Source organism: Onychostruthus taczanowskii, unplaced genomic scaffold (assembly GCF_017590055.1).
Source record: "Onychostruthus taczanowskii isolate IOZ18803 unplaced genomic scaffold, ASM1759005v1 scaffold12, whole genome shotgun sequence".
NCBI lineage: Eukaryota > Metazoa > Chordata > Aves > Passeriformes > Passeridae > Onychostruthus > Onychostruthus taczanowskii.
The window spans coordinates 14,033,119-14,177,297 of record NW_024498351.1 but is presented as its reverse complement, the minus strand read 5'-3'; positions in this window follow the sequence as shown (position 1 = coordinate 14,177,297).

Sequence of the window (144,179 nt, the reverse complement as noted above, 5' to 3'; positions counted from 1 at the left end):
GAGTTATACAATGAGCAGCACTGTATAGTGCACACGGGTATGAAAACATTTACTTGTTGTGTGAAACACTATGCAAAGAAAATGAAAACTCTAAATGCTGACTTGCTAACCACAACAAACTGGTATAGAATCACTCTCTGGACTGAAAAAGAAGCCTAGAATTAAACTGAGTAGTCAAAGAAATTTCTATAGGAACTTCTCTAGAAAAGAGCATCCCTACACTTTTGGAGAAACTTAATTAAAATGAGCAAAGATAACAAATTTTGTCTATTTACAGTTGTCTATAGTAGTCTACAGAATCTCCTCTAAGAAGGCAGACTCTAATATGTGTCATGTCTCAGAAAGCAATTTCTCATTTAATTTTCTATCTTTTGCTTTTATTTCAGTACTTGATGCATAAAAGTAGAGAAATTGGCCAGCACCCTTCTAAGGGAGAAGTGTTTCCTGGTGATCTCTAATTCTCACAAGGAGCACACAGTGTTCACTGCTCCTTACAGTCTCTTACTGTGGGGAATTATCTAGCTCCACAAGCATTCTTGTCACCAAACTTAAAAAAGCTGGCTGCCTCAACCTCACTTCCCAAGTCATCTCCCCATAGCTCCTCACCTGCTTATGGAATGCATGAAACCTCTGCGACCAACTTTTTCACTTCTTTTGAGATAAATGTGATGCCCTGAGCCTAAAGGTGACAACACTGATATTTTAAAATTTTACATGAAATGCAGAATTAAGATGTGGATGGGATTTCTAGGAAACCCTACTTTAAAACTGTCCCCTTGGAGATCCTTGCAAGAAGCAAAAATAAGTGCAAATCGGAGGCAAAATCAGCATCTTCCTGTGTCATCACTTTCTCTATGTGGAATATTTCCATAGCCTTTCCTTTTCCTTTGTTCTGAAAAAGAGCAGCCCAGGAAGAACAGCTGCGATTTCTTTATGTTACTGCTCACTCAGAATATTAAAGTCAGACATATTTCATCACTTCATAAATTGTCAATGACTTAGCTTTTCCTCTTGACCTTCTAATTCCCTTTATGCTGTCTTGTATCATCTCCTTCTCTCTCATCACACCAGATTTGACAAAGTTCTCTCCTTCTCAATTCAGTAATAGTTCCTCCACTTAAAATGAATGAATAGCTAAAAACCCACAAAAACAGGAAGCAAAAATTATGAACCAAGAGACTCCTTTCTCACTAATCGTTAGTTAAAATTTCAGAACAAAGGCATCTTGTACAAAAATGTAATTAATGCTTCTGGTTTGAGGTGGTTGCAAGCCTTACTAGGACCACCAGATTTTCTGGTGGTTTGTTTTTTTTTAAGAGCACAGATTTTTTTTCTAACACTTCTTCTCTCCCAAATACTCAAGCTAAAGTAAGAATGCTTGTGGAGATGTGTATCAAAAAAGAAACACATTTGTTTCATTTTAGGTAATCTCATGCTAAATTATTCAGTCTGCATTTCATTGCTGTTCTGATATTAATATTTTGAAAGTTAAATAAATCTGATACACAAAACCAACATACGCAGGTTACATATCTACCAATTTTCACATCTTTTGGCATGTGAAGTTCTATTTTAGAATAAATTATTGTGAAGGGTTGTATACAATTTCATTGCTTTTGCATTCTACTTTTAATATCATTTACTGTAAACAACCAAAACATAAAGAAACCATATTTAATAGTGTTAACCTTAGGATCATGACAACCTTGGTTATGATGAGATTGTAGGTATTACTTTTCAAAAAAGAAAAAAAAGGGATTTTTTTTTAATTGAAGTGACAGGAAAAAAAATCAATTTTTATCTAGCATTACAAACTACAGAAAAATGGAAAACACTAAAGCTATGCATAATTGTATTACACTTATTCTTAAGTTTCAATTTGAGAAAAAAATTATTCTTTTACTGCTTATTTTTATCAGGAATACTGGTTTCAGGAAAACTGTTTTCAAGCAAGAATATAAAAAAGGGCAGGCTTCTCAGACCCAGTAACAGTTCTGTGGTTCTGTTGTGTTTATTAGAAATTGTGTGTTTGGGATAGGTTTGTTAATGATTACACTCATACTTTTTCCATTCAAGCACACCTCATCTTTAATTATCTCCTAGGGGTAATTTCAAACCTCACCCAAGAGATATTTATGTTTTGTATTTCATGTGCTCTTATGTGTGCTAAGCGTGCTGAATCTAAGGTAGATGAAAAAGGCAGATGACAGTTTTTAAAATATTTAAATGATCTCTGTTTTGCAAAAGAAGATCAACAGAAACAGACAATATTTGTTATGCTTGTCTTTTTTCTTTAATCACTTCACATGTAATCAGACATTCTAGAAATATTAATGTAATGGGTAATGATCATGGGTACATTTAGAGGTGGTGCTTAAGGATATGGTTTAGAGGTGTATTTGCTGGGTTGATGGTTGGACTCAATGATCATTAACTACTTTTCCAATCTAAAAATTCCCTGATTCTATAATTCTATTGGAGCTCTTATCTTAACAGCAGGTTTTCATTTTGTTAGGGAATACATACAACTTTTAATTAATTTCAGAATTTGAACATACATGTTCTAGACTGTCTCTTCTTACCTCAAAAAGAAAAAAAACTAAACAGATTGATTCTACACATTCAAATTAACATTTACAGTCATTATTTTCAGTATTAAAATATACAATATCTTTTTGGGTTTTGTTAAAGAATTTTAACTTAAGTTTCTACACTTGTTATACTAAATTCAAATATATTGAGTAATATGCAGCAAGTGATTCTCTTCCTTGGGGAAAAATTTTACAAATTAATTTGTTGAAATACTTTCAATTCCAAAATTTGTAGGATAATTACAAATTTTTCCTTCAACCCTGCCCTGTGTTATTTCATTTTTATCTGCATAGTGTCAAAATGTAACTGTTTATTTTTTTTAATCTACAAAATCTTTGTTTTTGAAAGTAAAAACTAAATTCCTCTAAGTTCCACTACTTCCAGGATCTTTGGCCAAAATCTCTGCCCATCCTACCAAATGTAACAAGAATAATCGTCATTATGCTGTGTATGAATACATTGTTCTAAGGCTTTTGGAAACACCACTTCACTTAATCAGTATGTCAAATTATTGCGTCCTTTTTAAAGGACTTTATTTCTTTCACTAAAATATTTTATGCTAGGACTACAGATTCTAAAATCTGTTGAAAGTTATGCTTGTAATGAAGACTAGATAGAAAGTAGCTGTGCAATTTAAAACTACTTTTTTCTTAAGATTAACAAACATCCCTTAAGGGAAAAAAAAGTAGAAAAAATACAGGATCATTCAAAGATCTGGTAGGTTTGAAAACTTACCAGAAATTCATGGAAAAAAGCCTTCAAAATACAACCTTCAGCTTGGGAAATCCCTGAGCTGTGGACTGCCACATGCCAGAAAGTTTCATTTTATGCTTGATCTGTTCTTATTTTTCCTAGGCATTTTTGACTGGCCACTATTAGAGACAGTGTATCAGACTAGGAGGTGCTTTGATCAAACTAAAAACAACCATTCTTTTCTCTTGTGTAAAATAACATTTTGAGAAGATACAGATTAAAAAAAAATCTTAATTTTGCATATATTTTAAACCCCATCAATTTACATTAAAAATTACTCGGACAAAACTATATACCCTCATTTTCTACTAACTGTTGCTTCAGTACACAGCAGCATTTAACTGTGAGGCTTACTGTTCCATTTCCTGTGTTGGCAACAGAAACCTCATCTATTACCAGGGGTCAGGAATAGGGAGCACCAGTGAAATCATAATAAGAGGCTACTGGTATTTTACCACTAGGAGTAAATCCAAAAGCAAACAGTATTGCCTTACTATAACTGATCATAAATTGCACTTCAAAAATCAGCTAGGCAAACAAACCTTTTCAAGACTTAATATCAGAATTAATATCATTAATGCCTTAAAGTTTAACTTTTTCTTCCTGATACATATTTAGCCCTTTGGTTTGTCAAGTATTAGATGGATGGAAGTGTACTTTAGGAAGGTGTCACTTCACTGCTAACTCCCCTAATCCCCTTCTCCCTCTCTCCTGACAGATACATTTGTAAGGACAGTATTAATTCCTAACAAATTTTCTAGCATTTAATGTGCAGTTTCAAGCTGTGAAATGGTTCACTTGGAAAAGAAATTTAATATGTGCATATTCTAAAATCTATACTGACTGATAATAATCAAATGCAGTTGTTGTCTCTCAATTGGAAAATAACATTCACTGTATTACAGTTTTATTAATTTGGTACTTTTCAACTCCTACTCTCAATTTTTAAAGCACTTTCTCAAATGTAATGACACACCACAGTGAAAAAACACAGGATATCTAGACTGACTTTCAGACCAGTTTGCTGTTTTCAAATCTGTTACTAGCATATCTGATGTGTTAATGGATGGGAAGAAGAGACAAAAAGACAATTTTGTCCTTGCCATTTTTAAGTGACTTTAAAAACCTGAGTATAAGCTAGCTTAGCTGCCAGGGAAAGCATCAATATCTCTCTTTTGAAACATCTACTGACTAATTTTCCAGTCAGGAAGTATTTCACAAATAAACCAATGACCTCTTTTCAGTTTAGCTGTAAATGTTAGCAACAGCTGAGAAAGAGGATTTTTTTCTTCTTCATAGTTGCTTATAAAGCATATAAATAGTTAATAATTTTGGTTTTAGGAAGGGGGCACATAGAAGGCTGGAAGCTCTGAGAACAGACTGAAAAACAAAGCAGCCTTTAAAACGCCCCACGTGTTCTCCTGTAATTAGCAATTTTCTCAGACTGGCCACTTTCACATCACTTTAAGAACTCTGTGCAGTTGTCCTACTTAATCCTACTGATTTAGCATTGTCAAATATGGGAAAACAATAGACTGCATTCACAAATGACACATTTCAGGCATGACCCATCTATGGAGTTCTTCCTTGCTCCCACTGGCACAAGCGGTTCAGAATAGTCCATTCTCTCCCCGTCTGAGAAGAAAAGTTGGCATGCGTCACCCACCGCTCATGATTCCTTACCAAATATAGTCAGGGCAGAAGAATTTCCTGATATTATTTCAGCAATATTGGCTATATAGCTTGCTATGTGAGAACTGTTTTTATGAAACTATTTCAAATACCTGTTTTGTAAGTTTGTTGCACTACCACCAGTAGTGCAGCTGCATTTAATGAACAAGAAACCCAAACTGAAGCAGTTAACATCCTAAGAAATTACGTAAATCCTTCTTCAAAAATCAGCAATGAAGTTTTCATTAGGTCACCTACCAAGGGTAATACCTGAATTCTGAATATCCACACAAGAAATTAGGACAAAAGAGTCCTCCAATAGTAACAAAGAATCCTTTTATTAAACTTTAAGATGGGACTGCAATGCAATGTCTACTTTCTTAAAAAGTTAACAGAGGGTTAATAAAATCATGCCATCAATCATTAAAACTGCAAAACAATCCTAGCTTGTTGCTTCAATTTTTAAAATTTCAGTCCTCTCATGCCCATACCTTTATTTGGAAATCTAATTCATCTTATGTTTTGGAACCTTTGCTAACACAAATCTTCCGCTGAAGTAAAATACAGCTGTAAATTTATTCTGAGCAAGAGGATCTTCAGCTTGCTTTTTGGCAGCAAAATAAAAAACAACAAAGGAGAAAGACCCAGGATTTCAAGCTGTTAAAAATATTTTAAGTACTGTCTTTGCCTTTAAACAAAGATGCCCAACTCTTAAAGTCATACCTGTACAGCATTTTCTACACATTGTTTTGCAATATTAAAGCTATTATAATATAAAGGCTTAAAGAACTACTGCTGATCATGTGGCATGACAGAAATTTAAAAAAAAAAGCCTCTAAAAATCTATCTAGTATTACTATAAAGAAAAGCAAGTGTTGACATATGCAGAGACTAAGAGTTACTCCATAGAAAGATAAGGTAGATACAAATATATATCAAGTGTTTGGAATTGTAACATTTGAAAAAGACAAAATAAAAACCTTTAAATAATGATAAAATAAAGGTAGGTGAGAATAGCATTATTGGAATCAAGATGGCAATAATATTTAACAATGAAAGTTCAGAGGTACCAGGTAATGTGAAAAAAACTCACAAGAACTCTATGTTTAATAATACTAATGTAAAACAGAATTGGTTTGCTCATTTTTATAATGCCTAATACTACCTGAGTACAATGACAGTCATTATGTGTAAGAAATACTGTGCTACTAAAATATGATTACATAATTATAAAGAAAAGGATGTTGTAAAATAAGTGTTTTTGTATCATTAGGTACGACAAGGTGCAGACAACCCTGTAATTTTCATTTGTATCAATATTATAATACTTGAAAAATAAATTTGGCAGCATACTGGGACGTGCTGGTATCTCCCAGCACAGTATGTGCCAGGCTTGCACACATGCTGCAGTGGTGGTGAATACTGACATTCTAAGCACAATGTGCTTTGCATGTGTAAAACTCCCAGCAAACACACAGAGGAGCAGCACAGTGAACGTGCAGAGATCTGCCATGCTGACAAGAGCTTAAGACCCCTGTGCTACCAGCCAGGGCTGGCTGACAAGAAGTGTATATATGCAAACGTTTTGAAATATGCATAATTTAGATGTGCAACTTCTTTTAACCACTTGCAAATATTCAGCACACTAAGCATTTTATACATGCAATATTGTTAGTGACTTGTGTCTGCTATACAGCCGCACACTGCGGCATGCTTGAATTTTTATATGTGAGGAGTCCTGCTAAGTTGCACTGAGTTACTTACAGGAATTGTGTTTAAAAAATTAAAAATAGAACACATATACTTGTGATTTGTTGAATCAATCATGATGCTTAAAGGCAAACTTTATCCTGTGTTATGGACTCATCACTTCTACAGTTAACATATCTATGTATCTGTTGCTTCAAATTCATGTTCTTAAAATTCTGGTTTCTACAGGAACTTACTTACATTGTACCAATAAAAAGTATTCTCTCTAAAATTCAGTCTAGAAATACGTGAATGCTATAAAAGTCTTTCTCAGAAAGACTCAGGTATCAGTTTAAGGAATTGACTGCCTCTTTTAACTTAGGAAAAGATGAACAATTGATTTCTTAATGGGCTCTGATGGGAAAAGATTTGAATCAATTCTTGTATTCCACAGAAAGACTGGTTAAAAAAAGGAGTAAAAAGAAAAAAGAAATCAAATAAATCTACCCTATAAGAAAAAAAAAAGTACAAAGGAAATATAAAAATATTTAAGAAATTGTAAATCATTAAAAAACATTAAGACTTGGCTTACTTAGTGCATATTTTGACATTGTTTGCTTTTGTAAATCAGCCTTCAGCTATGCTGATCTGAGATATTTCAGAGGGTGAGAAAACTGTTCAATTCAAAATTCATTGCTTTTCCAGTTTTCTTAAAATTCAGGTTTTGATGACTACTGGCTAACAAACATCACTGCAGTCAGAGGAATTTAAATATCTCAAAAACTGAACTCTTGAGGTGGTTTTTCTCTACTGTTTCTTTTAGAAGTTATAATTTCTAAAAATTAAAACGTCTATTTTTATGATAGTCTGCTTTGCATTAGGTAGCATACTGTCAATAGATTTATCTGCTTTAAAATGAAAGAAATATCTTAAGGCTCACAACCCTGCAAACTTTGCATTAGGTAGCATACTGTCAATAGATTTATCTGCTTTAAAATGAAAGATCTTAAGGCTCACAACCCTGCAAAACCTTAAATAAACATTCAACATATACTCAAGGCATATTTGGAATGCATAAGACTGCTCATATCCAAACATTTTGCATGCACTTAAGTATTTCCTAGAAGAGTGGTTTGCACTCTCAAATATTTAATTTCTTCAATGTAAATTCCAATTTAGAGAGAAGTGTTTGTGAATTGAACTGCTTTTGCATTCTTCTTAGGAACCCCAAACCCTAAACACTATAATAAGTAAAAGACAACCCTTAGATAGGAACTCTAGAAAAACAAAACAAAATTAAAAGATCACTAATTAGCCTTAAGATAGAATCAAAGTAAATAAATGAAGCACTGTCTTAATCAGATTGGCAGCTGAAAAAAAGCCCAAAAACCTCAAGAACACCATGAACCTAGCAACGAAATCCTGCTCACTTAAAATTTCTAGCAATATGTGCTAAAGCAGTACAGTGATAAAACTGAAAGTAACCATACAAAATAGGTTCTTGCTTGTAAAAAAGTAAAAAAGCTTCAGAGATGTTATTTTGCAAATGGTATCTAATTAGACACACCATCTCAGTAGTACCAATGAATTTTCTTTTTCCCAAGTATCTCTCTCAAATTTTACCAAGTAATTACAATCTTTCAAAGAAAGATTAATTCAAAAAAATCTAGAAGCCTGGAAGTCTTTACCCTGGCTCTTGGATGATTTTGCCAATAAACAGTGGCTCTAAGATTTACAAGCAAGATAGGTATTACATGTATTGCACACCTTTACATCTTGCAAATTTTATTATTTTTGGGAAATTAAATATCTTTTCAAAGTGAATGCTATCTGGATATATCCAAAAAGTGAATAGAGTCTGAAGGTGTCAATGAACACTCTTGACTTCTCATATAAAGGAATGGTTTGTGGATTGATGCTACAGAGAGGAGAACATGAATTTAATACCATCAAGTCATTAGTGACTCTGATAGTTTTCATTTTAAGTACTGAAAATCTGATTTTCATTGGACTGGAAGAGTATACATTCTTTCTAGAAATCTTCATCTTATGTGAAATACAGAGTAACAGTTCATGCACAAGGCCAATGTGACTCTATAGGGCATTTGGTGGCAAGCATCAAAGAAAGTAGCATATCACTGTGGTTGTTTCAACTTGATCTCTACCTAGTTCTTAAGTTTATTAAAAAAATTGCCTCGAGTAATTCTTTCTGACATCTGCAGACACTTTCAATCTTTAATCAAATCTCTTTCCAACTGATAAAATTCATATATCAATCACTCAGCCATGTTATCCAGAAATGTACACTTGTACAAGGCAAATCATTCTAGATGGTACATAATCTAGCTTTGAAAGAGTGTATAAATTCTAACAGTCCAAACAAGCATGTCATATCAGGGGAAAACTCAATAAGCTTCATGCTATACCCAGGCCTTTGAATATATTCTACTGTGCTAATTTTAACCCCAGCAAGGAAACTGAACAACAAATAAGCAATCCCCTTCCTTCATCCCTTTGGCTAAGGAATGGACAATAAATGAGGGGTTGTGAACTGAAATAACAATTTAGTAGAAGCACAATAACAACATCAGTGCTAACAGCAAAAGTACCCAAAAGAGGGTTTTTATCACTGCCTGGCATTTCCTGCTGAAACCATGCCCTCTGTGATGATGTGAGTACGGCAGAATAAACACAGGAGCCACACCCACACCATGCTAAAAACTTCCAGCCCCTGTCTCTGGATCCAGATCATCCAGAATAATTCCACTTCTGAGACTTTTCCGATAGACAGAGTAACCTATGAGGCACTTACAGAACCTTAGTAATGTAGGACTTACATACATTTTAGCATTAGCAAAATGGGATAAAATTCATCTTTTGCTCATACTGTGTTATAAACTGATCCCATATGTTAAAAAACCCAACACCAAAATAAGAAGTTAGAAAAGGAAAATAATGGAAAGAAATATTAATTTATCCTAAAGAGAAACTATTAATATACAAGAGGACTGAACTCACTTTTTCACACAACATGCACATTCAGTGAAATAAATGTAACATCTCCAAACCTATTCCACCTAGATATTAGATCATCCTATTTAAACATTTTATACAATTATTTTCTCTCACAAAAGAGCAGAATCCCCCCCGAAATGTGCAGATTCTATCAACAGTGTACCTTACAATGGCAAATTCAGACCACATCAACAGCTCTGATGTGCTGACAATTACTTTCAGTCAGTTTATTTCCTAATCAGTCCATTACAGAACTACTTACAAACTCATTCATGTGTAAAAGAGAAAAAAAATCTGTGTTCTGGTTGGAAGTCTGAAAGTTTAACATTGCTAATTTTATTAGATTTCATTGACACAGCTAATCTAGATTTTTTTTCTATCAAGAAAAACATAACAGGCCAGGTATCACTAAAAATACAACTCCTAATAAAAAATCCTGTTTAGCAATGCACATACAGAGATAATGACTTCTCTGAAAATGTGACTTTCAATTTCACTTCTAAAGCATAAAAAACTAAAAAATCGTAATGTGGAATATTTATGGAACATTTAATGGTAGGGAAGTCCATGATGAAAAATACTGACACAGATGAAACCACCAGTGTTTCGTGAACATTATTAGTTTACTGTGGATGCTTGTCACAGTTATGTTGATAGGAGTGTTTCATGAGGCAAAAAGATAACTTATTCTTCCAACATTCTACTAATTAAGAATGAAAGTATAGACTTAGTAATTTCTATTAAAGATAAATAATATTTAATTTATTTAATGAAATATTTGATTATTTGATTTGATTTAATGGAATATTTGATTTTATTTAATTTTAATAATATTTAATAAACTAATTTAATTATTTAAATAAATAAATAACATTTATTTTTTTAATTTCTATTAAAGATAAATTATATCTATTAAAAATAAAAAATGGGTAAAATTTTAAAGCTCTTAAAAGAAGAAATTACTGTGTACAGGACAGGCCTAAGAAGGTAGGCAGAAATAAACAGCATAGTTTTTGCAAACAGAATACGATGGATTATACTTCATGTCTTCTCAGTTCTGACATACTTCTATTATTTATAGCATAGCTGAAAAAAAATATTTGCAGTAATATTCAATGTGATTTGAATTTTGAGACCTTACAGCAAGACACTTAGTAAGGATTCACCTCACAAAAATGAATAACATGACTCTGTTCTTGACTAACACTATACTAACTTTGGATTAGTTCTGTTAGCTACCTGAGGGAATGTTTGAGAGGTAAGAGCCAAATGCATCACAATCAAAGGAGAGAATATGCAAGAAATTTCTGCTGCTGTTTCATTTTGGTGTGAGATGTAGAATATTCTCTTCTATTCCTTTTTTTCCCTCTGGTGAAATGAAGATAAGAGTCTACATATTTAGCCATACAGAAGAAATTGCAAAATTAAAAATTTGTTATCGCTGTATTTAAAGAAGACTACTCCTCTGCTGTTATATGTAAACTTAAAATTTCATACCCCAGGCCAAACAGCCCAAGTCGATGTTTGTAAGCACTCAGTACATGTTCTCCATGAAATTTCTTGGCCCTGATCAACTTCTGTAACTCCACACATGAAGAGAGACCTCTGTAGCATCAACTCTACTTCCAGGTGCAAAACGGGATTAAAGTATCCCTGGGAGATCTATGCACCCTTTTAGAAAAGTGAAAACTGATTAAGGCAAGCAATTAGCAGACGCACTTGTAAGCTCCATTAGCAATATCTTTCACTGTTATTTAGCCAGCAAATCTTCCAACTCTAATTCTCAGGACAGCTTTAGGGTAGGAAAGTTTCTGACTGCATTGTTACATTTGAACTGTGCTATTAAGGACCTGTCAAAAGGACACAAAAGAAGGATGCCTTGTGTAAACAACTGTAAGGCTTTGGGTAACTATATATTACAACTTTCAGGTTCCTCCATTTTTTAGAATACATTGTCTTAATAAAATATTTACAGAACACAAGTATTTAAAAAATGAGAAAATTCTTCACTATATAACTGTCCTTTTTAGAAAGTGAGTGAAACATATAAGTTTATAATACAAAATTGTTCAAAGATCTGGAATAAATTAATATGTTTGGCACATATCCTGAAGACATCTTGACCTCCTCACTGATTCAAGTAAGCAATGTCTTATATTCAGTGACACTAAGCATTCTCAAAAGGTACATACATATTCATCTAGGTTGTGGATTTTCACAATGATAGAAATAAACTGTTTCAAATGAGCAATAGTTTGTGTAATATAAATATTTGTCAATTCAGGTTCTGGAATTATGGCTACAGAAATATTTAATCCTTTCCATTTTTTGTGCTATATGGCAGTGGGGACCAATTGAAGTGCCTCTTGCTAAACCTGAGTGCTGTAAAAAGTATCCCTGTGCATCAATAAGATAATCTCTCAATATAGCTAACTGGAGCTGCAGAGAAAAATCTCTAACTTCAGCTTCCCCGCTTTTACAATCAAACTTCTGTCGCCCCATTTAATGCTTCTGCAAAACTCACATCTATGGAGACATACAGCCTCACTGCCTTCCTCAGCCCAGTGTCAATGCAAGCTGTCAATAAAAGATAGGTTTGCCAGCTGTAAAATACACTAAAAGAGCTTCTCATCTAGCTCTCTCAACAGACCAAAATCCTCTCCTGGGGAACTCATAAAATCTTGTGGAAAGTTACAAAACTCTTAATATACCACAGGGAAAAATCTCCTACAGTCAGAAGGATTGGCAAAATGACCTTAGAAGTTTTTACAATCTGTAAATCCTATGACACTTTTTTTGAAGTCAAATGTAAGCTGCTACTTCATTTTCGGCTGTTGTTTTGGAGTTCACTTACTTGAAGTAAACAGAGGAATGAAGTAATAGCCAAAACCCCTGTTCCAGTTCTACAATAAATATATTTTTTTCTAGGTTATGTGAATTACAGTGTATTGTCTATATTTCACAATCACACAAACACATGTGCACACAGACACCCACAATACAAAATTTATCTGTAACTTATAACAGAAAAGGATGAGCAAGTTGTTAGGATACAGGAATTATGTTATTTTGCATCTTCAAGACAGTTTTAATTTTGTTGAGTTGAAGAAGCTCTGCACTTACTCAGCTCTCTTCTTCTGCTAGTAATGCAGAATACCTATTCCACTAAGAATAATAAAGATGAAATATTATACCTGTACTTTGCAAATAAACAAGGAAAAAGGCAAGTTAAAGCAACAGCTTTCAAAAGGTTTTCTGAAGGAAGAAAGATTATCAAGAAGGTTATTATGCACACTAATAGGTAAGTTTCTTCCATATGCACAAGAAAACTAATTCTAAAATTAAGCCTGAATATTAACAGGAATTACTGAATTTCATTTTCATTGATAAGTGCTTTGGTACTGTGTATATAAACAAATAAATACTAAAACATAATTTCTCAAACAAATGTTTTCATAAACAGGTAATATAGCGTGTTTGTTCCAGACTTTTGGGGCAAAAAATTCTAGGAAAAAGGCTCACAAGATCTAATTGTTCAAAAAGGATGAAAAAAAGCTAAAGCCACCATCTCTATTTAATACACAAAAAAGTACTGTAAGGAAAGAGTGTATAAACACCGAACATAAAGAAAATAATTATAGACATCATAAATGTATACAAGTATCTGAAGGGAAGGAGTCAACAGGATGGACCAGGCTCTGTTCGGTGGTGCTGGACAATAGAACATGAGGCAATGGGCAGAAACTGATGTACAGGAAGTTCCACCTGAACAGGAGGAAGAACAGCTTCACAGTGCAGGTGATCAAGCACTGGAACAGACTGCCCAGAGAGGCTGGGGAGTCACCATCACCGCAGATTTTCAAGACCTGCCCGGACACAATCCTGTGCCGCGTGCTCTGGTATGACCCTGCTTGAGCAGGGGGATTGGATCAGATGACTCCCTGTGGCCCCTTCCAGTCTGCCCCATTCTGTGACTATAAACAGGCCAATAATATGCTGATGCAAGAAATAAGAAAACTTTTTTTTTTTTTGAACAGCTAACTTATTCTTGTCGCAACCTTCTAGTCATAGTCAGTGTTGTTTTAGTCTAATTCACCCCAAGGGATGTATTAATGAGAAGCTCAGCTATCCCATCTCTTTGATTGGTTGTACCAATGACAAAAATCCAAAAGATAAAAAAGAGAAATTCTCACATGGTGCCAGGGTAGAAAATAAGCATTTGAAAATCATTTGCTGAAAAATATTTTGTACTTTCTGTATTTTTCTTAATCCATAATTATTCTTTAATGCACATGTGTGTTGCTCTGTTCTTCTAAGCCTTCTGATGATTACATTCTTGTAACAAACTTTCTCACACATTTTATGTAAATAATTATTGTTTTCACATTCTTCTCTGGAGAAGAAATTTGATGGACTGTTGGTTTGTCCAGTGTCATTGGAGAGGTGGCCCTGTCATCCTCCAATACACTGTCACTTTTGAAAACCCTTAAATGTTGGAGTCAGAAAATAAACTTCCTTTCTTTTTACCTTGGAGGTTCCAGTGTGCATGTCATTTTATTTTGCATCCTAAAGTGACATTCTGTAACCATAGAATATTGCCAATGAAAGATGCACATGTATAAAAAGAAATCATTAATTTCTATAAAACTTTTTTCTTATTGTGACTTCAAAAAATTCCAATACAATATGCTTTATACTATAACTTCAGAACTATATTTGAATGCCAGGTTAAATTTAGGTAATACAGCATCCAGTAACTATCACATGGTATGGAATAGCGCTATGTAAATAGGATGTATTTTATGCAAAGACCTAAGTCAAAATATAGCCATATGCAAAAAAAAAGGCGTATGCTCTGTGGACATATGAAAGAGAGCCTGGTCATTCAAAGAGCCATTTAGAGAGCTCTGACATGTGGAATCAATAGGATCTGTGACAAATAAAGGGAAACACTTCTCTAAGTATGTATGGTAGTAAAAAAAGCCATGTAATCAGTTAGGCATTTATCAGCCAGCAGTGTTAACTCCTTAACAATACCTTTTGTGAAAAGAACATGCCAATTCCACCAAGTACTTTGGAAAGCTGAATTGCAAAGCAATACCTAGAATGAAAGAGTTCCCAACAAGATCGTTTCATTTTAAACACCAAGACATAGTATGTAAAAGTGAACATTGAATGGTATTCCACGGTACAGAGAAACCCAAAGAACAAGTTTCACTGTGTTGTCATCTTATTTGCAAAAGTTCAATTGTTGTCTCCTTACTGCAAGTTCTACACCTTCTGAGTTATTTCTCATGGGCAGCTCCTCGCAGTACTGACTCCTTCCTCACAGCACAGCAAACAAACTCTAACTTCCCTCTCAGCCCCCTAACTCACTCTCTTATAGCACTCTTCTTCTCATTGGTTACAGCTGTGGGCTGTTAAGGGCAGGCCTGTTCCTAATCTTTGGTAATTAGTGCAGCTGCAACACCTCAGGGGTGAGATTACCTTCTGCACTATCTTTACTTTCTTACATTCTATTCCCCCACATCTAAGGAGCTGTCCAAATTATTTAGATCTGAAATCTGTCAATAAACTGAATTTAAATTTCAAAATGCTATGAAATATAAAGGTGGATTCATATTTCATAAAGGTTTATATATTCACCATGTTGCCTCCGGCAGTGGCCAGTGATGTGCCTGGAGTAAAGTAGCATAAAAACACAACACAAAGAGCAAACCTTCACAGTCCTCCATGGGAAATGGCAACCTACATATGAAGAATTTCCTCTGAGCCAGACAAAATATCTTTAGATTTAATACTCAGAGAAGTAGTCTACTATTCTTAATTGTATTTTGCAGCATTAAAAACACCACAAAAAGACAGCAGAGTTTGCATTCTGTTGATGAGCTGCCTGCATTTGTTGCACATTGCTCTTGGTAATTCTTTGCTTGCCTTCGATGAGCATTTGTCAAACACCAGGTTTCCTTTAAAAATGTTTACATATAATTCATACCAATCTTTCAAAACTGGTATAAAATCAAAAAAATATTTGACACAGACACTAAAAGTTGCCCCAAAAAATAGAATTTAAAATACACTTAATGTTATTAAAAGGCAAGCAGAACTAACCAGAATCAACACTGTAAGAACCATGCTATGAGCATTTTCTGTGCATTCACATAGGGGAAAAAAAAATAAAAGAATATGCCCAGCCATGAAGGTGAACAAAACTATCCTGCTATTCTTAATTGCTACTTCATCTTACCACTCTTCAGCAAGGTAGAAGGTATTTTTCCAGTAGCAGCATGTGGTTCTATGACAGACTCCACAGGCAGTTATGCTGTGAGTTTTGGAGACTCCTTTATATTGGGATGGTGCTCAAACAGCATTTTATTCTCCTTTCAGACACTGAATTCTCAGGATCTTCCCTTTTTTATATAGATACTTATATGTACACACACATATAAGGAAAAATAAAGAGCTGTATATTGCTCATGCACTGACAAATTTACTTGTTATTTTGTTAAATAACAACTACTATATCAGGATATGAAATTATGTTTTCATACAATAAAAAAAATGAAGCTAATTCATTCTTTTGATGCACTTCAGGTTTTGCTTTTTTTCTTTCCATTTCTTGTAATCTTATCTAAATTTTAATTTCAAAATCAAACAATGAATTGGTAAACACAGACATATGTGTCTTTTTAAGATGAGACACAGAACAAATTGAAAGCACAAAAGATCAGCAGCCACTTCTCATATCTAATTTAAATTAGAAATAAAAACATAGGTCATTTGCCTGAATATGGAATCAGAGGGTCAGCATAAATATTGGGATAGCTATCTGCTGTACAGATATAGCTCTCAAATGACTGTGGTGCAAAAAAAATTGCATTTTACAAATCACAACTCTACATTTTTCAATGAAACAAAGAAATCAAATGGTAAAGATATGAAAACAGAATTATCCCAATTTTCTTTAGTAATACATATGTAAGCCAGATCATTTACAGAAAAGAGTAAAAACCAGTCCTTCATTTCAGTGGTGAACCAGGGAAACACCTTAACCCAAGAACTTTATATCTAAAAATTTCTTTACAGCTTAAAAATACGAGCAATATTTTTCCTCTCTTGAAAATATATAAAGACAAAATAAGATTATATGAACCAATAAACCTCAAGAAAATAAACATAAAAACATCCCACCCTTCTGGGTCAAACTGAGACCTCCCCAAAGATAATGATTTTTAATGGAAATGCCAACACTGTATGTTGTACTGCAAGCAGATACTGTTTTAATAGAATTTATCATCTCTGCTGCTCTTTTCCATTTCCAAATTGAGCCCAAGAGGCCCAAGATCAGTCTGTTAATCAAGTTTCTTGTCAACTAGTATTTTCAGCTTGGTGTAGATTTTCTGACTGACAATATAATTTTGTGGCTCCTGTGTTTTCCTACTTCTGTTTTAATTTATCACTTGAAGTAAGTGCACTTGGTGGATACTTATCAAGTCTCTACTTCCCTGGAGGGCTACAAAATACAATTTCCATGTTTGCTGTTGATGGCCTAAATACAGCACACGTGAAAAAGCAAGAATGGTCTTCTTAAGCTAGTGGGTAAGCTGTCCATAAAACAGTGCCTCTAGGGGCGGGATTAGAAGAATAAACAAAATAGATTTTACCTCTGTGGATTTAGATTTCTAAAAGATTTAGTGGAAGAAACCTGGGGAGTCTAATGATATAACTTGAAGAACTATTCAGTGTCTAAATGTCTGAAAAATATTTTGCTATATGCTATACCTACTTGACAAAATTTCAGTTTATTAATTTTTAAGTTATGCTCTTTAAAAAAAAAAAATCCTTACAACCGCTTAAAATAAAAAAGTTAAGTCAAATAGAAAAAAATGTTGTTTCTGTAAGGATTTGCTATGAAACTTATAACTACTAAAAATGTGAAACAGCACATTCCTGTGTTTCCACAAATATATGACAGAATGTACTTTTCAACCTAAATTTAGAATAAGCTTCTGTCTTTTGCTGAAGACATTAATTCACTTATTTTGATGTTTCAATTTGGGTTAATTAAAAAATATAGAAAGAAATTTAAGCTTGAATAATTGACTTACAGCTAAATTCTTTATTTCTTGAAATTGATATTATCAATGGCAAAATGTAACTGTTTCTGTTTAATTCTTGAAGTAATGTTTCTGTTTCATCTTTATTTTTCAGTAATACAAAATTTCTGGGAAATGTGGCCAGACATCAGACGACTGTAGACAGCACAGGAACAGTGAAATTTTCTGTAAAGATTAGATTGGTTCCCTACATGCCTTTACCTCAAGGTTGAAAATCAAATAATCAATATAAAGTCTTCAACTTTTTATCTTATCTCAGATCTATCTTCAACAACTCTGTGACCCAAAGTCATGGGAATAGAACTAGTTTAATATTGACCCAGATGGAACAATGACATTTGCTGAATTGTGAAGATTAATTTTTGTACCAGCTAATTTTTTGGGAAACTCCTTTTAGACATATCCTGTTAGATACTACAGGTGTAAACAACCATCATAAGACATCACCAGTATCATAAGCTGATTTAAAAATAAAAAAGTTTTGCCCTTCAGGATTTTTTATATTCTGTTCTGCACTGCCTTTGGCATAGAGGCATCAGTGAGTACACAGCAACACCTTTGTCTGCATACAAATAAAGAAACAAAGACTTCAGAAGTGCTGGGACTCAAATATCTTCCAAAGGGTAGAAAAATAACCTGAACCTTCCGCACTGACAGCAGCATTGCTACGTGTAAGAAGCTACTATCTCCAATAGTTAGTAGAAATCTCATATTTTCTATACATAATTATGACAACAGTGAGGGGCACTGCCAGTGGCCATTCTATAATAATTTTTCTTAGTTTCCCTCAGAGTTCGCACTCATTACTTTTCAGCACATTTGAGTAATTTAATTTTCATATTGCTATAGTCATTGAACATAATTTTCAACCACACAAATAATGAAACTACCACACAAGGTGCACCAGCCAGGGCAATCAACAGTGACTATGCAAAGACTTTAATTTTCGGTTATCTGTTTTGACTTGAGAATTACACACCTATTCTGGATACATAATAATTCAATCACTCTGCTGAAACCCTGCTAATGCTGAGGATTTTAAGTGTTTCATTGTCTTATGAAGGCTACAAAAGCAATGCCCATTTTATTTCAGAAATCTGATTTGCTGAATCTGCGAGGTAACAGACTCTGAGGCTCTCGTATGACACAATCATTTATATCTCATTAAGCTTTTCTTACCATTTTTCACTTTCTTTTGTATTTACTTGGGATCATTAACATAAGTAGTATCTCTGTTTATTTAATATGTAATTCTACGTAAGTAAAGAACTCTCTATTCTCTGATTTGAGATGTGGTGGCAGATAAAATCTGCTTATAACTGCCAAACAGAAAATGAAGCCTAGTACACTCAAAACTTCAGAACTCAAACCAAAATAACTGATTGTTCTCTGAGCTTTCTTTCGAGAAAATTTGTGTGATCATTTTGACAACTTGGAGATTTCTATTACACTTTCAAATTTCATTTTGATTGTTTAGAAAAATCTTTTTACATTTGTGGACAAACTGTGCTCTACCTGTTCCTAACTCTGATTTTCTGTTTCTGATTATACATTGCCTCTTAAGCTGCTTGAGATGGAAAGCACTCCTTGTAAATTTTCATTTACTTCTCATGATGGCATTTTAGCATAGGTCCGTAAAAACTATTGCTATATCTGTTATCTTAAATATAATTAATAAAAAACAACTGCTTAATGACATTATGTCATTAAAATGAAATTACTAGAAAAATAAAAATGCTAGTCTTTTTGTCAACTTTTTCTCTGGGATTTTTTCATATGCTTTATTTACATTTACGTGTAGTTTTTTGGGGAATTTTTGGTTTTGTAGTATCAGGATTTGATACACGAACTAGAAACACATGTAAAAAAAGTTTACTGTGCATATCAGTAATTTAAATCAGAAGGTAAATTATTTGGTATTCCTTTAACTATATTAAATAAGGATATTTTACCAACCTTCATCCAGTCATAGTAATTTCCTGTGCAATTTTTAATAAAAAATATAGATTTCTTTTCACAATTTTAGAAAGACAATGTTTTCTGAAATTATCATTACAGCTGTGGAGTAACAGCAAGACATCCTAAAAAACCCCCAATAAATCTAATTAAAATACCCCATAATGTAGAATAACATAACTTGCATGGTACATCAATTTGAAAGCATACAATGAAAGAAATGCCCTGCAAAGACTTTGAAGTCTATCCAGAACTTTTTTTTTTTTACTAGCAGATTCTGTACAGAAATTAAGATATGTCCTTTCCCCTCCTTTCTTCCTTCTTTCACTCTATGACAAAATGTTCTGTATCCTCTGATTAGAAAAAAGCTGTGATACCTCTGCAGGTTCCCTACAGCACAGTTCTACCAAAGCCCATAACTGATCCAACAGCATTTGTCATCTCTGCAGTATACTTGCTGTAATTCTCCTTCTCTGTATTTTCTTTCAAACTAGATCACACAAAGAGTCTTTGAACAAAATAAGGAAAACAAACTGTTTTAACTGAGATAAAATGACACATAGATATTAAAAGCTCTATATAATTAAATGCTTTCCTCAGGTCATGTAAAATACTATTTGTTCTGCATAAACAGCCTTTGTTTTGTTTTTCTTTTTGTTACAAGACTACATTTCATCTGATCTTTCAACAATCAGTTTTTGCCTCTTAAAACCATCAAAAATAACTTTTCTACCAAGTATTTTCAAGATGGTTTTATTAGATTTGTAGAAGAATTTTTCTTTGAATGATTTATTGATTCTATACAATTAAACTGGAGGAAAATGTTACTCTGACATTGAATTCTTTATTCACAGATCTATCTTTTATGATAACTCCCAACAGCAATTTTACCACTAGCACAGAATCTAACATATAATTTATTCCTTATTTTGGAAAGTTATAGAAATAAGAAGATTTGATTCAGGCTCAAATAAGCCAACCAAATCAATCCTGAATTCTGAGATTTTAAAGAGATCAATTTTACATCTGCATCATAAATCTTCCCAATCCCATTTCTAACTCAAACACTACTTTGTGACTGTTTGCTCATTTTAAAATTTAAAATATTTTATAGAGCTCCTTCTCTAATACATAATACCAGTGAATTATTTGGGACACCAGCACAACATATTTAAGTAGCCATCCTTCATGGCAAGAGGAGAAAATTGAAGAAATGGAAGACATAATTACCATGGTTTATCGAATAATAAATTCCAGTTCTAACAAATAGTGGGGAAACACTGAAAATAATTTTATGAGTTTTCTAGGGACTTTTATATGACTTATTTCATGTTTTCTTTGCTTTACAATGCTGTTGTATTGCTTTGTACAATCTTTTTTATAGCACAGCCTGGGTGTGTATGTGTGTGTTTGTACACGAATGGTGTAAAAAGAGCGCAAAAACAAGCATGTTCTAACCATCTGCTTCTTGCCACAAAAACAGTCTAAATCCAGAAAAAACTGAAAAATACTCCTTCTACCATAACTGGAAAGATGATATACTTTGTTTTTTTCTTTTGCATTACCAATGCTCTTGTAAAATTAGGTGAAAGAAAACTGAAGAAATTAATACAAGAGAGAAAATTTGACTTGATTCAGCTTATTTTTCTCCATTATAAACATTTTGGCTTTCTAGTTACTAATTTCCTGTCTCTCTAAGTTCAGGTCTCACTAGATATTTTACTGTTTCAGAGAAAAAAAAATAGAACCCAGGTGAACACTGTTTTGTGTTCTTTTGTGTGCAGTCTGTGGTTTATTGAGGAAGACAATTATTTGTATTCTGTAGCAATGAGGGTTATACCAGAGGACAGGACACGGGTAATGTAATACTGGTAGTAGTCATGCAAAATATCAAGAGGGATATAACAGTTCTGATTAAGATCCAGGTTCAAAACTTTCAGAAATGCAGGATCCATCAGTTTTCTGATATCACTTATATTTAAACTGCTTATTTACCTGTCTTAAAAGAAATTACATAATTTTGGAAGATGAAAAGTTAAATATTTCAATACAAATAGGATAATGATTGCTGGAAATTGCAGTTAGATTAATATGTCTATGTTGTACGAGATCATAACCCACAAATTACTTTGGGTATGTTTTGCAGAACTAGCCATGAGACTTCTCACAGGTACTAGGGCAAAAAAGATGAATGCAGAGAAGATTTTTTTCTTGAAAGATATATTACTTTAAAAAGACACTTTACATATACAGGAAAAAACAATAAGACATTAATGTAACTACCAAAAAAAAATTTAATTTCAATTTTATGTTACTAATACAATTATCACACATTTAACACAGTTATTTTCAAGGGAGAAAGTTAAATTAATAACTTTAATCAAGATATCTATAATTTTAAATATATAACACTTCATTTATACTCAAGGATTTTAAAGTAATAAGTCAATCCATCAAGCCCATCTCAATGTGTAATTAAAGCACTCTTCCAATTAATTTCTGATAAAATATAATTCTTTCCTTATGAAGGGTCATAAGTATATTTTGCATCACATTTTTGCATCCCTGTTACAGGTCTAGCTGTGTGGGAAATTAGCAGTTTTTTATCCATGAATTGCCTCTTAAGATAATTATTCAATATATACCTAATATAGTTCATACAATTAAAAGAGGACCTGGAAATAGCAGCTACTGCTTAATTGTGACAAGCACAGCCAAGCATATGCCAGAAATTGAAAAGAAACACTGTTTTGTTGCTGAGCTCCCTTCCAAATGGCAATTTGGAATATAATAATATTATTTAACTTCAACAAAGTTATTTTACTTCAATTTCAACATCACTTCAGCTGGGGAAAAAAAAAACAATGAAGGAAAAGCAACCACAAAATATATCTAATTACTGCAATGACTGAAAATTTTCCTCCATTAGACCTACTACATTTATTTCACCTCATAAAACACAACTTTAGTGACTATTTATTTATAACATCAATAAAATGGGGGCTGAAATGATTTGTATATGTAATTCTGGTTTAGAATGACATATTCTATTTTTGAACCTATTGTGAAATCATGATAGGTGGTCAGACACATTTGTAACATACTTTAAAGAGGAATTTATTTTAGTCTAAAAATAAGGAAAATAATATATACTGATGTAATCTATATATTTATTAGAGTCATTTCACCTAGTGTTCCCACAGTACAAGAATAAATGATCCCCAGTGCAATTGTGGAAAAGAATTCTAGGCTTACCTCACAGACAAGTAACAGTAACTAAACTAACCAGAAAAAGCACTAACTTTTTTTCAAAGTCTTAAAATATTTTTCAGCTTTAAAAGAGCCCCCAAATGTTTAAAAGAAAAGAAACTTAAAACACTGAATTAGAATTTATGAAGGAGAAATAGGAACAGGAATGCTTCTGCCTGAGGTGCAAAGACCACATCAGATGCAAAGGACTAAGAAAGAAAACTGCTGGGTTTTGGATTCCTCTAAAGAGAGAATTCTAACAAAGCAGAGGCTTTGCTCTGTTTCCCATAGGTTGTAGGTTTAGAAAAAAGTGGCAAAAGAGGGAAGAATCACTATTCCTTATGGCAGGCAACAAGGACTGAATATGGCTTCTCATTATTCCATATGCCGGTATGATATCTAAATTTCTTCTCTCCAACTATAAGAGCAAATCAAATTGAGGAGTTTATGGCCACTCCAATTCTATTCACTCAAAATATTTTATTTAATCCAAGTTTCAACCTCTGTACATTTCAACAGACGCTGCTATATCCTATCCTGATGTAGTCTTTAGACTGAAGTAAATATTTCTGAACTGACAGTTTAATTTTAATTTGCAGCTCCTTACTTCAAAAAAATACTACATGGTAAGACTGTATTAAGATGTATTAAGCTATATATGAACTACTTGTACACATGAACTACATATGAAGCTATATATGAACTACATGAACTACTATATGTAAAGAGAGATTGTATGCACACCTGTGTTTCTGAACAGGGTTTAATAGTGCTTAATTAGTTTAGAAAACAGCTTATACAAAAACAGTTATATCAACAGCACCTATCTCACTGGTGGATTAAAAAACATAATGAATACAATGTTTTTAGAAGACAAAAGAACTTCATATGGGTCACTCATTTTGCAATAAAATTTCAACTCCATTCCTTACATTTGGACTTCTGCCTTATGACATAAGGAATACAGCAATGATATTTTGCTTACACCTGTTATTATTATGGTTCAACTACTTCTGGTTTAGTTGTAAAACCAGCTGGGAAGGAATAAGCAAAGACCTGAGATTTGAGAGGGATCATTTGATGGGAAAATGATATGAATTTTAAGGAAAAGCACACAAAATTCCAGTTAAGAAAAAACCCACAGCCAGACAATACATTAACAGAACTGAGTTAAAGCCCTCTCCAAGATCCAATTCTTCTCATTCTTCTCATTTTTTTTTTTTTTTGTTGAGGGAAAGCAACATATTTCTGGCTGTCAGCTCTGAAGAAAAGGGATGGAAGGTGCACATACAAAAAAGGACAGTGGAGCCCATGTGAGTATTCCATCCTCCTGCCATCCACTATCTTCGCTACTAGGTAAGGTAGCAATTGAATACAATTGAAATTGTATTCAATTTCAACACTTGATATGTGCACTCCTGCAAGCCTTCCCTAACAGTCAAAGAAACTTTGGAAGAAATGAAACAGTGACAGATACCTGTAAAACTGACAAATTCCAGGCATTTCTCAGAAGGGGATGCACAGTGTCCATATATAAGAAGGGAAGAAAGGACAACCCTGGGAACTACCAGCATGTCAACCCCTACTCCAGAAAATGTTCTTTATTTCTTCTCTATGAAAAAAACTTTTATGTGAGGGTGGTGAGGCACTGGAATAGGTTTCCCAGGGAGGTTGTGGATATACCATCCCTGGAGGTGTTCAAGGCTAGTTTGGAGGGGGCTCTGAGCAACCTGTTTAGTTGAAGGCATCCCTGCCCTCAGCAGGGAGGTTGGAATTAGATGATCCTCAAAGTCCCCTTCCAACATTTCTATGATTCTATGTCCTGACTCACACTTCTAGTAGGGTCTTAGAAGTTTTTTTCATCATCTGTGCAACTTGGTTCATGTTCCTTCCTGGTCATAAAAGGATATGGGTCAAACAGAGAATACCTTTCTCTGTCATCTCATTCAAGAATCAAATGCACATGCACATGATCTGCAGATCAGGTCATCTCCAGGAGGCAGCATCATGGTATATAAGACAGAGGAAAAGACATTTAGCTTGACATTGAAATTCTCATTCCCTGTACACATCATGAATGGTTGATGAAACAGTACCTTGGAGCACAGGCCCAGATAATGAATGCTATTGTATAATAGCATTTATAATTATATAACAGAATAATAAATGTTTTTGTATGATGAAGAACAGAAGAGGCATAACTACTGGTAAAGAATACTGTCAAATCAGTCTTTGCATGAAAATCCAGCGCCAGTGGAGAGCAGGATGATGCAATTTTGCATCTCATTATATTCAGCTTAGATGAAATTTTATCAAGAGATAGATAGAAAGCTCCATTCTTATAGCAAGATGTAGAGAAGGGGAAAAGAAAGCAGGTATCTACTCAGAACTGATCCTTTCCCACAGTTCTCACAGCCCTTTGAGGCATCAAGGCCTGAGAGATCAATGCAATTTGGCTGCACTAGAGCAACTGTCAGGTCTGATGTCAGATGAGACCTCTGAGGTTGCTAAACAAATTAGCTGATCCACTTGCCCAAGGCTTGAACAGCAGGCAGGATTTTGACCATGAGTTGCTGAGGCAGCACAAACACCCACAAAATAGGTTGAAGCAGGATGATTTGTCCCAGAGAGCACAAGGTCCAAAAGGCCTTTTTGAGAAGTCACCAAATATTATGGAGGAAGAAAAGGTAGTGACAAAAGTAGAAGGATTCTGTCTCAGCAGGGTAGGCAAACTGAGATAGGAGCTGTAGTGGTGGCGATGTTCCATTTTGGATGCCAAACCCTTGGAAAACAGAGGAGAGTTTAGAGAGGATCCCCTTGGATACTGAAATAGAAGTCGTCCTTCTTTGAAATTGTGAGGCATAAACATATGCCTCTGTAGGAATGTACACACGACTTCCTGAAAGAATATGCAGTATATATCTGTACATCTGTATTCACACAAACATACACATATGAGATCCAAAATAGATCTTGTTCTGTTAAATTTCTAGAAATATTAAGAAATAAGACCCAAGCAAGTCAAGAGACTACCACAAACTTCACAACATATTTTAAAAAAAATTATTAATCTCTAACTATAAAGAGAAAGAAATAAGATTATTCTATGAAGTGCATTCTATTAGCATTACAAGAGAATGGTAGCTCATCAACACATTAGCTGAGAGTAAATGTTCATTTTCCTTGTCTTGAAAGTGCCTATAAATCATGACAGAACATTTCACTACTAAATTATAGGTACCTTAGAAGTAAAAAAAACCCCTCACAATCAATTTACACTTAAATATCTATTTATTCATAATTCCTACACGATCAAGCTTTTTAACATATATAGTAGCACCTGTGCCTTCTTGTCAACATTAACTAAGCAGTCCTTTCTCTTTCAATTTTTAAAGAACACACATCTGTGCAGACTCACGAAAACTGACTGTACAGGACAGAAGAGGAATTGCCACACAAAGGATGACACAACAAGGCTTCTATAATATATTTGATTTTCAGAAATAAATCTAGTCAATTTCAGACTAAGCCCTAATCCTTCACCTTTTAGGAATTTGATGAAATCTATGCTAAAAATCACTCCTAAAGTTGTTTATTTGCTACTATAATCTTTATCAAGACTGACAGACTAGCAAAATAGCTGATGAAACACAATATGCAGAAAGAACTTCAGGTACCTGAATCACCATGCCATAAAATAGAAATTGATGTAAGTAAGAATTAAGGTTTAATTACCTAATTACTTTAATTCTTTCAAAAAATGTATAATGTTAAACCTGATTATTTAGTTCTCAGCGGAAAAGAATGAAATTTGTGAGCCATAGTGGGGATATTACTAGAGCACAAGGCTTATGAAGAGCAGCTGAGGGAGCTGAGGCTGTTCAGCCTGGAGAAAAGGAGGCTGAGAGGAAATCTTGCTGCTCTCTACTACTACCTGAAACAAAATTGTAGCAACCTGGGGGTCAGTGTCTTCTCCCAGGTAACAAACAACAGAATACGAGGAAATGGCTTCAGGTTGCACCAGGGGAGGTTTAGATTGGCTATTAGGAAAAGTTTGTTCACTAAAAGGGTGGTCAAGCATTGGAACAGGATGCCCAGGATGAGTCACAGTCCCTGGAAGTGTTCAGAAAGCATTGAGATGTGGTGCTTAGAAAGATGATTTAGTGATGAAGATGGCAGGGTTAACGATTGGGCCTGATGATCTTAGAGGTTTTTTTCCAACCCTGATAATTCTATGATTTTATGATTAATTCCTAATGTTTTGGCCACTGGAAGGAAGTGCAGAGTTTATACTGTGCATACAGTAAGTCTTGAAACGCAAAGATAAGCCAATCTGTATGAACAGTTAGAGGATTGTGTACAGGACAGAAGAGGTGGTAGGCTGGCACAGGGTTGAGACTCCATACTAACATTTTTGTCCCATTACGACCCTGCTATCACTCACCTGCAAGTGGCTGCCACCGTGGCCAGGGCACAGAGAACTTTCCAGAAGGGCAGGCAGAGAGGCCAGAGCAGGTGCCTGCAGCCAGGAGAGGTTCAGTGAGGCAGGCCCCGGTATGGACTCCCGGGCTGGTAACCTGGAGGGCTCCAGAGGCCACCGAGTGCTGAGGGTGTCGGCCAAGGCCTCAGAGCTGACATCTCAAATCTGCAGCGTACCTAACAGCCTTGCACTGACTCCAGCCTTGAAGAGTTTTATCTGGAGGTTTAGTGGACCACAAGTCAATTGTTTAACTTAAAAAAGCAGGAGAAAGGCACAGGCCTTAGACTACGGGGCAGTCCCTGTCAGGACGCTGCGAGCAGTCAGGTGGCTGGGCCCTCTGGCTGGCCAGGGAGCACTGCTGTGTAAGCTGCCAGCAGAGGAGACAGGTTGCCACTTGAAGCTTCCTACCTTTCAGCAGAAATGCATAGGAACTGACATGCCTCCTCCAAGTGCTTCATTTCTGATGAACGAGCATACCAAAGGGTGACACTTCACTGAAAGCTGACTTCCTTAAAGTGTAAAATGTCATATGGAAACAGAGATGCATCTGCTGGGCAGCAATACGCATATGAAGCACATAAAAAAAAGTTAGAACTAATTTCAAACTTTTTTTTTTTTAAATAGAAAAAGAATGAGCTCAGAAACTCAGGAGACAATCTACTTTCTGACTATTACTTTTCCATTAGAAAATATAATTCTGTTATTACCCTCCCCTAACTCTTGTTTTGTATCACAGAAACACTGAGGAGCTATTCCTAGCAAGTCTAGTCTGTGTCCTGGTTTTTTTTTTTTTTGTGAAGGACAGGAAGAGAAGAATGTAAGAGCAAAGGATGATTGACATTTAAACTGTATTTGCTACAGTGCATGCCAAGAAATGGAGAAGGAAAAAGTGAGCAAAAGTCAGAAATGAGAATTTTTAAAAGAAGTTCAGAAAATATAGTAGTACATATGTTCTAATTTCTATTACATTGTTCAAATTAAGAGTAAATGACATGAAGTAGGGCAAGTCAAGAAAAACATAACAGTGAATGAAAAATGCAATGATCATTCAGTTAAGGGTAATAAATTGCATCTCTGAAAACTTGTTTCTCTATATTATTCCAAACATGAGATAATACAAGAAATTTTACACTATAGATTTATCTTCTATACTCCTTTGCCCTTCTTTATTTCAGAATACCATATTTTTGGAAGGCTTACATTTTGGTTTAAGTTGGTTGCACTAGATATGCACATGACTATTAGAAACAGAAACAAAGGTTTATTTATAGTAATTTAATTGTCATGCATTTAATTTTAAATATGAATATTTATTAAAATACCTAAACTTGAAACACCTAAGCTGAAGCCAATCTTCTAAAGCAGGGAAAACAGAGAATATGCATAATGAGTGAGATCAGTGAGATCTTTCTGGAGAGCACCTGTGTTGCATCTATAGTGATATGATTGTTCTACTTCCAAATATTTTTATAGTAATAGGTGAATTTAAAACCCTGTTTATTTATCCAGGTCACTGTGTTTGTGTTCATTTTACCAATAATTAAACAAGTTTTAAAATAGAATCAATATCTCTTTTCACTTTAGTTCTAGTATGACAAAATGACAATAGCAGAATTTACATTAATACATTTGGAATCAAACAAAGCCTGTTTCATGATTTCTGCACAGAGTTACTTAATGTGAAATAAATTCATTTACATATTAACAAATACATAACACTGACTGCAGAACTATTATGACTATACATGTTGAGTATTACACTGCCACAATCATCAGATCATTAACTCATTGAAAATGGAGTATTTTCAAATATTGTTGCAGTTGGATATTCTATATGATGTCTATTTATAATTTATTTCTTCTGATATATGGCTCTAATATATATTTGACACAACAGATTTCTACACAGCCTATTTTTTTCTAGAATTTACTCCTTTTTTAATATAAAATGAGCAAAGACAAATTTTAAATCTTAGAAATTTTAAATAAAATATCTTTATGATATTTGCCAAAAACACCATAGGATGCAAAAGTGAAAAAAAAAATAAAAAGGTGGGATTTTTTCTCTGCCACAAAGCTTTCCATTTCAGTTTCCTAATTTTTTTCTAGACTCTAGTTTTTATATATTAAACATGCAATACATTAGATTTGATTTAATTAGTTAGAAATATCTTAGTTTTATTAATCTCTTAGTTTAATTAATCTCTTAATTTAATTAGACATTTCTTTTTGTATATGTTGGGGTTTTTTATTTCTAAATCATTATGATTGCACACCTATATATATAGACTATTTCTCTCCTTATTTTTTTTCTCATTAAAGTTTAGCTGACATGCAAATTCAACCCATATTGCATAAAACCAAATTCTTTATCAAAGAGAACTAAAAAATATATAAATCTATTCAGAATTGAGAAACCTCATCAATAATTTCTTCTTGAGATTGGACAAGAAACATCTCATAATTAGTTGTAAACCAAACTGAAAACAAATTCTATTAACATTATTTTCCTGTATTTTGGAAAAGGACATTTTGGCATTCCTCTGACCAATCATATATTCTTGCTAACAAGGACAGTACAGCCTTAATGATCTGAAACTCGTTTTTCTGGGAGACATAAGATTCAGTCACACAAATGAATTGTTGATAAACTAGGGTCATTGAGCAAAAGATCCTGCAGAGTCTGTAAGCTCCACAGGATGGAAACTCTCTCCTGCAGAGTCTTTCTTCTGAGAAACAAGTAAACTCTGCAGGCTCAGACATTTCTGTACACAATATTTTAAACACAATAAAACAGATGTATTGAAGCTGTCCCAACAGACACACCAGAGTCTGAGATAACTATGTTTTGGTTACCACAGTTATAGTTAGATGTGTCTTGTGTTTGATTTGTTGACTGTTTTTTTAAATTAGTGCTGCTAGTTCATTTTTAGATTTTGTTTTACATTTCTTTAAGGATTCCTCCTGTTTTGTTCCTATTGTCACTTATACTACACTAAAAGGCAAAAGTCTAAAATAAACTTTATTATGCAATGCTTTACTCCAAGAGGTAAAAAGAGACAAGGATTGGTTACCAAATCAGAATTTGTTTGTGTTCCCTACTGACTTGTCTGTATGTTCATCGTTTTTATACAAGGGCAGCAAAAAACCAGACCACTTATGATAACAACCAAAACCAGCAGTGTCTGCAAATGACTGAAAATTCTCTAGCAACATAAACCATATATTACATTAGGGTACAATAAAAAAAGTTCTATCTTAATATGAATTATTTTCCTGTAATTTCAAAGTATTTAGTTTTTAGAGGAAATAGAAGAATTTTCCTGCAGGGGAGGTCTCAAAGGAGAGCCATCTACTATTCTAAAACCCTATAATAACCAAGGTAAGTGAGATTTAACAACTCTGCAGGACTTAAGTTTATATCCTGCTTGGAAATTATAAAGTAGAGGTGCAGACAGCCCTCTCTTTTTCCTGCAGCTCCTGTGAAAGAGTTGTGATTTTTATTACATACTGAGTCTTTTTACCACAACACAATGCATTTCTGATATTCTGTTGATCATGCATTTTAAGAATTTAAGTGTACCAAAAACATGAAGGACATATTTTGATAAATTTAAACCAGAAGCTACACACTGAGAAGCAGGAAGAAATAATTAAGGATGTTTTGCACATGCAGTTTAATTAAAAGTGGCTTTAGATAGCAAATATTTCAATTAACTTAGAAACTGGAAATTTTTGAGCATTTCCTGGCAAAATCTCTGCTCTTCACAGCTGACCTATTAATTCACAACAGTAGAAAAAAAATCTTCCATGAAGACACCCTAATTTTTTCAAAAACAAATTACAATATTTTAGTGCGTCAGAAAGGAGGCTAAAGTAATCTAATGTATTTTAGACCTGCCAGAGAATAAGTTTTTTGTCCAGCTATTCAGCTGCCATCTTAGCCAGTGCAGAAAGCAGGTGTGGCTTTGTCTTTGGTCAGACTTCTCGTATTCCATTTTACAGCTGTGAAATCTGTTAGTTTAGTGTAGGCCATTCTCTTAATCTTTTTTACTGGACCAGTATCTCATTTTGCACATGAAGAGACAACAAATGGAAAAGGAAGAGTGACAACTCAGCTGACAGGCTGATGCAGCACTCTGGCCACAAAAAAAAGCTGGCAGTGACAGAAGGGAGGGGGAATTTAGACATGCTGAAGGCAGACATGAAGACTGATGGTAGGCTGAGTAGCTGAGCTGGGTAAGGGCAGAAGTCATGGGGAGGTGAAGCAGACTAGGCTGATTTGGAATTTGGGGATAGGAATAAATAACTAAGCAGATAACTCTGCTAGGCAAAGCACAGGAGGCTAAAGAGAAAAGCTTTTGTAACAAAGCAAAATTGACAGTTCTAAATGCATTTAGATGAGTCAGCAGCACTGATTGTCACACATGCACACATACACACACAGACAGATGCATCTATACTGCAATGACATTTTTTTTTAAAGACAGAAATGTTTTAGTCGATCTCCCGTTGGATTATGGAACATTGCAGCTGACATTACAATTGCTCCTCTATTAAGGAAGAGTTCTATCTGGAGCATTTTATCTGAAAATCCATAATTGTGTATAGTGTGTACTAGGACAAAAGTGGCCCTAGTTTTAAAACACTTCTTAACACTGATAAAGGTAAATATTGGGAGAAATTTTTTACAAATCTGTTGTGTTATAGTTTTTTAGGTTTTTTTTTTTTTTTTTTTTTTTAAGGTAATAAAAACAATATCCTGAGACTCCATTAATTCCAACTGAATTCTTAAAGAATAAGTGAACTGAATGTAATTGTTGTGGTAATACTTTTCCTTCAGATTATTTGCAAATATCTGAAAATGAAGAAAACAAACTACTTACTATTGAGTGTATTTAAGCAAAAGTACAGAAAAGCTTCACCTCTTCTAATAAAGGCAGCAACACAAGGAGCTATAATGAAACTGTATTCTGAGACAGTATAAACCAGTGCTGTTCAGAAGCAGCTGAGTCTTTGAGATAAAATTAGTGGGAGTTACAGTGTTTACTTTAATATAGCTATGATTTTACTCCTTTTTCATAGTAGTTGTTTTCTAAATTGCTACTTGTATTCACTTATCAATTTTCTTTAAGTAGCACAGTGCTTACAACAGCAGCATGTAGTAGCATGAATTGGGTTAACTACACTCTTGTGCTCTGGACTGCAGTTGCAGTTAACACACCAGTGCCACATAATCATATGGTGGTGGAGTAGAGACAACAATTTTTTAACATAGTTTCCCTCTAATCCCCTCTAGAGGAAAAGGCCTCTAATGTCCTATAGACATCTGGCTCTTCTACGGGGCCAGAATCACTGGTGGAAGAAAATGATGAATTTCTGCCTCAGCTGCATCCAAATCTAGTGAGAAGCAAGAGCAAGAAGCAAGAATGACAGGAAGTCAGTAAAGAGTGACCTAGAAATACACACTATTAGCAGGAACTTGACTCATAGGTTTGGTTTTAAGTAGAAGGGAATATAAGCACTAAGCCTTAAGAGTTCTAACCCCTAACTACAATGTATGTTATTGCTATTTATAACAATTGTTTACTTGAAGCCTGAGCATTTTGTCCTGAAGCAACTGAGTATATTTTAAATATCTCCCTTTTCCATCAGACCTGTTAATTACATTTCCAGTTTATGTCTTACATTTTACTGAAAATGTCTCTGTATAGCTGTTTTCCACTGTGTCTAAAAAAAAAAAAAAAAGTGTGCACTATGATAATACATAGGATGAGGAATTGATAGAATCATTTAGGTTGGAAAAAGACCTCTAAAATCTAAATCTGAACATCTAAAACCAAATCTAAACACTGACCCACTGTCAAGCTCATAACTAAACTATATCCCTAAGAAGCCCATCTACACATCTTTTACATACCTCTAGGGATGGAGACTCTGCCACTTCGCTGGGCAGCCTGTTCCAATGGCTGAAAACAGTTTTGGTGAGAAAGCTTTTCCTAGTACCAATCTAAACTTTTCATGTGACAACTTGATGCCATTTCTTGTCCAATCCCTTGTTACTTGGGGGAAGAGACCAACTCCAATCTCACTATGACCTTTTTTCAGGTAGTTGTAGATAGTGATAAGGTCCCCACTGAGCTAAACAATCCCAGCTCCCTCAGCCACTCCTCCTTACACTTGTGCTTTACGCTCTTCACAAATTTTGCTGCTGTTCTTTGGGTATGCTCTAACACATTTGAATCAGGAGCTGATAGTGATCAACTTACAAGCATCTAGATTTATGCAGATTACTAAGATTTGCTTTGGAGTGTACATTAATTGATCAAAACTAAAAAAATTGTAATGTTGACATATTAGGCAAAAGAGTGAAGCATGAAGAAAAATGTAAACCAGGGAATGTATTTTGTAGAAATCTGGATGTTATCTAGATCAGAAATGATGAACTGCTAGCATCTCTACAAAGTTTGGCAGTGGCAGAGATTTGCACTGGTGCTGACAATGCTTTACAAAATTAATTTGCTACTGCTCTCAGGAATGATTTGTTGCAAATGACCTTTACTGCTGAAGATTAAGACAAAGAAAGGACATGAGATAAAAATGTGGGAATCAAAACCAAGGTCAAATAAAACCTGCTGAGCATCACACTTTCAAGTCACTGATAGGCAGCGATAGGCTTTGTAGAGATCACTCTATAACCACATGAATCTCTAGGATTAGATGGGACTAGTAATTGTTCTAGCATTTAGCCTGCAAATTTCTTAAAGCAGATGCCCAAGTAGATTTACATGCAATTAAAGTTTTAAGCAAAAAATTTATCATCTCCCTACAGTCTTTCTACTGAAACTTAAATATATATTTGAGGTGATAAGAGGTATTGGTATTTTCCCTTTTGCCTACATGGTTTGTGCATGTAAATTGTAAACAAATGTAATAACACTGGCATTCATTCCTAAACAATCCATTGTAGTAAAAGCAACATAATATAGATTAAGTGCTTATTTCCCCAGATTATACCTAATAACCTACAACGTCATTTTCAGTCACAGTTCACTAGAGTTAATTTTAAAGCATAATATTAAAGTCAAGGTGTCTTCACAATTAACTAGGCATTAAATAAAAATGTGGTCTGATATATATTGAGTTAAATATATGCAAGTAAACTCTTGCAGGCAAATGAGAACAGGCTTAATAAAAATTAAAAATGAATTCTCTGTGTAGGTGTGCGCTCAGTGATGTGCATTATTACATCTCAGTTACTATAGCACAGCAGGAACATTTGAACCAAGTTTACGTCACTGTGAAGAATATTCAATTTGAAGTTATTTTTTGGAACTGGCAACATTTAAGGAATTTTTACCAATTAGTTATCTCTGAGCATAGTTTACAGCAATTTGTGTTATAGTGATTTATCTTTAGAAAGATGCAGGAAAAAATTTCAGACAATAGTTTGATATTTTCTGTAAAAAAAGAACACTGGATAGGAAGTCATCCTTTGAGCTCTTTTTTTTTTCTTTCATATCCTTTCATCACTAGCAGTTTTACTCATCAAGAATAAGATGAAGCAGGTTAATTGCTCCCTGAGGCTAAAGTAACTTAAACCTAAAGTCCACTATATACGTATTCAACTTTGTAAGAAATAAGTTTCCCATTGCATTTATATTTTCTATTACCATTACTAAGCAGAAGTGTGAACAGAATCTAGAATCATTAAAAAAGGGGAGAAGCATGCAGAGAACAGTTCTTTCTCCATCAGACTTATTATCTACATATTTTGGATATGTTTTAATCTAACTGTATTATAAAAGAAATTACACTCAATTTGTCAAATTTTAGAAAGCAGGGAATTTTACTTTGATTATGTGGTCAGTTATTGCTTTACTACTCTCCCATTTTAATGAGTCAATAGAATAATACTAATAACATATAACAGAAACTCCCTCATCTGTTAATCCTAGTTGTTTACTATCGGCCTAAGAAAAGGAAGTATTTCAGTGATGACCATGAAATTTCATCCATTTCCTTTTTATCTTCTTATAGCTGGCTTAGAGGGCAATACAGGAAATGAAAGAAATTATTTCAATTTTTTAACTGCATAAATATGTACATGTTTCTTAAGAAATGCTCATTTTGTCCTCAGCATATATGTTTCAGTAAAAAAACCTATTTGAACCACTGTAAATATAAAGCTAACAGGAAAGAGGTTTGTGGGTTTTTGTCTCTAGAAAAAATTGTTATAAAGCTAGTAATCTTTCTTTGCAATATTTTATTTTTCCTTTGATAGTTCTGAAAACAGACCCAGCTTGGCTAGTGAAGTCCTGGGTCTAATTTAATTATGTTGTGAATTGGTGTGAAAGTTTGCTAGGATATAAATGAAACTGTTGTTTAAAGCAGTCTCAACAAGGGAAGCATGAAAGGATGACGTCCATCAGAAATGAGTTTTCTGAGAGGTTTGCAAAGCTGACTGCAACAGGGTTTTTCGATGCTATTCTCTTTCTGCTGCAAAAATGTCATACATACCTCTACTTAACATATGAAAGAAGAAAAAAATGTGAACTAAAGCTGGAGGATTCAAATCAAAACAATACTGTACTGCCAGCAACTTGTTTTGTACCCTAGTCTGAGGCAGAGGCTGCTTTGAAGACTGATAACTGCTGCAAGCTTGAAACCTCTGGGTAGTTTTACATTTTCAAGTGTTTCCACAGGGTAGGCTCCACTCCACAGTACTTCTGAATGAGGGCTATGCTTGAACACACAACTATGCATTAAGCAAGGAGTGGTAGAGTAACACCTCATGCATTTGACACCTCTGAAGTATCTGTTTTAACTGAATCCTAATAGTTTCAGATACAGATGCATCACTTGAAAAAAAAAACAGTAAGCAAGTATGAATACGCTAACCTGAGGAAGCATGTAGTATTTTCTCGGTTATATATGTAGTCACTGAATTTGTTTCATAGGTTAAAAATCCTGGTAGATCTTTTAATTTCCAAATCACAATACTACATATGCAAAACATAAGTGTAAAAAAAAAAAAAAAAGTGCCTTTTAGATAATGGCAGCAAGGTGTAATAGAATTTTTCTGTATCCATAGCTCAGGATACATTATCTCATCAAGGTAAAAGTAACAGTTTCATAATGACCTGGATCTTGAATTAGTAGTCTTGTAATAACTTCATAATGGGCGAATTTGGTGAGTACTGTTCTAAGAGTTTATTAATGGGAGAATTTGACACCAAATTAAATTTTTTTTCTCACACTCTCTCCTGGTGAGAAACATAACTGAAAAAAAACAGGAAAGAAACGTAGCCATTCCCAGACCTATGGATAACTTCCACCATCATCTATGAAAAATGTTTAGCTCAATGAACAATGAATTCTTAAAACTCTAAACCAGAAAATCAGGAGAGTTGCTAAACACAGGAAACGTGGTGGCTTTGATTCACAATTATCACAGATAAGAGTACTTTATCTCGCATTTCAAGATAACTGACTACAGACATAGCACTGAGGAATTAAAACATATAATATTGAAGATATGGGTGAAAATAGCAGGAATAATCTGTCTACTCTGACTCAAATAGTAAACCAGAAAACTATTATACAGTTTCTGAAAAATGTAACACTGCAAAATTATAAAAGAGTAATAAAGAAAACACAGCATAACTAAAAAGTCATTTTAAGATGAAATCAAACAGGACTTCTAAATATCAGTTTTGATTCAAATGGAAAATTTAATCTGCATCTCTTATAGGAGCAAGAACTTTGGAAATATAAATAGAGTCTAATTAATAATAATAATAAATTTCTCTACCTGTAAATATCTAGGGATATTTAACTATAGTGCTCCATATAGTTCTGTGGCCCTTTAAATGACTAAATATGAGAATGAACTGATCACTTTTAATAGAAAAACATATTAATGTTTGGTGGATGTACAATAAAAGTGGTTCAGACATTCACTTTACTCAATTAAGACATTTAAAGGCTATTGTGGAAAATAGAAAACATTTTAGAATTTTGCCCCCAAACCCCAGAAATTGCTGCTAGTAAATTCTGCTTTGACCCAAATACAATACCTTTGGAACACACAAACCAAGAAGCAAAGCTACATTTCTTGCTCAAAAAAAGTCAGGAATATAGTTGTAATATATTTCTTCTTTTTCCACTTTCTTCCACTCAGATTCTACATCAAGATTCCCTTTAATACAATTATTGCCACGTGAAACTACTACAACATAGGTTAAAGAAATGGCAAATGAATAAAAGAAGAGCAATTATGCATTTCAAAAATACAAAACTGAAAATCTCTATTAGGATGAACTGCATAAAAAGTAGATGTTTGGTGTGAAAGACAACAATCTCTGTCTGACCACAGGTATGGTTAAACAATATAGTTTATATGTATATGATATGTATAGATACAGAAATAGACCTTACTAGGAAAAAAAAAAAGCAAAGAACAACCTAACGCACTTCCTCCAGTTGTTGAAATACAACAGAGCTACTTTATCAGCACTTCTAACATTGTTATTGAGATTAAAATATTGTATTTTCACTTATTTTTTTTCTCCCACAAAGTATCTACTGCCAATTGTGAATGTATTTTGTAAGAAATATAATTTGATTTGCTAGAATACAAGCTCATCCTAAATTGACGTCTTGCATTATATGTCTGGCAGCTTTTTGGGGGAACATTACATAGACATTTATTAACAACAACAAAGTCTGTTTTATTTCTTTAAAAAAGTATGACTATTTTAAAAAATGTCAAAAAGGATGATAAACATTTCTGTAAAAGATAGACATGTGCTATCCTGTGAAAGATAATCTGGGTAGTCAGCAAATCCCTACTGGCACAAATGTGAGGAGGCACTGGCCAGAAAAATCTGTCTGGTTTTCAGAATGTGTAACACTTCTCTTAGAGAAATAAAAGGGTCTTTCACTAAAATCTTAGCTGTCACATTAACATTAAATCAGTGCCTGCCAGAAAACATGGTAAAAGGGTGCTAAAAGTTCTCATTGTAAATACTATTTTTCTGAGAGCTTAAACAATACTACAGAAAAGGGCTCTGGGCTGAAGTGTGGAATATTGCATATCTCTTAGAATGTGTGTCTTTAGGCACTTATTTTTTAATTCCTTTACTCAGATAGGTCCTAATCTTGAAAAGCAAAGCTTAAGTGAAAGCAATAGGACACAGTCCCTAAGAATGCTCAAGGACTGGGCACACAACATGCAACTTGCAATGTGATCCTCCTTGCTGGGATCCCAGTCAGAACCTGACTCCTTAGAATTCCTTTAAATTAAATTGATTCAAGACTACCACTGTTTTAAGATATTTTATTTGGATTAAGAGCTGAATTCACATATTTCCATGAGAAAACTTCTCACGAGCATTCATGCATAGGCATTTCTCCATCTTTCTATCCTAAAAGAAGAACCAGATGTACTACTGAGAGACCTATCTGCACTGAATTAATCCCATTTCCCCCAAGGACAGCTCCAGAACAGCCACCATGAAGGTACTTAGGGAAATGCCAGTATCGGTCATGAAAAGAAAAACTGTGAATATGAACAAAGACCTTAAGAGGTCGCAAAAGTTGAATAATGCACCATTGAACAAATGCTAGAGTGACATCAAATCTGCATCTGTACAGAAACAAGATGAGCAAATACCATGTATCTCTTAAAAAAAAGAAAAAAGAAAGCATTATTGCCTGAAGAAATACAAATTAACACATCAGATAAAAGAAAAGCCTTCTCCTTATGTATCTCAGCTAGTACATACCAGAAACGAAGGAGTGAGCCTAGATTGCACTTCTATTTGTGTCGCCAAATAAGCATAGTACAAACCACATAGAGAACGCCCCCAAAGTATGTGTGAAATACAAAACATTAAATTGTTCCTAAAGATTGGCATTTTTTCAACAAAAAAAATTAAAATGCTGTTAATTTTGTCATTGAAACTTAAATTTTTTGGCCACTTATCAAGATAGTCAGAAACAGAATTCATCCCTACAAGAAAAGACAAAATAGTGTTTTAAATAGCATACCATCTATTTAGCAAAACCAGAATGAAAGGTTTAAACATTTTAGAAAACATTGACCGGCTTTATGTGCTAGCAATGGTGTATCTACAGCAATTTTGAGTCAATACCTCCCTTTCATTTCAACCACTGGAGTTTCAGAGTGTCTGAAAACAGGGTCATAAGCTACTAATAGTAACTGGAGTTAAATACTTTGTATCATTAATTAATGAAAAAAAATTCTAATGGCATGTTATGGAATAATAATAAGGTAGACATGACTACTATTAACTAAGTATTATTAGCCTGTAAGAAAGAATTAGTAGACTTCCATAGAGGAGGTCTAAGGTCATATCTGAAGAGAAACGGGCTTGATGACACTGAAACCTGGAAGGTATACAACAATAGCAAAAGCAGTACTGAGAACAGGCCTATCTGGTTTCCTTGAGTAAACAAAGCCCTAAACATGTTAACTTAAACATTATGTGTCTGAGCATAACTAGACCTGATTTGAACTACTTAGAGTTTAATGCTGCAGTCTCCTTTATACAGAAGCAGGAAGCTAGCAACTGGGTGATTGGATTTTGCCTGAGAAGGGGAGAATAATACTTCAACACTGGAAAGACAGAAAAGATTGCCATGCAAAAAGAAGACAAAAATTTCATTAACACTTCAGAAGAGACAACTGCTGAGTTCAACAAGAGGCAGTGCTTGCAGTGACTGTGCTGATCTACTTTAACTAAAGAGATTTAATTCCTTATTAATGCATCAATTGAAAAAAGGTAATTTACAAAACCATTTATTTTAATATTTTTATTATGCTGAAGAAATAAAAGAACTTTTTTTAAAGATCTAGGGCGGTTCCAAATAGTTTCTAATTCTCTCTCTCATAGGGGCATCTATTTCGTAACTATTAACTTGTGTTTTATTAGTGCACTACTTTATTGCAAAATTTATTTCCTTTCAGCGTGAAATAATAAATAATGATGCCCAGCCTATGTGTGATCTGTAAAATTCAACAGAAAGGAGAACAATAAAGACATGCATAGGCCAAACATATCAGCAGAAACAAAGTCAAAAGTTCATAGATAAGCTGAATTCTTATTAATTAGCATGACATTGACGTACTTTGTAAAACTACAGGTAAAGATTGCCTGCTGTGTAATAATGTATCCTAATAACTCTCAGTGGGAACATCAGCTTGGAGAAAGGAAGTGATGAGAAAGTGAATAGTAACAAATTATTAGAAAGATAGTATTCACTAAACAGTTACAAGAAATTCATAAATTATATATCTTATTGACTAGTGAGGATGCATCTGTCTCTCACATCCATTGCAATGATATAATTGAAAAGGTACTGAGAGCTGTAAGATGTAACTGCAGTGAAAAAAAAAATAATGTAAAATTTAAAAAGCAGATATAAAGAAAAGTGTCTTTTGTCAGACCTAAATATACTGAAGTCCATATTGGTCAAGTCAGTATAAACTATAATACAAGCGTGAAGTTGGACTTTGATAAATTTGCTATATTTTGGACAAGTGAAAGTGGCTTTTGTAAAGGAAATTATTCCTTTGTTGACCTACTGAAGCACTTTTTCTCATTCAACAGACACATGAATGTGGTTTCGTTGCCTGGAGTTGCTCAGTAGGAGTCTACCTTGGATTTGCAGAAGGTTTTTGTTAGAGTTTCTCAACAAAGGCTATTATAAAAAGTAAGAAGGTAAGAAGGCAGGCATGTATAACTGAGACTTTAAAAGCAAAGTAGTAGAGAGGAAAGATCCAGTTCCTGAAATTGCGAGACATTGCTGCTGGACTTTTTCAAAGAGTTTTTGTAGGGTCTGTGCTGTTCAACATTCATAAACAATTTGGCAAGAGGGATGAAGGCTGTTGAAAAATGTTCCTGATTGGAATTATTTGGGTTAGCCAGGACAAGGACAGACAGCCTAGAATTCCAGAAATCCTGTATTCACAAGCCTGAGTGACAAGGCAAAACAATAGCAGAATAAATGCCCTGCAAATAAATGTAAAGTGATACACAAGAGAGAGTAAGGGAAGGTGGGAAATTTAACATAGTGGGCCTGGAGTTGACAGTCACCATGGAGAAATGACCCTATAGCTGCATAACCATTCAATATTGGTATTCAGTAAGAAACTAAGAAGGAAAAGTTGAAGGAATGATTTTGAAATAGCATAAACCTGAGAACTTCTCACACTTTGAAAGTGATGAGTAGCATGAAAAACCCAAAACAGAGCAAGAAAGATGAACAGCTTCTATATAGAGTAGGATACTTCTCTTGAAAAGACCATCTCCACAGAAGGATATAGATGAGGCTCACAAATTACTGGTGCCATAAAGAGAATGGATTGTCTGCAGCTCAATCAAATCCCATGCAATGTAGATTCAAATTAAGATAGAAGAAATCACATTCAAAACAACAACAACAACAAAAAGTTCATTATGTACTAAAAAAATGAACAGGGTAGTAAACCCATGCAACTAATACTTGTTCTAAGACTTAAATAGGTTTGTGGGAATATATTCTGGAACCAAAATATGAGAAAATTTTTATCTTTAGAAACCACATACATCCAATGAAATTTCATCAGCTAAAACTGCTGGAGGCTGGAGAATCTACTTCTAGTTCTTACCCTTCCCTGGGCATATATTTATAATGACTGCCCAGAGACAGGATGCTGTCCAGACAATTCTTACCCTAAACCAATATGGGAATTCTTCTTTTGCTATGTTTCCCCCAGTCATTACTTTAAGGCAGCTGCCTGAAGTGGGCATGGATGCCTTTGAGACACCTAATCCTGTTGATGTGTGATACATTTAAAATACTTTCTTCTCAGTTTTGGATTACTCTTGGAGGACAGAAGGGAAGAAGAATCATAAAATGTAAGTGCTACAGGACTTATAAACTCTGGCATCTTTTATTGGATGCTGTCTGAAATGTCAGAAATCTTTCATGGTTTTAGAATAATTCAATGAGTTTTTTGCATTATCATGTCCATTAAGTATCTTGCTTCAAATGCCAGTATCTTGTAAGTGAATCAGGAGACAAGTGCAAACATGGAGTCTCACTGAAAAGTTAACTAGTCTCCCAAGGAGAATTGCCCTTTGCCATTGAAAAATATCTCCTGGCAACAATTGGAATACCAATGAGATTGAACGTAACTTCCTCTAAAGCTTTTCAAATGAAACAACATGGCTTTATCATAGCATTAAGTAGTAACACTTCATTTAATATGTACATTAATTATTGCTGAATTATAATGGATTGTCTAAAAAGTTGTATAATATTCACATTAATACTAAATGAATTCATTATGATAAGTGTAATTACAATGAATACTAACTAAATTAATGGCAGCTAGACATGCTAGAAAAAGTGTTACCCATTTACTTGACATGTTCCAAATGGAATATATTTTGTTAATGTATTTAGAAGAGCAGTGTGAATAGTTTGAATAGTGGTGTGAAGCACAGTGCTTAGCAGAGATTTTTTAAATTATCATTGCAGAAATTATTTTACTGTATATATATATATATATATGCTTCTATGCACATATATATAAAATGCAATCTGAATGCATTACCTGAATCAAATAAAAGTAGTAAATCATCAAATTAGTCTTAGGCTTCTGATTGTATTTAGATTCACTTCTACACATACATGAATAAAATCTTAGATGCATGGTCAGAAAAACAGGAAGTCAGGAAACAGATATGCTGCTGTGCCCCAGTTTTGCACTCCAGTATTCATTCTGGTCTGCACTTTACAGATCAACCATGTTCCAGGAAAAGCCTGATGTCAGGTGGTATGTTTAGCATGCTTCTGCATTTATATTTCTTGACCTGTTGGCCTAAGCCTTACATAAACTATTCTTGCCGATGGCAAAAGAAATCTGTCTTGGGAATTGTATCTGTAGCCACATGCCAGATGTCTCACAGGCTCTCACAGAGTATTAATTGTTCACCAGTTTTCAAGGAAGAAGTCAGTTTTATCCATAAGATAAAATTTTATTATATTTAGAAAAATAAAATGTGATGCCTAATTCAACAGGAAAAACAAAATAGGGTTACTTACAATGCTCTTTTCAATCAATGGAATGCAGTTTTGCTGCCATCTGTGAAAGCAAACAAAGCAAAAAAATATTTCACATAGGTAACAGAATTACAAAAAATTTAAGTACAAGTAAAGAGAGTATAATTAGATGTTGTAGTACTAACTGGCAACTAAAATATTATCATACTTATTCTTCCTTTACTTTGATTCAAAGGCAACATCATCGACTGGATTCATTCTTTAGCACTAACATATCCAATACAGCATAAACTGTAAAAAACATTCATTGCTTTGTCCAAAGAAAAGAAAAATCAGTGGATTAGTAGGGCAAACAAAGACTGAAAATGCTGCCAAACACTTGACAAAACATCAAAACACAGCTTGATTCTTTGTTCACACAACAGAAGATAAAAAGAAAAAAATATCATCCTTTAACTTTTCTTGTATTGTATTTCAGAGGAAGATGAACTGTAGCCTTCCGGCAATTGCTAATGCAGTGTTTGTCTTCTGTGTTGAGATTATCCACTTGGGTGATGCACTGGATCTCTCTGGGCTATTTTGACACTGCATCCAGATGCTCCAATTTTGCTTCAGTGACTCAAGAGCAGAGCCAATATGCCTTAAAGCAATGTTCAAAGGGTTAGGTCTTGATGAACAATTAAAGCACTCAGAAGTGTTTCTGAACATCTCTGACTGGTGCTGAAGTGACTTAGGTGGCCCTTGTGTGACATCCAGGCAGGGAGTATGTAATAGAAAGATTCAGTTCTACACTCAAGGTGAATGTGGATTCTGCCCCACTTTTATAGGAAAAAGAAAAAAGTGCAAGTACAAAAGAAAAATATTCATGATTGTAACAGCAGTACATCAGTTCTAGAAAGGGTGAATATTTGTCTGACTTATATACACCATTTTAAATGCATAGTTGGAAATATTTCATTAAAGTTGCATTTGTCATATAGCCCAACTTTCTTGTTTGAGACTGAAATAATTTACCATTTGAGCAAGACTTTAAGTGAATGTGAACTTCTGTTGAATCTAAACGTAATTTCACAAAAAATAAAGATCTATGTACTTCAACATACTTCAGTAGTCCATAAATGAAAAGCTAACTCAAGCACTGAGTGTTATTATTCCAACTGTTTCATATTTATGGGATTGGAAACTCATTTTGAAAAATATCATTCATTTAATTGGAGAATAACTTCATCTATTAAATGCCATGAAACCAGAGAAATACATAAGGCTCCATGACATCCAAAACAGGGGCCCTAAAGCAAAAAAGTAAAGGCACCTGATCAACTAATGCTAAGACAAGTAATACATTTTTTAAAATTTCTTACTTATGAAGAACAAATAATTATAATTTTCTATGTGCTTCACATATATTTTGTGAAAGGCATAATTTAGCTCCTTTATTTATTATTTAATATTTTTATTTTTCATTCTTGAGATTTTTCCCTGGTTTTGAGAAAAATAAGACAGAGAACATTCTCATGTTTTCAAGAGTTTCAATTTGGAGTTTGTTTAAGGTTTTATGTTGGGTTTGTTTTATTTTTGTTGCTTGTTTTTTGCTTTTTTTAAAGTTCCTGAGTATAAATTCTAGTCTTCTGATACAAGATGAAAAAAACAATTTCAGCTGGCAATTGTCATTGAGTAAAGTTTTACCTGAACAATGCCAGTGCATGACATAGGTTGGAAGAAACAGATTTGATACAGAATACAACTGTGTACCAGGTGGGAGTTAACTACAGGAAATCTTGAGAGACACAGGAGACATCTCTTTTAAGGCTGAGGGATGCCTTAAAAGAAATTTTGTGGGGGTGAAAAAAAACCTAAAAAAACCCACTGTAAAAATTGACTTTATGCTTCCTCCAGCACCATATCCTCCTTAGTTTCTGTTAACTTTGCATCTGGTTGCTGCTGCCAGTTAGCTCGCCTACTGTGCTGACTGGGCAGGACAGAAGAAACACACCCAGTTTTGCCTGCCATGCTGATCTCACAGTCAGGTTACAGGTTTCATCAAAGCCGGCATGCAGTGCAGAGGTTGTTCATGTGCTAAAGCTTCATACTTGCATCTGCTCTATATGAATGGAGAACCACTTAAAGGACTTGTATCTTGGATGCTTGTTTTGAACACTGCTAAATTAATTTTTCCTTATTTTGTGAAATCCATAAAGTAAGAGAAGATTCTTAGATACAAAACAGAACACACATAAGAATTATCAAAATTCTTCTTATAATTTTTAACACAGTTTAAATCTAAGAATGTGCCAGTCAGAGGAAAGAAATACTGATTATTTATATTTTATGATTGTTTCTACTTCTGTAGTTCAGAAATAATTTTCAGTCTTAAAAATAAAACATTGGCTGAAAGATCCCAACTTCTCCATAACGGAAACTAGTTTTAGTTTTATGGACTAAGAAGATCCAGCATTATCAAGAAAGACAGATGATTAATTTAAAACAGAATTCAGGATGTTCTATTAGCAATAGCTTTTGCTTGAACAATGCACTATACATTTTTGCGAAAAGATCAACAAGCAACAAATTAAGAGTTAGCAAATACACCTGATCTTCTGGAAAGAATGTTGCTATCTTTGGTGTTCTGGTTAGAAGTCTTCCAGAAAAATGCATTATTTTGGGAGAAATGACACATATGAACAACTCTGAGTTCAAGTACATTTCCTATCAGCATTTAATAAAAAAGCACAAGCAACACAAATCTATCACAAATTTCAAAAGTGTCTCCTGATTTAAAGTGAGGGCATCAGGGCTGCCTAAACACCTACTATGGTATAATCCTTTTTGATGCATAGAGAATATTCCCTTGTCCCATGAAATCCATGGTGGATCTCTGTGAATACGTGTAATAAAAAAAGGAATGGATTTCTTTGTTTTCCTGGGTAAACTTCTGAAAGGAAGAGCAGAAGAAAACTAGGCACAAAGGTTTAGGGAACTAGATTTGGTTATTCGACTTGTGTCTTGATCATTCTAGTGTATATCTCTTGGAGAAGGAAGGACGCTGTGTTCTTGACCATTACTCCACTGAAGTAAAGTAAAAGCTTGGGAAATCAAGACTGGGAAATCAAGATTAACACCAAATGTTCTTTCTAGGTAAAGAAATGCATGTTAACATTCTTCTCCTTTATTACAGTTCTAAAGGAAAGGAAAACATTCACTAAACTAGGACTTGGGAACTCTAGATTTCACAACTGGTGCCAACAAACCTTCTGTGTGACTCTCTAAATATTTGCTATATTTGACAACCTATTCTGTATCTGTACACCACTACTGAGACATTTTCCTGCAAGAGATCAACAGCTGACCTTTGCAGGTAAGTTTCTTCTTGCTTGATTTTTAACCATTAAAAAAAAAAAATTACCTATACTTTGTTCTGGCTTTTCCTTACATCCATTGGCACTGTAAAAGGTAGATGGCCAGTGTTTCTTTTGTATTGATCTTTGTGTCTGAATTGAAATAAGAGCTTGTGGCCAGCAAGTTCTACTTCTTAATAGAGGCATGCTAGTTCAGCTCAGTACAAGTTCTTAAACTGGGAAGCGTTAGGACACATGGAAGTATATGAGAGAGGGCTTTAAGTATTATGTAAATAGTTCTCAGGCGTTTTTACCAAAAAAAAGGGTATGGAAAAAAACCCAGTCATCTTCCCCCACCTCTACAATGCCCCTACGCTTCAACTAAAATTATGTATTCAGGGACATTGAAAACCATATTTTGATTTGATTTGGAACTGACTGAAATAGTCAGAAAATATTTAGAAACAAAAAATGTGGGGAAGAATTATTCTTCTATGTTCCCAAAAGTAGCATTTTTCTGCAGTCATTAATTTGTATACTTGCCAGAGACATAGGCAACTCTGCAGAAGCTATTGAAACAGTAAACTAAAGAACTGGAAATGAAAGATTAGGCTTACACGCTCTTTGTAAATCATTCATGGAAGTAAAGAGAATCCCCCCTCTCTTCACTTATTCAATAGCTCTGTGGTTAGGGCCTCATCTGATATACAATGTGGGACAATCAGGTTCAAGACCTTGTCTGCACATTCTTGAACCCACATTTTCAGTTTCCCAAAAGAGTTCTTAAACCAGTGAGAAATCTATAATTGGCTTCTCTCGATCCCCATGGAAAAAGCTGTTCTGCATGGATTATTTAAATACTGAGTCAAAGAGAGAGAATGACTCTTTGGTCTGGTGGTTAAAGAATTCACTTGGGAGGCACACAGCTCGGTCAAAGTAGTAGTTCATATAGTTCAGGTGAGAGCATACCCCTGCAGAAATCCAGTGGTTTGGTGATTCCCCTGGAAGGTAGAAAATAAAGGTTTAAATCTCAGTCAGGGGGAAGGGGTTGAAACCTAGTCTCCTACATAGAAGAGTTATTGCATTAAAAAACATATGGTGAGATCTTCAGCTTTGTGGGGGTAGAGGTGAGTGGGTGGAGATGGGAAGATGAAGAAGAGAAACAGTTGTTATCTCTTCACTACTAGTTTTGTGAATCTATTCCTGTTCCAAACCCAAAAAATAAAGCCATTGCAAATTCATTTTGAATTTTGACAGCTTTTTAAATTGCTAGCAATCAATTTATTCATGAGAGTTATATTCCAATAGTTAATGCAAAACAACATTGTCTTCCTTGCAGGCTCAGATTAGACTCCGAATTAAAGACTGCATTAAATTTTTTTGCATGTATGAAGCTGCTTTGTACACACAGTGTACATACACAGAGTAATCCTTGTGGAGTTAGGATTAACTGCCATTTAAGAACTAGTCTATGAATTACACTCCAAAATTCTGTGGGATGAGACAGAAATATTATAGTAGGAACTCAACATTTCAAATTGTTCAGAGTATATTCATCATACTTTTTATAAGAAAGGAATGATCATGCTTTTTTCTTTTTTTTTTTTTTGGAGAACATATCTTGACACAAAGGAATTCAGTATCGTTTATCTAGAACTAGTATTTTCCTATTTTTTATATTGTTGTCAGCCTCCTATTTAAATGCGGTATTTCATATTTCATTTATTATATAGGGTCTCCAAACACACATTTTAGTCTATTTCATGAGAAACTTAATAATTTTATTGAATAACAGCAAATTAAACCTGAATTCCTAAGTACTTGCCATCAACACTGATCTAAGGAGTCATTTGCTTACCTGAAAATTAGACAAAGTCTTTGTGGTTGTTTATACTTGAACAAAGCAAAATTCACTTATAGTATTTAAATTTTATTTTTCTTTCATTGTCAATATGTCTCTACTAAAGCCTTCATGTTTTTCTCACAGCATTCAGAAGCTTCAGGGATATTAACGACAAGTTAACTGGATGTAAATCTTTTAAACACAATGTAGGTTTCAACAGGAAAAGGATGGTTAAGTTCAGAAGTTAAACTAGAAATAGTTTAATAAAATTACTCCAATATTTTAATTTGCCTAATAAATAAATGTTACATATTCAGAAACAGTCATTCTTAGGCCGCTTCTACACAGTATTATTGCCTGCTGGCCTCTAAAAGCACACACAGTCAATATTTAATTCTTAAACAGAGTGCAAGAATATGCTGTTGCTTTCACACAGCACTTTTTTTTCACAATATGAGTGCAGGCAAAAATAATAAAATATTTTCAAATTTGCCAGTTAACAACAAGAGTAAATTCTATATACTTTTTTAGTCTAGCTTTTTGCAATGAACATGTTCATTTGCATAAATTTTGTTTCTTGTGGGAAGTCTAACTTTTTATGATTCCATGTTAGATTCTCCCCTCAGCACTTCCAAAAAAGTGAAACATCTTTCCCAGTTAACAAGTTCATAAATTTTTTAATTAAATGTCTTGGGGGAGAGGGAATTAAGTTTAGCTTTGGAAATTCCTAATTTTCAACTGACTCAAAAAAAAATTATTTTAATATAAATCTGCTTTATGAGAGTATTTTAGATGAGTAATGTAAAATGAAGAATTACTGAAAAGTGTTGTGTGCTATATAACATTAATGTTGGTTTTAGCTCAGATATGTCAACAGGAGGTATTATGGGGAAGGTCATCCCCTTATGACTGACAGTTGGAGCAGGTGTCAATGCTGGCAATGGTGGGAATTATTATTTGGATTTTATTGGTATTGTATCAGGCTTCTTTTAAATATACAGTGATCTAAAGGTACTTTCACATAAAGGATAACCTGACACACTTGTAGAATTTTGTTTCAACTACATAACAAGTATTTTACATAAGAAAAATTTTGCAAAGTGGGCTTCAAATATTTTTAATATGTTATGGATCGAAGTGCAGCAAAAACACTAAACAAATCATAACAAAAAGTGTTTATCATCATGTTATTCAGAAATACTTATAAAGTAAAAATATCTTAAAGCATTCAATATGCAAGCAAACTGGAAAAGATTCAGGTTTTGCTAATTACTTAGAGTTCACAACTGTATTAGCTAAATTCACAGTTGTAATTTTCCAAAAGCAATGCATGATTTTTCTACCTGCTCATTATTGAATGATAATTCACCTAAACCTGCTTCAACTACAGTATCATTGAGAAAAAAAAAAAAAAAAAGAAGAAAGTTTATGGCTGAACCCTCCATGATCATGATAGGGCACAAGATTTTATCTGAAATAAAAACCCCATACATATACATCAACAAAGATCACACCAACAACACTTAGGCAGATCATTTTTAGCATCGTATTGCTTTTGTTTTTTTTTTAAACTCTAAAATGGAGAAGGATAAAGTAAAAATATACTGCTATATACAGCAAAATATATATAAAATATGGAGACATTTTTGGTGAGAAATTACCTTAAAAACCATACAGTGATCCTTTGTTACTAAAAAAATAATTAAAGAAACCTAATTAAGAAGTGAAAGCTAATATAATATGACACTTTGGTGGTATGTTGCACCATATTCTTATCCATAATTTTTCACTAATTTATAAGTGTGAAAAAAAGAAAATCAATTATTCCTGGGTTCTTGGTCTCAATCTTGCATAATGATTTGGGCAGTGTACCAGTACAACTAACTTCAATTCCATTCTTCTTAATATAATATTAAACTTAAATTTTGTTACTTTTGTTGCTGAGAATAAAGAGGAAGAAGCCACTGTATTTGCATTGTCATATCATTTCCCATCCTCCTAAGGCTCTTTTTTCTTACCAAAGTGAGAACCTTTCACAAGCTGAAATATCAGTTTTTATTTCTTTAATTGGGTGTTTCTATCAGGACCTTTTCAGTGAACTCTTCACATTTTAATATACTTCTGCTTCACTACTCTGGCTGATTGTTTCAGAGGTTGTGCAGAACACATTCCTGATCTTCACGAAAGCTGCTTTCAAGGTCTTTCATATTCTGCCATAATCCCCCAGTAATTACAAAGGCTCTCTTTGCAACAATAAGCAAGTCTGAGAGGAGTTCTATAACCCTACATCACACACTAAATTGTACTTGGACATTTCAGTTAAATGTGCTTCCCTTGAGCCCCCAACTTGCATACGAAATCTGCGAGATGCCAAAACACAAGAACTGAAAGGTTATGATGATGGTAACTGTCTCTATACAAAACATTGATTAAATGAAATACAAAACACAGCTTGGATAAAAGCTTTAGTTGGGGAGCAGTTAAGTCCTCATTAGAAAAGCAAAGTTGACAGAGCTTAAAAACACTTATCTTATGCCTGATAATCATTAATCATCTTTACAGATATTTTTCTCCCCTAAGACTTTAAGTGTTTTTGAATGTTCCTCTGTAAGTACTCATAGTTTCACTTTTGTTTTATTTCAGTTTTTAGGGAAAAATGTATCTTCCTGTCAAAGGAAAGACCTTGCCAGATTTTTGACTTAGTTGCAAGGACTGCTTTCAGGTATACAAGCCGTGAGCTATCAGAAGTCACCTTTCCAATTGTTGTACATGTGTAAAGGAAAAATGTACAATACATATCTTAAAAAATACAAAATCCTCTTTGCTCAGTTGTCTTTTAATTTTCCTATCTATTGCTTGTTGATCAAGAACATAATCATGTGGATTTTTCTCTCTCTTTGAAGGGCTAAAACCAAGTTCCATCTATAACTCAACCTAAAAATTGTAAGCATCCAGAATAAACCACTACCATACACCTGATCTTACCTTGGTCTAAAAAGCTATAGAAAAAAAAGAAATTGCTTTATGCAGTTTTCTGCCAGTCCAACTGGTCTAAACTATGTTAAATAACATGGGATAAGAATACTGTAGCATACAAATGATCTGACAATAGTCTCTACTTTTGAAAGGCCATATATAATGTGGAGATCAATGTTGTTTAGAAGATTGTGACACTAATTTCAGATGCTGTAGCAGTATTAAAGATGCCTTCTGTTACCTGATGCCTTAAATCTTCCAATTTAATATATGTTGTGTTTTTCACTTGGTAGAGGAATATTCCCTACAAAGGACTGGGGAAGCCAATATCTATTAGAAAAATGAGACTAGGGAACTGTGCAAATGATTTTCCAAATTCTGTGAGTGACATCTCAAAGAAAACAAAATCAACTCTTTTTTTTTTTTTTTTTTTTTTTTTTTTTTTGTTGTTGTTGAAGTTTACATGGTAAACTTTAACACTGATACCAAACACAGAAAACAAGGAGAAAAAAAGATTCCAGTAAAAATGTTCCTCCTTTGTTGCACAATAACAGTGTTTTTTCAAAAATCAACAATTATATGGAAATCTTACCTTTGCATTTCAGCTCTACTTGATGGCTATTTAACCCCTATTTTCAAGGAAATCTTTTATCTTTATAACTATAGGCAGTTTGTTGATAAGTATTTTTCTGTCTCTCCTGATGAAACTTCTTATTACTTTCAATAAATATTCATACACTCAAGGAGACAGAGACAGTAAAAATTATTCTATTCCCTCTTTGTTGAACCAATTTACATGGAAAACACAAGTTCTAATTACTATGCTAATGAATATTTATACATTGCACAGAAAGTGGAAATACACCAACAAAGGCAATGTCTGAAGGTGTTACAATTAAGGTATTTGCAGGAAAGTAAAGAAAAGGCAGTTTCAAATGAGATTTGCCTTCCCCTTCCACATGTGAACTGATTATTTTTTATAAAGCTTTTTCCTTGAATGAAATGGGCCCAATTAGATTCTTTAATTCAGTTCATAAGTTAATTCTGGATTTACCCATTTTGTTACTTTCATCTAACTTTGCTGCTTTTAAATTAACTATAGTCATATACTTATGGTTAATGTATTCAAGTAGACACACTGCTGAAGGTGCAAAAAATACAGTTTGGAAGAATTTCACTGTGTTTCTGAAAACTATTGGAGGTAAAAGCTATTATGGAACATCCACATTTTAATTTGATAATTGTATACTAGCATGTGCAAACTTCGAGTTCTGCCTCCACTCATAGTTACTTTGCATTCATTTTAAATTAAGAAATATTTGCTACCATGAGCAACATCGTACTCCCTAAAAGCCCAGAAACCAGTGCTAACATGCAATGGTAGAAGGCACTTAGTAAAGTGTTACTTAATAAATAAAACAAAGGCAACATGGGAATAGATGGCTGTTTCACTACAGGAACATCTCCAGAATGCATTATACTCTAGTAAATGTAGGACATGATCAATCAGGGATGACAATAATTAGGCTCGTATCAGAAAAAGGCAACTTCCTCATAAAGCATGAATAGTAAACAATAAGAGTCAGGAAGTACTCCAAATGTATAGAAACAAGGAATGAATATGACCTTCATAAGAATAATTAAATGAGTGCCCATGGTCTGTATACATCTCATAGTGAAGGTTCATGCCTTTGCTTCCTTCTGTAAAGCAAGCATTAGGGTCTGGAACATAAGGAATGGTAGTTATTTAGCCTGGAGAAAAGGCCGCTCAGGGGAGATCTTATTGGTCTCTACCAATTCCTGAAAGAAGATTATAGTGAGTTGGGGATCAGCCTCTTCTAGTGGCAACCAGTGACAGGACAAGGGGAAATGGCCTCTAGTGGTACCAGGCAAGGTTCAGGTTGGATCTAAGAATCAAACTCTACACTGAAAGAGTGTTCAACTATTGGAATGTACTCCCCAGGCAAGTGATAAAGTCAACATGCCTGGAAGTGATCGAAAAAACTGGATGTGGTACTTTGTGATATGGTTTGGTTGGCACGATGATCTTGGAGGTCATGTTCAACCTTAATGATTCTGTTCCATGATTCTATGTGTACTGGATTCGTGCAGTTAAATTTTGTTAGTAGAGGTTAGTTAGTTAGTATTTCCTATTATGATGATTGCAATTTTTAGGTTCAAGAGCATGATAATTAGGCAGTTTTATGAACCATGGCATTCAAAGGGAGAAGAAATAAAGGAGAAACCAAAGAGGAGACCCCCTGTACAAACTACCCTTTTTAGCAATGTGACCCAATACGAAGCCCTTTCTTACATTTCAATTGCATGGAAATCATACCATTAGGATGGAGAAAGTATCAAATATTTTCCCTAAATGGCTCTTTTTGTGTACTACACTGGAACACAATGCATACTGACTAAAATAAATTGCATGAAGGAATTACTGCAGGAACACTGTCAATATTTAAAAAGCTTATTCAGTTTCAAATTGTATGCCTATTCATCATAATTAAATACAGCAGCTAACATTTTTGGCCCAAGACTTATTTACAACTAAAATACTGGCATAATACCCTGGAATGGTATTTTGTACATATACTTTAAATTTTCCTCGGATTTAAACAGATATAACTTTCAAACACTGTGTTAGCTAAAGAAAAAAAACCCGCAATTATGGGACAAAAAGGTAAGACAAAATAGTGTGTATAGCATTGTAGTGACCCTTCACCTGCACCATGCATACAAAATTCTTCCCCACAGACATCCACAGATTTCAGACTGGATATGAAACTAGATATAATCATTAGAAAATCCTCAGACTCCCATGTTTGATTTCACGTAAGTAAATCCTCCACCCATTAAAAATAAATTGAAGCCTTCAGTAACTCAAATTTTATCAGGATTTCAGACATAACCTATCAGTTAGAACAAAAATCAATCATTGTATTTTAAAGACTTAAGTAAAGAATTACATGCTTTTCTACAGTGCATATAATCAGCTTTGTATCTCTGTGAAATGTCAGGAAAAGTAGGTGATGGAACATGGGAACCTTACACATGGTTCCTCTAGCTTAATTTGTACTGATACTAGAATATGGTCTGTTCTTCTAAACTGATAAAGCAGTTTCATGGTCCCGACATCTGTGGTTTGTTTTTTTGTGTGTGGCTTTTTTTTGTTTTTTTTTTTTTTTAAATTCACATATCCCAGAAAACTATTAACTGTCTGCCACAGGGAAAAGGTAAAATCAATTACAACCTGGCCATTTTTACTCATTATTGTCCTATTAAAATTCAGAAACTTATCTTTCACAAAATGATTAATGAATTTTAGTCTTCAAACTCAAACACTTAAAATAGGAACTCTCCTCACCCCACCCCAAACCAGCTTCCTAAAATTTAAAGATATTAATTTCAGCTTCATCTACTGTACTAAGTAGTGTCTCTTGTGGTCTAGTTATTGGTAAGAAAGAAAAAGGTAAGGTTCTTACAATTTAAACAGTAATGTATAAAATGAAATAACTGTGTTTACACCCACAACGGATAAACAAAATCCCTAGTGAAGTTATGTTTACATTATACCTAAACACAGAAACTCCTGCATTTTTTGGTAAAGAACTGTCTGGAAGAGTTTACAAATTGCTATTTTATTTATACCTATCACAGTGTTGGTGATGTTATTTCTAATTTTCTTTGCTCCTGTGAAGCAGCATACTGAACTCTTAAGGGAACAGAAAACATACAAATGCTATTACTGTACACATTTCTAAGCAGCAGGAAGTCTGTAGTAAGTGTCAGAGATTGATATCGATTTTATTGCACATATAAACAGCCACTACCAGTTGTTCTGTGCCAAAGGGTCATGGTATGCATCATCCATGCTCTATGTTTAATCACCTCAGCTTTTCAGAAAGGTAACAGCAAGCTTAAATTACTGACAACAAACTGAAATCAATGAAATCTTTTTGATACGTGTTAATTTCCAGGATAAAAACTTAAATCATGCTTATTTTTACTGGAATTAAAAAGTGAACTAAATATATGAAAACATATTTGAACAGTGAAAACTATGTTTAGTTTTCACAAATGTTTACAGATAGGTACGAGTGCAACCCTAACTAGATTATACAGGAAATGCATGTATGCCACAGATTTCAGACATGCACTATGGAGTTAAGGGCATGTTTTAACCATTAAAATGTATAAGCAGTTTGCTATCAAGCACTCTATAAAAGTATTTAATTCATAGAGTGTGAAAATTGCATGAAAACTAGAAAATTTCAGAATTTACACTGCTGTGATTCTATATATTTTGATTTTTATTTTTTTTTATTCAGGACAGATACGACTTTATTAACAAAAAACTTTAGCACGAAAGCGCTGAATTCATACAAATGAGGTACACTTCTAAGTTATTATAATAAATTTCTTACTCTGGAGTATCACCATTTGTGCGATCAGCTAGGATTCTTGAACTTAAAAAAAGACCACTGCATGGTGCCAGGCTTTTATGAAGTAATTTCTTTGTACAAAAGAGCTTTACTGCAGAAAATAAGGAATTTAGAGTAATTACAGAATCCTATTAAGACACGGTGAATTGAAAGTATGTGGATATTGCAATTCTATTACATTTTCAACAAAATAAGGTCCTTAGAGTCATAGTTTTCTTATCCCTCAACTCATCTAAACATCTGAGTGTATTTGAAAGCAGTATCACACATGCATTGGCTGTTACAAACACCTATTTCTGAGACTGTCTCACAAATCATGTGAGAATTTGTCTTTCTGATAGAGTGGCTGTCAGTGACAATTACCTTGATTCCTAGCAAATACTCAGAGTACCACTAAAAAAATGCTTTAATTATGAAAATGCTACATAGTTATCTTTTCTCAAACATTCTCAAGGCTCTAAAGTATTTCTCAAAATATTCACAAATGAACTCAAAGATAAGGACTTTTAGAAGAGTTAAACTCGAAACATTACCGTCCAAAAAATAATTTTCTCCCCTGTAGTAAAAAGACAACATAAATTTATCTAAACCAAATATTCAATAGACGGGTTTTAAAAATTACAGTCTTCTCTGCTTGAAGCATGTTCCTAACCCCATTAATATGAATGAAAGTCAACCATGCACAGGAGAAAAAGAACACATTTACTGTATGTATACTTGCTCTTTGGAATCTTTGAATATTTCATTTTAATAAATATATTTTAGAAAGATGTCTGGTTTATCAGAACAAAGGCTTTGGTTTCTGTTTTAAAATTACTGAGGCGCAAGATAAGACCAGAAAAGTTCACCCGGCCATGTATATTTTACTGCAAACATGTCATTTTAGACATCTTTCAAAGATGTATCTGGATCTGAAAAGCAATCCTATCGAGGCATTTTTTTGCCAGTGCTCATTGACATATTCATGTAATGTAAAATCAATCACAGGCAAAAAGCCCTTAAATAAAAACCCAAAACTGAAGTAAAAAGAACCCCCAAAACCTACCTACTTGATATGGAAATATAAGGTTGCTTTATTTTCTTTTCCTGTATCTTCTCTGTTAAGAAAGTTCATCAAATTTGTTATATTTGTGAAAAAAAAAAAATTACTTCTACAGTATAAATGTATAGATTTAACTCATTCATTTGGGGACTCCTCTATGTGGATAGAGGAGCAAGCGAAGCCATTAATAACAAGTAGCTGTTGGTAAGAGCAAGGATGTAGTGCCAACTTGGGGATTCCAGCTCAGATCCTGAGGTGTGACATGGAAGAGATTTACTCTTTCACAAAAGAGGTGACTTTCAAGTCTCTAAATATCTTTCAAAACCTAAGGATTACAGAGGCCTCCAAGTATTTTCAAAATTATACTCTCACTTCATACCTTTAGAAGTCATATAAATTACATCAAAAACTGTTTTATCAAAATGGAAATGGGAGACTGATGAAATACTGGAGGTTGTAAAGAAGCAGCAAAGTCTGGAAGCCATCAGGCTGAACCTACAGAGAGCAGAGACAGCTTAGGTCTGGTATGCTTAATACATTTTGTGAACAAACAGGGTTCTGAGCATCTACAGAGATAAAAATTAATAGCGCCTCTGAACAGCCTACTGCAGTTTTCAACCACCCTCACTGTGCAACTGTTTTCTCCTAATTTTTAGTAGAAATATGCCCTCTCGAAATCTTCAGTCATTGCCTCTCATCCTTTTATGAATCAGAAGATACTGGGTCCATCCAGTCTATATGCATTTATTAGATGGAGCCAGCAGTATGAACCTCCATGTATCATGATCATGCTATGTAAATGAAAAACTGAGTCAAGACAAATCCACCATTACATATGTGACAATTTGTTGTCTAAAATAAGCACTCAGAATTTTTTACATCCAAATTTTCACTCTAATTGTGATGTATTTTGAACACAAAGTCTCCCACATCAGCATTTAAAATTGCATGCAGAATTTGTAAAATATATATCAGTTGTAATTTTTATGTTAGACAAGGATGATGATATTTAAAGAAAATGTTACAATTAGGAAAAATGCACACAAAGGTGCCTATCAAAGCAGTAAATAACAGAGAACATTTGCAGTGGGGGCACACCTGAAACTTTGCAGCTATCTTATCAAAGTTGTACATAAATTTTTATGTTGTTACTTTCTTTTTAAGCATTGCTAGCTGATCAAATTCAACAATATTTTGGCAGCCTAAAATTACTCTTCTGACCTTGACATTAGTATTCAACAGCACTGATGAAAGAATGACAGCTTCTCCATCCTACTGGGTGATCTTGCAAGCTTTTACCTTCATGACTATGGAGTTTCTGTCAAATATGCTTACAGCTGAATGATCACATACTCTTGAATTATGAAGTGGCTGAAAACTGTGCTAATTGGGTCCATATTGATGTCACTCAAAAATTAAGTAGGCCTAATACTTTTTGAAGTTAGATAAATACTTGTAATTTTACTGCACATTAGCTGCAACATATATTTGCCTTGAATGAATCATTTACAATACCTACAGAACACACATATAGTATTACTGGAAAATGTTGGAAGTTTTAATGCATTAATGCATTAAATGCATTTAATTAGAAGAATAATGTTTCTAAAAGTAAGGAATAAACCCCAATTAAACACAATTTTAAAAAATTGCAGTGACAAGTAAAAACATCTGTAAGATCTTGTGTGTAGTGCTACGGAATTTAGCTGAATTAGAAATCAGAAAGAAAAAATAAAGTGCAAAGCAATGTTTCCTTATATGGAATCTGGGTTCTGGAAAAGAATTACACTGTTCTTGAGTACACTGAAAAATTATCTGATGATAATCTCATTTAGGCCATCTCTCCTACCTTTAGTGAGTCCCATCCCAAGCTTTTAGAATAATGTTCAATAGAAGAGCACTGAGTTGTGCCATGGATATCTTCAGTCCTTCAAGGCTCAGCCATCTGCTTCAACTACTCAGAACCTGAATTACAAGCACTGCCAAATCCATAGGAACACTTATATAATCAATTTTTCTGTTACATCCCTGGATGACATATTCTTAGATAATAAAATAAAATTTCAAAAGTACAAAGATGAGCAAATGCATTTCTTAGCTGTAAGAAGTAGCAGCTCAGCCATTCTCTAGCTTACCCCTGTAATTTACCCAACTTTTGACATAACCTGAAGATTTTTTAAAGACTTTGTTTGATTAAGTGATGTTAGCCAATTGAGACTAAATATTTTCAACATCTTTTTCCTTTTATACCTTAAATGGATTTCCCTATTTTCCCTTCCCCTTCTTTTCTGTACAGTCCTGGGCTAGAAACTGGCATTTCTCATGGTATAAATGACATCCGTGTCATTTCCTTCTCCTGTTACCTTTAAAGCTACATACGAATTCTATTGCTTATCTTAGCTCTGATTACAGATGTCTGCATTTTTTTTATTTAATGACATGATACACATATCCTGGGACATAAAGAAATATGACACATACATGATTTATTTTTCCATACTGTATCTGAAACCAATTTAATTTCTGCTATTGATAGAGACTGAAAGACCTACCATGCTCATTAAAGTGCATGAATTTGTAGAGTGAATATAAAAATTTAGTCAATTCTGCTGTCAAACCAACAAATCTTGCTCTAAAACAGTCAAGTTAAAACTGTCTGTATGTTGTACTTTTGTATTTTTATGTTCCCCTATGACTTTTGCTATATACAATGCAAGAATTCCTTGGTTTTGGACCAATTTGATTTTCACATAGAGAGTTATTTGGACCCACGCTAGTCCTATACACACTTTAGAGCAGTGGGAAAATATTCAAAAATTAATTTCAAGCATCTGATGTTTCTTCATATCTCTCACATTGTGCAAAGAATAGGTTAGCTTTTTACTTTTTTCCCCGATTTTTTGCAAAACTTATTAAACCATTTTGCATGCCTTTGCAGTTTATACCCTAGAAGTTGAAGAAAAAGTGCATTTTCCTTTAAAAAGATAGGCAGCCTGTTTCAGTCTGGATCAAAACAGTGGTGCTTTCTCTATTCATTTATTAGTAGCAAAAACAGTCTGCTGGCCAAAGAAAATAGGACTTGACAAATTTCTGAAAAAATGAGCAAACTAGTTATAAAAATCAAATATCAAAATTTCCTGTTTCTTGCAGAGAGAATCTCCTGCATCTAAATAGTTATCAGCATCACAACACCATCTCATGTGTAAAACGAGACCGAAAGTTTTATTGGTGGCCTTTTAAAAAATCTGAGAAAAATGAGGGAGAGAGGTCAAAAACTAATGAAATAAAGTCAGCTTGGCTCTTCTAGGTTATTTCTAGCACAGTAAATACAATAGTGATTACATTTCTTCACTCTCCTTAAAGAACTTACCACCATTTAATAGCTACATTGGGAAACAGATCCAACAGTAAAATTAGGGGTGTAATCCAAAATTTAGAAATGTTTTTCTGTTCACTTGCAAGCAGGAAAGATGAACACTTTTGGACAGAGTACAAGAGAACAGCACGCACAGTAAAGAAGGGAAAAACTACTTGATGGGCCGTCGAGGGCAGCCCAGAGGATGGTTTTAGGGACAGAGACCATCTGGGACTCCTTAAACTTAACAGCATTATTCAGGATTTTAAGGAGACATATTTAAGCACTTGGGAGCTAATCTCTCCAGTGTTAGCATACCTGTACTCTCCTCTTTTATAGAGCTGAACAGGCCTTATTTTCCTAATTTACAATGTGGGTACTTTCAGTTGAGGCATTGACCTTTAGAAGAGCAGCTGGAACATTACTCAAAGAGGAAAACGTTGCTATACCTCAAAGACTTAAATCCAGATTCTATCTCCTTGGAGAGCACCCAATCCAGGTTTTCAGACGGTTAGGGACTGATTTATGGATAATTGAGAAACAAGATAAAAATACCTACTGAAATCTCAGTCAAAATGAGCCATTGGGTGACACTCCTGCCTCAAGACAACCAGCCTTCAAGAGCCATAATACCAGCATAAATGAAAACCCCCAAGACATGTCACAATCCACTGGCCATGCAAAATCCCAGCATGGAGTCTGAACACTCTCTATTTTAAGACAAATAACCAGCCCACAGCTCAGAATCTCCAACTCCACAGAAGGAACTTGATTGTAAAATATATCAGAATCATGGAATGTGTAAGGCTGGAATGGACCACAGTGAGTCAGCTGGTCCAACCTTCCTGCTCAGGTAGGGTCATGAACATGGCATAGGATTGTGTCCAGACAGTTCTTGAATGTCTCCAGTGAGGGAAACTTCACAACCCCTCTGGACAATCAAGGAAATTCTTCCACATGATTAGATGGAACTTCCTGTGTATCAGTTCCTATAAGAGCAATAATCAGTTCCTAAAAGAGCAAATTGTCAGGCAATAGCAATCCAGGGGTTTACAATATATTCATGCTAGATTTGGATTCCTGTAGTCTACTTAAACTCTAGTTTAGGTAATAAAATAGGATCTTTTCCCCTCGCTTTTAAAATTTATTATCAAATTAAGTATTTGACTCCCAGCACTACTAAAGCTCTAAAGGTTAAGTCTGTACAGCTCACTTTAATTAATAACATGTTCTTCCTATCATAGACACATCTCGTTTTCTGTACAATCAGCAGCTTTCAGCTTTTTTTCTGTATTATCTCTATAAGACAGCTTGATAACTTGATAATTTGTTAATGACATAATTGCTTCTTATAAAATCTATCAAGTCTAGTAACCACTAATTGTTGCTCTCTGCAGCTGATTTTTGAAATTGAACTCAAGAGATAATATTGATTATTGGAAAAGAGCCAGATGTTCCCATTGAAGCTCAAGGTAGAAAAATTCACTGATGAAAACCTAACTTGTCTAAAAAAATATTGATTATTTCATTTTTTTTTTTTTAAACAGGAAGCCTAAAACCTAATTTCCACCAAAATTTAAAAAGCTAAACGTTCTGAAATAATAGCAGATGTGTCAGAGACCTGAAGTTTAGTTTTATGGCTTTATTGTGTTTTTAATTTTTTTTGAGCTAAACACACAAGAAAAAAAAAGTAGAAATACCCACTAAGATTTTACAAACCTTTTGAAACCGGCTTGACATGTCAAAATAAATTCAGTGTAAAGTTGCCTTTGCTAATGTTTGTATTTCTCATTTTGCTAATAGGCTATAGTGTATCTGTGTGCCCTACTCCAGTAATGAAACATACACTACTGTGCTGCATTGAGGGCAAGTCCAGACACAGTAGGACTTGATATTATGGACCATAGCTAAGGATGAGCTTTAAAAAACCCCCAAAAAACCCCCCAAAAGCCAATCAATCAAAAAACCACACAAGAAATAACAAAACCCAAAAAACCAAAAAAACAAAAACAAAAAAAACCCCAAAACAATACCCAAAAACCCAAAAAAAAAACCCCAAAAAAACCAACCAGAAAACCAAAACAAATTCCCCCCCCCAAACAAAAAACCAACAGAGATTAAAAAAACACCACAGTGGCAGGCATTTACAAGTAGCAGCAACTTCAGTTTAAGGTAAAATAACAAATACTGACAAAGTTTCATAGTACAAAGCTGAGTGATTATACACCTGCAATAATTTTGTAGCAAGAGCCTGCTAGAGCAGGTCCACCAGAATCCGTGCAACCAGAAAGAAATGCGATGTTTCACTTTAAAACATTTGAACTCAAATTGCAGCAGTTCAAACCAGCTGTATTGCTAAAATAAAGGGAGACTATAAATCTTGCTTCACAATGTAGTTTTGTCTCCATATAAGTAATCTAAACCCTTGTTTGCAAATATTTAAAGGAGTTTGATTCTGAACAGTATCTTGGCAAAGAAAATAAAAGGTTTTAAGTGCTTTCAGGTGCACTGACCTATGTTTTTCAGACAAAGATAAGTCTGCTATTCACATCAAATTACTTTAAAAGCACCATTGTGGAACAAAACCTAATATGATCCAGAAAGAACTTAACACAACATAATTCTCATTAATGTACCTTGTTAGGGAGAAATTTTAATTGAAAATATTTTTGTCACTTATTGGAATGTATAGTTACAAGGCTGTGTTAGCTGTTGATTAGGAACACTATCTGGAAAATTAAAAAGTGGCAAATGGAAGGAGAGGAACATGAACCTAGGATGCATTAATATCAAAAGTAACTTTGAACCTGTGATACAGTCTCCAAGTCAAAGCATTTCTCACTCACTAGCCCTTAAAGGCTCTTTACTTAACCTGCAGAAGTTTTCATACTCTTACCTTCTAATTCTCTACAGAAAGAATCTGGATTCTTAATCCTGCCCTTGGACAGTACAAAGTGTATAATCTCAGCTATTGCAGGACCTACTTAAACATTTATTGGATGTGTCCTCCAGTGCTTTAAAAAACTCCAATATTATTTATGCCTGCATATTGCAAAGCTTTTCGAAAAGTTTAAGCTACAAAATCATCCAAAATTTGAAACTGATTATATTTATCAAAAGGTTAAAAAAAATCTCTAATGTTAAATTAGGAATCTAAAAAGTGTTAACTATTTCACTGGACCTCAAGAAGAAAGTATGGAATTTACTCTGAGCTTCCTGCCCTTAATACCATGCCTTCTAGGAAAATCAAAATGAGGGTATTGTTGCCAGGACTCGATGTTGGTTTTACCATATTTCTTGATCTGATAGAGTAGATCTATCTTTAAAACAAGATTACATTTCTCAACATGACTGGTTAAATTAATATATTTTGCCCATTCAGCCAAATATTCTATTACCCCCTGAACCAAAAGCATTACATCAAAAATTGATCTTCAGACCATTAGTTCTTGCTGACACTGGGGTTTTCCTATGCAATGACTTCAACATATTGTCCTTCTATCCTCAGTGTAACTTTTTACCTCAGTAATACCTCCTTCTTAATAACAACCACCTTTTTCTGAAATTTAAATAAAGACAATGATACAGTGAAATTTTGCTGCTCTAATGAGCTCTGAACTGTGACTTAGGCTTGTCAAGCAACAGCTGCTGCTGTCCTTAATATATCAGCATTTGACATCTCCTCAAAAATTTTTTACTGTTACAATGAATATGAGCCAAATACTTCTAGCACGAAATTTCCTACAGCTCAATGGCATTTGGAGTTGGTTCCACTGGGTTTTATAAACCTGCAATAAAAAAAATCACCCATTTACACTCAAAGATTAACAGAATAAACTGAATTTTATATCTACATGAAAGACAGAATGGCATTTCTGGATGGGTTGAACTACAACAAAAATTATAAACATTAGTCTTTATTTCAATCAAGTAAATAAATATATAACTCACAAATCCTGTGCTGTCATCTCCTTGACTCCTACTGTAGCAATCTTGAGCATTTATTTGTGCTCTCATAACAATATATCTTGAGCATTAACTTAAATAAGTGGTTTTATCTCTTAGCAGATTATGAGAATCCCCGGGGGGAAAAAAGGTAAAAATAAACTAAGCTTGGGAGGGGTTGTTTTTGTTGGTTTGTTTGAATTCTTTTTTTGTTTGTTGGTTTGGGTTTTTGCTGCTCATAAAAACAGAAAGAAATATGTTTAATTTGCACTACAGAAAAACTTTTGAATTAAACTGAAGACTTCCTAAGCAAAATGTCTAAATCACAGAATAACAATAAAAATTAATGTTTTAGAATCCTTCATTGGGACCTTCAGACCTTGGTGTTCCAATAGGTCTGTGAACAATAGAAAGAACAGGGGGTTCCCTGCAGGAACACAAAGAAACTAGGTTTGTGTTTCACCTGCACTCTAGGTGTTCTTCATATCAGTCATTGCTTTGTAACTCCAGCTACCTCCAGAGTCTGCTAGATTCTTCTTAGGCTAATGAGCATTATAAGTTCAGCTGTTCTTTGCAAAGCACTTACTTTTTCACTTCATCCTTGCAAAAGGGCTAGAAAAATCAACCATGCTTTTCCCCAGCTATTAGTTTGCTTTCTGGTTTTGTTTAAATGCTTGCAATTTCTTGGTTCCACTCCAATTTAATTAGTGGCCCAATGTTTTCATAAGCAAAAGTTGTCATTGATATAAAATGAGGTGAGTAGTGATCTGTTAATTCAGTAACACTTCAAAATGACTGAACATGAATGAAAAGGTAAATTGCAATTACATTCCTAAGAGAGTACATATGAAATCCATATTAATACCACATTAGTTCATTATGACTAACATTATTATAGCTAACACTAAATGATAAAATAATGACTACCTACTTATAGAATTAGCATTTCTAATCTTCCTCCTAAAAGGAATATAATTATGCTTCTCTAGAAAGAATGCAAAGATTTGCCTTCTTAAGTGATTACTTAGGTACAAAATATGGGTTTCAGCTGACTCGGCATGCATAGCCTCATGTAGTGTTTCCTGAGGTAAACAGCACAGTTAAATGTGCAGGAGTTAACTTGCTGAAATTTTGACTGAAAATTTGTTGTTTATATTTTTAATTTAGAAAGAGGTATTTGCATTCCATTCTAACATTTAGTAAACAAAACTGAAGATAAGAAAAATAGCTGCACAGATATGCTTTATCTTTTAAGTAAACTAGATTTAGCATTTTTCATGGTCTTCATTTCTCCCATGTTCAATAGGCTGTAGGACAATAACTTTGTCCTATTTGTCTAAAAATCCCAAAGAAAGTGAAAAAGAGTTAAGACAGAAATTAAACAAACACATGAACAACAGAGAGTAAAAGACACATCTGGGGACACCGGTTTCCACATATTAAAAGTTTTAGTTTGGTTTCAAAATTACTTTTTGCAAAAGGATGAAAGTGAATGCAGAATTTTTTGAGTCCTAAGGCTAGTGCTTCATAATTAGATTTGCTTTCTATAATGTTTATGTTTTACACCCCAGAAATGAATCTTATGTGAGTGATTGCTTTAGCAAAGAAATTTTGTAGTAATAACCCATGACTAAAATCAAACTGTGTAAAAGAGAAGGGGGAACATAAAAAAGCTATATGATTGCTTTAAGTGGGATGCTGCTGTAAAGCTCTGAGCACATTTAAAAAGGCCAACTCAGAGAAGGCTTTCATAGAAGCTCCTGTGAGTCTATAATTTTGTGTCATTTATGAGGGACTTAACAGAGGGACTAAGAAGAGAGAAAACATGAAAGTAAAAGGTAAATTTAAAGGCACAACTTTTGTCTGAGAAAATTGTTAATCTACAAATTAAAAATGACAAAGGTGTAACGACCCATCCATCAATATGACAACCAGCAGTTTTAGGTTGTTTCTTTTCCATACTAAAGTAGGGATGTCTTTAAACTGCTAAAAGGAAAAATCATTTAAGCCTCACACGCCAGTTAATGATTGTGATTTTCTATGTCTTTTTTATGATATATTTGTTATCATGACATATTTGGGTCAGAAATGTTGAGGAACACAGGCTGCTGTTTGGTAAACAATTTAAACTAATGCAGTCTTTAAAGTTCTGCAGGGTTTACAGTATTTGAGAGAGCAATTAACAGCATGTTAAACCATTCTCAAACAATCATGCCCTTTCAAGTCGACTGTCAATGTACAAGCAGGTTATGTATGGATCTCCTGTGAGCAGCCTCTATGGCTCCTTCTGTGCAGTGACAGGAACAAAGCTGGGGGTGGCATGTGAATTTGGCACTCTGCATCAGAAGTCAAGGAAGCTTCAGGCTGCCAAGACTAGAGCCTTGTGTTTCTTACAAGGCCCTCACACTTGAATAACAGAACTATTTATTTATTTTGAACACGGTTAAACAAGGGAGTGTTAAAAGCTTTCTACTAAACCTGCTGGGAAAAGCCCTACTGTTCAAGACAGAAATGCAACTAATTGCATTTAAATTAACATAGATTTTATACATATTTATACATTTATCTTAAGATGAATTTTGAAATATGATAGGATATGGTACTTAGTCAAAGCTAGTTCCTGTTGAAACAGTACAGGAAATCAACTGAATACTAAAACACATAAGGAATTCTTTTAATAGTTTTCTATTTCTTGCAAAAATGTAATACAGCAGAAAAAAGCTGGACTAACAATGAGAGGACATTTATTTTTGCACAAAGAGATGCTCTCAAGGTAATGTCTAATTTATAGCTCTTGACACATTTTCACTCTTGTGAATAGTGACAGTCTCACTTGGAGAAAACAGAAGAATTTTTTCCTCAGGTTGCCTTGACTCTGCTAGTGTACTTAAATCACGGTCTAGATGAAGTGCTTCAGCAAGTTCTTTTGCAGTGCATAAACAATAACAACTGCTGTCAAGAATTCCAGCAGATATACCAGGAGCAGGAAAGAACCTTCTCACCTATATAAGCACAAAAAATTCACATTCACTCGTTAGCTAGAAGCTGCCAACAGAAAGGTTTGCTCTTGCTTCCTCCACAAGAGTTAGTACCAGCTCACTAGGAGGCGAGGACCTTACCCTTGCAAGGGTAACCCAGTCCTCTGCCACACTGCCAGACTTCTGCTGGGGACTCAGACCCCTGTGTCAGCCTCACTGAAGCCTGATGAGTTAACCTGGGGTGTATTCTGCCTTGCAGAGCTGTTGTTTTAATACTACTGATTTTATCCAGGCTTTTCTGAGAAAATCAAATGGCCCTGAGAACTGTTGTGCTCTTAGATCAGAGAGAGGCACAGCATGTACTTGATAGTGAATCTCTGCTACGTTAACAATTTTATTAGTACTTTCACATTATTTTAATAAGTGTAAAACTCCAAGACCTAAATAAGGTAATCAAAGAGACTGCAATGTTTAATTACTTGAAATACAGGTGCTAAAATTATTTTAGAAAATAAAAGGATAGACCCCAATCTTTATATTGATAATTTTTCTATTTCATCTGCTTTCATGATTAAGCACTTGTGAATCAAAAAGAATTGCAGACCACAGTGTAAAATATAGAAAGTTTTTCCACTCTTTCCTTTGGCTATTTTCTTCCATCTTAAGAACAATTTAATAATCCTTTAACCTTTTTTTCACCTGCAACTAAGCCACAAGTTTTGCTGATTCTGTGTAGGCTGCTCACTAAATGTGAAAGTTAAATGCTCAGTCAGAACTATTGCCTTTGTACCACAGATATCTGAGATTTTAGAATAAGGGTCTCAAGTTCTTGCTGGGTTGTGCTCAAAGCCTTTGCACACATACAGCCTTTGTGAGTCCAGTTGCTAAGTAAACTTTGCATACACTTCAACTAGGCGTGATAGTAAAGGCAGATGCCCAAAAGAACTGGAAAAGGGATGAAAGAAAGTACAAATACACAAAGCTAAAATGGTCAAAAGCAAATGGGAAGTCAGTTTATGCAGAGCACTGGATAATAAATGAAAGAAACCAATTTTTGAGCTCTTAAAATGTTGAAAGGAACCTGTAATGAAGCTATTTAACTGTACCAGTGGGAAAACTGTAATTCTACCTTTGTACAGTACTGTGGAATTAGAAGACAGAATAAGCAGTCCTAAAAAGACAAATTCTGATGAAATTAATTTACTCACACACAGTCCATATTGCTGTCTCATCCACAAAAGTGCACAAGTACAGATTCATTAAGGATTAGCAAAAATAGTTGCGCATTATAAAAAAAAAAAATGAAAGACCCTCTAATGTACATTCATGATAATCTAAGTACGTATATAAAACCTTTCCCTCCCTCTACCAAGACAAAAAGGATTACAGAGCCTCAGAATAACAAACATTAGCCAGACGGTCTAATAGGACTCCTAACAAGAAAGGGAAAGTGATAGGTATTTTCAAATGCCATGGAAAAACCAGGTAGCATTATACATGCAATGTACACCATGGATTACAATAATATTACAGTATAATGTATTCTCCATTCCACATATTTATTGATGGGTAGATAAACATTTAACCAATTCTGTTTGTCAGTTACTCAGTGCAATAATATTGAAAATAAAGAAAGCAAAATAAATGAGTATTTCAGTTTAGTTAACAGCAGAAGGGATTTTTCCATGCAAAACAAAGTACTTATGAAATGTACCTGTGCAAAGATCCAGTGAATATAGAGAAAATTTGGTATTGAAGGTAAAAAAACTGGATATGGGATGCAGCTATTTATGCCAATGAAACTGTTCCAACTGTAGACAGAAATCTAGCAAATAATGCTATTCTTTCTAATTGGCTGAACCAAATATCTATAAAATGGACCATCACTGAACTTGGACTCAGATCCTCAAACATATGTGTGTAGGAGTTGGGTGACTAAATACCTTTCAGGAGCAGGGAGCCTCCATGTGCAATATCTAAATAAAAGTAGAAGAAGGGTAAGGTTGATTTGTTTTTCACGGATCTGTCATCACTTTACTCCCAACCGTCTGCATAACGAGTATATGAGACTTCCTTATTCACAGACCCTTCAAGCTTATTCAAATGGGATGATTACTGCTCTATCAGCTGTCAGAAAGTAAAATATCTAGGAGAGACCTGTTTGCTCTTTAAAGATAGTTTTCCATCTAGAAGTATGTAGAAATTGTGTTTTGCATCCATGAGATTAGAAGCAATGAACAGAGAAAGCCTACTGCATTTTAAATGCATTACTGCTGTTGCTAGCTGGCCAAGAGCAATGTCTGCAGTGGAAATAAGGCCACTTGTGTTTTTGGTATATTTTGTGTTGATTATTCAAGTTTAAATAAAGGAAAAGGCACAACATAAAATAAAACTTAAAAAACCCAAACAAACCAAAAAAATCCCACAAAACACAAAAAAACCCACCAAGCAACAAAACAGCTAAAGAAAGAAACAGCAGTGGAAGGAAGAAAAAACTTTCACTGCAAATTCACTTCTTGCCATTTTGATGGTTAGGAAGAAAACAACCACAACAACAAAGCTTGCAGTGTTAATTATTGACTCTTCTTCAGAGGTAGACACAGTGAACTTTAAATTATAAATGGTCTGTACAATTTGAAGGAGGCAATGAATAAGGGGTTTGCAGAGGATGTTAGAAAAAAAGGTGCAGCACTTTGGCAAGCAAAACAGCTAAGGATGCTCTATTTGATCAAAGTGAGAAAACCACTTATGCCAAACTGTCTGCTTTGTTTATAGTCATTGCCATTCTCTCACATCATCTGCCTTCCTGCATTATCATACTGTCTACATTTTTTATTTACTGTTGAATGATCAGTGAATCAGCATCCAGTGTATTTTTCTATGACAGATTTATATAAATCTACTGAATTCACTAACATTTTGCTTAGGGCAACTACTGTAATATCTTTATGAAGACTAGTTCCTTTACTCATAACCAGAAGTGGACAGCATATAAAGAATAACCATGAGATATGAAAAGGATTATGAGAATTCCATGTCAAAATGAACACAATCCCCTGGTATTATGCTGTAAAAAAATAATGGTATTTCTGTGGGCAAGGAGAAATAACTTTTCCACCACATAATAAATTCATTAGCCTTCCTGACCTCATCATTCCCACCTTAAGTTAGATGTAGCATCAAAGAGAAGAACATCTGTTTGACAGCTACATTTTCAAATTCAGCTTGTTACTGGTCATACTTATTACATTATCAGTTTAAAATTTATTGCTTGAGCACCACCTCGTGGAAATTGTCAGAATTGCAAACTTTTTCTCAAATTTACCCATATGCATATATGTATGACCAAAAAGGGCAACAGTGATATGTAAGCAGATGCAAAATTCTTTTGTTAATTTCAAATAACATTGGTATAGTCAATATGAATGTCAATATCTATAGACAGCACTGTTCCTCTGAATCTGTTTTGAAACACAATTATATAATTTAAGTAATTTCATGAGGAATTTTGTTCTCTAAAGGATCATGTTACTTACTCATTTTTCCAGATAATAATAATTACTATAGCCGAATAGGTTTTGCTGATTTATTTGATGTTGCCATATTGATTGCATATGTCAATATGCCTTATAATTTTTTGTTACAGATAAAAGTCAGTCTTCTCTAGTTATTTTGACAATAACCCCTGAACATTTAAAATAAGGACACCTCACAAATTATAACATATTTCAGATGTTTTTTCAGCTTTTATTTATTCTTTTTACCAATCTTTAAATATATTTGGAACTCAAACAATCCAGAATTTATAACTGGAATAACTGGGTCACCCATTCATATCATACTAAGACAAATGAACATCTGAGATAAAGCACTTTTTAAAGCTCTGGATAAACCAAAATGGAGACAAAAATAAAACACTTGCAAGAAGAGTACTATAGTCATTTAGAGTGTGATCTCTTTCAGTATTTTTTTAAAAAACAAAGAAAAAAATTCTGATTTGAATCAACATTAAAAAAAAATATTTGAAGAAAGCAAATTTCAAACAAAGAATTAAGAGAAAGAGACCCACACCTTATTTGACTGAATTTCAATCCAGCCCTATGTTTTTCTTACAAGCTAGTCAGCAGTCATACATTTTTCAGGAAATCCCCGAAACTATTTTCTGACTAAAGAACAAAGGTAGCTGATAAATTTTTTGGTCAGACTTTTGCATTTACTTTCAAGCACTTTATATCATCTAAACCCAAAAGATTACTTCAGTCAGTCCTTCCAAAGGGACTGGTACTAGGCAGCACAAACAGCTGAACATTTGGAAGGGTTTTTTTGGTCACAGACCTTAAGACAGCTTTTGCTATATACCTATACTCATTTTGTCTAGGACAGAGTAACATTCCTTCACTGCAGCTGGCACAGAGCTGTGCTTTGGATTTGTGCTGGAAACACATTTGTGTTGATGACACAAAGATGTTGTTTTTATTGCTGCTGAGCAGCACTCGCACAGAGCCAAGGCCTTTCCTGCCTCACACTCCACTCTACCAGTGGGGGAGCTGGGAGGAGAAACAGCCAGGAGAGCTGATTCCACTGACCAAAGGAAATTATATTCCTTTCCATTCTGTATGGTATCATGCTCAGCATACAAATCTGGAGGGAAGGTTAGTGGGGTAGAATGAGTCCCCACTGGTGAACAGGGACTGCTTGGCATCGATCAGTTGGCAGTGACCGACAGGTTTTGTCTACATCACTTGTTTTCTTGGGGTTTATTTTACTCTTCTCCCCTGCCCCCCCCGCCCCCCCCCCCCCCCCTTTTAAATTATTTTTACTGTTATTTCTTTATAATTAATTTAATTAATGGGGTTTTTTTTAATCTCAGCCCATGGGTTTTATCACTTTTACCCTTCTAATTCTCTTCCACCCAAATGGGCAGGGAGTGAGTGAGCAGCTGTGGGGGAGTTGGTGTCCTGCTGACATTAAACCACAACAGTATTTCTAGCATGCTGACTGCATGTGCAATTAAGTAACCACTAAAATAATATGCACGTTAAATATGGAATATATATTTCTCAAGAACATGCACAGAGAGTAACATGTTTGCAATGTAACAGATATTCTTTGCTAGCTGACAATATTGAACTCTTACATATCAGTTCAGTTAGGTCTACAGCAAAACCACCTTGTTTTGTTCCCAGATATACTACTGAAAATGCACGTGAAATACAAGCCTTTCTATCAATACAAATCAATATAAATATCAAGCATTTAGTACAAATCCATTAAACTTTCCCATCTAATTAAATTAAACAGTTGTATACTAGCCCATCAAAATAATCTTTAAATGGTTATATTACCTTCCACAAAAGAAAATAAACATGAGAAGTAGCCCTACTAAATATTCAAGACAGATAACCAAATAGACAATACCACAATTGGTAGGTTTTGTAACTTCTGCTGCCTGTTTTACCACCATATTCTAGATGCCTTTCCATGAAAAATATATTTAGGGTTCCAACAACCCTCAGTTCCCTCATCTTTACTAACAATAATCCCAATCCCCTGAAAACAACTAAATACCAAATATACAAAAACTGTGGAAAAAACGACTTAAAAACTCTTTGATATCACAGGTCCTGTCAATACAGATGCAATTGTTTAATATTTCCCTCAAATAAGTGTTTAATTCTCCATAGCTAATACGTCTCCTACCAATATTCCAACACTAATTGTATCAGTATATTAAAAGTAGTGGAAATATACAGCAATGCACATCAGCAGCTTAAAATTCTCCATTTTTAAATATGCATTTACTCTGTAAAATCAATACTGTCATTGTTTAGATTTAGGAGTCAAGTGCCCATGAAAAGTTGTACAGGTAACTGCTTTATTACCAGGTTCATATTTAAAAATATCCACAAAAATGTCTGTTAAAAGCAATAGGTTACGATGCGCTCCAAATATAAAAATCCCAAATATCCTGCCTTGTTTACATGTGTGCATCTTTCTGCGTCTGATGGCAAAAAAGGCAAAGTCATCAGTGAACTACTTTGGAACCAATTTATAAAAGAAGGAATCAACAGGACAGATAAATATAATTTCACAGCACTGTTAATGAAGTCTTTACTCAAGGAAAGATGGCAACACTGTTACTGGCTTCACAGCTATTCCACTCACTGATCAAAGTTGCATGTCAGGGAAATTCTAACCACCAGATCAAGGATTCATTAATAGAAGCTTTTGAATAAAGCACTTTTAAAAATCTTCCAATTTCCAAAAAATGTAGTTATAGGCAATAAACAATACACTGGCACTCTTAAATTAGTTCTGTGAGCAACAGCTTAAGTGCAAAGTCATGATAATGTAGTTTGCATTTTAGGTTTATGCTACCTAATTTTCAAGGCTTTATTCCATGTGGATGGATTATATCTTCTGTAAAACATTTCCTTAAGCCATTTAGGCTTTAAAACAAATCAAGTCGTAAAACTGCTGGTCAGCAAGTTCCTTTCTAAGCTAGTTTCAAATACTTTTAAAGCATAAACTGTGCTTGGGGAAATGAGGAAAAACTACTAGAAACTGGTTTGCCTGTGTCCCCAACTACAGCGTGTTGTCATATATTAAAATTCTTCCAATTTAGCTTCTTTCTCAACAAAGGCCAAAATTACTGACTCGCCTTACAGGTTAGGCAGTACCCATTAAAGAGTACCAGAGGAAGTGCAAAGTGACCTAGAAACACTGATACCAGTGACCTTTCTTGAACATGTAGTGAATGGATTTTTGCTTTTGTTCTGAAAGGACAAACACACTTACAGTCACTTTCAGCAGATTTTCAGTTCTTCTGGCCGAGTGGACATGCCTTTTGATTCCATGCTGCACCTAGTGTGAGCAGATTGCCCCTGCATGATAACAGGTAGGCTCAGAGTCACATTAAGGATTTTGAGATTTGATTTCATAGCTTTTTCCTGAACTAGCACAGATGGTGTCTGCCTTTTGATCCACCTGCAAATGGCCATTTGAGTTGAGTATTCAAAGCTGGCTTCATGCGACACCTGTCATACCACTTCCTTTGATAACACTGGCTAGGGAAATTGTTTCTGATCAACCTAGCTGCTCTATGACTTTACAGGTCATGTTTGCTCTGGACAAGGCTATACTAGAATTTTGTGAACTTTTGAAGCACAGTTGCCAGTTCATATTCAAGTCTTATTTATATTTTAAGGATGAGAGAAAAGGATGTTTTTCAGGTCTTGTCACTTGCAATAAGAAATGTAGAAATCTGTTCTTGCATGCAGGAGCACACTGCACTCCAGCTACATTATTGCTACAAACTGCATAAGCATCACACAACAACAATAAAAAAAAATTACCATCACCATCTAATAAACATCCTCCAGTGTTGCAATAAACTTGCTATGCACTGCATCTATCAGATCATACACGCTGTTCTAAGTATAGATAATTAATTACCACAATTTTAAAGTGTTTCCTTTTATAGTTTTTTCTCTATGAGAGAATAAAAACTTTTCTAGATTAGTATAGTATTTTCTAGATTAATATATTAAATATATATTACTTTTCTAGATTAGTATAAATTATTCCCTTGTGATGAGGTATGGTCAGCTATAAATAATAAAATCAAGGGCTAACATATTTTCCATTTTACTCTTCTTCTTCACTTTACATACAGATTTGGAGGCATGTCCCTAAGCAAGTACCCATTCTGAGTGTCTACCTAACTGCAGCAATCTTTAATTCTGCTTCTGTAACAAATACTTGAAACTGAACAATGCTTATCATTATTAAAGACAATCTTTACACATGAAGTAAGGAGTGGTTATAGCTGACATAGCAGTGGCTCCTGATGGATTAAACAATCATAAAACATTCTGTCATCCATAAGGTTTTGAATTCATCAAGACTGAAAAATGTGGATCCAGATCACTGCTACAGAGATGATTAGCAAGTCTGTAATTAAGTGCAGCTTCTCTTGGTAACTTAAAATTACTCAGTGCTAAAAGGGCATGTAAATTATATTATTTCTAATCAAATAGTATTGGGATTGCATAAGAAAGTTATGAAGTCCTAATATTAAGTCACCTATTTGACTTTTAAAGGTTGTGTTTTCCAGTTTTCCGAGCAATTAATTCACTCAAACAGCTAGGTAGAGTAAGACCATATTAGTTTTAGGTCTTCAAACCTTAGCTGAGAAAATCATGTGGCACCAGTGTAAAAAGAAATTTACAAAATCCAAACATAAATAAAAATAAAATAAATAAAAAAGGAGGCTGTTAATTCTTTCAATGCTTGATGAACTAAGGAAAAAAAAAAAGAAAAAGGAATTTTGGTTGCATTACAGTTTCAATATATTATTCTCTTTAAATTTTCAATTTCAAATCAAACAGGTACAAAAATGCCTTTACATGCTTACTGTTGCAGACATTTTAATAGGCTTGTTCCCTTTCTTTTTTTACTTGGTCCAATACAAATTTTCCCAAAGTAACGATTAGATGTGTATTCCCATCGTGCTACAAAATCATTTAGCTCACTGTGTTAGACATTAAGGAAGTTTTATTGCTATAATGTCTTCATGCAGCTCATATCCTCCTGCTCACATTTGAATGAGCTTGCAAGTTTAACCATTTGGGAATGCCACTCCAAGTAAATTATGTTAGTAAAGACAATCTTAGACCTTCTTCAGTCTTTGATTACCTATGTATTTGAGAAAGAGCCTCGTATTCTAATCTTCTACAAAAGGAAGGGGAAAGACTGGTTACACACATTTGTGTCCAATTCCCCCGTCTTCACACTGTTTAGGACTGTCTGACTAGACTTTGCTGGCATACAGGATCCTCATCTTGATGCTTGCAAATTGTTAAATGGAAGTATGTTCTTTCCAATCTCCATGCCATGTATAACAGAAATTCTTCGCTAGATGTAGGAAAGAAAGTACATTATTCTCACCAGTCTTATGGTCAGAAAACAGGTCTTTAAAGTTGTGATGTAGAAATATTATGTGCCATTTTGACAAGGCTAATAAAGGTCAAGAGGACAAAGTCAGAAGAAGTCAACCATACTTGTAGTGACACTATTTTATACTTTTCTTTCCTTAGCATAATATATGAACTATTCTGCAATTTACAAAAGAAACACCATGTCTTAGGATCTCCCTTACACATTTCGCTTTCCTTAGGGTTATGAAGCCTTTTTCTGCACAAGTACTAATACAGTAAGCTGAAACTTTAGATGATGCCATTTCAGTACAGCTGCTATCCATTCTAAACTTTGTGGAATCATTTTATTATAAATAAGCACATTCCAGCTGCAAATGCTTTATGATTTATCAAAAATTATATTGATCTGATATAAACTGACATTTTCCTAGTCTACCGAGTGCCCTAATGTCAGGATTTAGACAGATAAGCAAAAAAGACTAGTAGTAGGTTCTACAGTGCAGTGTTCTACATTTCATTGTATAAGACTTCATGTATTTTGCAATGTTACAATGCTAATAAGAAATTTAAGCACTTGGACAACACTGAGATGAACAAAATTTCTTCCCAGAATAGCTAAAAAGAAATAAAAAAGCCAGGTTACGAGTACTAATGTGAACCAAAATCAGTTTTCATTGTGTGTGCAAACAATTTGTATTCATAGGGATCTTTTCAAAATCAACCACAGATTTAAAGAAGAGATACTGTTTCCAGTCAATTAATTACCAGAGTTAAATTAAACTGTCCCAATGTCAGCATCAGAATGAACTCCATGTACATTCGCAATATGGTGCTGGAGGTAAACTGAACAGCGTCACGTATTCTATAAAATTAAGTACCTGAGTTTTGTTAATGAGATACATATATATATACCCCACCAAGCAGCAACTTTACAATTAAAATTCAGTCCTTCCTATTAAAATGAACAAAAAAAAAAAAGTGTTGCCTTTTCAAGATGAGATAAACCATCTCAATAAGAATAATAATTGAATTTCATTATTCTTGACTAGAAGCTACCTACATTTGAAGTTTGCAACTGCCAGGCACTTCTGCTGGAGGTATACACACTCCATATAATGGAAAAATATGTGAAGTATTTAGATGCAATACAATGAATAAAGGGACAAAATACAATTCCTAGAGCGTTTTTCAAGAGTGCTCCATCTATACATTAGAAATTAATTAGTAGTGTACCAGCAAATAGTGCTTATGTGTATGTATATATTCCATATTTATTGTAGTAATATTGCGTACCACCAAGGGAAATTACACAGTGCTGAACACCTGTTTTGCATAGGGAGCCACTAAGATCAGCATTTATAGGTCTCAAGTTTCTTCTCAGGAAGAAAAAGTACCTGGAGACAATACCTTGACCCCTTATAATAAACTTCATGTAAAAGGACTCATTTAAATGTTTTTAGCAGATTCACAGAAGCTCCTTGGAAGAAGCTACACCCATAAAAGTAAGCAAAAGAAGAGGACCTTCTGAATCTTACTGGTACTCATGTTTATTGACCATCAGTAAGTACAGGTTGGGAGGGAACCTTAGGGAAGGGTGTGGGGTTTTCTTTTTAAACTCACCTTTATCCCTTTGTGAAAAAGTCTTCTGAAAGAGAGGCTTAGCAAAGCCTTAATGCTGGACAAAATTAACTTATTTTCACTTACTAGGAAAAATTAGTGTAAGACAAGTATTTTTCCTGGTAAAATCATCTTTTTTTCCTTAATTCTACTTTTGTTTTTCAGAAATGTTGGCAGAGAAGATTAGAATAATTTTAAATATGATAATTTAAAACCTGTGTCCACATCATTGCCATGTCTAGGCTAACAGAGTATAATAAAACTGGAATATCTAAAAACTAAAATGGTATCAGAATAATAATAGATAATGACCAATGATCATTTACTACAGCAGCTTAATTTTAATTACATTTTAATAAAAAATATTTGGAGGATTTTTATTTATTTTCAATACAATTGCAAAAGAAGTATAGCTTTGAGAAAAATTCAGATGTGAAATAGAAAAATTGCAAATTCCTTTCACACAAATAAATCAAAGATAGTTCATAACAAGCTAAAGGCCATCTATCCCCTTTCTTGGTTATAATACATATCTAATTACTTATAAAGCATCCAAAAGCACACATTTTCCCTCTCTCCACAGTTGTTCTACTCCTAGCTAGACAGTGGGTTTTATCAGAAATCAGCCTATCAAGCAATCAAAAGGCACATGTTGAATTGATTCTCTATAACATAATAACGGGTAAAATTTTCCTTGTCTAGCCATTCAGACAAACTATGTTCCTTTGCCAAGTACTGAAGTTAACAGTTCAGGAAAACACATTTTGCCTTTTGCCTTTAAATTAGCAGAGGTTGTGGGGTGGTGTTGCTTTGGGTTTTTTGCTGGTTTGTAAAATTGCAAAAAAGAACTATATTGCTTTCTGCAAGATGTCCAAGTGCACATATTGCAGTAGATCTTGCAATGTTACTTGTCCTCTTAAATAAATACTTATATATAGTCTAAGTTTTATTTCTTATATAGATTTAGAAGCTTCAGTGTTGCCAGAAATTAATCAACTGATAAATCATGTGTGTGTACATTGTCAGTAGATTGTTAGTTCTTTCACTGTGCACATTACAAAAAGAGTAAGAAACCCCTTCCAACATATGGATGCTTTCCAGGAGCATGGGCCAAGCACAAAGTGATGTGTTAAGATAAAGAGCATTCCAACAAAGCCGAAATCAGCCCAGCACCCACCACCTACCCTGGTCATGTCAATTGCCATTGCAAATACAGCTTTGCCCTCAGCTCCTATGTTGATTAAAAATGGTAGTGACAGCATAATTTATTAAAACCATGGTACATTTGTTGCTTCATATTGTAATCCTCAATTACACAAAACCCATTAGAAAGAAAGGCACGCTTCTAGACTGACAATCAAACCAAATATCCATGTCAGAATATCATGCAGGAAATGTCCATAGGTTAGTATCATTCTGCCTCTGGTAGACAACCAAATCTGAAATTCATGGGGAAAACAAAATCATCCTGCCCCATTTCAAAGCTGCTGCATGATGGTCTTTCAAAAAATGCGATAATATTTTAAAATTATTGAGCTAATTAATATGAACCTAGGGTGCTTTTTTTTTGTAACAATGATGTAGAAATCTGACTAAAGATTTTTTTATAATTTTAAATAGAGATACTCACTCATGACTCTTTTTGCAGTTCTTACAGTATATTCAAGATAATAATAAGACAACACAACTAATTGTTATGTTACCAAAATATGATGTCAGAGAAGACTTAAGGGAAGGATGAGAAGAGGTGATACAGACTGCCTAGCACAATGGAAACTAAAGACATAAAAAAGGGGGAATACAAATACAGTTGCTTTCATTTGTAACAGATAAAGACTTAGAAAAATATCCACAGTATCTTGCTAACATATTATTTTTCTTTGCAGTATTGCCCTCTCTTAAGGCATCAATGTCAAAATTACAAAATAATTTTGAAGCTTGATTAAACTATTATTCTATCCTTTTGTATAATAATAGATAATGACCAATGATCTTTTACTACATTATATTTTGTAAATATAATAAAGGGCGACAGAAGTAGAAGGACTCACAGTATTATCCAACAGGTTAAAGATAAAACCAAATCTTTGATATATTTCCAAATATCACCTATAATAGATATTTGGAAAGATATCTTGTATATATTGTAGACCTATAATTTACAAACTGTTAAGTCAAACTAATTGTTCCTAAAAACTGCTTGATCAGTAGCAATATGCAACCAATTTATAAAATAATGACCAAGACTGTACAGGAATCTGAAGCATTTACATAAAACTTAAGGCAACAGCAATACTATATTTTAATTTAGGAAAACGTGTTACGATGAAAACAGAGAACACTGATGTGGTCTCATTACCTCAGTGTGCTTGTGCACCTGAGACAAAAATAAGTATTTCCATCAACTATCACAAAACTTTAATCTCTGAAAAAGTAGGCTTGTATTAATGTCCTCTTTCCCTAACACTTTAGATAACAAGGAGTCCCTAATTTTTGATATTTCCCGAACATGGTATGCTTTGAATTTGAATTCTGTTTGGTTTTAGTTGTTTTTTTTTTTTTTTTATTTGTTTGTTTGAACTGTAACACACAGCCAAAAGCCAACACACACCCATCCCTCTGCTGTCTAAGCCAGAAAGATGTGTCTGTTTAGTTTCTTGGTAGAAGCAGCCCATAACTGCGTGTTCTAAGTGAGAGGGATCTCTGTAGGAACAGCAGCTGAGGTTGAGGCAGTTTCTCAACAGTGGTAATGCCTCCTACATATTGAAACAGCAATACCAAATATTAATCACTGTTAACATATAAGGTAGCAGGCTCATAATTTTCCCAGCAATACCCCATGCTGTTAGCAGGTGCTTATCCTGCTGAGAAGAGGTTAAGTGGATACTGCTGATTCACTGAGGCAGGTGGATTGCTACCTCTGTGGCATGAAAGGGAGAAGGAGTGGCTCCCTAGGGAAAGACAGGATTTTAAGATTAGAACAACCATTCCTACCAGAGACGTGCAGGTACAGCCTGGCCCGGGGAAAGTCTTCAGATGCATTTTGTTGATAATCTGTTAATAATGACTAATCTCCAGGAAGAAAATTTACACTGCAAGTTCTGTTCATTTTGCTTTTAAGTCTGTTCACATAGTCTATTAGGTGATAATAGCATATGGAAACATAAATACATCTCATTAAAAACAATTGAAAAAATACATGTAAAGGATGCAAAATTGACATCTAGACCTTTCTGTTTCACAGTTCACTATATTTTCAGCTGTTATGTGCTTGAAAAATAACTAGAACCATGAATGCTATGACGGACAAAATTAAAGTATTCAAGCTCTAACGATGTGTTATGGCATGGATAAGCATAGATGGACAGGTGAAAACAGAAATCAAGGACAATGCCTCAATCTACATCTCTATTGAGACTGAGCAGGTATGACTCCAGGTAGGTAGGCATGAAATGCAGCCTCTTTCTAGTCAGCTTCATAGCAAAGATTGAAAAAAAAGCAGCAGCACAGGATACAGCATACTGTCCTGGTGGGGATGCTCAATATTGAAAAGCCGATGGAGCTTGTGCTGTATCCTGTGTTGCAGGCATTAACTACCACAAGGACAGCTTGGTTCTGCCAACTCATGCTGTAACAGCCCAGAACATGCACACAGAGAAATGTTTGGTGGGAAACCTATCGGAAAAAGTGTGAGAGAACAAGTAAGCAGCAAGTCTCATAACACCCACTACAACTCTGACAAAACAAATATAATACATGCATCATGCTTCAACTCTTGTAAACATATCTTTGGCATGCTTAAATGTCACATGAACTATGCAAAAATGAATATCCCCTTCTTAAAATGGTTATGGTTACAGAGAGCAATGCTCCCAATTAAACTATTATAACCATTACATTTATATATTGCTGTTGATTCAGAAAGACCAGTGTACACTTCAGGAAAAGACAACCAGATTATGAATGAGCAACCTCAAAAGGTCAAGAGATCACATGCTTTATAAAATATGCTTACATTAAGCGATCACTTGTTCTACATTTAATTATTTTAGTGGTATAGCCACAATTTGTAGGCAAAGACTGGAAAACTAATTGTGAGAGAGTTATTTTTTATTATGATTTCAGCCATCATCTCTGCTAACTTTCTTTTAAATTTTGCATAGGTGCTACTTGTTTTCTTAGGTTTTTTTTTTTGTTGCTGTTGTTATTCACCTGTTTTCCATAAACAGTATACAAGAAAGCACTGTACCCAGTGCTCAATAGCTGCTGGCCTTGAACAGCTTATTTACCTAACTGTGTATCCCTTGTGGATTTTCTGTAATAATTTACAGAGCTAATTTAAATACCTGAAAGGATGAATGAAATACAATTTGAGGCACATTTATTCAGCTTACTTTAAAAACTTCTAATAAATTCTCTCAATACGTAATTTTATCTTCAGCGTCTTGATTTGAATTAAATATCATTGAACAAGGTGTTCATACTGAATACAAACTATAATTAGAAGAACAGTAACCTTTTGTGTGGTAAGGGGTTCATTTCCTTTTCTTTTGAAGCTTTATTTCTTACCTTCATCTTCAAATCTGTCCTAAGTGTGAGAATTAAGCTTTATCAGTCTCAGCTATACAGAGGCTGGAATTATTACATCTCCCCTTGAAACACTAAATGTACCCTCCCACTAATGCGCCACCAATCAGCAGCACAAAGGTGTCTAATTCACGACAAGCAGTGAAATACACACAGATGCTATGATGGACCTATGATGGGACCTGGGTTTTCACAGCCATGCTGGATGCACTCCAGCAGTTATGTTCACCGGGTGTTTATGTAACACCCGACCGAGGTCCCTTCTCAGCCACACCCCTGCCACTCGCGGTTTCCTTATGGGCACGACCCCAGATTCCCACAGCAGAGCCTCAGATGCCCAGATCCTTAAAACAATTTCATCTTGGTGCACTAAATAACAAAATGCCAGCTCAAGCTGGTGCCTCTGAGATGGAGCCCCGAACAAAGGAACCTCTGGTGTTTATACCTGCTGGCACCACAGGTGACCGGGCCCTTTTTGTGCATGGGGTCAGCAGTTCACATGCCCGGACTCTCCCCTCCTGGGCTGAACCCGCAGCTCACACTGCAGCTGCACCCCGAGCTGCCTGCACCAAAGCATTCCGCAGCAGTCACCAAGACAGGGGCATTTTTCAGAGCCCGCACACAACAAAACTTGCCTAGCAAGCCTCTGAAGATAGAAGTGGCAGGTCTTGTGTACCAGGCTGGTGGTATTAGAATACTAACACCACCTAAAAACAGAGATCCTGTGCTGAATCGCAAAGAAACTTAATGTAAAAGTTTCAACCAAATTGAGAATGGGAATGTGTACTCTATCACACAGGTAGCCCCAGTAAGTAGATTTTATGTTTTGGTTTTTTTTTTTCTTGGTGTTGATAAAGATTAACAGCAAAACCAAAAACTATGCAAAACTCAGTACAAGCCTGGATTACATCCCAAGTGAGTATCTGCCATTGGGTTGTTGAGAAGTTACCAGAGGTGCCATGCTTAGCACTCTCCCTCTTTCATGCATTTGCAAGGACTCTGCAAAGCACAAGATTTTTTCCCTTATTTCTTTCTTTAGTGGGAATGAGAGGAGAGAAGCGTATTTCAAATCCAAGAAATATTCCCTGCTCAAGTCTGTCTCAGGAACAGTGCAAAATTGTATGTTCTTTGTACAAAAGTCTGTAAGCTCACTGAAAGCAAGCAGTGTTGTTCTGAACAACTGTGTCAGGAAAGAAGACTAAAATAAAAGAGTATTAACAAATTATTGTAATTATAACTTTTGTTATAATCCTTCTGGTTAATCCTCTTATTTACCAGGTTGGAATAAACTTCTATCTGTAACTTCTTTTATGATGAATCAGACGCATTAGGAAGGATAATCATATGAATAATATAGTAATTACATTTTCTTTCTATACCTACAAATATCAATTCACAGAATTACAGCAATAGCTCTATGACCTTTTTTGTCAGAGGAATACTGTTATATTGTGTTGATGCCATAATGTTCTGCATTCATTTTTCCTGCCTACGTCCAACTGTACAAATTTCACCTTTACAGAGACACAGTTTCCTCATAAAGCAAATGAATTAGAAACTTTTAATCTGTTGAAGGAATGAGAAATTATTCCTATAATTTCCTATCAGTGGTCTGTATAATTATGTCCTTCAGGTGAAAATTATTAATGAAAAATAATCTTTTAAAAATTATCCTGATTCCTCCTTTGTATTTGACAACTGACCGTTTTTCACTTACTCTTTTCTTCACCATGAGCCCTGCACGTTTTAAACACTGTAATAGGGATATACTATGGAAAAATATCCAGCATGATTACTCAGAAGTAAGTCATAGGAACAGAAGCTGCAACATGCTGTTTTAAATTAACACACTATGCTCATAAGGTCAAAAGAATTATAAACTTTAAGCTGTGACTTTGCAACCTTACCAACAGTGAAATTTTTCCCAAAGCAGAGCTCCATGGAGGACACTACTGGGAATGAAAATAAAATGTTCAGTGTTCTTAAAACATCTGCTACCCTTTGAATAAGACTAAGCAAAGGCCCAGAATCAGGCACTAGAGTTCACAAACACTCATTTACTTCAGCTATTTCCCACTAATAACTAAGCTTGAAAATGAGTCAAACAGAAATGGAAAGCTGAACAATTAAGATTCTCCACATAAGCCCATCTCTATCATTTTATTAAAGGCAACTGGGAAAACCCATACTGAATAACTAATTCAAAATTATATTTGTAGAAAACAAATTAATGTAATAATTTTCTTTCTGAAATTAATTTAAATCTCTGTGGATGTTCCTGCAAATTTACTCTTTACTATGCATACAAAAAGTTATGAAAAGCCTTACTATGCTACTTTAGGCACAGATTCATTGCCTTATTGTTGACTGTAATGGCTATTCCCATCCAGCAGGCTTGCTTTAAAGCAAATACGTTTTTGCTCCTATGTTTATATCAGAAATTCTGGATATTGCTCAGCTGTCTCACTAGACTATAAAATGAGATAATTTCTAAGCCTCATTAACGAGGATGAGTAAATCATATATTAAGTTCCAGTTTTTCTGTCTTTTACAATCTTATTTCAATTTCCCCCAACCACATGGCTGGCTCCTTTTTTTACTTTATTCTGTGTTTTTCAGGAATAATATTTTTCAACTATTTCCAAGATGCAAAATAAGATATATCAGTTTTAGTAATAAATAAATCAAGCTGGGAAACACATTATCTAAATCACAACAGATTCCATAGAATAAGTATTGAAACAAAAAGTAGTCTCTGGCTCAGCCCTATGTTTATTTCTGCTATACCTGAAGGCACTGATCAGGATGCTGTTTTCTGCTTATGAATATTTTCTTGCTACCAATAGGGTTTTAGTTGGTTTATTTATTTATTTATTTTAAACCTAACTTCTGATTTAGCATTTGTTGGCATATGAATACTCTACATACTTGCAGGCAAGGAGTTATGTTTTTCCTGAATTTCCTATTGAAAGGTCTCTGTATTACTATGTAAATTGAATCAAAAGAACTTAAACCTTCTTCCATCAGGAAAAACATATATTTACTAAGTCCTTTGTAGATAATGGAATTTACTTGCTTTATGCAATTCTACCTCTGAAGTAAAATACAGAACTTTGAAAGAATTTTCTTAGCAGACCCAAGCAGGAGAGGAAATGCTTTTTCTCTAGTCGCTGTGAGTTCAGCATGGCTGATTAAAATGGAACCTGAGAGAAATGTGAGTAGGTTTAGATTAGATATCAAGAATAAATTCTTTATTATGAGGGTGATGAGGCACTGAAACAGGTTGTCCAGGGAAGTTGTGGATGCCCCATTGTGGAAGTGTCCAAGGTCAAGTTGGAAGGGGCTTTGAGCAACCTGGTCAAGTGGAAAGTTTCCCAGTCTGTGGCAAAGGTAACATCACTTCAAACACAAATGATTCTATCATTCTACTATGCAAAATCAAGAATCATAATGAAGCAAGAGACCAAAGTTACGAAAAAAAAAAAATTCATTACTGTGCTAGTTCTGGCTAGGGTAGAGTGGCTGGTATGGGGGTGTGTGGCTGGCCTCATAGTGGCTGGTATGGGGTATGTTTTGGGTTTGTGCTGAACACAGAGTTGATGACAAAGACATGTTTTTGTTATTGCCGAGCAGGGCTTCCACAGAGCCAGGGCTTTTTTGTACTGCCATGCTGGTGAGAAGACTGGGGGTGCATGGAAGTTTGGGAGGTGACACAGCTGGGACAAGTGATCCCAGCTGACCAAAGGGACATTCCAGACCATGTGACATCCTGCTCAGTATATATAAGTTGGAGGGACATATGGAGTGACAGCATTTGTCTTCCCACGCAAATGCTGTGTGTGATGGAGACCTGCTCTCCTGGGGATGGCTGAACACCTGCCTGCCCTTGGGAAGCAGTGAATTCATTCCTTGTTTTGCTTTGCTTGTGTGTGTGGCTTTTGCTTTCCCTATTAAACTGCCTTTACCTCAACCAATGGCTTCTCTGGCTTTTGCACTTTCAAATTCTTTCCCTGATCCTGTTGGTAGGGGAGTGAGAGGCTGCATGGGGCTTGGCTGCTGACTGGGGTGAAACAATGACAATTACCTGCCAACATTCAGATTTACATCACTAAATACTATGTATTTGTGTAAACACAAGTATTCATGAATTTCTCTTGAATTATGAGGTAGTGTACTATGACCATCTGAAGAAAAACATGCATCTTTCTTGGCCAGATTGGGGGCTGATCCCAATTATTGAAAAATAACTTTCCAGACCATTAATATTTTAAAATTAGCACAACATGCTTATGTACTATTTCATATAAAACTACTAGTGTGGATGATAGGTGATGATTATTTTATAATCAAATTGGATCTTTTAAACATATGACTTTTAAAAAGGGTTCTAAATCTAAACTACTGTCTGAAATTAAAGGCTCAGTTTTAATAGTCAAATGCAGCTGGGAAAAAACCCCTGTTTATATGATTAATATGAATACTTACAATTCTGCTAGGATTGCAGTTAATATAAAATAAGTTTCAAGTCAGCTTAAAGGTGATCAAGTCAGATTCTTTTGTTAATATTAACAGTAGCTGTTTTTTAAATTATTCAAACCAAGCCTACATGCTGGTCTTCATTCAGATAGAAAGATTGATAATATAAAAATAGAAGGCTCAAATAAGAAATAATAACCCTTTGAAGGTGGAGAGCAGTCTCTTTGAGGTGTGTGAGACTTACGTCAATTTGTAAGCATTAGAATGTTGATAAAGGTGAAAATCAATAAAAATACCTACACCGTCCCCTCTATTCATTAGATTCCTGTGGGTATTTAAGAAAAAATAATATTTCTGATAGCAATCACTTTCTAAGTTACTGCTAAATATGAACTACACCAGCTTGCAATGCTGCTTTCAGCTATTATGTGTTTGATTACATTGGATAAAAAGAGAATCATAATGAACCATATCAATTTTTACTTTCAATAAACTGATCACATTATGCCATTTTATTAGGCAACAATCCAGGAATCTAACCCATCCCCTTTTCCCCTCCCCATTCTTTGGTTCAATAAATTGAATAATTTTGAATAAAATATGTTGAGCGTTCATGGATACACCCATTACTACAAGTGAAAAGAATACAGAGAAAATAATTAGAGGAAAAGAATTAAAAGACAAAAGTAGCGAATATACAAAAGTACTTTAATAAAAACTTGCTAGCACGCATTTTCTCAATGGATTGATTTAGACTTAAGTAGAACTAAGACTGCAGATAGGAACTTCTTGCTGACTCATGACTTGCAAAAGCACTGCATTTGATATATGCCATGTATTTTTGGGTTCAAAAGGTTAAGAACCATCATTATTAATAACCACAAGTTATTTCTCCTTATATCTCCTCTATGTGAAGTTAACACTGTTTGCACTTTTCTTGCTGTACTCACTGTATGTTCCTTTCACTGCTACATCTCTCAGAGAGACTGAAATGAAGTGGAAAATAGAGAATGATATTGTCCTTTTACCCATGAGGAAGACAAAGTGCTTTGCATCATGTAGAATGGAATTTAGTTAAATAGTTTATTCCAATCTGAAATTTCAAAAAAATATTAATTCTACATAAAAATTGCTAAAATTGTTAGAATGATTAAAACATGAGATTTACTCAGATTTGACTGAGATTTTACTGAGACACTCATCATTTGCATGTATCTAAATTTCTGAGATTTTAATAGAAAACATATTCAGGCATTCAACTGGTATTTCTATTCACTCCAATGTACAATGGTAAATTCTTATTTTGTTACCTAAAGAAAGATTTTCTATTTTTCTGCTTTCTACTGGGAGTTTTGCTTTCCTTCTGTAAGACCAGCTGTGAACCACAAGGACGATTATGTGGCTGGAGCCCAGTGTACAAAGAGAGGCTGACAGAACTGGGTTTGTTTTGCCTTAGGGAAGCAATGATAAGGGGGAATCTTATTTGGTCTTGAACTACCCAACAGGACAATATAAAAAAAAGACAAAATGCACAGTGAAGTGCGCTGTGGAAAGGGCACAGAGGCCTCAGGTAGAGAATTTATTTCTTTTTCCCCCCAGGGTACAGCTATGTTACTCATTTTAAGACGATATTGACTACCATGCAGTATTTAGTATCTGTAAGGATACACTTCTAATTTCTTAGCAGGACTAAGAGACCTCAAACATGCAATGTGTGTGTAGTGCCCTCCCTTTATATGCAGTTTCTCAGTGTAAGGTCAACCCCTAAGGAGACAACTCTAGTTGGTAGGAACAGGGGAAAATATACCTTATTTACCTTTTTTTCCTGCTCACACCAGGAAAGAAAAGAATTTGATGCCCTGCTCTGAAATTCAAAAGGCTTCAATATGGCTCTCCAAGCAAGCTTTATACAATTAAGTTGTATGCATAAGCTGAATTTTTGGACATGAAAATTCACAGTGAGGTCAAAAGAACTCTAAATAGCAAATCAATACCCTGCCTGCACAGCTGGATATCACATCTCCTTCTTTTTATATTCTTTACCAGCTCCAATACCCAAGAAATTTAAGTTTAATGACAATGCCATAGCAGAAAACAAAAGCAGCTATGTGACATAAAAAACCAAAAAAAACAAAAAAACCTCCTTGTGATATCTGTCCCAGTAAAAACAGGTTCTCTCATGACACAGATTTACTGCTACCTTTCACAGACTTCAACATTTAGTAGGGAAAGAAATCATTAAGTAGGTTTCAGGGTTTCATTGATAAAGGAACTATAAGCAAACTAAACCTTTGCTATTTTGCCATTATAACAAAAGTAGTAGACATTGGAAATTATTAGAAATGAAAGTAAGCCTATCTATTATCTTGATAAAATCTTTCAGTAAGAGTACAATGTTCTTCATGTTAGACTTGAAACTACATCTATTAATTTTCACAGAATGTTTTTCATTCAAATCATAGTTTTCATAACAGCAGGACAGAATTAATTTAGCTAAAATGCAACAATATGCTCAGAATAATTTATCACAGGAAAAATGGTATTTTTCTCAATATTATGTTGTGCATGACAAATTTCTCAGGCCTGACGCTCTCGAAAGAGTTGTCCTTCTTATGCATTATATATTAAGAGTACAAAAATCATATTTTTAACCTTTGAGAATTTGACACTCCAAAAATATTTTCTTGCCTTTCAGTGCACCTCAAAGGGAAAGAGAGACAGTCCGATAATTCATTGAAATTTGTGATCCAGCAGAACACAGGTTCAGTTTGTATGAAAGCTCATTTTCCATATTTGCATCACAGTTTTACAACAGTTTCCTAGATACCTGAAACCCTCTTCCATGAACAGCAAACTCTGTTACCTCTGTGAGCAGATCAAGCTACCTGAATGCGTGCTTAATATTGTTTATTAGGCTTCCATACAGCAAACTTCCTCATTTCACACAAACACCCCTGGTATACCTATTACCAGCAGCCTAAATAGCTCACAAAGGCTTGGTAAATTTTTAATTAAGGTAACGGAACATACCTACAATAGCAGCTCATTCAGGCATTTCAGAATTCTGCTCTTAAGCCGTTTGATTTGTACAACCCGGGCATGTTTAGCCCAGCCTACCGTAAGGATTTACAGAGCACAGTTGCCCGTCTCAAACAGGCTGTGCTAAGGCTACACAAAGTCTTGGCCATGAGATAAGCACAGAAGGGAGAGACAGGATGGCACTGACTCCAGGCCTGCCAGAGGTGAGAGCTGGCTGCCACCATGGACGAGCACTGAAGTGCCCCCCACCCGAAATATGACCTGAAACTTGGACTGAAAGTTAAGCCACTGCAGTGGGAACTTGAGATAAGATAAAGGTGGCTCTCTTGTTCAGGTGTTATCGCAGACCTGGGAGGAGGTTAACAAAGCGGGGGGGAAGAAGACTGCATCACTGATAACGGACACAAAGAACATAGAATTTATGGGCCACAAGGGAAGCCTGGTCAGCAACTGTGCCAATACTGCTCCAAGTACAAAGTGTCTTGAAATACAGGAATCTAAGTGTATAATGAATAGTGCCTATTGTCAGGATCACACACCATCTACAACCAGAAAGAATATCCTGATGAGAAATTGTTGTTTTCTGATTCTAGACCCCTGTGTGTATTGTAAACAAGGTCCACTCCTCCTCTCAAAAAAAGCAGTGCTACTTTTTAAGCAATACAAATTAGATATATGACACTCACAAGGCATATGACTGGTGTTGGTTAAGAGCAGCAAATATATTGACAGATTACACAGACTTCAAGACATGTGTTTTTTAAACAATTCAGCAGGCAGTCAAAAGTGTTTTCTTCTTTAAGTGAAAATGGAGCAATAACAGAGGAATAAGTTAAAGCACTTACAAAGGTGAGTTGATTTAAAATTATATATAAAATTTAAATTAAAAATATATGTGTAATATTATAACTCATGTATTTAGAAATATTTTAATTTGAACTGCTTGTAGGATGGAATTCCACAATATCACAGGACATTAAGGAGTGTCTGACATTTTGCTCACAGATTAAGTCATAGCCTTTCAATTTGAAAAGCCAACGCTGAAAAATTCTCATCAATTTTTGTTGACTAATGACACAAAGTTAGCAACAAAGGAATATTTTCCATGATTGAAATTTTTCATATTTTTTATTGAATTTTTACATATTTTAAAAATGTTGGGAAAACACTTATTACTACATTAAAATGTGTCCTAAATATTTTATTCCACGTGAGAATGAGATAATTGGTTTCTGGTTCTCCACCTCTGGAAGAGAAAATTATCACTAAAAAAATGTTTTAACTCTTTCAAGGGGAATTGGAAACAATTAAAAAAAGGTCTGAGAATTCTTTGTATAAAACTTTGGAAGCAAAAAGGGGAAGAAATTGGTAAAGAAAATATTGATTACTAAGGATAAGAGCCTACAGCTTACACTGTTGCTAGGTTCACTGTCCTTTTAGAAACAGCTGATGGAACTTCAGTTTTGGAGTCAGAAGTGCAAATCATCAAACAGCTGATGAAAGTAGGCACAAAGTTCCACCAGCTCACGTTATGCTAGAGATATTCAACCATAACTGGACAAATGAATTTCAAATAAAATAGATCTGTAAAACAAGCCCATATCTGCTCTGTTAAATCCCTGAAAATAAACTCCAAGCATAGTGGAAGTGCATTTCATCCACAAGGGAGAGCTTGAACACTTTTTGTGTGAGGAAGGTTCAAAAGGTTATTTAGTGGAATCCCGGGCCTCTGGTGTTTGGAACAGACAATCAAAAATCTAATATTTCCTTCTTACTCTCAGCAGCTGAACCTCTTTGTGAAGAAGTCTGAAACCTAGCATGGGGAAATGAAACATCGGTGCTCATCTAGATTTCTTTTTAATGTTTCCCAGACAAGTGAGAAGAGTGAGACAGAAGCCAAAAGGTGCTGCATGCCCACCATGACATTATGCAAATTTAAGAGCAAGTAATTGCCTTTTCTTTTTTTTTTTATATGGTTTACAGTTTATGACACTTATATCGTCGTCCGGATTAGAGTCTACAAGAATATATATATATACACACACATATCAATCTATATATATGTATAGATATATCTCAAGCAAGAATTTCAGTATTTAAAAGGCATGGCATTGAAAAAAATCATAAAAGCTAAGCTGAAAGATGCAATAAAATTAGCAAAAGTATGTGCTGAATGAGATAAATGAATAATTTTCTCAACTAAAAATCAATACTATGCAATGCATGACTTTCTTGGTCTAATAAAAAACCAACACTTTATGAAAAAAGTCTGATGAAATACTTGGTGAAATGGAAAAGTAATAAAATTTTCTAGTATGTCTTCTGGTTTGTTTTTTCCCTTGAATTTAGTGATGTTTGACCCTTCTTTCCACAGAGTAAACTTTACAGAGAAAACTCTACACTGCAATAACAGCCAGCGAACCTAATTACAGCACAGGTGGAAGGTGAAGGGAAGTCACAATTTTATTAACTATAGCTAGATTTAATTTTATAACAGGAAAGAAAAATTAACTTTCCTTTCTTGTGAGCTACCTGAGAATACTGGAATATATTCATTCATTCAAATATGTCTTTATAGGGTTTTGCTTGTATTACAAATGTCATCACTGTATGACAGAACTATACACAAACAGAAAACTGGAACACAAGAGATTATAAAAAGTTAATCTGGTAACCTACATCCCTTCTAAGAGCAGATACTATCTAACTAGAAGGCAGGTACTATCTAACCTTTCTGAAAAGACCTTCCTTCCCAAACAGCTTTGCACTTACCTTACCTTGGTTTTATCTAAACTACCATCTCCTGGCTTGCTTATAGGAACCCCATCTGAGACAGTGTCAGCTGCTTTAATAAAGTTAATATATGTGAAATCCACCACCATGTTTGAATCTAGAAAACCCATTATTCTCTAAAAAATTCAGCCTCATATGGCTTGGTCTGAATTATTCTTGGTAAAGCTGTCAGCTGTTATTCATTTCTCTGTAAAAATGTTCAACAGTTGAGGGTTTGTTCCCAATTATTTACTTCATTAAAACTGACTGATGTGTAATTGCAATTTTTCACTTTTAAAACCTTGAATTCTGTTATTTTCAAAAATACCATCCATCTTTTCTAATTTACAGACAACTAACATTTCCCTCACATATATTACTTTTTCATTTAAAAGAGGCTTCTTTCCACACAAGACCATTTTTCATCTCATCTCTTTATCATGAATTTTGGAAGAAAAAAATTGGCTTAGTAAGAATAAATCATTTGAGGGTTCTTTGGGTCTTTTACGTTGTTTGGGAAGTAGAGTAAAAATCCATTATTTGCACAGCTTGAGTCATAAATCTTTGTATTATTTATATACGTGTGTATACAAAATGCATCAAAAATATTGCTATGACTTATAATACAGACTGAGAAAGAATCATAATTGGTGGCATTTTTCTCAGAAAAGTGTCAGAATTTGTAACTTCCTTTCAGACAATCTCTCTAAAAGGGTTTTTAAAATAATAGCAGCAGTGCAGAGGGATGATGCAGCTGTTACGGACCTGATTTCAAAAGTGTTAAACATGCGTAGAATCATAAGAATTAGATAGATAAAAAGTCCACAGAAGCTTTAGATTACAAAGCCATCTTAAAAACAAAAACAAACAAACAAACAAAAAAAAACCCAAAAAACCCACAACAAAAAACCAAACCAAAACAAAAAAAAAAAAAAAAACAAAAAACAAAAAGACCATTTTTGCAATATTATTTAGGACAAAGCCTTGACTAATAAAATCAACTTTATTTGGGGAAAAGAATATGATTAAAAAGGGATGAGAACAAAAAGTATTCCTTTCTAGAATATCTGAAATGTGCTATAAATTCTGTGCTGTTTTCTTCATTTCTTCATTTAAAAATGCAAATAAAGAATTCATGCTCCTTGACCACAATTTTCTATAGATTAGCTTTCTGTTAACTTGACCTACTCTGGTCCTTTATGCTGAAAGTAAACTGTGATTCTGATGAAATGCTATAGTTGGATTGCAAACTGAAATCTCTTCTGCAGTTGTTTTTTTATGTCCTTTCCGTTAATTCTGGATCAGCAGGGAATCCAGTATTAGCAACATACAGGCGACCATTTATAAGATTTCTTTTACTCTCAAGAAATCTTTTGCTGTGCTATCAAATAGCACTCAAGGTTACTGTTTGTGGTACACAACCCCATCCACCATTTACGTGGAATGAAACAAAATCCTTTTCCTGCATACTTAGTAACTCAAAGAAGAAAATTCAGGTTCTTTCTGTGTATATCAGTGTTATAGAGCTTAGTGATAAAGGAAAAAAATATATTTCCTTTCCAGGGAAGCAGAAATGAAGAATAAATGTGCATTAAGCATTGTAAATGTAGACCTGGAGCGTGCTGCCAACTCGAGTCACCATCTAGTAAAAGAAGTGACTCCTTTAAAAAAGCACTGGAAAATGAACTGAATTTAAATCTTATCTTTTTCCCAACTGTATCTGCATGTGTCTGCTGCAGCCAGCATCGTGGTTATGCTGTAAGCATAATACAGTTAAAACAACCTAGAATATAATTCATACTATGGCTGTGCTGGTACATGCAGGCTGTGACTCAAAAAGCATCCTCAATGGATTGCTCCCATATGCTTCCCTCTGCACCAGCACCAGATCTTTCCTGAACTGAGACCAGTTTGGGAATCTAAACCAACTAAAACTATTCCTTCTCCCTTTCTTTTTCCCTTTTTCTATTGTTCTTTCCTTCTATTGTGTGTTGATTGGACTCACCCATTTGGCTAAAATGGATGCAGCCTAAGTCAGTGTAAGAAAAGCACGAAGCTGCAGGCAGGAGTGGCATGGCCAGAAAACATGTTTTAGTAGTTGTTAGCAATTTAATCAGCTTAGGGGTATAGCAGCTCTTCAGTTTGCACTTCTAAGTTGGAGTCAACAATGTAATTAAACACAGACTCAAGATGGACTAGCTATCCAAATATGTACTGTTTCTTAGCTGGATTTTACAGCTTATGATGAATTCTGTAATTCTGTAGCAAGGAAATGCCTGTAAATGGTTTTTGATTAACCACACTGTTATTCCAATAATAAGTTTGCCATGGTTATAGCAATGTGCAGATACCTTAGCCTCACATTGTGCAACCTGAAATCAAATTAGAGGGGGATTTTTTTGTTGCTTTGGTTTTTGAGGTCCTTTATTTTGGCTACTTTAGAATGTCTATTTTAACATCAAATTGTTCAGGTTAAAAAAAAATATCCAAAACTATGCTTCAGATACTAAGGTCAGCCTTTTGGTCATTGGTGTAGGTGAACAAACTATTTACCTACTGCCTTTGTTATTCAATTGGTATTTAAACAAGTGTTACTTAAAAAAGTGCCGTTATTGTGTCAATGACAAATGCTTTCACTGTTGATGCATGATGCACATGCTCAGCCCTTGAAACCTGAAGCTCAAGATCAATCCTCTCAGCACTTAAAAAAATCTTCAGATCTGCCAAGACATGCAGTACTATTGCTTCTCATAAGTTGATGCCTGACACAGCACTGGATCCTTCAAAGCCGACTTCGAAGGGGAATAATGGAAAAAGAAACAGGGTGTTTGCCCAAGGCACCAACATTTGGGAAATTTGCAGTGTTTTATTCAGCCAGCTACAGGTGTTTCTGCTGTGTTCCAGGAAGCCTCAAGACTTCACACTTTGAAGTTGCATCATGGTACCATGACATGGTTAGGAATCAAGATGCCTCAGGATAGCCTTGAAGGACAGCAAAGACCCTAGTTGTAAATACATATAGTGGACACAAACTTATAGCAATTGAGTGATAGGCTGAAGAGAACAGGGTGATTCTTAATGGTACCAGAAATAAAACTTGTTCTTAAAATTCAGAATTTACACTTGCCTACAGAAATGTCAAATTTGAGGCCATCCTGATCCTAACTGCTTAACATTTCACTTCTGAAGTGTAGAGCTTAAATCAATTTACCTTTCAATCTGCTACCGAATGCTGATTTTTTCCATCTCAATGCACTGAGAGAACTTCAAATTGAGGTTGTGCTAGAAGTTGTTTTGTTCAGTTCACTAAATTCAGTTGATGAAATCATAGAAGGTCCTTGGCTGAGATATTCAAAACAGCCTCCTGGAAGCATCACTCCCCATACTGAATGCCTTTTTCTTGGGAGCCAAACCACTCGTGCCCAGCAGTTGTATAATGTCTCCTCATACTTGTGTGGCTTTGGATGTAGGAATTCCCCTCCCTTATGGGAAAAAGGGTTAATCCTAACTAATTCTCAGCACAACCTAATTCTCTACACAAAACCTGCTGACATTTCTGACAACACTATAGGAATATATTGGCAGAACATCTATATGCTTTGCATCAGAGAAACCAAAATCATTGAAATTAACTAACTCAGAGGTAGTACTAACAAACAGAACTATTGGAAAGATAGTGTTAATGAGTAGTGCTGCTATAGGATTCAATATAGTATATCAAACCACTGGTTGGTAAGCTTTCTTGCTACAGCACTGGTCTACATCTGCTGTTTTCTTAAATAACAATCACACTGTGTAACTTCACATCCAGAAGTGGAAAAATATTTCATAAATACTGAGGGGGGGGGGGGGGGGAAGAAAAAGGCAAGTAATAAGATTGCAAGAAATCCTGAATTTAGCTTAAGAAAACAACTGAACTAACAGTAAAGAGCAAATACTAAAGTAACACTGCTATCTTGCAGCAAGGCAAAGCTGTGGCTAAAGCAGCTATGCATGGTAGGAAAGAGACCAGAGCAAATTTCTCACATGTCAGACAAGCCCCAAGGTACTATCATATACCTGACATCCACTGCTGCTGAGTGAGTTTGTATGGTTCATGGAGCATCTTTGTCTCCATTGCAGCAAGTGGCTTTAGTTCTGACACCCCAACTGGATCAGGGGAGAACCACCTTCTCCTGAAGAAAACATCTGGTAAATCAGAGACACCACAAGCTGTGACTAATGGGATGCACTAAATGCAGTATCTTGTGATTTGCAATGAAATTTGAGCAGTTATTGTCATGTTCTGTTTTCCAGGAGAAAGGCGGTCTGTCAGATTTCTCACAAAAAGATTTTGCATAAGGGACACTGGAGTGCAGGAGACAGGCAGTGCTCATATCCCCAGATTTTTAAGGAGCTCATGGCAAGATCAGGGCATATGAAGCACTCTATTCAGATGTTGTGACTCGTATGTCACTGGTAGAAAAGAGAGGCTTTGCCCAGTTCTAGTCACTGCAGTTTGAAGTGACCGTGTCTTGTCATAAGCACAGAACATGGAGGTAACCAAGTCTGGTGCCATACAGGCTCCAGCCCCAGGTGGTATGGGAGGAAATACAGACTGCAAAAACTTAGGCATAAGAAAGAGTCAAGTTTTATTACTGCGAGAAAACTCCCAAGAATATAGAAAAAGAAACAGAGGAGAAAATTAAACACATGGGGACAAATGATGTAAATATAATGTTTCAGAATTTATATTTTTATTCTGTTCTGTTAACATACAGGTGGCTTTTTAAAATTATATATGAGGAGCACTGCATGAAGAAGCCATTCTGAAGGTGTACAACTCATCTAGCAGGGAATGGAGGAGAGAAACGGACTGCAGCTGAAGAGAGGAGGAACAAAAAGGGGGAAGACAATTATGGCATGAGAACGGCTTGAAGTAAGGTTGAGACAAAGGTCAAACTTTAATGGTATTGTCTAAATAAGAATCTCTCAAAATCTTTATCCATGAATTGGAAGAATTGAATTTAAGATTTAAAGCATTTGTATAGAAAGCATGGCACTAGAGATGGCAAACTCAAAAGTAGAACCACTAAGAGAGTTGACGCTGCGTGCAAGATACTTCATTCCTTAACACCCTATATATATTGGAAAATAAAATAATAAATACAATTAATACCACTGGAAATTAAATTTGTGTGCATGCAAGCATACATGCACACAAATACATGCAAAGCTGTAGATACTATGATAAAAGGCTGAAACAAACCCATTGACTATAACAGCACGTTGACTGCATGTGAAAATACATCTGGGACACAATATCTATCTAGATATATACGTATGCATGTCCTTTTTAGAGATCACACAGAGAATCGTCACATTCAAGATGGCTGTTTCTACTTGTATGCCTAATTCATCCAATATTCCTTGGGGAAAAAAAACCCCTGTTCCTGCCACAATATGACTATGAATACAGTTTTAAAAAATGGTATTACTTTTTAATGTGTACAAGTAGCTAGACCAAAATTACAATTTTTATGAGATTATGAAAAAAAACCCAAGTTTTTAATGCACCTATAGTTGCACATGTTAGAGGAATGCAGACATATATATGTAAATACATCAGATTTTTTATGCTGTTAGTACCCATTTTGAACTTTATTAGCTGTAAGCTCTTCTAGGCAGGGACTTTTGCCTTCCCAGTTGTTCGCCAAGAGCAATGCATACTGTTTGCGTAATGTTAAGTACTAATACCAATTAGTAATTGAGGTTGCTATGTTAGTAATTTACATCTTGAGATGAAACACAACATGTTTTGGCCAAGAATGTATACAGAACATCCTAACAGAAAATCTGCTCCACCAGCTGGAAACAACCAGTGTAGTTATCAGAAATCAAGAAACACTGACTATAGATTATTAATTTGGGGTGGTGGCATTTTTTATGTTTTTTTTTTTTTTTTTAATGGTTGTTGTTTTTTTCGTTTATTGGTCTATTTTTTTGGGTTTGGGTTTTGCTGGCGTTTTTTTTTAAGAAAAACAATGCTGTAATTGCTATGATCAACTACAGTCCAAAGTCACAAAACAAAACTAGAATTCACACTTTGTGGAGAATATTCAAATACAAAACTCAAAGGTTTAGAAACCAAAATAATGTAAAAAGAATCTTCTCAATTTACATTTAAAAACTAGTAATTGTGGCATTTTTGTATTTTTGTCTTCAAGAAACCGAAGAATAGCTCCCAAATGTTAATGCTCACAGAGCATGCTAGAGCAGAAACCCTAGGTACTAGAGGTTTCATGCCAAATGAGCAGAAATTAACAAAGTATTCTCTGTACAGACCAATGTTCTTCGGCACATGCAAAGAACATCCCTATACATGACAACAATTTTATTTACATCACTAAATGTAGTGATGTAAAAGCATATCTACATCCCTAAGCACAGTAAAACACAACTAGTTAGATGAAATCAAGATTTATGTAATAGTAGCATGTGGTAACTCAGCAACTGAATTACCACTTGCTGAGAGTTCCCTCATGGCTTTTGCCTGTGGGGATTTGACCCCAAATATCTATTATAATGCAGTATTATTCACAGCAGCAAAACAGGCACGAAAACATCAACAGGAAAAATCTCTTCATCTGCTGGGAACTTCTAAAGTCTATCCACGCCTCCCAAGGTAGAAAAAACACAATTTCATTTTCTTCTTTCAAACCTATTCAAGATTTAAGTGCCATCGTAGTGTTAAGGGGGTTTATTAGCTACTATAGAGGTGAAAGCAATTTATTCCCCATATTTGTTATGATTGTACTTTAAATAAAACTGCCCCCTAAGACTGCAAAAAAAAGTAACTATGTTCCTACATAATATTTTTTTTTTTTTTTTTGTTCCAAGACCAATTTGCATTTTTTTCTCTGAAGTTGAGGTCTCGCACTGGTTATTTACTGTGTTATCGTCAATAAGGAAAGGAGTAAAACCAGATAGGAAACTTGGATTTCTCATTAATTAATGAATATGATAGCACAGAATTTTTCACAGAATCACAGAATACTCTGAGTTGGAAGAGACCCAGATGGATCACTGATCCACATCTCAAATGAATGGCCCCTACAGGCATTGACCCTGTGACCTTGGCCTTGCTCTAAAAGGTTTCTAAGAACAATACAACTATTTTCAGTGTAATGGGCTTGAAAACCCATACCTTTTAAAAATATTTTCATTTCCATTTTCTCCATGTGAGCTTTGAAAAGCAACGTAACACACAGAGCTTCCTGGTACATTTTTTTTCCCTCTAGCTAGAATTAAAGATCTTTGTAAGAAGGCTACCAAATATTTACATGCACACACACACACACATAAGTACATATAATCTTTAATTGAATTAATCTAATGGGCTGTTGTGTGGTAACCTCATGGCTCAACCTATGCTCTTTGGCCCGCTTCCTTTCTTACAGCAATACTGTATTATTTATTTATGATTCCTGCATGACAAAACAACTTACTGAATCAATTAGGTTTTTCCATTTACTCCCTAAAATCAAGATAAGCTTTAGAAAAGACAGATCTAACACACAAAGGCAAACTTCATAACATAGAAAGATGCAATCTCTAAATACAGGAGAACAAAATTGCAGTAATGTAAAGTAAATACAATATTTATCGTAAATGTGAAGTCTAAACTACATGCTAGAAAACTGGTGAAAAACTGAGAAATTACAAGATGATTCTGAAGGACTTATCTGAAAATACAAATTTCAGACAGAAGCATATTCTATGCACTGACCAGAATGTTTGCCAGAAAACACTTGTAAGATCTGTGTAAATAATTTGTCTGTACTAGATGGGTTAGGGAGCCAGAGATTGCGACAAGAGTGGAAAAAAAGTGTCAGAAATATTTCATACACAAGACATACTTAGATAAATACAGTGGTTTTACACTCAGAGTACTTCAGTAAACAAGATAAAAGCAATACCTTTTTAGAACTGAAACTGCACCACTGTTTTCCTAATAGAGTCCAATGCTCTGACATTTTGGCCTAACATCCAAGTACGGTCATCTAACAATACAACTCACACAGCCTCTAGGTCGACCCTCTTAAAAGACCATCACTTGTAATTAAATAATTTTAAAATGCAATACTTATCTAGATTCAATAGAAGATTTTGTCATTACTGCTAAATCCTTGTTAAATCTGGTGGACCATTAGCAGTGTACTGATGGAAACCCCAGGCACTGCCAATCATAGGTTGCTTCTTTCATCTAAAAAGCAGCTATAAAATTCTTGTGACCTCTCATAACAATACCCAAAGTTTTAAAATGCTGGACATGATTAGCTTGGAGGAATGTTTGCTTCAAAACACAAAGGAAGTCTGAGACAAGACTTTGCAAGGATTTTTAAAATAACAGAACCAGTTGGTGCTTAATAGCATACACACATGAAAGACAAAATCTGCATGCTGCTCGTATTATGCATATACGAGTTCAGTTTGCTCTCTAGTACCCAAATGCATCTTGCAAATCCCTGTCCCTTTTGAATGTCCCATAAAAGGAGGGATCACTAGCAAGCTGGCTTACTCAGCGGGTTAACAGGAAGAAAAAGCACGACACCTCTCAGAAGTAACTCGGAACGCGTGCTTGCCATTTGATACGAGCAATCCTACAAACCTCCACAGTGCTGCTGAGGCATCTTTGGCAGGAATCAGCATCACCATGACACCTCAGAACCAGGGCATGATTGTAACTCCAGCACTGCCTCCCCCCTGCCCACGCTTCTCCCCTGCCTGCTCATCTTGTTTAGAGCAGCATCAGTTCATATATTGAGCTGTTCTGTCTTCACACACAAGTCAGACTACAGAAATTATTCCAGCAAAGAGGTAACAGACTTATCACATTTGTGAAGGATGACTTCCTCCTGGCACAAAACACATCTGAGCTGCCCACAGTTTTCCCAACATATTCTGAAGGTGAGATGAAAAAAAAACCAAAACAACAAGACAAGCCAAACAAAAACCACCAAAAACATCAAAACAACCACCCCTCCCAAACCCCAACAAACAAAACAAACAGTCCTAGAGAAGCCAACTTTTTTTATACTCAGTTTCATTATGTTTTGTTTAAAGATATTTCATCAAAATACAATTACATTCTTGAAAAAGAAAATGTTGAAAAAGATGGAAAAGACCAGCTTAAATTTGTAAACTGAATTAAGTTTCTGAAATAAACAGGAAGTAGGAACAAAGATTGTGAAACACCTGATGAAACAAAACCAGAAAGAATCAGATTCCCTAAAGCAGATGTTACCCTAAATTTGAAGTAATCTGCCTGTGGTTACTAAAAATAACCTTTCAAAACAGAAATATGATGGTGAAGTCAACAGAAGAAACATAAAGCAAATACGACGCCTTAATGAAGAGCCAAACAGAAGTCATAACCAATTTTATCAAGCTCTAAATTTCAGATAAAGTTTGCATTTTCAGTGCCTTTACAGACATTGCAGAGTGCAGTTTTAGAAACATAAAAGAAGGAATTTTATGTATTAAATATTAAAAATAATGCTAATTTCCTTGGTTGCTCCTGAACTACTAGTAATAATCAATTTTGGTTAGCAGTTGAAACCCTTTATGTGTTTTTTCCTTGAACTGCATATGGCAGTTTTCTTATAAAATTATTTCCTATAAGATTTCTGCTACTGTTTTAACCTTTAGACACACATGCTGCCATATCATGTCACTACTTTTTGAAAATGGACAGGCTTCTATTTAAAGAGATTGAAGGTATTATATAAAATTACTGCAAAGAAACAATATTCTTTATGGTTTTTCATGTTTCTTTATGTTACATAAAAGACACAACCTGGTGTATTTATGCATTTTAATATGAAATATTGGATAAATAGGAGTTAATAATATCAAACTAGGTTTCAAACAGATAAGTAGCAAATGGCTTCTTACTAAATAACAAGGATTTTATAGTAAGAGAATTTTATAGCTTTGTTATAGTTAAATTTTAAACATTCAAAAAGGAAGTTATACATTTCGAAATGGTAAGATTTGGCATTAGCTAAGTCTTGTATTGGACAAGGCCATCTGATAAGATGAAGAGACGTGTCCATATTTCTTTCCAGGGGAAAACGTTTAGTTCAGAGAGTCCCTCCTTAAGTAACAAGACAAACATCATAAAACTTGGTCATACTCTATTCAATGTAGTAAATTATGCTTTGAAATAGTTGCACAGAATTTGATAGTATATGTATGTGGTAAAACAAAAATGCATCAAAGTCTACTTTATGCTTAAAAAGTGGTTAAAGTATAGATCACTTAAAAATAATATAAACACAGTTACATTTCATAGTTGCTTCCACAACGAAAAACACCTGTAAAATATCAAACAGGCCAGAATTTGACTCCAGACATTAAGGAGTTCCTCTGTCTAGGATTTTTGAGTGCTTCCTTGGCTCTTAATTCCACATTTGTCAGATTTTAGCGTGACTTTTTTCCCCTCTATATTATGAAGCCTTTCTGTACAAGGTACAGCAGTGCTGTGTCAACTGTCTAATTCAACCTTTTCCTGTCTAAAGCTAAAGACTCCAATATATAATTCTGACACTTGGGATCTTACCCTTTCCCATTATAAAATGTCTCTTTTTGGTTAATGACATGAAATATTAAAAAGCATAGGATAAACTTCATGTTGCTTTGCACAAGATAAATGACGGACGATCAGATGACCTTTTTAGTGGCAAAATATTGCTTTAGATGAAACTTAAGAAAGAAGAGTAAAATAATAATTTTGCATAAGAAAATGCTAGGAAAAAACTTCTCTTTGAAAAAAAACCCCAACTTTTCTTTCTGAAAAAATAACGTTTGATAAAAATATACTACATTTGTGTTATTCTGCATAACTGTCATGCATTTTTTGTGTTAGTGCTATTTCTGCAATCTCTACAAAAAACCTTACATTTCAGGAATAAATATTAGTAGAAGTTACACTGGAGCATCCCTTGAGATAGGAGAAAATACCTTCTTTAAAAGTAATCTTAGGAATGAGGATTAAAGAGATAACTTAAAGCTTCATTTCTTTTATCTTATCACATCTGGGCTCCCTCATAGGAAACGAAGCGATAACCACTGCTGGAAAGAAAAACATAGGACACCCTTCTTCCAGGCTGCATCCTTTTAGATCAGGTGATGGAACTCCAGAAAGGAGGAAATGTATTTTCTTCTTTTTAACTACCACAATTCTCTCAGTAAAATGTTTGTAAATCCACAGGATTAGAATGTAAAATTTTGTACAGAATCCTACAGGGAAGGGCACTGAGTATTGGTAAGATGTATGCATAGAGCACAGAGGAGATCAGAAGGTGAGGCTGAAACTGGAGAAGTGAAGACCAAAAACACTTCTTGACTGCTGCTCAAAGAACACGTGAAAAATTACATGGCATGTGTCAATAATGGGCTGTGACCCAGACCTGTGTGATTCTAGCTGTATGTCCAAAAAGGTGGTCCTGGGATACCTGTAATTACACACTGTGCAGAGTGTAAAGTTTGCTTTACTGAATTTTCTTCAATGTTTGGCAAATGTTTCTAAAGAATGAGTCAATAATATTCTTACACGTTTCATTTTAGAACAGCCACCTTATCTTGTGGATTAGTTATCAACCATAACATATTCTCAATTGTATTTTCTGTCGACAATTTTGTCACTGTTGTACACCTGGGGGTTGTGCCCTATTTGCCTTTTCACACTGAATAGCAGATCAGTAGAATGTAATTATCTGTAAAGTGTTTATCAATATGAGCTAGGATTCCACACACTAATGTTTTAGCAATCTCCTCAGTAGTTATATCTACTGTTTCTGCTCTGGGAACTATTCTGAAGCATTAATAAACACCATTTCAGATATCTTGCACAAAATAAACTGTACTGCATTTAATAGTCTTTGAAAATTATATTAGTCCACATGAATGAAAACCTGAACTTTGCATAATGTCTGACACAATAATCTAGTTAGCATTTCAGTACAGAATGAGAAATATTGTAAAAACAAAATATAACAGCATGGAACCATGAATCCCAAAAGATACAATTTAGCAGGTTTTAACTAATTCCAAATTTTATTTTTTTCCCCCAAAGTAAAATTACAGATAAGTAAGTCTTGACTGCATTTGAGGAAAAATATCTAGGAAAACCAAATTCACTTAAAGCTGCAGATACATATCGTGGATGAGTTAAACATGAACCAGCAATGTGCCCTTGCCTAAAAGAAAGTAAATGAGATCCTGGGCTGCATGAGGCAAGTCACTGCCAAGAGCTCAAGGGAAGTGAGTTTTCCCCTCTTCTCAGATACCATCTCAGATGCTGGGTCCAGTTCTGGGCTCCAGTTCACATGAAAGATGTGGAGCTACTGGCATAGTCCAGGAAAGGGCCATTGAGATTATTAAGGGACTTTCACAGACTTCCAAAGATGATTTAGGAAAGCTGAGAGAATTGGTGCTTCAGCCTGAAAAAAGAAGGCTCAGTGATATCACATCAGTGTGTTTAAATATCTGAAGAGATGCTGCAAAGAACACAGAGAGAAGCCCTTTCTAGTGGTGCTCATTGACAGGACCAGAGGCAGCAGGGACAAACAAACACATGAGAACCCCTCAGAATATAGGGGAAGATTTTATTGTCCTGAGTACTGGAACACAGCCCTCAGCAAAAGGATTGAGAAATCTCCATCGCTGGAGGTACTAAAGGCCACCTGGACAGGGTCCCGAGCAACCTGCCCTAGATGGTACTGCCTGAGCAGAGGTGTGGAAACAGATGACCTTCAGGGGTCCCTGCCAACCTCAACCATTCTGTGATTCTATCTTTACAAAGGAAAACAATGAGTTTGTTCATCTGAGCTGAAAAAAATCATTGACTTAAGAACTAGTGGGTTGTGAAACCTGTCAAAAGGAACCTTATCTACCATGGAAGTTAGGAATTAATTATCAGCTGAGACTGACAATTATTTTAGGGGAGGAAACGTTTTAACATATATTCTAAAGAAAAAATACAGTTTATCTTATCTTTATTAATAATAATATATATTTTTTCCCTTCATGCACCTAGTGTTCCAACACATCACAAGAAGAATCTGTATAAATTACTAAACTAGTTGGCAAAACAATTATTTCATACAAGCTAGGCATTCGACAAGTTTGTAGTTGTCATTAAGCAAACAGAAGTAACAAAAAAAAGCAACTAGTAACAGTAACATAAAAACAAACAGTAAAAAAATGCCACAGTGAAATTCTTAAAGCTTCAAGACTCATTTAGAACTTATACAGATGACTGAAAATTGTTTCTGTAAATACTTTATTAACAAGCTTCTCTGAGTAGTAGAAGGGTTCTGATTCTGAAAAGAATTCATTTCTTAATTTAAAGCATATGAATAATTCTCCTAAAATCTAAATAAACCAATCTAGGAATATATGCATACACACATTCATTTATTCATATGGACAGAGATATGGGCAACTGGTGACATTTTTTTCATGACTCAGGCCATGTTTTTCACTATGAATTACGAAAATCAGTCAGATTATACATTTCACTTCCATTTGCACCTTCTAATACTGCTATTCCTCCCATATGTGCACATGACACTTGAAGAATACTTGGTCATTGTTATTTGCACTGACACTTGGTCAGTGCAAATAAAAAGTGTTTTCTTTTAGGCCAAAATTAACCTATTTACTCTAAAGCACCTGTTTGAAACCCTACCTCAAATTATAAATTCTATCATTTAAGTATTACACACAGGTACACAATTACAATTGTGTACACAAAGTACACAAGTACACAAAATCCCTTGCAGTCACTTTGCGAAGAAGAGAAATTTTAAAAGTAATTTTAATATTTTTCTTTTTATCATTAGGAGTTGAGTCTGTGTGTATACACAGCATTTATAATTTGATAAGAAACTAGCTTTTTTTTTAAGCTTTCGAAATTATATCTTTTATGCCTGGGTCTGCTTCTTAAAAAAACCAACCAAACAAAACAACACCAAAAAATACCCCCACCAACAAAAAAAAATGCAACAAGCCAGAATGATGCTTGTCTGACCAGCAGGATTTTCCAATCTCATACTCCTTCAAGTTTGAAATACATATATTTTTCTTAAAAAAACGTAACTGACAACTACTACCACCCCAAAAAAAAAAAGCACTTTTACAGAGATATAATATACAAACAGATTGAAAAACAAGTGAAGGATGTGCAATAGAGCAAGGAAAATATAACTAAATTAAATTCTTCTGTCTGTAAAATGACATCTTTTCTCTAAATATTAAGCACTATACCAAGAATCCTAAATTATATCAAAGGCTAAAATATCAAAGACAAGCACACACAGTACTTATTTTTCTGTCTTCTTGTAGGCATATGATTATTTACCACCCAACAGGTAATTATCCACTTTTCCTTTATTCTAAGCATCTATTCACTCCTCTCGAATATGTGATTTGCATAAAGATGATCTCCTGGGAATTTTGGCTCTATCTTAAAAATCATGATCAATTTCTGTGTAATCCAGCTGGATATGAAGCGAGATATGGCACATAGACGAATGGAAATGTAAGAAGCACCAAAGCGTGAAAGAAAGTCACCTTGAAGGGATGATACTGCAGCATATTTTGCCTAAGGTTTCACAGCTACATTTACACATGCATGTTCAAAACAAACTGCCTAAGCATAAACTATATGAACAATCACCTAACAGAGCAGCTAAACATTACCAGAATGTATATCCTAGCAAGGTTAAGTGTAAGTCAATTATGCCTTACTGATAATTTGGGTCTGTTTTTCTCTAATTAAGTTGACAAATAAACTCCTGCAGATCACTAAGGTAAATCTGGATATAAACTGGTTTTTTTTTCGGCAAAGGGCATCTGTATCTAATTTGCCATACAAAGGTTACAGCATGTTGACTATCTTCCTGAACCCCAAAGAAAAAGCACAAGGTTATCACTTTTGATTAATAGTTTTAAACCTCATGATGATGTTGTTCTAGAATGTAAATTTCTCCAATTTTGGTTGTAAATGTTATCTCAGAACTTCACTTAGTCTCTTCTGCCCCCTTCCGACCCAAAGTCTGGTAGGTCAGCCCCTTCTGCAAATAACACTAGGTGGCTAACTATACTTTTGTTAAAAGTGTATTTCTCAGAAAAAAAAAAAAAATCAGTACAGAATTCCCCATATAAAGCACCTAAGTTCAGATTTTGATTTCATGTAAAAGAACAAAAACTCCAGGGAAATGAATTCTGCATACTCCCAGCTGAAAAATGCCTTCTTCTACGCACATTTCAGAACCTTATTCAGTTCTCAGGGAACTAATATCAAGTATTTAAAAGAATCCATTTCTCCAACAGGGAAGAAGAAGACGTTGAAATCTTAATATAAACCCTGTTACAGAGACAGTAATCCATAGCTAATGATGAAAAAGGTATGGGTTTGAAAAGGGGAATGACTGAACCCCCAATGTCTAAAGAAAAACCCAAATCTTTCTAATGATTAACCATGGTACAATTTGTCTGAATATAATTTCAGTGGCTTGGACAGGTTTTAGTCTTTATAAGGGCACATTGATGACATTGAAAATACAAACAGGATACAACTGCATTGGAAAAAAAAAAGGCAGAAATACTTCAGGGTATCCTTCATAATGTGAGTGTTTATTGAGAAACATATTACAGATACCATGAGGTAATTTAATTGTTTTGTAAATAAGATAATGGTGTAGAATGGTGTATAAAACTGTGCCAAAAATCTTGCTGTTTAAAAAAAGGAATTATTTGCTTTAAACAGAAGCTAGAAGTAATTAAGAAAAATTTAAAAACAGTAAAAGTCACTTATTTAGCTCAATACAATTCTAATAATTTTGAGACCTAACCTAGAAATCAGGAATTTGTTTTTTTAAAGATATACTGATTCTAAACCTCAGCAAAATAGGCAGTGTATGAGAAAGGTATGTGTGAATAAGTTTCTTTTACAAGTGCATAAAATAATAGAAAAGGTATTTACACATATTTAGCCAAGATCTGAGAGCAATGTTTATACTTTTCATCACTAGACAGATCACACATTAAATTATAGCTTTATTAAAACCTTTTTTCCAGGTGAACATAAATTGCATACCACTGTACATATGTCACACAATAAAATGACTTATTTTAGAATTTGAAAGTATGAGAGGTAAAATGGTATTTATTTTCTTAGTATCACATATGGAGGAAGAAAATAGTGTATTGCCTCAGACATGTGCTACATGTCCACAGTTTCTCCATTTGTAATTTTACTCCAGAAGAATGTGGAATCCCCAAGTAAGGTGTACATAAACTTAAAAACAAAACGAAACCAAAACACACACCCCCCCCCCCAAAAAAAAAAAAAAAAAAAAAAAAAAAGGCACAAAACCCCACAAAACCAAAACAAAAAAAACCCCTGCAATTTTCAAATTTGAGTGCTGGAGAGTTAGCTTTTCAACACAGCCCTGTGCCTAAAACATGCAGACCTTTTGTTCTCTCCTTCCTTCACAGAAAGGCTCAGCTCTCCGAGACAATTTATGTGAAACGTATTCAAGAACATTACACTAAGAATGCCAGACAACAAAAAACTGAGCATGTTGGAACTACAGCTTTCTTCAGCATTGAACATCAACACAAATGAGAAATAATACACCGCTAGCAATTTAGCCAGCGGTATTAGCAGAATAAAGGAACAGAATTTGAAAGATTACTGTTGAATGAGATAAAATATGAAATTTAAAAGCCCTTTAAATAACGAGTTTCTTGCTGTTAAAATTTGCTACAGCTAGATAGCAAAACAATTACTTTCTGACAGATTGTGGGGAAAATAGCAACTTTATTTAAAGGGGAGACAAATTTAATACAGCTATTTCTTTCTTTATTTCCTCCTTTGTATTGCCACGCTTTCTGTGTGAGTGGCTGTCAGGGACTTCTATGGACAATAACAATACAGTAACAAAGGACTACAAAACATGGTGTTTCTGTAAGTGAACGACCAGTGGACATGCACAATGCTTCTGCTTCTTTTATAAAATTCCTGTTAAGAGTTGGTCAGGAAATAACATTTTGCCTTTTGAAAAGAAATAAAAATCACCAATGATTCCACTCCTCTTCTAAGCCACGCTTTTAGGGCACATCACCCTCTTTCTTTTAACTCTGCAACAGCAGCTAGAAATTTCTATATTCTCTGAAACACCACTCAACATTTTATAAAAAAATCTTCATCTAATTGAAAAAAAGGCAAAGACAGTGTGATGGATTTATTGAGTGGTCACTAACCCATCCTATTTCTTGGAATTAAATTCATTATTTGCCCAAATATCTTGTAACAGTAGTCTGTGTAAGTTTTCTTTCCTGCTGAAACTACAGACATTTCTAGCATGTTTGCTGCCCAACATGAAAAATTTTCAGTGTTTTTGAAGTAGAGTAGTATTTTTTTTTTTTTTTGTGCATTCTTTTTTTTAGTCAACTGGAAACCTCAGACAGGGATCCTGGGAGCATGAGTTATGTTTCTCACTTGTAGGTGTTTTTTTCAAAAAGAGCATGAAGGTATGCTACAGCTGTCACTCCTAAACACAATTTAAAAAGCATTTTTATGGATGGAATGAGGAGTTCTGGAGGGGAAAGCAGAAGAACGCCAGCCATGCAAACAGCACAGATGGAACAGTATTACAGTGAAGAGCCAAAATGGACTGGGAAGTAGAGCTCAGCCTGCAGCATGAGAAGGTTTCACCAGGCCCTGCAACCTGAGCTTGCATTAATCCAAAAGCTCCTCCTATCCCTCTCTCTTGTGACTGAAAACTCGCAGCTGCACACCAGCATCTACCCATCAGAGAAGAGAGAACAACTCAGCAACAAAACTATGCATAAACCCCTGCCAAACTTTAGGGCCCACCTATTTGTATTTACTCCCTGGAAATACACCTACAGTAAAACTAGAAACGCTTGAAGTGGTGCTACACCATTGCTGAGTTGATCATCCAAAACACTACATCATCTTGCACATACATGATGTATGAATAGCAGAAATGACAGATTGATAATTAGCAATAAATAACTATATAAACACCAAGATTACTGTACTTCAGGAGAGCAACATCAGTACAAAAAGAAACAGCCAGTAAGGAGTCTTAGGCAAAATAAGAGGTGAAAGGTTTTAAGTGATTTCAGAAGCCACACATTGGTTCCCAGAATGATTATAAGTATTTTGAATTTGAATTATAAGAATTTTGAATGATTTCTGGAAAACTGGTCCTGCATTATAGTAAGCTCATAGCTAGAACTACTTTAGAAGAAAAAGACTAGATTTCGTATATGTAGTAAAGGACACCCTACTTTGTTGGACTTCAGCATTTGACATTTCATGAAATTGTAAAGTGATAAATTGTAGTTTACTAAAAAAAGAGTGGACTGTTCATTAGTATTTTAAAAAAAACCATTCTAAACATATTGATTAAGAACATTTTCTAGTTCTATCTTTTCATATTTTAGTTGCTAAAAATATCATAATTCATATGCAAAAGAAGTGGAAATTCTGGTTTCAATTAATTTTGAGAAACTGTGTAACTGCATTTGCCTAGAAGTCCCCCTAATAAATGCAAATAATTTAAGTACCTTTTACTGTGTTTGGCTAAATGTGATAACTGCTTTTGGGGGTAATGAAGGTTTTGGCAGGTTTTTTTGTTTCTTTATTATGAAAGCAAATGATACATTTCAAGAACAAAACCACAAAACAAACACAAGCATGCTTACGGGGAAGATTCAGGGATCTGAAGGACATGAGAAAATGTTTTTTTATCTAAAGTAGTACTTAAACACTTTTCTTTGGAATATAATTTTATAAAAGTTAAAAAAAAAAAAGCATTAGAAAACAATTTGAAACACAGCTGCAAGATTACATCCAGAGCACTTAGCAGACAACATCTCTAAAGGAAAATTGCTACTGCAGAGGGGTAATGTCCAACCTCCAAAAACCTAGCCAAACTACATTGAAGAAATGTTAAGACACTGATACCTGCAAGACTCATTGGACCTAATACCTGTTTCTTGAGCCTTTATGGCCAAGAGGATACTGCCATAATACAGATTATACCCTCAATAAATTGCTTTAAACGAATTCTGTTAAGCCCATTGCATCATAAATTAACCTTAAATAAAAATGTCAGTTCAAAATCAAAACAAGAAAGAATTATGTAGGTAGCACCTTCCTTTAGCTCTACTGCAATACATCAGATCAAGAGAAAGCATGCACTTTTGCAGTTCTTTTGTTTTTATTCTTTGAGAGTACAGGCAAAAATTTTACTCATATCTTCAAAGAACATTGAGCTACAGCTGTTTCATATGAGCAATACTTTAAATAAGGCTTCAATTTTTTTACATATTACTCCATAATTTGAACAGGCCATATATTTCACACTTTTTTTTTTTTTTTTGCTTTTAACTCTCCATCTGTAAATGACTTTATCTTTGAGTTCTAGAAGCTCCTACATTCACTTCTTATGGTTCAACCAATTTTCTTGTCCATCTTTCACTAATGTTTCTTGCACTACCTAGGAATATCTATACACTTTTCCTGTACATGGTTTTACACTAAGTACCAGGCTATCCTACAGAATTATCTCCAAAATTTAATGAGCGAGTCAAGTAAATCAGATGGGAAGGATGACTAAATTTCTGCTTGTTGCACTGTAGGAATTGATTGAACATAATGCCAAGAGATCCTTAATAAAACAAAACCAGTTATAAATATCAGTACTAACTGGTGAACACATCACACCTTTAGCACCCCATTTAGACTCGTGGTTTACCATGACTTCCCATATAGTGGATTGATAAAATATACTCTTCCTCCAAAGAAAGGTGCATTGGGTTGTTCCCAAAGTGTTCTTTGTAGTAGTTTTATTCTGTCCACAAGTGTAATTCCTTGAAGCAATTAGACACTCCAAATACTTTGATTCTGTTGTGTAGGGTGTGTAGCTCTTGAATCAGATTAGAAGGAGGAGATCTGTTTCATAACCAAGAGCTACAGGTTTTATGAGACACAAACCTAACAACAACTATCTTTTCAAGAATCCCAAAAGCAAGTTTTGGAAGGGGCATTTAAAAAAACAATAGAGCAGCTGAAGATATTTACAGAAAACTCCTTCCATGTATCCATGTTGAGTGAGAAAATGCCTTAAAGGAAAATGAAGAAAAGTAATGAGTAGACCATGGAACAATCAGGTGTGTGCACTGGTGCCACAGTGTGAATAATGATGAAGGGGAGATCAGCTGCAAGTAGAAGCCACCTGACAAGCCAGAGATGTAAAGTGAGAAACAACTGGCTGGAAGAACAAAGTATTGCAAAGGGCTACATGGGGGGCAAAAATCATGTATACCATACCCTTCAGAAATGGAAATGACAGTGTTTGGGAGGATGAATTATCACAAGTGATTTAACTACATTGATAGAAGGACACCATTCATGAAAGTCTTTGGGAGTAGGATACATTTTAGATGGAGGAACTCAGAGCAATCATAATTATTTGGCACAGGCTGGATAGTAATATTGTAAGTACTAACTGAAATTATGAATACAACCTCTGCAAGGCATACTTGCCAATTTCTCAATATTAGCCACCTGATTAATAATTATATATTGATTGAAATCTTTTATTGGTCATCTCAAATTGAATTTCAATTTGACTTGTTAGCTAACAAAATTAAACTATACTTTTAAAAGGCTTTTGAAGTTATTGGACATTTCAATTCATAGTGAACTATTCAAGAAGATTTTGACAAACATCAAAGCACTGACTGAAGTAGCTGAGAACTCTTTTGTTAGAAGGAAGACACAAAACTAAATTCAGTGGCTGGAAGTTGAAGCTAAATAAAAAGGTGACTAAAAGTATACTCTATAACGAAACTTTCCAATCTTCCTAGCCTTTTTCATTACTTGTGTTGAATTGCTTGGGAGTCACTTGAAATCTGTATCAGGTAACTTTCCAAACAACCTTCTCCCACAGAAGTCCTAATCTTACTTATTGTAATTTATTGGTGTTTACTAAATACTATTTATAGCACAAGAGTGGTTCTTGCTTTCTGTGGTTATTTCAAGCAATGACTTTGCTGTTAGTTGTGGGGTTTTTGTTTATTTGTTTTCTAAATAAACTTGCTCTCTTAATGCTCATTATTAAACATGTACCAAAACCAGTTTTGGAGTCTCCAGGATAAGGCAGACATAATGGAGGAAGGCCATTCAAAAGCTATCAAGACAGTCAAGAGTAAAGAAGCAGAGAGGAACAAAGTTGTTCAAACTTAAAGGAAATCCAAGGGGAAAGCCAGTTGATGTTTACAACCACATAGTTAAGATTAAGTGAAATGCCTCTCAAATGCATAGAGGCAATGGGCACATGTAGAATATGGGAAATTTTAATTCAGTAAAGGAAAGAGCTTACTCACAGGGAGGGCAGTTGCACATGGAACAGAAGCTAAAAGATAACTATGCTACATCCATCCTTGGAGACACTCAAAAATCCAATAATGCAAAGCCTTGAAGAACTTGACCCAATTGGCCCCACTATAAGCATGAGGTATCCATGAGAATTGAGATGGGCAGGCAGCCAGAACAACCACAAATCACTGCTGAAATACAAACAGCACATTTCAATACCCTCACTACCCAGAGGATCCCAGAGCAACACCCAGCAGAGGCACACAAGCAGGGGCACAGGCCCTGTCAGGCTCAGTCCATCCCAGCCCACGCCACAGCTGCTGTTGGCACCCCTTTAGCGAGGGTCCACACACACGTGGCTTAGCAATATGCTGTGATCTCCCTGTGCTTTCTATGAGCTCTGAGCTTTGGTCTCTCTAACAAGACAGGAAGCACAGCTGTGACAGGAGCTTGCAGAGACTTGGAGGCACTATCTCTCTCTCTCTCTTTATATATATCTGTTATGTCTAGGCAGAGATTCTACTTCTCAAAACACAGACGATAAACAACAGTAGACATAACACATGGGGTTTCCTTCACTTTTACTCTCCAGGCTTCAGCATCCCCAGCTGCAAGGTCACTTAAGACAATCTACCGTCCTCCTGCTTTTAACCCTCTCTTCCAAACACAACTATAGGTCTCTTTCAACCTACATAATTTTTATGATTATAAGGTTCTAATTGGACTCACTCTAAATGCTGCCATGCAACTAACCAGACTTATTGAAAATACTGCTATCCAATGTAAGAGTTCAAGTTGTAAGGCTTGTAGGAAGACTTTAAAGAAAGCAGCAGTAATAACATTCAAATATGTACAAGATTCTAAATATGAATCACCTCAGTGAAAGTTTTGCTATTGTTTATGTTCTAATTTTTAAAGCTTGGGATGCCTTCAAATTTTTTCAAAACCTTAAAAACAAGCACGAAGCTGATAAGGTTGGTAGAGCATGAAAAAGAAATACACATTTTCTGCCATTCTAGGAAAAGGTTCATTATGAACCATCCAAATAAACTGAAGACTAATTTTCAATGAAATCATTGGCGATGCAAAGCCTTCTCAGTATATGTTAAGTAGTAAAGTATTGGAGTTATTTTTATTCTCATTAACTCCTGTCTTTAATTTATGTAGCAGTAAAGATAAGGAAACTTGTATTTACCAGGTGAAATGGTCTGACTTTAGAAGCTGATTCAAATTGAGTTTAAAGCTTTTTATATCTTCGTTTACTATTCATACATCAAGGCACAAGTTCAGCAAGCAATCAACACATAAAATATAAAGAGATAGTGCTAGAAGTAAATCATTTAAAGACTACTTAAGACAGCAAAAGCACCTTAGGAAGAAACTGGGAGTACCTCTGCAAATCTCAAAAATTACTTCTTAAAAGCTAGAAAATTACCATATGATAAGGTCAAGAGTGCTAAAGTAGATAACACGTGTTTCATGAGAAGTGTGGTTAATGTGCAGCTGGGTTTTTAACAATTCTTTAAAATATAAGATAGGGGGTAAGAATTGGTGTATTTAGTTCCTTTCAAAATATGACATAGTAATTGATATAATAATTGAAAGCTGATACATGTTCCTTCAAGTACTTACTAGAATTAATCCCTGAGTAAAAAAAAAGCTTGCATATAACAATTTTTTTTTGCTAAAGAACTATAAATTAGCAAGCTTCTTTAAAAGTCTGCATTATTTTATTTTAATTATAGATATCTGGTACTTCTTTATGTTCACTTAATAGCTTTGTCATCTTCACATTGCTTCAAAAAAATGTTTTGATTTCCACATAGACATTTATGTCAGACTTTCCACAGCACCCACAACCATCCAGGAAAACAAAACTAAAATACATTGGTAAAAACTTAGTTCTGTATTATTTTTGTCTCTAATGCTTTGCAGCATGCATGTGTTCACAAATAACACAGAGGATATCTTAGCAAAACAAGGGACATGAAGTGTCAGGCTGTGACCATCTATAGGTATCCAATAGCATTTTGGCCAGCTGCTGACTTTTCATAAAAGTCCAGAAAAACTCCATAGAAAATGTACATCAGAAAAAATAAAAATAGGGGGAAAAGTTAAGTATTACTAAAAATTATTAATTTTAAAGTCTTCATCCTAGGAAAGTGGAAGACATAATTCTCTTTACTGGGAGAAAATGAACTGCATCTAAGAATCGTTCCTTCATCAGGATGTACAAACTCTTGTCTTTATTTTTTGGAGAACTCCTTTCCTTCTGGAAAGTGTTGGCAGTTTGATGTCTGTTGGCTGAGACACTCCAAGAATGAATATCTGAGACAGTGTGAGGCTAAAACTGCTGACACAATGAAGTACTTAGGATTATTTCCTGGGTCAATGCAGACCTACTCAAATTACAGAACACAAAAATCACCCCTTAATTCTCAGTAAAGCCCACTTGTCTTCTACCCTTTGAGACTTCCACCATTTGAAAAACAGGAGATAAAAGTAGGCAACCATGCACTGTCAGGCTTGAACTGATTAGTGAGCAAGCCACAATCTCCACAAGAAATATGCCCCATTTGAAAACAATGCACTTCAAGCAAATAAAATACATAAATAACTATAGCAAAATACAATGAATTTCAGTATTAAAAAAGAAAATTACTTTTTCAGAGATTAATACATGGCAATCATAAATTACCTATGTTTAATATTACATAGGACAATCTACTTCATAGCTGCATTTATTTTATCTGAAAAAAAATACCCAAACCACCAAGCCCTATGATGTATACATTCATGTTCCTGCCATTAAACTTAGATACCATTCAATTCTCACCTCTGTGTTTACATTCCTGCCACTGAACAGAATACACCCATGTAATACCACAGATGTTAAAAAAAAAAAGAGGAAAGACTTTACCTATTTTCCTTATTTAATTCATTTCCATCAACCTCATACAAAGTTTGAAGAGAGTGGGACCGCTGCTGGGAGTTTCTGCTCAAAGTTTACAAGGGAACAGCAGTAAAAAGGTATATTTGAAAGGAAAATATTCCTCAATTGCATAATGAAGTGTTGTGCCAACATCATCCCAAAATCCACTGCCCCTACTTAGTGACTTCCTGTGATGCTTCTGGCCGAAAAAAGAGAGAAAATAAAGACAATATTTAGAAGAAATTAAGTGCTTCATCCTTTCCTAAATGGAGCTGATGCTTTTCAGCATATATCATTCCAAAGCAGAACATAAGGCAGGTGTTACTTATTGGCAAAATGACTTTAAAAGCATTGCTCATTTTTTACATGCTGCCCACACCCAGAGGAAGAATAGTGATGGAGCACTAAGAAAATTAATCCCTAGATGGCACCGCTACTCTGTTATTTTTATTGTCTAAAGCCTTCCTTAGTCTGGGAATGAATTCTGGTGGTGGTTTTGTTGTACAATTTCTAAATGGATTTGTGGCAAGCACCACGGGAATGAGTTCACTGTCCCTATTACTTTAACTCTTCTGTTCATAACTCTCATCTTTCACCCAGGTTGCCTGCGTCTTGTTTGTTTTCATATTTTTCACAAAACCGTTGCGTCTGTGACAACGATTTGCATTTTACACACGTTAGTCACGGGCTGCAAAAGACAAAGGAACAATTTGCTAATAAAATAGAAATAAAACTAATTTTATAACCTAGCCTAAAGATGCTCCGAAGAACAAAGCCTCACACATCACAAAAAGCAAAGCAGATTCTTTCCAAGCACTATTTTTTTCATTTCGCTTCATTTGAGTGACTTTCTCCCAGCTCCTTCTCTGCCTTCCATCGCCACCTGCTGACACGCGCGAAAATAGCAACAGAGAAATGTCAGGAATTCCTGCCCGCAATTTCTGCCCGCTCTATGTCTTCCTGTTGGTGAACCATGCAAGAAAAAGTGGTGGTTTTTTTTTTTGGTTTTTTTTTTTTTTCCCCCCTGATCAATGTTTAAAAGGTTTTAAAAAGCATATGCAACTGGCTAGCATTCCCTCTAGCAAGGCAGCTCTCTATTTATGAAACAGTGTCTCACTGGAATCACTTGGCTTCTGAACACAGCGCAACGCAGTCCTGAGCAGCAGACACTAACTCCGAAGTTGAAATTGGAAGTAAAATGGATAAGTGAAGATGAGAAATGTATAAGAATGAGAATGTATATGACTGAGAATAAAACAAAACCTTTTTCATAATGACAGCTACTGAGATGTTTGAGCACTTCATAATTCTACAGAACATCATATAAAATAAATACTTATCTTGCTGAATAGCAGTGTAAAAACCAAAACACCTAACAGTGAATTGAAAGGGTGCACCAGTCATCGTGTCAGAACATATAATGTACAACAGGATTCTTCCTTAACAATTGTACATCAAGTTATAACCTCTCAGAAGCTACCTTTTATTAATATTTGTCAGAATCAGGAAAGGAGAAAAACATGTAAAATGAAGAAAATGCAAAGCCCATTGTTATAGAGCACCTTTACATGATGAAGCTGGAAATTACTGTAATACTTTGAATGCTGTATTTATTCTCAAACCTCAGTCAGATAATCTTCCAATGATTAATTTAAAATTTTCATCATGCCTTTTGCAATTTTATATTTGAAAACAAGGCTGAAATTGAAAATACATAACTCAGAGCTTTTATATTTTTTATTTTAAGCCTCATACACATTAATATTGCTTATATAAATGCACCACTTTATGAACATTATGTATTGAGGGTGTGGGTGTATGTTTGCTTGTAGATTTTGATGAGGGTTTTGTTTGCCTTTTCAGGCTTTCTTGTGCATATTTCTTGTCACCCTCCCATAAATTTTGTTACTCAGAGTAGTTTAAAACTAAATGGAGCTTCTAGAAAACTCAATCTGCTTGACATATACAAACCCCATAATTTTTAAACTACAAAAAACCCCACTAAAAGTAATTTATGTCTATGGTTAATATCTAATATTTGCCTGATACTCTTATGCCTTGGAGTTTATCAAGTCAGAAGCTGCTATATAGTATTTAAAACATTAAGGGAAAGCATTTCTTCTACCAATTACCAGCAGTAATAATACCTGGCTTGACATCTGCAACTGATTTGCATCTTTCACCTTACTTTATATTAGAATGAATCATTATATTGTATTTAAATAGGGGAAAAAAAAGTTAATACATTGCAAAACTTGAAAACAAAATTTTTCAGGTGCTACTGTTTAAAAAGTATGGATATACACTTGCCTTGTTGATTTTCTAAAAATACACAAATTTTCACCAAATTGGTATTTTAACAAACAATCATGTATTTCTAAAAGATACAGGGTCTTCTCCTCTCCCGCTAATTTTCAAGTTCAATCATGTCTTAATGAAAAGAATAAGGTAACACCATTTCTTACTGTTACACATCCAAAGAAATGTGTGACACACACAATCACTCTGAGAATAAATATTTGCAATGCTTTGAAGAATTCCCAAAGGGAAAAGCAATTACAAAGTCAGCTACAGTAATAAATGAGAGGGATGCTGCCCATGCTGTACTTACAGTGTGCTTGTGCTCTGTTGAGCAAAGTGAAACAGCTGAAGAAAACAGAAACTAAATGTAAGTGGTTACAGACCACATATGCAGGCATTTACTGTATAAAGGAAAGGGCTTTGATCTTAAGTGCTCATTACTATGCCTCAATGGACAGGAAGGTCTAGACACTACTCTTTTAATTTAAGAATTAATTTCAAGGAAAGGAGGATTAGCTAGCAATTCTAAGTATTCATCCTAAATCAATTAAGAAAAGCTGGATTATTCTTTAGTCTGGAACTCTCCAAAAAGAAATTGCAAATTCAAATATATAAACAAGTTTTCTTAGAGTAACAGTGCACATTACTTTCCCCTACAAAGTGATCAGGGATAAGTTATATTTACCTAGGTAATTTTCTGATTAATCTCTTATTTTCTGAGGATTAGACAATAACTTTGTTTGCCAGATCAACCACTACAACAAATTTGCAGGCTTAAAATTAATTGCATTTTTTTTACTAGGCTTTATTTACCATTTGTCAACTTGTCATATGCTGTATTGAGTTTATAAGCTGCCATTTTAATTTAGATTCCTTTATGCATAGAAAATTGACTTAATGTATACATTGACTTACTCTCGTATTAATCTTGCCATGTCACAACCATAAGAAAGTGAAAATGGAGCACAGCAAGTGACACATAACCATATATTTTCTGTTGTTTTAAAAGCCCTTTAAATAATTATTGGTCTTGCTTTAAGAGAAAATAAAAGAAAGAAAATCTGAAAGGTGCAGTGAAAGAAAGAGGTATTTTTAAACGCAGAACTACACAGGAAACACTAAAAAAACATGGTCCCTTCCTCATCAAGCTTCCGAGATTAAACTTCAACCAACTAGACATTAACTCTCAGTATATTTTATGGTAAACACTATAGAATATATAGAATACTGATCAAATTTAAAAAATAACACCTTCAGCCATCAGCCACAGTACAGAACATTCAGAATAAACAAAAAAAGAAGTCAGGGATAAAGGAAGGACAGATACAAAAAAATGCCTCAAGTCAGCGAGAGACATAAATGCTCCCCCAGCCCCTCATTCTGCACAAAGCTGGACAGCCAGCTGCATTATTATGGGACACATTGGGCCTAGTGCCAGAGCAATGCATTGTCCCACAGCTCTATTTTGTAAAGCTTTCCTGCTCCTAGAGTAAGTCATTGTCATGGTGGCAGAGAAAAGGGATGGAGCACTGTCTATTTGGTACCTCTCCACCATGGCTGGGGACATAGTCTCAGAAGGAAGAAGCCACAGCTGGAAATAAAGTTTGCCATTTTTCCTGCCTGGCTTCTTCCAGGGAGGGAACCAGAAGTCAGGGCCATGCTGCCACTCAGCGCCAGGAAGGAGCTTCATGGTGCCACCGCTGCTGCCACATCCCCCAAGAGAGAGCCCTGGCACCGGGATTGCCATAGTTGGCATTTTGGCAGCACAACCCCTTGCTCAGATGAATTAGCTTCCATGTTCTTGTTATGTCCCTGTTTCCCCATTGTTTTTTCTTTCCAGGCTGGGAGGGGTGGGAAAAAACTAAACTGTGCAAGTTCTCCTGTCACCAGTTTGTGTCTTTGTGGCAACCACATCAAGTGCTGCTTGGGGGCACCTTCAGTAGTGCATATCTCATTTGCAGATAGAAAAGTTTCTATCTCTCTCTCTGTTGTACAGCCATTTTTATTAATTTCTGTGTGGTTATTGCTATTCCCAGGGAATTGTTATTCCTACTCCTAATCTCTCCTTGTGTTTCCTCCATTATCAGATGGGGGTGCTGGAAAGGGAGCAGCTTGAGTGGGTTTAAACCACCATAGTCATATAGACCCAATGGCTTGGAGAGACTAGATACAATAAGTTTCAGTAAGTTTGCATAGTGTAGCGAAGCAACAGTTGACTTCTCAACACTAGATAATAACATTAGGCAGGTAACTGCATTTCTTACAACACCTGAATGTTTCCATTACTCTACAGAGCCTGCACTGCAGTGTGACTGATGGATTCAGGGTGAATTTTTACTTAGGCAGCAATGTACGACCTGAAATTATTAATGTCACATTTCCCAAGCTTTTCTCTGTATTCTCTTCCTACAACAGATCCAAAAACATATCCCTGTCTGTAATTAGTGTAGGCATAGGGCCATGCTGACACAGCTATTCAGTTTCGGTGCAAGGAGACAGCTGATATCTTAAACACTTTGTATGCTGCTTCTACCACTTAACCACACACACAGTCTGTAAACTACTGACTCAACGGTAACTTGCTTTGTATTAATTCTGCTTTCACAGAATATTCCACACCACACTATTCTGTAAATCAGAAGATTATTGTTTGGCTACTGCTGGAGTTCAGACTAAAGGGGTTTTGTAAGAAAAGAAGGATATTTCCTTCAGAAGTTCCCACCCTGCAGAAGATCTAAGATAAAGAGAGGATGCTTCCCAGGATTAAGTTAAAAACCTAATTCCGAAGTTATGAAAGGAGGAAGATGTGTTTTCTTTCCATGTATTATCCCTAGGAAATAAAAGATGACGCAAGTTTAAATGAATTCTACCAGAGGTCTTGCTAGGGAAACTGAGACATAAATACAAATTACAGTTACTAATTTGATGCCACATGACATTGGTAAAGCCTTTTTGCATGAATACCAACACACTAGTTTTGGTCCAGAGACCTGAGAGCTCTGCAGCCCCTCGGCAGTTTTCAGGCTTCCCTGAGCTGTGACACTCACCATCCACTGTGAACAATATTGTGGCATTAAAACCCCCCCATGTGTAGCAATTCTCTTTGGGAGTATTAAAAAAAACCTGGCAATGTGAAGAAAGTACCTAGTTACTGATCATGGAAAATAATGAAGTTGTGTCAAATTTTCTGCATTAAAAATGCTGAATTTTTGTTCTAGATTTCACAGCGCTTTGGAAGATGATCTATACCTCTCAATGTATATGCTGCCACCATGTCTGTAGAAACTTTCATTTCAAGAACTAGCATATAACTCATATGATCCTTTAAAATCCCCATAACACCTCTCCATTTGGTCTGCATCTCTGCTCCTCTCTCTGTAATATAACTTTCTTTTTGCCACCACAGAAGCGCATTTTGTCAATAATACAGCAACCCAAAAAGTAATATACAACACAGCGATGAACGTAAGTGCAAATAATTAGAACCATCTCCATCACATGGAAAATAATCTACTTGGTACCACTGAGCATTTGGAGTTCATTCTCATTCAAATATATTTTTCTGAGAGACTAATCTCTTAATCAGGCAAATCACCACTGCTGTGAAATACAGCTAGTGGAAAAGAAGCTAATAAATATGTTATGTATTTTTACTGATACTTTATTCGAGCAACTTAAAATAGCATGCTAAACACATGGTCATTAAAGATCTGTTACAATATAACATAGATTTAGCTCTGCCCTTAAACAATATTTCCGAAGTGTAGTATAAGCAAAACCAAATCAAACAGCTGCTTGAAAGTTTGGAAAAGAGACCTCCTTGGATACAAGGAAAAAAAAAAGCCACACAAAAGCACTACTGTGCTGGAGGAGCACACTCTAATATTTGCTAAGCATTTATTTATTTAGATTACCAGGAAAAAGCTAGTAGATGGGACTATCCATCCTCTATGCAATCTTTTCACTACATAAGAAAACAAAACATGGGCTTAAATGTATTATCTAACTTACTACCTATATAGTGTGTTTATTAAAATCCCTCTGCACCATTTCTTTCTGCACATACAGCTAGAAGCAAACCTAAAGTTTCAGTACATCCCCATGAGACAAGTAATTTAATGTGGAATAAACCCATGTTGTTTTGATGTAACTCAATGTTTTACTTGCTGAATTCAGCAACAATGTGCTCTTCCTTTTCTTTTCTCTCACCATAACCACATTACTCCCAAGCTTTGTGTGTTGTGAGGAGCTTCCCGCTGGCTACGGAGGACTGAAAATGCAACTTCCTGCACAGGGCATTCTCATTGTCTTGAGACAAATGAAAATCAGGATTGCTTGACATCAATGCAGCTTAAGCATCAGTTTAAGTTAATCAAGTTTTTTTTCCTGTTCCCTTGTTAAAACAAAACGGATTAATTTATGTAAAATTTCTTTTAGAAAATATTTTTTAGAAGTACTTATTTGTTCCTAAACTTTACCAGAAATGGTGACAAAGAAAGAATATTAGAGGAATGAAGAGAGGCATGAAAGAAGGAGAAAAAGAAATTAAGAAAACAAATTATTAAATAAAGTTGAACTTCAGAATTTTACTATACAATTGTTATTACTGTTAAAACCACTGTTTAAATTAGATCCATATTTTCAATGGAGTATTGAGTGTCAAGCAAATATTTTAAGATGATACTCATTAGATGTTTAAAATTAGTCCCTCACCACTAGCAGTATTTTATACTTCTATCTTATACAAATAAACCTGGGAAGAATATTAAATTTTATCTGTGAATATTGTTATGATATCCATAAAACTTTAAAATCCTTCTACATTAAATGAAGCCTCTAAGGTCTCAGAAATATTCAGAATCTATAGTTCCAAGTAAAAGTCAAGAAATTGGATAAAAATCAAGAAAACTACTCAGCTTTCACTACATGTTTGCCTGGGGGAATGAACAGGGTGGAAAATTTGAGATGACTTTTTTTTCATTTAATATAATTGATTTGCAGTAAATAATATATATTTCAGTATTTTGTCCTCTCATTTCCCTTCTAGATTCCACAAGGTACAATGAGTCAATATATTAGATTCCTGTCAACAAATACTTTTCCAGGTTAATTTTTAAAAACTTGTTCTTGCTTAACTCTATAGCAAAAATATTTCCCTGGTTCTGTTTAACAGCTAAACATATTTTTACTCAGTGAAATCAGAAAGTTTCACCAATGCTGAGGGTCATTAAACTAAAGACATGACTATGACTCAATAAGGAAAACCAAGACTTTAATTTTTAGCTAAGACTTAAATAAGCTAAAAGACTCAAATAAATCCTTTTACAATACTACAACATAAAGTTTCTGGAAAAGCAAATGATGAAATTCTGATTTTTATATTGTAAATCTTTTCCCCTTGAGGAATTGCACATGAGCCACTGAAGGTTTGTGTAGAATTCTCTGCCCCACTCAGCCCAGTCAGGGGCCTTGGAACTAAGTGAGAACAGAAGTGATGAATGGCCAAGAGGAAGGATCAATCCGGCAAAAATCTGATTCCTTTCCTAGCATTCATAAACAAGAAAAATTTACAAAAGTAATTATTTATCATTATACAAATCCAACCATCTATTACCAAACTTCTTTTGGTGTAAAGTTATATTTAATTGGACAAGAATCTGGACAGGGACATGCACAATACCAATAAAGCATATGTGTTATCGCAAACTAATCTGACATACAGAAAATAGAATTGTTAGAACAGTTACTGACAAATGAATAGCTGACTAGCTTTCATAGAATGGAAGGTAGAGGGTTATTTGAGTTTTGTCCTCATGTTTTTGTTTGTTTGGGATTTTTTATGGTTTTAAAAGCATGGGGCATATGTTCATCACTAAAATTTTCATGGGGTTTGGGGACTTTATTTTTCTCAACATCTGAAAACCAAAGAGTTGCAAAGATTACGTGGTAAGGAATGTAATAGAATAGGCCAATCTAGAATGTACAAGAGATTGTCTTGTAAAGACATTGCTCTCAAAGTATAATTGAAACACGCTCTTGTCCAATTATTAGTTCCCCAAAGTGGGTAATTTATCAAAATTATTTTTAGCATTTTAATAACTGAATTGCAGTACATGATTGCTATCAGAGATGTTAAGGCTCTGTATAATTTTTGGGAAATCAAGTATGCATGCTGAAGTCGCATTACTTCTGACTTCAGGACAGTTCATCTCTGAACAAAAAATTATTTACAAGTACGACAACAAAAACACAGTTGTGAAAAACAAATGAAGCATCAAGTAATTTAGTTAAATAAAATATATAAGAATTGCATGCACAAATCTGACCTGAGATATTTACCCAATTCAGTAATATCTAAACTCTTTTGTGCCAGTTCCAAGTAAAGAACAAAGAAACTAACCTTTTCAAGGCCAAATGACAGCTATTCCCACTTTTGCCAACCATATGTAGAACAGATATTGAGAGGTCAACTATACCATCTCCTAAGTTAGGATAAACACATTTCAATAAATTTTCTTTACTTCTATGCATTACAGCAATCTCCAGGACAGAAACTTTAAGCTTTCTGTTTTCTTATTTGTTGCCCCCAATCATAATGATAAACTGCCTCTTAATATTTGGTACCTCAGCATGCCATTAGCCCCTTTTTTCCCCCGCACTATATTTTAGTGTCTCAAAAATATCTTACCCACATTTCAGTCATTAAATTTATGTGTAAACCAGAAAACATTTAATGCTGCACACATATTTCAAGGCTTATTTCATCATATGAATGATCAGTGTATTTTCTAGACTAATATTTTTAAAATTTGCATTATTTTTTTCCTTTTTTTTTTTTTTGCAAATTGTTTTAAATATCATGCATTGCCTAGAGTGATTCCCACTCCTTGATTCTCTGAAATTGCTACTCTTGAAAATGTATTATGAAATAAGATTTTCTGTATTTCAGAATCTCCGCTCAAATAATTTATTTATAATGACAATAGGTCAAATAGAAAGGTTCAGCTGCTCAACACAGTATATCTATTTAAGCTCTTTATTAGGCTTATTTATACTTATTTAAGTTTATTTTTCTCTATTTATTTATGAGGACAGAAAAATATCAGAATTGAAATGGGGTCTTCAAATTTTTTTAGCCTGCATAAATCAGTAAAATACATCTGAGTTGTGGAGGCTTTTTCAATATCATTTCCAGGTGCTATTAAAAAATATTGGCCAAGTACTAGATAGAAAATTTTCCAATTTGCTGTTCCAGACTCTCTAATACATTTTTGCCTATTGCATTTGCACAGAAGCAATTTCTATTTGCATTGCATAATGTCTGTAGTTAAACCTCCTTGAAACTTTTGCTTGGTCAGTAACTGTAGGAATTAAGTTTTAAAGTAAATTTCACCTAAATGTAATAGTCTGCGTATAATTTGGTCCTATGTAGCTAGGTATAAACTTGGACAAATCAGTGTCTTTTATATTAGCAAATGAGTTCACTTAAGCCATGTGTAGATATGGTTGTAGAAACCCTCAACCATGGACAGAGGATTAAAAATATAAATGTTAAACACTTTTATGATACAATTTTCTCTCTTAAATGTGTATTCTTACTGTTTCACAACATACAATTTCAAAGGAGCACTAACAAACACAAGTTCAAGTACGTGTATGCTGGCAAGGACCAAGTATAAAGTGAGATTAGCTCACAGTTTTTGGAACAAGAACAGGAGGACAATTACAGAAACCGAGTTCCTTGCCAAAAATTTGCAGACATTATACTTCAGTCTTGTCATTCAATTACACGTTTGTGCTGAACATGAAACGTCAAATCAAGAGTTAAAAATTATCTGAATCCTGTATTTTCCCACAGTCATTGCAGTGCAATTTGAGAACTTTTGCAACAAATCCCTCATCTGGATTAGTCACCAAAACAAACCACTCCAAACCAGCTTCACATCTTTCCAATCATGCTCTCTTTTAACTCTTGCATGAAGCAATTCAAGTTAGTCATTTTGACAAGAGCCAAAAAAGCTACTGAGATCTTGGGAAACAGAGATTCAGAATGAGATATTACTTCTACTTTTTGACCGTGCCCGTACTAAACCCTAACTGAACACAATGTGGATTAGGCTTTTTCTTTCCAAGGAAAAACAGGCACTGAGCTAGCACATACTCTGGCAGATCACATGCCATGATAGAATGGAAGAGTTCTTGCACAAACTACCCAGCAGTAAGATTTAAAAGTACTTTTAGTTACAAGAAGTTTTCTGTCTCATTGCTGTCCCAGAGATGTACCAACAGAAGATGTTCAAAGAATGATTTCCTTTCTCAAGTCTTATAGCAATAAAATGGCAAGAAACACACTGGGCACATATCCCAGCACTGTGCTAACTTTGAAAAACCTACTAAATAACAATGACTGTAGGCAGTCAGAAAGTGTAATCAAATTTTTTAAACGTGCAGGGTCAGCAGTGTTTTTCAGCTATGTTCTCAAAATTATTAAGCTGTTCCTCTCTGTTAACAAAAACAAGCCAAAAATCAACCACACCTTGACATTAAACACACCAACTACACTAAAATAAACTTTTAAATCTAGGTTGTTATCTAAGAAGACTTAAGAGCCTACTTACAGATGTAACAATTCTAATGTTCATAGAAAGGAATGTTTACTCTTAAATACCTTATCAGATATAATGTACCATTAATATATTCAAGTCCAGAAAAGATACACAATTGTTAATAAATCTTATAATTTAAATGACATTCTTTCAATATTTGGCAGTAACTTTCTTATTACAATTTAAAAGGACATAGAACTTATATGTTCAGCGGTCAGAGGATTCTTCTATGTGAACTATTTTAAAGAGAAACAATGAAAATAAAATCATATCAAAAGATAATCAAGAAAAAAAATATCATGCCATGCATCATGTTGTTCTTAAAAAGTAGGTTTTTATCAAAGCACAGTGATTCTGAACAGGATTTCAGTAAAGGATGAAGTCAATGTAGCTTTATGTAATGACCAAAGAGGCTGAATTTCTACACACAACACTGAGTGTATTCAGCAATAACAAAAATCATAAGTCAACTAAATCAGTCATCTCCACAATTCCTTACTAAGTGATACCCTATCAGGATATTTTTGCCTCCTTGAATAGAACAAATAATTTTATTAAAAACAAACAGAACAACAACCAAACAAACCTTATATACTTTTTTTTTTTTTTTTTACTCTGCTGAAAGTATTCTAGCCATTCTGGCAAAAATGAATTTTGCATATTCTTAAGTCTATCAATATAAGTCTTAAAAAGCCCCATGAAAATCATCTGACCAGCCTTGAAAGTAGATTTTAGAAAGCAAAATATGTTGGGGATTTTTACTATGTGAACCACTGCTGTGCATACTGATCTAGTTAAGTTATAAAAAGATAAGAAAAAAAGGAAAATGTTTATAAAACATGGTAAAATCAGATTATTGGTTTATAAGTTACAGTTATATATTAGCAAATATATTTTTATATATATGACTTGAAGCCAGTACTTTGCTTTAGACCTGATATAAAGGAATGAAGTTATGTTCCGTGTTTTCCCTGCTGGGGGCAATATGACTCCACTTCTGCTCAAGGAGTGATCAGAAATTGCATAGAAGTGAAAAAACTCAGAGCATTTTAAAATACTACACTAAGTCCCTGAAGAACTACAGGGGCATTGGGACCAAAAATGTCTTAATGAGGCTTATCAGGAACTGTAAATGTAGAGTTACTTCGAATGGCTGGAAAAGGCTGGGTAGTTCCATGTTTTTTTTAGTTTAGTTATGTCACAGAAGGAATAAAACAAAACAAAAACCCCCACCACTCTAATTGGTAAAACAGTCAAGGATTGTGAATATCAGGTATGATTTATGTACAACCTCAATACCACAAACTCACAAAATAATTACAATGTATGTCCTCCAAAACCTTTGCGAACCTGGTATTTTTGTGAAATTCTCATGAAATTACATTGATAAAAGCAAAAATATTGAACGAGATAGGAACAGATAAAAACTAATGTGAACACATATGCCAGATGAAAAACAGATATTGGAAAACTTTCAGGATACATCAGTGATTTACAGAGAGTTCATTAGTGCTTTTTGCTTAAATACTTGGTTGTCAAATCTAGGCTTACTTATTCAAATACATTCAAAAATGTCCCATTTTACTTAGTAAAGAAATTGCAATTTATGACAGGTCCTACTGAAAGCTACATCTAAACACGTAATTAAATGCAGTTATTGTTATTTAGATACAAGTTTTAATTCAGTAATCTTACTTTCTGGTTTATTATGAACCACAAGTATGTGCTTACATGTAACTTCTAGCAACAATTCAAAACCATTCTATTCATCCAACACTATCTGTTTTAAGACCGGGCAAATTTGGGTTTTCACTTTTTTTATTTCTCCTCTAGGTTCTTATAAACTTTGCCTAAACTTAAACTTCAATTTGAAGATTTTATGCAACTGTCAGCCTTCACACAATCCTGAACAAAATAAGGACACTCTAGCCCGTTTTCGCAAATATTTAGCTGTGGGGAGGAGATTTATTATTTAAACATATTAATTAAACAATACTTTTAAATACTGTGGAACGTCTGCTGGTTTCAAAGTTACACAGATTTTTTGAACTCCACATGAAACTGAATGAAAAAAATTAAATCCATCTTCCCTTGAAGCTCTCCCTTCCTTCCAAGAAACCTCACATTTCACATACAGCGGTCAAATGGCTGATCATTCCGCAAACCTTTGGTATGAACTAAGCCTTCTATTACTCATAAATACTATGCAAAATCGTTAGTAGTTTACCCATGTTCCAAATATTTGGTGAAGTGAGAGGAGGATGAAGATCAAGATATACAGCAAGTGAAACTGAACTAATTTTTAGATCTACTTACTTTTAAACTTATATCCCAGTCTTATAAAAGGAGTTTGTTTTATCCTCCTTTCACCAAACACAACAGACCATCATTACATCTGCTGTCTTTTCAGGGCTGAGGAATTAATAGTATGTTTAGAATCACAGAACAATAAGGGTTAGAAGGGCCCTTTAAATACCACCTGGTCCACCCTCCCCACCACGAGAGCAGGGACATCTTCTACAATGTTTTCATCACAACATCATATTACCATATTTAATTGGGATGACGGACATGCAAACCTTGAAGGTGGCAGCTTTACTGGCCTTAAGGAGAATAGTGACCATATCCTTAAGACATAAATTACTGCAGCATTCTGGATGAGTTAAATCAATTAAGACAGAAAGATAAAACTTAACAACTGATTATTTCAGCTCAGGTGGAGATGACAGTTTAAGGACCAATGGAGTATACAAAAAACACTCATATCCTCTTTCCCTTCCATGGACCAACATTTCTTGCTGAAGGCTCAAAGGTGAACAGAAACTTCTCCATAACACCTCAGGTTACACTACTATGCATTCTGCTGGTTTTCTGTGAGAACACCTGCAGATTTGGGGTTCATTGCTTTCCTCTTCTTGACAGAGAGACAGCAACACAAAAATAGGTGCCTTCATGAAGATATATAGAAGTGAGATAAAGTCAGCTGAGACCTTGAAGATTTCAGTCTTCAGAATACTCTGACACATTATAAACATTAAATAATAAGGTCCACTGGAGAGTTAAATGAACTAACCTAACTCAGTAATTTGTTTCTATGCAACAAGATTTTTATTGTCTCCCCTCTTACCTCCCCCAAAATGCCAAAACCCCTAGAAGGTTACTTTTAAAACAATATTAAAAAGCACTGCTTTTTTTTCATTTTAATGAAATAAATATTGTGTACAGTTATCTTTTTTTTTTCTTTTTTTAAAAATTTTCTGACAAAGAATGCAGATTTTTTTTATTAAAACAAAAAATACTAACTGGTTGAAAGCCTATTAGAAGACTGAAAAGAAGGAGTTTATTCTCAAGGGCCCCTTGGAAAGTAAGAACCATCCTTTCAGTTGTCTTACTTACTACAACTTCATACAAAAGAAAGTTTCAAAGTGACCAAATAGGGCTAAGTAAGAAAAATGGCTAGAGCTAATTAAACTATTAATTAAGTTATAAGTTTAAAAAAAAATGCAATGGTAAATAAAACCAAAAGATTACTTGGGCCTCAGGGCACAGTACGTTAAAAAAAAAAAAAAAAAAACAACAAAAAAAAGAGAGAAGGGGGCCTAAAATATCTCTACTACTAAAAAACAGAGGTCTTGCTCTGCAGCCTTTTGTCTTCTACCTCTGCTGTTATCCTTTACAGTTCAGTCTGTTCCCTGACATTTGGAAAAATAAGAATCACAAAGCTTTCCACTATGGAGGCATCTGTGTGGCCTGGGTAAGAGCAGCTGATGTAGCAGGGATGTGAGCATAAAGAGCATGTGAAAAGATTATCCAGAAATGCCTTTCAGCTTATTTGTCCAAAACCTATAATGCTAAAGAAGACTATAGCCCATGATGTCAGACTAAATATCAAGCAGGAAACTACACTAAGGTTTTAAGGAGTCGTTTCTAAAAAAAATCAAATGATAATTAAAATTTGCACTAGTAGGGACAAAGAAGAAAATATTAGAAGAAAAAGCCTGGTTTGAATTCTGTCAAAGACAGAAACCACTGACCTTGTCACATCCACTTAGATTCATCTTTCCCTTCAGGCACTGGGACAGCAGCCAGCAGGAGGAGTGACAACACACAGCACAAGCAAATACAGGTACAACCATATCCATGTACAGCCCTATCTGCATCTGAGAGGGCTTGGGCGCTTCCTCACCAGCATGTGCATTCTAGGGGCAACTGGAGCACACAAAAAGCATTCACCTCCAACATGAGGCATGTGTAAATAGGAGAGATGGCTTCAGAAGAGGAGGTGTGTTTGTGGTCTACATGTCCTGTGAGGGAAGGGGATGCCTGCCATGTGGGAGTGCATGGTGGTGAGGAGTTGCATCTTTGCAGGCTTATGAACTATTGAATCCCAGTTTGATGATAACTGTATGAATTGCTAAACTTTGGCTTTTGGGGGGAAGAGTCAGTGGGACTGGGCTTGCTTTTGTCATTTACTTGGGTTTTTTATTCTACAACATTCCACCTGACAGAGACAGACAAATCCAGACCTGTAAATGAATTTCACACGTAAAACTTGGACCAAGTTGCAGTCCCACTACAGCCTGACAACGAGCTGGTAGCAGCCAGCATCCCATCCTTTCCTTTGATATATTCCACTTTAGAGCTGGTGCCAATCTCCAATGTCCCAGTGAAACATTTCTGGAATTGCTTCAGTGGCAGACTGTTGAGTGTCCAGGTACTTCAAGTGAGACTGAACACAGACAGAACTAAGAGAGGTGATGCAGTCCCTGGTTCACATGAATCTATACCGTCTTCTAGGGCTTGGATGACAGGTCTGCTATGCCACACACTTTTAATAGAAGCTGAACTCTCCAATATTCCTTCAGAAGTCAGCAGCTACAGTTAGTTTTAAACCCACTCCCAATAAATCCATGTTACCTTCTTCTAATGATTATGTGCTACAACAATTTCCATGCAGCACTTCTGATTTGATTCCCCATTACTGCTAAAATTTAAGTCCCCTTCTGTAATCCTAAAAATGCTTAAGGTTAATTTTAGGAAAGGCAGTCATGTGAACAAAATTCTCCCATCAACATTGGGCCACAATAAAAAAAAATCACTATTTTCTCAGTAAGGAAGAAAATAAAGTTTACCTGTGACCAATTCCCTTGCACAAGAACTTAAGGAATTTTGCATTAAGCAGCCCATTAACATAAGTAGGTAGTTGAGAGATAGAACCAAACCAAAACTGAATGCAAAATAATGTGTGCTCAAACTGGAACAAAAAAAGAGAGCCCTTCAAGTTGATTATCCCAGTTTTTCTAACAGTTGGAAGCTTTGTGTAGCCAGAATTTAGAAAAGTAGATGTCAGTAGTAGCAATGTTTATATCTAGAAAGAACCAATCCTTAGGAACAAATTGCTTTCAAAATTACTTAATTTACTCACCAAAAGTATGCAGACAGCTCTTTGTGTTACAGCTTCAAAAGTTACTTTTCCTTTTTGCCCTCAAATGTCTGCTCTACAGACCTTTACACAACTGGATTTCATACAATAAATTCTGTTAGATCTCTGAAATAACCCCAATGGGGAATACTTATTAGAGTGTACTAAAAATTCCTTTCAAAGCTCTTTATTGTTCTTCTGAAGTGAAATCTTGTGTCTAAAACATATACATGATGCAACTTGGTGATTGCAGTAATGGTAGACTAAAATATGTTTATATACATATGCACCTATGGCATATTTAATACTGTAAAAATTGAGTTAAATATGAGATAAATATGGGCTTTATAATATGCTACTTTAGAGTTAGGATTTTTAACCTGTGAAAGTACAGCTTCTACAGTCATTGAAGTCATTTGAACTTCTCCACAGCTGTTTAGAATATTTTGCCTCATTTTTAATAAATACTGAATATTTATGATATTCAATTTCCCCCATCACCAGCTGAACAGGAAGCCTCTATGGGGGAACAGCCTGAGGAGCTGGCTCTGGTGCTTAGGTTGCTGGTTAGCCTGCAGGATCCCTAAGCAGCTTCAGAATATGTTTTCCCTCACCTACCTGGCTGAGGAGTGGTAAGGAAATTAGTTAAACATGCTGTCAGGAATTTAAAAAGTGCAGGAGTAGGACCCTGAAGGTGCTGTGAAAAGATTTCTAAGGAGTTTTAGAGATGTGGATAGGATCTGGACTTCAGCATGTGTTTCTGCCTGTAACTAAAGGGAAAGAGCAGTCTTAAATAAAGTAATTTAACAATATCAAAATGGATATTGAAGGCAAAATTTGTTCCTGAAGTCATCAGACAACCAGAAAAGATTAAAAAATGCCACACATTCCTAGCTCTGCTTCCAAGAGCTCCTGCCCCAAATTTATTCTTTCCCCAAGTTGCTCTAGAAAAGAACACACCCAGATGTGAAGAAAAAAAATCCATCAACTCTTATACCTTAGAGTTTACAGTGTCTCTGTAAAGAGAGCCTGGTCCTCACAGCAAAGACAATGCTTTAGATATCTTGAAGATTCTGTGCTAAAAAAAGCTTATGTAAAGAGTAACCAAGCAGCCTCCTTTTAGATAATACCTACTCAAGAACCATCTCTAGCGATCACTTCATAGTCTGCAGTAAATAATTACTGCATTTTTGGTTCTACAAAAATAATTTTAGAGAATTTCTTCATTAAATGAATTAATCAGGCATTTTAAATTTTTTTAATAAGTAATTAAATTACCTTTGTTATTTAAAATGTGAAATAATACACACTGGTCAGTACTTAAGAAGGTTCATAACCTCTGCTACATTCTCACTTTAGGAATCATGCTAAACCTGCTGAAATGTGTGGGGGAAAGTGCATTGCCCTGTGTCTGTCGTGTATGACTCTTGCTTTGAAAATAAAAAGAAAAAATGGTATTTGCTTAATAAAAAAAAAGAAACCCACAACTTCTTAACCAAAAAATACTCAGGACTTTTCTTGCAATTTGATTTGCATAAGTGGTTTTATAAGACTTGTACAAACACTGATTCTATTCAACAAGTGTAGAAGAGATGAAAAATATATTATTTTCAAATTTAAAGAAAAAAAATCACGATTTCTTCAAATGGTCTTAAGCATCTAAGGAATGACTCTCAACATACCTACTCAGAAATAAAACTAAAAGAGATAAATTTGAATAAAATACTCTAATTCTTACACATTAGATAAATTTATCCAGTTAGGCTGCATGGGAAATTAATTTTCTAATTTTGAAGACATCAAAAACTGGTCAATTATAGGAGGAACTGGGGGAGCACATAAGTACTGCCTCAACAACCCACTACAATACTCCTTTGGAGATGTTTGAGAGCACAATTCTTGACATTCTTGGGTGAGCAGGGGTCTGCAGGATCTCAGGTTCTTTCCATGAAAAACTTAATTAGGAATACAAGTGCTGCACCTGTTTAGGAGCTTTGGAGTCCTTTTCAGCTGTGTTTTCAGGATTTTTCAAGTAACAAGCACAGCAATTACAAACCCATTCTTCATCTGAATTATCAAATGAAGAGCATATGCTGAAAGCAAGGACTGAAAACAGTGCTCCCCTGCACAAAGAAAGACCTTCACAAGTAGGTAACAACAATCATGCTCTTTTCTAGGACTACGAATGCCAGGTGAGGCCAATTGCACGAGGGTCAATAAGGCAAGGTGCTGGGCCCTGACCACACGTAGGGATCAAACACTTAGTAGGTGTGCCAAGATGGAAAACAAAACCTCACTTCACTGAGAACTGCCAAGTCCATCGCTCTTGTTTTGTCTTCCTTTTCAAAAGGAAGGAGGAACCAGTTTTTCTACAATATTTTGGCTTTCAGACACTGCAAACCAATCTTCAATGCCGCAGCTTTTTGTTCTCTCATCTGCTACAGCTATACATGAATTTCTCTCATTATCCAGCTTACAGCATATTCAAATAGAAACTAACAACAAAAAAGCCCAGGCTTGGTATTTTGAACCAGATCACTGTTCAGTGTTAAAACATAGTGCTGAACACAAGGTGTGGTTCTATGGCAGTGTAAGACAGTGCAGCAGCTGCAGCAGTTCTGCCCTACTGTCTTTCTTCTTTTGTATTGAGCCTTGTGGACTCATAAGGATATGATATTTCAGCACAGCTAATATATACAGGAATAATAAAATAAATAATTAAACTGAAAATATGCTTAACATGGTTTTTAAGGTACTTGCCAACTCAGTGCCATAAAGCAACTAAGCACAGGAGCAGAAAAGCATTTACAGATGACACACACAACTCCCATTCATCTCCGGTAAAAAGACCATAGGCAGACAGTCACGTAGGATTCATGGAACAGTAGTTACACAAAAGAACTACAGATCCATTGCTATTACAGCAGGACAGGTATGATTCTGAGTAGAATAGAAACATTAGGGAGGAGGATTTTTCAAGCTAACTTCACCACCCTACCTACCCATCCACCCACCAAAACAACAAAAAAAGACATGAGGCAGACCCACAGTATACAGTCAAAACATAAAAACTGAAGATGAGGCAGAAACTATTTAAAGTCCATAACTTTTGAAGTGGACTTAATTAGTGGTGTGGTAACTAGAAACTTTTTCATACTTGTCTTTTAGAATTGAAGAAATTGAAGACAACACTGTCAACTTAACTGCTGGGACTGAGTAAACAGAAGGCTAGCATTAATAGGAGGAGTAGAAGATCAGATAGGACTTGGGAAAAGAAGGATTTTAGGAATTTGGGCTACCTAGTTTATATGCTGATTGTAGCTGGGGCAGAGTTAATTTTCATCCTAATAGCTAGGATAGATCTATGTTTTGGACTTGTACTAAAAACAGTGCTAGTAAAAAAGAAATGTTTTTGTTGTTACAGAGAGGTGCTTATACAGTGTCAAGATCTTTTCTGATTTTTCATTCACTCCATCAGTGAGAAGACTGAGGGTACACAAGAAGCAGGGAGAGGAAAGAACCAGTACAATTGACTCCTCCTGACCAAAGAGATATTTTATACCCTCCAGCCTCATGCTCAGCATATAAAGGTCCAGAAGAAGGGGGAAAGGGGGACATTTGAAGGATGGCATTTTCCTTCCCAAGTCATCATTTTACTTGGTGAGGCCCTGGTTTCCTGGGGATGGCTGAACACCTGCCTGCCCATGGGAAGGATGGAATGAACACTTTGTTCTACTTTGCTTGTGAGTGCAGATTTTGCTTTCCCGATTAAACTGAATTTATCTCAACACACAACTTCTCTTTTTTACTCTTCCAATTCCCCCTCCCATCATGGTGAGGCAGAGGAATGAGCAAGCAGATGGCTGGTGCTCTGTTGCCAGCTGGGATTAAACCAGAACTGGTTCAGATCACAAGACACATTTCAACTAAGATCTCTCCATGAAGTAATACTGAGGGCAGGTAAATAAGAATTCAATTTGTGTTATGTAGAAAACAGGGGTTGTTTTCTTTTCTTCTTTTTTTTTTTTTTTCCTCAAGCCATCTTCCACTTTTTGTCATGTTTTTTCAAGTCAATATTCAACTACTTTCCCGTGTGAGGGAAGGTTTGACTCAATAAGAATTAGAGCTTGAGGTATTACTTCATAGGGCAAGGGGTAAAAAATCAAAAAGTGTTGTAGGAGGTGCCATAAAACTTCAGCTATCTGTAAAGTGGGGTTAGATTAAAACAATCTTAAAAAAAATCCTGCAAAATACTTTCCAATTGAATGGACTCAATGTGCATTGTGAAACATATACGAAAAAAGCAAGCTTTAGAAAGTTCTAGAGTGACTTCTGCAAACAAAGTTTGTTCTAACTAGGAAGAGAGAAGGTAATTCAGAGAAGAAGGAAATTCAATGCTTCATTCTGTGGTTATAGACTTTGGAACAAGCTAAACATTCAACTCTTCTCTAAAAACAAGCTTTCTGCTTTTCATATGGGTTGCACTGACAGCTGGGGTAAAAAGAGTTGTTTTAATTAAAACTCCACTCTAGGGAAGATCTTGTAGAACCAGCATCTGTACCTGGCCTGATGAATCTCCAGTAAACAAACAGACGGGAGTTTAGCACAAGCATCAGTATTTTAGAGGATTACAAAAAGCAATTTTGCTGGTATTTCTCTGAATATAAAGCAGATGTAGCTGTGTTAGAAACAGCACTAAAATGCAACTGTTTCAGGAGAAACAAATGCAACTGAAATAAGAGCTGCCTTATCTGTGTATTTGTTAAAACACACTTCAAATTGCATGGATATAGTATATTAATCTCTATCTTGAAATACACTTTGACTAATGTGACTCACAACAGCATGAGGTTTAATATATACAGTAATAGAACAACAAATGTGCAGACATTTTCCCAAGGGTAAAACAATAATTTGGAAACAATAGCACTTTTTGTCAGCTTGCAGTACTTCTATGTAAGAGTCAGCATTTATTGAAAAAACCCTCCACTTAAGGCACAAAAAGATAGCTGCATTAAAAAAGAGGAAAGTCCAAAATACAATAAAAACCACCCCGCGTAAAAAAAAAGAAAACCAAAAAAACCAGAACATACACATGTATTTAAACACATCCTTAAAAGGTATATTTGAAAGAAAATCTGGGAAAACCATGGACTAAGAATCACAGATTTAACTACTTGTATCAGATAACCTCAACCATTACACATTTCACAATTGTAATGGGGATATTCAAGTATTTACCTCTTTTTCTACTCTGTTTTGAGCTACTGATAGCCTTAAAACTTCTCATTTTTAATATGGTTCAGATCATAATACTCACATCTGGAAATTAACTGAGGCTGGACTTCTAGTCAATATTTACATCATTCTGCATAGTCACAACTAAGGATTTGCTCAAGGAAAACAGCAACCTGTAACAAAATATCTTCCAACATTAAGAATTACAAGCCACTTTACAAGTGATAATACATACTGACCAATAAGGATAAACAGAGCAATACCATACAATGGCTCTCTCAAGAGACCCAAGACTTTTTGCATCAAGTCCAATTACAGGATCTGAGTTTGAACACAGAAAAACATTGCAGAGTAGTATTTTCAGGTTCCAAAAGTGAAACTAACTGGCAGAACATGCAGACAGTGGAATGCAGAACACCCTAATAGAGCAGAAATGTCAGAGCACATTTAGTAACCAAACCAAAGGCGTGTTTGTTATAAATTTAAAAGCACAATCTGTCAAGATAGCATTATTCAGTGAAGAACCAAAGGTAAGAGTAAAGAGTAAAAGAGCAGTTTAGTTTGAACATGCATTATGTCAAATACTCACCACTCCTGTTCATTTAATGCCAGTAAATAAAAATCATAGCACAACATACAAAAAAAAAAATTGATTAAAATACTATATATCTGTTCGCTCCATTACTTATAAGGAATTCAGCAGGAATATTTTTTTCTCTAATAATTTTCCTACCAATATAGCCTGTTTTAGGCTAAACCACAATGTAAATAATATCATGTGCTTAAAATCCACACAAAAATGTCAAAAGATTTGGAACACTCCAAGTTCTGAAATTACAGAAGGCATATATTTTATACAGAAAACTATTTGATGCAAATTTGCAATGCCTTCAAACACCACATCTAAACATGGTTACAACTTAAACCTCGGGTAAGAATGCTGGCATCTGTCTACTGTACAGATGAATTATACATGTACATGCAAAACACATTTTTATCTTCATTATATTAGAACTTGTTTGGATCAGGTGCAATGGCATAAGACTATAAAAAATGCTGGTAGATGGATGCAGATATCCTTGCAATATATCAAATTCTTCCTATTTTCCATACTGATTAATGCTGAAAAAGATGCAAATAGCTTCATTATGTTGAATACCACTGAACCTCCAAGTTCACAGTAAATACTGTTAGAACCAGGAAGCAAGATTCATTGATGCATGCTGCTTTGCCACATATTTCATTTCTCCCAATAATATTTTCTTTCATTAATGCAAACCTGAGACATTCATGTTTGCTTTCTCTTCAGATATTACAACAAAGAAATGGACAAAATACTTTTAACTTAGTAAATGCTTAGTTATTTTCAAACATTTGTGTCTGTGACTTTTCCATTTATTTGTTAAATAAACACAAATAATTCTGAATTTATTACCTTTGGTTCAGTGGAAGCCTTTTTCCTCTTTTAATAGTGTATTTTCCTCCTGTTTCCAACTAAGAATATTATCCATTTTGCAAAGTGCTCAAGATTACTTTTTGAAGGGCATAGTTAAGTCCCAATTTACCATAAACATGTTTCTTAATAGCTGTCAAACTATGTTTACTCGGGCTTTGGAATAGAGGCATTGCCAGGGAAAGAAGTAATCCTAGAGTTCTATGAGTATAACTTTGGTAGACAGTGTTTTTGTTAATATATAAAAATCCACCCACCACTGAAAGTGTATCCTCACAATGGGTTTCCGAGAATAAATTAGTGTTTCATTCACAGTTTGCCATTAAAAAAAAAGAAAACAAATACCCATAACATGAAATAAAAGCTGAAAAGAAAGAACATATAAGTTATACTCAACTTTACAGCACAATTTTTGGAAGCTCCTATACTTCAACATGAAACCTTAAAACCATCAATTTTCAAGTCGACTCTTGCTTTGATCCTGAGATTAACTCAGTTGGTCAGAGCATGGTGCCAATAATGTGGAGTCAAAACCTTGTACAGGCCACTCACTTGAGTTGGACTCAATGGGTCTCTTCCAACCCAGAATAGTCTGTAATTAAGTATAATTTGCACTTTGCAAAATACACTAGGGAAATTGGAAATACATGTACTAGTCTTGCATCTTTCAGACAAAATAAAACCGTTTCTATTCCAAAAACACTGAAGAGATACAGATATCTTTCTAACTTTTAACAGAATAGCAAGACCTGTCACATAAAAGTATGAACTGTTTCCTTTCCCTGGCAATACACTGTTAGGCATAATATATGAATTTTGGCCAAAATTAGTCAAGCAGAATGCAGCGGGTATTTAATTATTATAAATGAGAATTAAATAAATTCAGGTGGTGTGAAAAAAAACAAAGTTCAGCGATTTTAAAATGTGTGCATGACTACCAGTGCTAAAGCACATAAAAGATGATAGCAATGGAGTCCCAAACAAGGGAGGGAAAAAAAAAATTATATATAAAGGTGCATGGGTGTATGCAAGTGCATTTTATGCCTGCTTATCATTTTACAGTATTCAGATGTGTTGTTCCTGTTTCAGTCTAGGGGAATTCAAGACAAGAACACAAAGACAATGAAAATGACTGTGAGAAGCCTGCAGAAATCAGTCTCTATAATTTCCACTGGCCATTCAGGAGGTCTTATAACTGCTCAATTCCCTGTTTGCTGCTATTCTTCTTACATCCCTATCCCCCAAATTAGAATAAAGTGAACCATGGAAAGAAAAAAGATTAAATTGCAAATAAACCATGGTTATGCACAGAAGAAAGGAAAGAGTAGAAAAATTACATCAGAGACCAGATTTAATTCCAAAGGCCTTTTCTTGAAAGAAAAAAAAAAAAAAAAAGAAAAAAAGGGGGGGTGTGGTTCATGGGGATATGACATTGTTAAAGCTGAAAAAATATCTGATGTCTCAGAATTGCCAGGGAGAAATAGAGAAAATAAAGCTCTTCACATCTCCAAAATCTGGACATCACTGCCTACAATGATGTGGCACTCAACAGAATTTATAAATCTAGACTTTAATAGCATTTTCCATAGAACATTTCTAAAGAAAGCTAAACTCATGGCCTTACCACACATATTTGCTGCATAAAATCCTCTTTACAGGATTTAGTCATCACTATTACCTCCTTTGTATATAAATTCTGAAGCCAAAGTCTTCACTATTTAGTAACTTACATTGCACTGTACATTTCATCACTACCTGAGAATAACTAGGCAGCTAATGTTTGACTCAATAAGATATTTTTAAAATTTGTCAGTCTGACGTGGTATACAGGTACGTGTCACTTCAGACAGAAAACACAACACTGCATTACAGCTGTAATGTCTGCAACAAGCAGAATTAAATTTAGTGAAAACAGCAGGAAAAACATAGTGTCCTTTAGATCCAGCATAATAAATCATAGCCAAAGGTAAGCATTTTCTGTGTACTGATTTTCATGGTATTATCCAAGTATTTTCATGCTACATTGATATAAAAAATATCCTGCTGCAACACAAAAGTTGCCTTTTCCCAAAAGTTCATTACTAACAGAGAACCCCAACAGTTTCAGACTATTCATTCCTAAACACTACCAAAATAAATGACCATATTTTCATTCTTATTTTTACCCATCTTTTTGTGACTTTATGCATATGCCATGGATGTAAAGTGGAGTGGTGTGGTGAATACAGAAAGAGCACAGGTTAAAAGGCAATTAATTATAATGAACACAAGACAGCACTCGCTCTGTCCCACTCAGATTTCCAGAACCTAGTGTTGTCCCCATGCTTTCATACCACCATGTACGTATGCATGTGCCTGAAGTGCTGAAGGTCTTTTACAAAGATATGTGTTCATCCTACTCCTAGCCAGGAGACAACAGTCAAAAAAAGTGTTCTCAAGCTATAGCTCCATAACCATGAACACTGGAGCTGCGCACCGCAATACAGATCTGATTTGTATGAGACATGAGAACACAACCACATTTTCCCCTGAAATTAGATGGTGCAAACAACATAGCCTCTGTGATAGCTTTATGCTCTGCACTGGTCACATGACAGCTATGGTAGAACAGATAATAGTCAATCTGGCATAAAGCCTGACAATAATGTTGGCTTGTCAAAATTCCCAGAAAACCGTTGGGGTAGCAGAATATGTTTGTACCGGATCATTGATTACCATCATGTAACGGCAACCTTCTTGATTAGAAGCTGGAACCCTAAAGCCAGATTCAGTCTGCTGTTGAACTGTGGCCTTGGAACAGCTTATCCCACCCACCTGGAGGACAGGGCTGAGCTGTGTCTTGCTCAGGTGAGCCATTTTTTTCTGCCTGCCATCCACAGAGACCAAATCTCACAGAAAGCCAAGGATTAAATACAAGCAATAACTTACTTCTTATGGCTTTTAATTTGTGCTAACAGAAAGCACATTACAGGTAATTTCACAGGTAAAGAGTATACACAATTGTTTTACTGCTTACTTTTCCTGTGCAATATATCTAACTTACCCTGATAATTTAGCTATGCAGAAATTGAGACTAACAAAGCAGTAAACAAATGATCATTTATTACACCTCATGAAACATTTACTTCTCCCTACACTAAATACTGGTCTGCTTTATCAAAAAGGAAAATAGCCCTTTCTTTTTGAATGTCACAGACCTTACAGATAGCCCTGAGAATTCTTTCTAAAATTCTACACATTCACATCTAAAGCCGTGAATAAGCTTATCTTGCAGGTACTAAAAAGAAATGCTTATGCTTTACCACATTTCATTTCAAAAGTACTAATGCTCTCAAAGGCTAGGAGCAGAGATCTCTTGAGTAATTTGATTATATTTCAGGTAGTACATGTGAGCTTTAAATCAGTACCAAAATAGAGACTAAACCAAGTCCCAGCCATCCCAAGGTCCTAGTTCAGTCTATGTGCCTATTCCTAAAATGAACCATCATTCATCTGAGAACCATGGATTAAAGGAATAATGAGTACTATCACAATGAGAAACTAAATTTGGTCTTTTCTAGTGTAAAATTATGCTTCTATTTTTTTGGGAGTGAAGTTGTGCAGGAAAACAAGATTACATTATCCCAAATAGAGGACTTAAATATTAAATTCAGAATAGGCAAATTTTTGCATATACATTTGTGCACACACATAGTGGGGGAACCCTGGCATAAAGCAACCATAAAGGAAGAGCAGTTGCTTAAAACAATAAATTTTCCACATGGAAAAAAAAAAAAAAAATCCAGTTTGGAATCTGACCATTTTTTT